The 121,896-nt window shown below is 41.9% G+C and overlaps 2 protein-coding genes across 4 annotated transcripts; both read left to right on the forward strand.

Moving 5' to 3' along the window:
• Window positions 1-24,301: 24,301 nt before the first annotated feature.
• On the forward strand, window positions 24,302-65,224 carry LOC308302586 (protein NLRC3-like). The gene is made up of 10 exons (XM_080746842.1): window positions 24,302-24,692; window positions 24,818-24,981; window positions 26,550-26,764; window positions 36,061-36,141; window positions 36,580-36,704; window positions 46,192-46,239; window positions 48,830-50,621; window positions 53,242-53,415; window positions 62,015-62,114; window positions 64,021-65,224. Exons 1-9 carry the CDS (start codon window positions 24,401-24,403, stop codon window positions 62,100-62,102), a joined length of 2,979 nt encoding a protein of 992 aa, XP_080602968.1. The 5' UTR covers window positions 24,302-24,400; the 3' UTR covers window positions 62,103-62,114; window positions 64,021-65,224.
• A 6,812-nt stretch (window positions 65,225-72,036) lies between these two features.
• Window positions 72,037-120,952, forward strand: LOC308302600 (ribosomal protein S6 kinase alpha-2-like). 3 transcript variants are annotated; one of them, XM_080746857.1, is made up of 17 exons: window positions 72,037-72,369; window positions 82,167-82,200; window positions 83,537-84,046; window positions 84,143-84,303; window positions 85,312-85,529; window positions 93,989-94,131; window positions 98,082-98,591; window positions 98,717-98,880; window positions 99,862-100,079; window positions 107,116-107,199; window positions 107,312-107,480; window positions 110,093-110,126; window positions 115,551-116,063; window positions 116,195-116,358; window positions 117,308-117,525; window positions 118,672-118,704; window positions 119,227-120,952. In XM_080746857.1, exons 2-16 carry the CDS (start codon window positions 82,179-82,181, stop codon window positions 118,676-118,678), a joined length of 3,135 nt encoding a protein of 1,044 aa, XP_080602983.1. In that variant the 5' UTR covers window positions 72,037-72,369; window positions 82,167-82,178; the 3' UTR covers window positions 118,679-118,704; window positions 119,227-120,952. The 3 variants fall into 3 exon arrangements, 2 of the variants coding, with proteins under 2 accessions (XP_080602983.1, XP_080602984.1); XM_080746858.1 differs by lacking the exon at window positions 84,143-84,303; XR_013962947.1 differs by lacking the exons at window positions 116,195-116,358; window positions 117,308-117,525; window positions 118,672-118,704; window positions 119,227-120,952 and having other exon boundaries at window positions 110,093-110,411; window positions 115,551-115,673.
• The last annotated feature ends 944 nt before the right edge of the window (window positions 120,953-121,896 follow it).

The raw sequence follows: 121,896 nt of genomic DNA on the forward strand, positions 1-121,896 counted from the left end.
TTTTAACCAGTGGTTCTCAGTGGTGGTTGTACTAACGTACTGTAGCCTATACTTCTCTGTACCTTTGTCTCTGCAAACTGTAAGTAATCAATCAATTGCTACTGCAATTTAGAAATAATCTCACAAGTTAAACTCAGGAATTAAAAATTAAAGTATTGGTATCAAAATATAATTTAAGTACCAAAAGTAGAAAGTGCTCATTATGCAGAATGTGGCATTTGACAAGTTATCAAATGTATAAAAATCTTTTGAAAATAGCAGATCTACAAGTTCACAATCTGTCACATTGTGAAGCATTGTGATGGTTGACACAAATGCTCCTAAATATATTTAGCCTAGTGCCTGACGATAATGTATTCACAAGCATGGTCCAGCTGGCTGCCATCCTTCTGCCATGGACTCCAATGCAGTTCACACAACTTCCGGTTCCAGTTTTGGCTTCCATGAGCGTCAATGGCGCATGCCCGGCCATGTCGGCGACCATACCTTGTTTATAGTTATCTTGCCTCTTGCCAAGGTAAATAGGAGGTAGGGACATCACGTGACAACGGGGATGCGCCAAGAAGCTCACCTTGGGGCGACGCAGTTTTCCCGGTGAACCTGAGCGCATTGGTGGGGGCCGATGGGCAAAGAGGGTCGCAAGCTTATGAAAAACAACTTAAATAATACCTTAAAACCTGGCGAAAACAGTTGCGTGCATTAGCACAAGATGACGATAAAGGAAATCATTAAATGGAAAACATTAAATTTACTTCTGAAAAGCCTACTAGGCCTTAAAACCTGGCAAAAACAGTTGCGTGCAGTAGCGCAAGATTAGATGAGGAGAAAGGAAATCATTAAATGGAAAACTTTAAATTAACTTATGAAAAGGCTTCTAAGCCTACACTAACCTACTAGTAAAACTAGTGGAACCGCGATCTTGCAACATGTGAATTATTGTGGTTGTAACTTGTAAACTAAACAATAACACAGACAATATAAATCCTTAGTCTAGTAGTGGGAAGAAGAGGTTATCATCATGGCCCCAAATAACTTTTAAATATCTTGCAATTGGCGACGAGTCTCTTACGAAATCGGCAAGAGTTCCTCTCAGTACATAAAGCTATATTATAACCTCTCCATCATCAGAAATAGTCAGTGGTGTGTTCCCCACACTCCCACGCCCCCACCGTTGCGCTCAGGTTCACCGGGAAAACTACGGTCGCTGAATGGAGCCGGCTAGATTGCGACCGCGTATTTCCCGGTGAACCTAAGCGCAAGGGTGGGGGCCTGGGAGTGTGGGGAACACGCACCACTGACTGCTGATGATGGAGAGGTTATATAGATTTTACACCTCTCCCACTTAGCGGAGAGTGCGGTGTGGCAGAGGAGGTCTCCCCGCACGTGTGCATGTGTCCAAAGTGGCAACACAAAGAACCGTCTGCTCTCCAGCGCCAACTAGAGTCTGAAAATGTCTGAAAATGTCACTTTTTGAGCGAATGGCTGCACTGGAAAGCCAACGGAAATGTATTTTACACCTGCCCTGCTTAGCGGAGAGTGCAGTGTGGCAGAGGAGGTCTCCCCACACGCGTGCATGTCTCCAAAGTGGCGACACAAAGAGCTGTGTGCTCTCCAGCGCCAACTACAGTCTGAAAATGTCACTTTTTGTGCATCTGGCTGCACTGGAAACGGAAAGCCAACAGCACTTTATTTTACACCTCTCCCGCTTAGCGGAGAGTGCGGTGTGGCAGAGGAGATCTCCCCGCACGCGTGCATGTGTCCAAAGTGGTGACACAAAGAGACGTCTGCTGTCCAGGGCCAACTAGATTCTGAAAACGGCACTTTTTGTAATCTATTTTAATTTGAAAATAACAGATCTACAAGCTCACAATGCGTTGTGATGCAACATTGTGAGCTTGAAGATCTGCTATTTTCAAAAGATATTTATTTATACATTTGAAAACTTGAAATGGGAATTCTGCACAATGAGTAGGCCTACTTTTACTTTTGATACTTTAAGTACATTTTAATACGAATACTTTTGTACTTTTACTCAAGTATATTTTGCATTCTGTGACTTTCAAAAGCCCAACCGTTACCACCATTGCCATATAGTACAAAAATATAATTTATTTAACTTTGAAAGCTTTAGGCATTTTATGGATTCCTGTCTTGTGTTCAAGGTTCTCAATGGGCTTGAACCTCCTGAAACAGTTCATAAAACGTTGTGAAAGTGGTGGCAGAACAACAAGGGCTACTACCAGGGGGGGTAACAGGTAGAGTCGCCGAATGAAGCTCGCCGAGAAACGGGGGGTGCGTTCGGAAATGCACACCGGGTGTGGCAACGGTGCACTTTTTCAGCTTGAACTCTGAAGGTAAACTTTCTGAAAAGCAGCAGTTGCTAACCTAATGTTAGGCAGTGATGGGCAGTAGCGAGCTACAAGTAGCGGCGCTACATAGCTTAACTACATTTCTCAGTAGCGTCACGGTAGCGCAGCTCCTTTTGAACCAGCGTAGCTGTAGCGTAGCGGAGCTATTTTTAGACTCCAGTAGTGACGTAGCGTGCAACAAACGCTACACGTTACTATCCCGGCGAAATTTGACTGCTAAATAACGTTTGTGAGGAAAATAATTCCCAACAGATCCCCAAACATGTTGTTCTGCACAGCGCTGCATGCTTTCACTTCACTGTGTTGAGTACGACAGCGACTGACACTTCAGCCCGCATCTAGAGGGATGTATGGCTCTTTGAAGTGAGACCGAGCCAACGATCTGTCTACGCACTCTCTACTGCGCGAACCGGATCCCATCGTTCACTTCAAAGAGCCGTTCAAAAGATTCAATTCGTTCGCGAACGTCCCACCTCTGCATGCCCGCACCATGTTCAGGGAACGTGTGAGAAGTGAGACTGAGAACAACTGACATACAAGCTCACATCGCGTTGGAAATGCCAACATTGTGAGCTTGTAGATCTCCGGGGGCGGAGCATAAATCAGGCTTCAGCCAGAGATGGACAGTACTCGAAGTACTTGAGTAAGAGTACAGAGTACTCCTGGTCACACTCCAATCCACAGTAAACTCAGTCAAAATGTTACAAGTAAGAGTAAAAAAAGTACTTGCTTTTAAATAAACGTATGTATTCAAGAGTGCATACCGGTACATGCTTTTAAAAATAAGCTACTTGAAGTACAAATAAAAGTAAAAGTACTCAAGTACATTTCCACCGCTGGCTGCAGCTAATCAACTGTTTCGACAAAACAGTGAGCACACAAGTCACTGCAGTGCACTCTTTTGTCCACGGCTAACTAATGACAGTGAAGTGGCAATTTAAGGACCTTTTAGACATTTTTAATACCTAAAGTGGGGTCTTCAACAGGGGGTCCGCGACCCCTAGGGGGTCCGCGGAGGTACTGCAGGGGGTCCGCGAAATTATTGCTTAAAAAAAAAAGATTTCAAAAAATGTTTTTGTTTTTTTACATTTATGTTAAAAAAATAATCATGATTCTATCCATTTTGAATAGCTTGATAGATTGTTGATATTATTGACATTGGTTCTCAGTTAATAAGTAGTATGTTTAGAAATGGTAGTGGTACGGCCCACCCTGCTCGCTGTAACTTGTACATATTTAAAATAAAAAATATGTCGTAGCCCCGACCCCCCCACCCTACGAGGTGGTAGGGTAGGGGGTCCCTGCTCCATCTTCCCATCAGTTTGGGGGTCCCCGGCCTGAAAACGTTGAAGACCCCTAAACAAATATAAATAAAAGACCAAAACTACATCAAAAGTTATCGTCAAATTGACTATAGTAAAAGAGGCACACATTGTGAAAATGGCAGATCTACAAGCTCCAAACGTGAGCTTGTAGATCTGCTATTTTCACAACATTTATCGGTGGAACAGAGTGAAACTAAATGTAATGCCTCAACTCCTAATTCCAATTGATTGTCAGGGTGGGGTCCCCAGTTCAAAAAGGATTTTTGGGGGGGTCACAGCCTGAAAAGGTACACATTTAATGTGTACGTAAAGTAAATTAAAAAAAGTAAATTAAAGGATGACACAAAAAGCCAGACATAAGGGCTTGTTTCCAGTTTTATAATAATCAACCGAACTGAGCATTTTTTGCCTGCCTATTTGTTTGGTGGAAAGTTGTACTTGATCATGAAGTTGATAAAAAAAAAAAAAAAAAAAAAGTAGCTTTGTAGTAGTTAGCTACTTTTTCCGTGTAGCTTGTAGCTTGCTTTGCTACATTTTCTGTGGGTAGCTTCGTTGTAGCTTAAGCTATATTTCATCAAGGGTAGCTTGTAGCTTAGCTTACTACATTTTCCAAGTAGCTTGCCCATCACTGATGTTAGGGTTACCAACCGTCCCGTAAAATACGGGATCGTCCCTTCCCTGCAAGCAAGCCTGCACTGGCCCTGTCCAGGCCCACTTAGGACTGGCCAAAGGGCCCCCTGTAGGCGGCCCACACTGGGCCCGAGAGGTTTTGAACATCGGCAAAGTGTTGGCCCCAAAGTGCTGGGCCTGCGTGGGCAGCCCTTACTTAGCCCTCACATTGTGAGGGCTAAGTAAGGGCTGCCCTCACAAGCCTACACTGGGCCGGCATAGGCCCACTTGGGGGCCCTGAATAGGCAGCCCTCACTTGGCCCTCAGGAAGCCCTATTTACTGCCCTAACTAGGCCCTGACTATGCCCACAATGGTTTTGTAGTCTATTTCTTCTATTGTAGCAATAATTATGTTTAAACCATTTCAACTACTGTAACTTAAGTTCACTTTAGGAAAAAAAAAACTATTATTCATCTAAAATGTATAAACAATAAATAACAATAGTCAAAGGGATTAAAATCAACGTATTTATTAAATACAAAACAAATATAAAACAACACAACATACATTCAGTAGAACATTGGGGTTTCCAATTTTCAATACTTTTACTTCACTATATCTTAAAAGGCAGACATTATACTTTTATTCCACTACAATCATTTTAAATTGAAAATTGATTATTATAAAAAACATACATTGACCACCTCAGCCTATACATTTCGGCCATTTGAAAAAAGAGCTCTACAAGCCTGTGATGTGACGCATAGTGAGCTAATAGATCTGCAATTTTCAAGATCTTATACATTTGAAAACTTGTGAAATGGGACATCCAGCATAATGAGTACTTTCTACTTCTGGTACTTTAAGTAAATGTTGATACCAATACTTTTGTACTTTTACTTTGTTGAGTATTCAGGGATTAGGATAACATTATTTACATTCATCTCTTAATTAAATCCCTTATAACTACTCCTTATACCCAGACCTCAGCACTACATGCAACTGTGGGTAATAAAAAAGAAGAAAAAAAAGAGAAAATAAAATGTCAGGAAATGACTACTAAGCAGAAGTGTCCACAATAGCACAGACTAACTTTGCAGCTTATTGTCAAGTGTTGATCTGGGTGGGGTGGATTGTGGAACGAAGGACCCAGAATATTAAGATTGTGTGATTGATTTCAAACAAAAACACACACATTTTTAACAAATAGTTTTTTTAAACAAACTATAAACAACAACAACAAAACAACCAACCTCCAGTCAGCCGTCAACGGTAAGTCCCCTATACCACCAGCCCACCTTGTGACTTGAGCCATGAGTCAATTTTCCAGGATGTTTCTTCTTGTACTGCTCACAAACATTACCCAGGCTTGTCCTTTCTCGTGGCTGTATTCATCTGGAAATATATAAAAACATAATTATTAGATTATCTGCATATGTGTGTGTGTGTGTGTGTGTGTGTGTGTGTGTGTGTGTGTGTGTGTGTGTGTGTGTGTGTGTGTGTGTGTGTGTGTGTGTGTGTGTGTGTGTGTGTGTGTGTGTGTGTGTGTGTGTGTGTGTGTGTGTGTGTGTGTGTGTGTGTGTGTGTGTGTGTGTGTGTGTGTGTGAGACACACACATTGTGCTAACATTTTTATACTTCATTCCCATTGAAAAGCTTTCACAGAATCCACAGGTAGAATTAAACTTTGGTTGACCATGCCCTAAGGAACAAACAATAATCAATTTAATTCAAAAGCTCACCATGCCGTGTCCTTGGAACTGTGACGCAGGAACTCTTCAACTATGGCTTGGATTGGCTTTGTCCCATTTTCTCGTATCCACTGTACCCTATAAATGGAGGTCTGCAAAATGTATCGGCCGGACTTATGTTGTTTTTCAGCCACTCTGACATTTGCAGGACTTGCTCTGCAGTTACATCTGATTCTGTGATGAGCAGAGAAAACAATACATTCTCACTTAGAAAATAGTGGTAGATGAAGACATCCGAGTTTACAATGTAGAGTTCTTTGTTGCAAAGAGCATACAGTCATCCACTTCGAAATGCAAGTGAGTTGAATATACTACATTGTATTGACACCTTGATCTTGCTGTACCTGGCAGGATGACTAGGGTCTCTTCCCTCTTGTGGTGAATTCAACTGCCTGCCCTAGCGCTGTCGGCACCTTTTACATTGTGGAGGTGCTCCTCCAGATACCCTGATGCTGGTTTATGTATGACTCCTCCCCGGGGTGAACCATTCATCTTAAAGTAAAGGAAATAAGCAGAAAGGAACACACACACGTTACACAACAGGCAGCAACACCAAGTTGACAATGTGTGTTCATAATTTGCTTTGTGCATTTTATAGGATATAGTGTATAGTAGTTAGTCTAGCTCAGCTAGACAATCCACCCATGTTAAAACAAGGTGGGGATATATACTGCAGTTAGTTAGCGGCATGAGTATATAGTCTGGCTAAATCAGGCTATATATATATTTAAAAAATGGCTTAATCTTGATTGAGAATACTCACTTCTCTCCAAAGCGCTCCTCCATCAGGTGGGCATACAGTATATGGACCATTGATATAGAGATTGATCAGGAGAGCTTCTTCTGAAGACCACAAAACAAACATTTCCCATTATATATTTTGCTGAAGATCTAACAGATATTTTTTTAATAAAAAAGAGAAGGCAAAATAAATTAAAACTACATAACATTAATTTCAAAATGTAGACTAGACCACCCTCCCCTCCCTACGGTCAATGAAGCAAGGCTGCAAAGCTGCTCGCACAGACAAAGTGAACTTACGAATGTTGCTCCATCTTCCACCAAAGCTTTTTGCTGGTCTGTAGGCAATACTGGTTGTGGTGAGTCTTCTGGTGCTGGTATGGGCTGCAGCAAAATAGTAGGCTCTGGTGTGGGGCTAGAATAATAGAAAAGTATAAAAGTATGAAAAGAAATGTATTAGCACCAGGGTCAGAGCTACATTGTTTAAATGATAAAAAATAAAGGAGAAAAAAAAAGAAAAAATTACACAAAACACTGCATACACTTACTATACAGTATAGTTTACCCCAGTGGTTAATCCAGTGGTTCTCAATGTGTGGGTCAGGACCCCCAGGGGATCTACAAGCTCACAACACCAGTTTGCGGTTGAACTTCTGAGCTTGTAGATCTGCCACTTTCACAATTTTACCAATGGAACCGAATCAAACAGTCCATGTGCTTGTCAGGGTTTGGGGGTCCCCAATTCAAATATAATATTTTTAGGGGGTCATCAATTCAAATGTGATTATTTTGTTGGGGTCCCCAGTTCAAAGTGGGGTTTAAAATGCATGTCACAATTTAGACCAGAAGTTAACTACAGGCCCCAGTTTCCTGATATGCAATGAAAGGAGCAATTCCCAGTTTTTAAGGAAAAAAAGAAAAAAATCCTTTATCCCCAAATACCTTAACTAATAACTACATTTTGAAACACACATAACACATTTTGTCTCTTTAGACCTACTCTGGTGTACCTCAAGCAGGTGTCGTTGAAATTTCAGCCGTGGCTTCATACAGTATGAAGAATGCGTTCTCCATTCCAGGAGAAAGAAGCACTCTGTGTCAATCCGTTGCTCTGCAAAATATTGTTTTAACAGAGACACAAACTGTTTTTACAAGCTGTTTTTAAAGGCTGCCTGTTTCAAAGGGATAATGTGGTTATCTAATATGAGATAAATACCAACAACAGTCATGTGTAGTAAAATTCATATTACAGTACATACTTTCAAAAGACATGACCCACTCAGTCAGATTCCATGTAGGCTATATGGTTATCTTTGACAAACTCATCCAACTTTAGGAAAATAAGTAAGGAACAGAAAAATATTTAGGGCAACATTATGATGGTGTGTGAGTGTGCACAAATTGTTAGCCATTTCTCACTAGTTTTGACACAAACCAAACTATAGCTACTAAGAAATAATTCACATATAATTTACACTGTTTTATAAATTGCTAATTTAGCTAGATATGTATTTATGCTCCATTGCACAATGTATTTGGTACCTGAAAATAGCAGATCTACAAGCTCACAAAGTTTACAATAATAACTTGGTGTTAACAGCTGGCCAGCTATGGCCAAAGTTAACAAGTTGAGTTAGCTAAGTTAGCTAATGCCAATATCCACCCTTTGTGGTTTGTGTGAACAATGCTAAGAGAAATGAAAGAACAGAAAATGCTTTATCTTATTGGCTATTATCTTATATTAATGTGAAAAGCAGGTCCTTACTGTACCATTTCACCATTAAATAGCAGTCATGTCCAAATCACTGGTTCATCTCCTCCTGTCATTAGCTGCTGTCCAGTGGTAGTCATGGTGGTAGTGAATGAAAAGGCGGGAACAATAAATAAATACATAAAAAAAGGTGAAAAGAGCGGGAAATTTTGAGGGCTGCCCTCAGTACGCCCGTTTAGGCCCATAGCATAGTTCTACCTTTGGGCCCAATGCAGTTTTTGTGTGGGCAGCCCACATCATTTGCCGCTCTTTTCACACGTACAGGCTGCCCACAGTACGCCCATGGTTAGCCCATGATGAGTCAACAGCTGTGGGCCTCATTTAGGCAATCCCACTATGGGCCTGTGCAGGTTAAGTGCGGGCTGGCATTGCCCTCACTGCCCACACATAGCCTGCAGAGGCCCACCCCTGGCTTGCTTGCAGGGTTTTTTGGAAACTAAAAGACGTGTCCCGTATTGAACTGAAACGGGACGCTCTTTGTCCCGTATTTTAAGGTTGGGGGATAAATATGAATGACGGGATGATTTAATTGAGAAATGACAGCGATTCTGCCTGTCAGAGAGCTTCCACTTCCACTCTGCTCTCTCTCCTCTGAGACAAGTGCTGCATCCCATTGCTGTGAGAGGCGCTGCGCTGTTTGTAAGCAGCTGATTGGCTTATTAACATACGGCTCTGAGTGTTGCTAAGACACAGTCTCCGCCCCCTACACACTACCTTCCCAAGCATGGGCTGTAGGTTCACTCCACACAAGTTGCCTGCGAGAGACGAAACGAGTGCGTGCGAGCGACCATACGACAGTGCTCGGCTCAGAACATTGTTTAATGTCTTAAAAAAACGTGTGACAGAAGATTGTGTACAAACATATTAGACATGAATCCATGATAGGTGATAGGCTAAACAAAAAGGTGAAAAAGCAGGCAAGCAACAGAAAATAAGCCATGGATATTGGTATTCCTGGGAACACTACAGTAATCTTGTCTGCCAACTAAAGCGACCCCAGACAGGCTGGTATGTGAAATAACATAAGCATGCGTTGATTTTGTTTTTAAAACCTAATGGTTATTGTTGTATGCCAATATGATTAAACTAGTGTTGGGTGGTCAGGGTACTAAAGTATCGTTAGATTTTCAATAGGAATTCAATTTTAAAAAATCATTTTTCTCTCAATTTTCTAATTTTCTAGCTCCCCATAAAATCAAATATTGGTTCATTTTTCCAATTTTCTAGCTTGCAAAAAAATCAGGAAAATGCTTCAATTTTTTAAATGTGTGATTCATATTTGTCATTATTTGATTTGGAACCGACAAAGGAAAAACATCTTTAAAAAAGGTATTTTTCATTTTTTTACCACATTACGAATATCAAAAAATGGACCAATTTTTCAAATTTTCTAGCTTGCAAAAAAATCAGTAAAATGCTTCAATTTTTTAAATGTGTGATTCGTCTTTGTCATTATTTGATTTGGAACCGACAAAGGAAAAACATCTTTAAAAAGGTATTTCTTAATTTCTTACCCCATTACAACAATCAAAAAATGGGCCCATTTTTCCAATTTTCTAGCCCACAAAAAAATCAGGAAAATGCTTAAAATTTGCTCAATTTTTTGAATGTGTGATTCATATTTTGGCATTATTTGATTTGGAACCGACAAACAAAAAATAGGCCCATTATTCAATTTTCAAGTCCAGGAAAGAAATCGTCATCATGAATGTCACGTGACCACGTGTCAAGTCACATGGTACACAACTTCAAAATAAAAGCTGTAGGCTAGTCTAACATCCAAGTAATAGGATCAACATGCAGGCAGGCAGGGGGTCCATGAGGGGTTTACAAGGGGGTCCATGGCTGGTTCCCAAAGTGTGGTTTGGGGACCCCCAGGGTTTCTATGGCTGGTTCACAACAGCCTGGTACACGTACAGCCATGGCTGGTTCCCAAAGTGTGGTTCGGGGACCTCTGGAGGTCCATGACGGATTTCCAAGGGGGTCCATGGCTGGTTCTCAATGTGTGGTTCGGGGACCTCTGGGGGTCCCTGAGGGGTTTCCAAGGGGGTCCATGGCTGGTTAGCAATAAGTGTGTTTAATTGCGACCGTAGTAGGTCGCAGTTACTTTTACACTCTCTACTATCCAAACCTCCACCAGCCGTCAGCCTGTCCTTCCCTCCGTCACGTCACTCGTCACATGTCACACTTTCCCCCTACTCATATCTCCGCCACCGTTGCCCCGATCCATGCCAAAATTTCCATACAAACTCCTTGCCTGCCAAACTACAACCTCGAAGGACCCCCGGAGCTCCAGGGACCCCCAGGTCCCTGGGGGACCCCCAGGTGTAAAAAATGACCAAATGTGCAAAAAAGACCACCCCAACGGGGCTGCTCACGGGGAATTCCCGGGGACCACCGACTCCTGGTGCTCCAGAACGGATGCAAAAGTGGTGGCGCCCCCAGTGGAGGACCCCCTCCACTGCAGCTCACATAAAATGCCTTAACTCGGGCTAGGAGCGACCGGGAGAGCCGGGGCCGGTACCTATTCGTCCGCCTCGGCGGCGCGGAGACCCCACCTCTCATTTCTCATATGGCCCTCTTCTAGCGCCACCATGAGGCCGATTCTGCAAAACACATTTTTGGACACTGCTCCTAAAATTTTTGCCCTAAAATCACACAAATCGGTACACAGTATGTCTACACTCATGTCATCAACTTGGATCTGTCCCATATAGCGCCACCTTCAGGCCGATTTTTTAAAACACATTTTTGGACACTGCTCCTACAATATTTGCCCTAAAATCACGCAAATCGCTACACAGTATGTCTACACTCATCTCATCAACATGGATCTGTCCCATATAGCGCCACCTTCAGGCCGATTTTTTAAAACACATTTTTGGACACTGCTCCTACAGATTTTGCCCTAAAATCACGCAAATCGCTACACAGAGACACTGCTCCTACATATTTTGCCCTAAAATCACGCAAATCGGTACACAGTATGTCTACACTCATCTCATCAACATGGATCTGTCCCATTTAGCGCCACCTTCAGGCCGATTTTTTTAAACACATTTTTGGACACTGCTCCTACAGATTTTGCCCTAAAATCACACAAATCGCACAGTATCTCTACAGTCATGTAATCAAAACGCATCTGTCCCATCCAGCGCCACCATCAGGACGATTTTGGTAAAACAAACTTTTGGCCTTTTTGTGGAGATAAGCGACCAACGGTCGCTTATCTCCCGATTAGGGAGTCTTACTGGTAGTGTAATAGGTGAAATAGTGTAATAGTGCATTCTTATCAAAACCTCCACCAGCTGTCAGTCTGTCAGTCAGTCTGTCAGTCAGACTTTCAGTCACACTTTTGCCCTTCTCATAGTGGTTTTGGCTGCCAAACCACTACCCCATTTCTCCCTCTTCTAGCGCCACCATGAGTTCTTGCAAAACACATAATTTTTTGGACACTGCTCCTACAAATTCTGCCCTAAAATCACGTAAAGCGGTACACATTATGTCTACACTCATGTCATCAGCATGGATCTGTCCAAGATAGCGCCACCATCAGGGCATCCTAAAATCACGCTTTGCGTGATTTTACGGCAAAATCTGTAAAAGCAGAGTCCAAAAATGTGTTTGAAAAATCGCCCTGATGGTGGCGCTATCTTGGACAGTGTAGACATACTGTGTACCGCTTTGCGTGATTTTAGGGCAAAATTTGTAGGAGCAGTGTCCAAAAATGTGTTTTGCAAGAAGCGGTTGTGGTTTGGCAGGCAAGGAGTATGTGTGCAAAATTTGGCATGGATCTGGGCAACGGTTGCGGAGATATGAGCAGGGCAAAAGTGTGACGTGTGACAGACAGACAGACAGACAGACAGACAGACTGACTGACGGACGGACGGACGGACGGACTCACAGCTGGTCGAGGTTTTGATAGTAACTGCGACCTAACGGTCGCAATAACATTTATGCTATTTCAATATTACAAGTAATGCACTATTACACTATTTCACCTATTACACTACCAGTAAGACTCCCTAATCGGGAGATAAGCGACCGTAGGTCACATGTATACACAAAGAGGGCTGTAACTGCCATTGGTTCCTAGTTGTGTGGGCAATGTGTAGACATACTGTGTACCGATGTGCGTGATTTTAGGGCAAAATCTGTAGGAGCAGTGTCCAAAAATGTGTTTTGCAAGAATCGGCCTCATGGTGGCGCTAGAAGAGGGCCATGTGAGAAATGAGGGGTGGGGTCTCCGCGTTGCCTTGGCGGACGAATAGGTACCGGCCCCGGCTCTCCCGGACGCTCCTAGCCCGAGTTACGGCATTTTATGTGAGCTGCAGTGGAGGGGGTCCTCCACTGGGGGCGCCACCACTTTGGCATCCGTTCTGGAGCAGCAGGAGTCGGTGGTCCCCGGGAATTCCCCGTGAGCAGCCCCGTTGGGGTGGTCATTTGGTCATTTTTGCATATTTGGTCATTTTTGGGGGTCCCCCAGGGACCTGGGGGTCCCTGGAGGTCCGGGGGTCCTTGGAGGTTGTAGTTTGGCAGGCAAGGAGCGTGTGTGCAAAATTTGGCATGGATCGGGCCAACGGTTGCGGAGATATGAGCAGGGCAATAAGGTGACGTGTGAGGTGTGACAGACAGAGGGACAGACAGACAGACAGACGGACAGTTTGTGCAGGCTGTGATAGTAAGTAGCGACCTACGGTCGCAATTACACTTATTGCTAACCAGCCATGGACCCCTTTGGAAACCCCTCAGGGACCCCCAGAGGTCCCCGAACCACATTTATTGCTAACCAGCCATGGACCCCCTTGGAAATCCGTCATGGACCTCAAGAGGTCCCCGAACCACACTTTGGGAACCAGCCATGGCTGTACGTGTACCAGGCTGTTGTGAACCAGCCATAGAAACCCTGGGGGTCCGCAAACCACACTTTGGGAACCAGCCATGGACCCCCTTGTAAACCCCTCATGGACCCCCTGCCTGCCTGCATGTTGATCCTATTACTTGGATGTTAGACTAGCCTACAGCTTTTATTTTGAAGTTGTGTACCATGTGACTTGACACGTGGTCACGTGACATTCATGATGACGATTTCTTTCCTGGACTTGAAAATTGAATAATGGGCCTATTTTTTGTTTGTCGGTTCCAAATCAAATAATGCCAAAATATGAATCACACATTCAAAAAATTGAGCAAATTTTAAGCATTTTCCTGATTTTTTTGTGGGCTAGAAAATTGGAAAAATGGGCCCATTTTTTGATTGTTGTAATGGGGTAAGAAATTAAGAAATACCTTTTTCAAGATGTTTTTCCTTTGTCGGTTCCAAATCAAATAATGACAAAGACGAATCACACATTTAAAAAATTGAAGCATTTTCCTGATTTTTTTGCAAGCTAGAAAATTTGAAAAATTGGTCCATTTTTTGATATTCGTAATGTGGTAAAAAAATGAAAAATACCTTTTTTAAAGATGTTTTTCCTTTGTCGGTTCCAAATCAAATAATGACAAATATGAATCACACATTTAAAAAATTGAAGCATTTTCCTGATTTTTTTGCAAGCTAGACAATTGGAAAAATGAACCAATATTTGATTTTATGGGGAGCTAGAAAATTAGAAAATTGAGAGAAAAATGATTTTTTAAAATTGAATTCCTATTGAAAATCTAACGATACTTTAGTACCCTGACCTTGGGTAACCAGAGAGTGGGCACATAAGGACCAGCTAGACCTAGGCGATATGTTTTGGAAAATTGAGAGACACCCGAATTAATATTGTGAAAGGAAAAATATGATTTAATAGAGGAAAATACACATTTTAGCCAACTTTATAACCGAAAATATCCGATTTTTCGGCCCAAAGACACCCGAATTAATATTGTGAAAGGAAAAATATGATTTAATATAGGAAAATGCCCGTTTTAGCCAACTTTATAACCGAAAATATGCGATTTTTCGGCGCCGCCTTAGGCGGCGCATGTTTCCTTAGAAAGTGTCCCGTATTTGAAACTCTGGGAGTTGGCAACCCTACCTAATGTTGCTATTGATAGCTTCATTCCGGCGACTCTACTGGTATTCCCAGGGGGGACTGTGATGTACCATCCAGGCAGAGCGTGTTTGGTAACACAGTTCTCTCTGTTAGAGCCTCCAATCTATGGAACAGTCTCCCGACTGAAGTAAGACAGTCGTCCAACTATCTGACCTTCAAGTTTAACCTTAAGAGGTGGCTTAAATCGGGTCAGATTTGTAATCATGAGTAATTATTTGTTCCAGCTGTCACTGGAGTTACTCATGGGTGGCTAGTATTGGTCCCCCTTTTTTCAATTTACTATTTTACTTACTATTTACTAATTACTATTTTCTATTACTATTTACTACTATTTTACTCACTTCAACCGTGGGAGGTGGCTTGGAGCGGGTCAAGCTTGCGATCATGGGTGGCTATCTGCTCCATCTGTCATTGATTGGAGTCACTCATCTTGCTATAATTATTATTATTATTATCTGCTCCATCAGTCACTGGAGTCACTCAACTTGCTATGGTTATGTCCCCTAAATGTTTTACTGTATTGTTTTGTATTGTACTGTATTGTATGTATTGTATGTTTTGTATAGATAGCCTTTTACTACTTTTGTACAGCCTGCTCAGGGACTACAGATGAAAATTAGCCTATGGCTATCTCTGGCTCATTTACATAGAAGTGAAAACTGACATGTCGATCAATGAGTACTGTCCCTGTCAAATAAAAAAATAAAAAAATAAAAAAATAAACCCCAGCCCCCCACTCAGCAGACGACGAAACAACCCGCAACCCCAAGAAGACTAGCCCGCTTGGCGGAGCGAGTTACGGCCTCACCTCTTGCAGGGTCGTCGTTACACTACATTGCATCTGTCCTGTCAAAATAAACAGATAAACCCCTGCTCTAGCCTATGATAGCTCTTTTATACTTACAGTAGAACGAATTTAATTGGAATGGAATGCATTTTGCTAAGTGGCCTTTAATAGCTCGCATTCCACGAATTTCAATCTGAAAGAACCTGGAAAATGTGTAAGGACAATTAGAAGTACAATAGTATAGAGACATACATCATATACTATTTTTTTTTTATACATTCGTGTCTTTTAAAAATACATTATTTACTGCACTTTTATTTTGAAGGGTGGAAACGTTCTTCCTGCTCACTTCACGGACCTAAGACGCCCCACCCCACCCACCCACCCACCCCCTCCCTCCCTCCCTCCAGCAGCGCCCCGTCAGGAAGTAAATGCGAGGCAGGAACCACTGGATGAGGTTCTTTGTCTAATTATGTGCAACTATCGATCCATAAACGTATTCATAAACCCTTAATACAGTCAGGACTCTGTTCCCTGCGCTCGGTGGATCGATCCACAGAGACTAAGGAGGAGGTAGGCTACTTAATCGTCGTCGACAAACTAAATCAGTTCATGGAGTAAACTTATACTCTACAGAAACACTACTGGAAGAAAGGACTCCTATTACAACATCATGGCGCACCTTTGTCGTGGCTGTTTGTCTATGTGGATTTATGGACCAGCTGTTACTACTCATCTGTGACAGCCTGACGGGTAACTTTAACTTATAACACTTTACATACAACTTATACAAGTTGTTTACCGTGGACTACTTTACAACACGCGGAAGGGAAGGACCGTCTCAAGGACGCTTCACAAGTTATGCAATTTCATTCAGTAATGTATTGAACACTTAGGTGTTACACTTGTGCTACTGACATGTTTCGACATTTAGTGGTTTGTGTGTCGGGTCTGGTCGTGTTAGGCCTTTGATTGATTGATTAAAGACTTTATTGTCAGTTTGCATAGAAAAAGGTAGCCTTACATTAAGCATTGTGGCTTTGGGACACGTCATCTGATTGATTGATTGATTGAAGACTTTATTAGAAGTTTGCATAGGAAAAGGTACAGTTAATGCGGAAGCCACTGCAGGACGGCTTAATGTAAGGCTAATAGTCAGGTTCATTATATATTTTTGTCGGATTTTTATGGAGATTTGTAAAACTATACATTTTTGGAATCTTCAGAGCATGAGGAATTTGCACAGACACCGGCAAAGCCGCCATTTTGGACGTTCAAAATGGCCGACATGAAATACATAATTTGTGCTATCTTTGCTTCTAGACAACCTAGAAACTCAATTAACCCTCTAAGGCCCACGGTTGTAATATTACAACGTTTGTATTTTATCCAAAAAAAGGTTTAAATCATTTTATTTTAGCTCCCCCTACCACCTAAACACCACCATTGGATTCTATTGTTTAGTATTACAATGCCATTGGCCACAATATTTGCATATAAATACCCCCCACAGGGGCTGACATTCACACCCGCCACACCCGCTGAAATTCCAGAGTTTTGACGAACAACATCTCACTTTTTCATGGAAGCTATACCTCACAAAAACATAAGTAAAATGCCTGTACTATTTTTTTGGGTGATCATTAGAATGTCTAGAACATGTACATATGTTATTATTGTGAAAAATATCCCCCATATGTAAATTAGAGCATGATTTATGATTTTTGATTTATGGCTATAAAATCTTACAAAAACATTTTTTTGAAAAAAACATTACATTTTCCTCTTAATAGGACTCCTACAACACCATCTGATTTTTTTCAATTTTTTATTTCAAGTATTTCTTAATGCGGGCCTTAGAGGGTTTTAAACATGCCAATCCTATGTTTTCTGGGTCAAGGAATTGAATGAGTAAATGATGGGTGTAAAATGTTCTGGACCCCTACCCCCTTTCTGGGTGTTAAATATTTTGGGACCTCCCAGAACAGTACGCCAGCCAGTTAATGTCCTTATTTCATAATATTAGAGTTGTTCTGTAGGTTTTAAAACATCCTGAATTCATTTATTACACTTTTAAAGCAGACAGAATAACCCTTCTGACTTTTGGTTGGGGTCTTTCCTCACTTGGGACCCCCCAAACAGACCCCTGAGCTTATCTCAGTAATCGCTCTGCTCCTGCTCCGGAACAATGTTAAATTAGATCATAATTGAAGCATAAAAGTTGTTGTAGCTGGGCTCTGAAAACACAAAGGAGTAGTAGCAAATACCAGGGGTCTTCCACAGGGGGGTCCTCAGAGTTACTACAGGGGGCCCGCCAAATCTTGATGGGATCTTTTTTTTTTTTTTTTTTTTACATTTGAAACTTTGAAAGATTTTTTGTATCCTGGGTTTTTGTATTGTACTTTAATGGTATTCTCGGTATTATTTATAACGATTTTGTGTTAGACAGTTATGGTTGACAGCTGTTACTGCAGGGATTGCAATAATGAAGGTATTGCAACTTCTCACTTTGGGCGCACAGAACAACGTGTCCATTTATTGCACTGCATTCACACTGACAACACAACACACACACACACACACACACACACACACACACACACCTCTTTGTTATTGTCACCCCAAACCCCTCACCCTATCCTCTTAAAGAGCCCATGGTCAATTATGCCCAAAGAGATTCACTATACAATAATTTCAGACATGCAGGATCTATTTGTCTTCATCATCGTCATCTTCAATGTCCAACCTAATAGTTTTGACACAGTCTACACCAGGGGTCCTCAACCTTTTCTGGCCGCGACCCCCAAAATAATCACATTTTGACTCGCGACCCCCGGCCCTTACGGACAGCCCCCCCGCCTTTTTTTTTTTATGAACAATTTATGAATTGTTTTGGCATATGCCTACCTTTTGAGGTTAGTGGGATGGCTGCGCTTGTTTCTTTGAACAGAGAAGTGCTAATCTAGGCTCAATATTGCTCACAGCAACACGGAGATCATCTTCAACTCTGGTGAGTCGTGATCTGTATTTTGATTTTATATATGTGAGCGCAGAGAACGTCTTTTCACATAGGTAAGTGGACGGGAAATGAATCAGAACATCCATTGCTGCTTTTGACAGTTCAGTATATTGCGCAGCCACAGTTTTAGATAGCCAGAATTCCTCCAGTGTGGATGATTTGAACTTGATCTGCAATGTCCTATCGGCTGAAAGGTCCAACAGCGCGTCCTGCAGTTCTGATGACAAGTGTGCGCCCGTGGACTCGGTAAAAGGATAGCGTATCCAATCATATCTTTCTGGGGCGTCATCTGTTGGGAAGTATTTGCGGAAACAGTCAGTCAAACCTCTCAGATGAGAGATGATATCTCCGTTTATGATGTCTCTATTTATGTCATAATTATCCATGAAATCCTCGAGCTCTGGAAACATGTCAATATTACCCTCATTGACTCACGTTGCCCAGCGTTCTAGCAAACCCTGCGGTCAGGGAGCGGCCCGGTGCTACGCTAAAACTTGTGCCCATAGTGAATTCGGGCGCACAAAATGGCATCGGTGGATTCAAAAAAAGACATTTCTATCGTCTGTAAGACTTTCTACGCGGATTTGATTTGTGTTAACGTAGGGTAAAGTAGGATGCCTTCACCCATGAACAATGGTGGCGTCTGTGGACTTTTAAAATGTTTTTTTTTTTTTTTTTTTTTTTTTTGCGACAGTAAATTATTTTAACGTGGACTCTAATGGAGGCGGCACGTCCGCGGGACCCCAGGACCATGACGTGAATGCGTCTCTAGGCAACGTGAACGCGTGAAAGACGCGGAACGCGTAGGTAATGACGTCTCTGCTAGGGGCACAAGTTTTAGCGTAGCACCGGGTCGCTCCCTGACCGTAGTGGCACAGCGTGTCAGGTGCTACACCAAAAGGGGTGCCCTGATGAATTCAGTGATCGTCATACACAAGGGACGACGCTGAAATGTGACTCTACACTGCAGGGACATGGCGCATGCGCACTGAAACTAGTGCGGGCTCTGCTGCTCTACTTCATTTAAAGTTGCTACAATAGTTAGATGGTTTAATTTTTTTTTTATGTATTGTATAAAATAAACACTGTAAAGATTTATTATCAGTTAAAACTGGAACAGCTAAAAACTATTTTCACTAGTGGTTCTCAAAGTGGGGTCCTGAGGGTCCTTGAGGGAGTTCCAGGGGGTCCCCAGATAAATGATAGTTAGGAACTAAATAGAACTTTATTGGTCTGTAACTCATTGAACAAATAGAACCAAATGGACCCGTTCCATTTGTACTCTAGTATTTTAACATGGATTTTATGATATAAATTGGGGTCCCACCCAGTGATATAAATATAATTAAATGGGTGTCTGTAGCCTAGTGTATTTAGAAATCCTAGTTCTAAGTTCAAACATTAGCCAAATTGTAAAATAAATATAAGAAATAGGCAAACATTTTGAAAATAGCCGATCACAGCACTCAAAAACATTGTATTGGGGACTCATAAAACTTTTCTGGGACCCATTTGAATGACCACCTGTGGGTACCGGGACCCATTACATTGAAAACCTAGTAACATCACTGATACAAGACTCCAAATATGTTTGAGAAACATTGCTTGTAGAAATGTACATTAAGGCCAGGATTCCTGAGTATTCCTGAATGTAAATAAATTGTCCTATTACTTTTGTTCAGTCTCTTAAAACAAAGCATTAGAGAATAAGCTGAGATGTTAACATCCTCTCTCTGTTCCAGGAAGACTCAACCATGAATTCAAGGAGGATGGAAGGTGAGCTGACACACTCATTGATGAGGAATCCAATGCCATTCTGATTTGAGATCTGATTTGAGATCAGATGTGAGGAAACTGCTTGAAACTCATATGATGATATTGTTTCATTTATAATGTAATGTGTTACAATCTGGAGATTGATACCTCATAGTCAGGGGATATCTTTAGAAATTGTGTCAAATCCTGGAATAAAATCCTTACCAAACAAATTCTTCACCAATGTGTTTGTAAAGGTGTCTAGCAACACATCTCACAAAGACTGAAATTCAGTTTCGCTAGGAAAATCTTTGACAGCTAGGGTAATTCTGGGTCTCATTCACTCACTATACACTATACTATAGGGGAAAAAATCACTCCCAAAAATAATGCTTTAAGTGGGATGTGAGGGGTCTAACTGGGTGTTTTTAATTATTCTGAATCCATTGCAAGCATTTGTTTTGCACCAAAAACATTCCTTGGGCTAGAAATGGACCCCCATACCACTGTGAAAAGTGATGACTCATCACTAAACCATCATTTTATGGGCTGTTTTTAGCCCAATGAATGTTTTTTTGTGCAAAACAAATGCTTGCAATGGATTCAGAATAATTAAAAACACCTAATTAGACCCCTCACATCCCACTTAAAGCATATTTTTGGGGAGTGATTTTATCCCCTATAGTATAGTGTATAGTGAGTGAATGAGACCCATAATTACCCTAGCTGTCAAAGATTTTCCTTGGGAAAGTGAATTTCAGTCTTTGTGAGATGTGTTACTAGACACCTTTACAAACACATTGGTAAAGAAATGTTTTGGTAAGGAATTTATTCCAGGACTTTTTAAGATATCCCCTGATTATCAGTCTCTTTGAAGAGATGGATGATTCAAAGTAGGGCTGACCTTCGATTGCATGTATTGCAATCGAAGCTGCATTTATTGCAATCGAAGCTCGTTCACCAAAATCGGGTGAACTTCAAAGCTGAGGTGAAGGAGACCGGGGGGGGGGGGGGGGGGTTGGTGTCGGGAGCTGAAGTTTATCGGTTACATAAGTGATAACCGTTCAGGAAATGTGTTTAAAAATGCACGATTTTACCCAATTTTAAAAGGGAAAACACACCAGTTTTTTCCTCATATTAAAGCTCCCTATTTTCAATAAATACAACAATACAACGAGGAAGAAGAAGACGAATAGACTATGATACAAATGTTTTCTATATTAAAGAAAAGTGTTATTGCAGTAGGCCTACAGTAGGATTGACATAATCACATCACGTCTGTAATGTAACCGCGGCTGCAACAGCAAACACTGCAGCGCGACTCAAGAGCCCTATATAACAGATTAACTCCCAAGTCCCAAGGTGTACTGTACACGCAAATGTAATAGTAGATTTTATAGTAAATAATTGCACTGCAGTGTGTCTGATTTAACGTTCCACTCATCAACCGAAAGCTGGCGGTCAGGCTCAGACAACTCTATGCGGGCGTGACTAGTGAGCTTGCAGATCCGATATAAACTTGTCATCATCAACACTACCACGACGTAACCCTAGCAAGTTGGTTTTAAGCTCTTTTTTCCTCTTTAAAACGGGAACGACGCTGACGGGGTCCGTTTTGTAAAATCAAATTTTCGCTGTTTGTTTCCTGATGAAGAACACGCTTGTGTGTCTGTCAGCGTGCATGTGGAACTTGGAAGACAGCAACCGCATGCATGGATGTTACACCGACATTGGTTTGGCATAGAAATGTGTGACTGCATCGCATAGTTGCAAGCTAAGGCACGCGGCCCCCCCAAAGGACAAACGACCGCGGCCGATTATTCGAATTTAATTTTCAAATTCGAATACCGTGCCTTCGAACGAAGCTTTGAATATTCGATTTTTTGGGGTCAGCCCTAATTCAAAGAGACTGAGGTATCAAAAATCTCTACACTGGTCCCGGCCAATCACATGTTTTTCCTCCTTTCATATTTGGATAATATGATTAGAATTGAAATGTTATAAAATTATTGGAATCTAAATATAACATGGTATTTGTCATTTACATTGGCCATATTGCATAGATTATTGTAACCGTAGGTCGCAGATTAGACATCACTGTGATGTCAGGGGAACCAAATCCCCTTTACTACCATTTATGGAGATCCCTGTGATGCTAGGAGAACCTTTTGTGCCCATATATGGAGTTCCCTCATGCCACATTTGGAACCAAACCACTTCCACCACCCATCTGTGTGTGTCTCTCTCAATATGTATGTATACCATATTTGGATCCCCATATATGTAAAAGTCCATATATGGGTATTCCCCACAATCCCTTTTATGCCCATATATGGAGATCCTTGATGTCATCAATATTAAGCCCATATCTAACAGCACTTCATATGGGAATGCCCATATATGGAGGCCACATCGGCCACATACCACACTAACAGAATACATATATGGCCAAGACAGATGGCCAAGACAACCCATATCTGTGTGGCTCGTTGTACAGACAGGGATCTCCATATATGGGTATAAAAGGGATTGTATATGTATGATGTCAGATGTCATAGACGTCATAGGACTTTCACGTAACGAATAGCTGAGCATGTTTGGGCTCTCACAGCATATCTCCATATACATTACATGGATCTCCATATATGGGTACCATGCCTTTATTTGATAGGATAGTAGACTGACAGGAAATGGGGAGAGAGATGGGGAATGACACGTGGCAAAGGTCGTCCGGATCGGGAATCGAACCGCCGACGCCAGCAGGCATCATAGCCTAGTATGTGGTATGCGCCTTGACCACTAGGCCAGCGGGCACCCAATTAATCAATGATTAATTCGATTAAATTAATTCCCTTAATTTTGATTAATTCTTATTTTTGCCCTCAACATAGGAGGAGAAGTTGCTTAAACAAACGCAAAATTATACCGTAAATTCTCTAATAATGTCCTGTATTCAATAAAAAAAAAACTGACCTTTAATTTCCGGGACACCATTGAAAAAAACACTTATAAGCCTTCGTTCAAATATAAGCCTCTAGAGGGCAATGTTTACTATGGTACCGTGTGAGCAGCATGACCTGCTCCTGTCTCCAAACTACTTCCGGGTGCATTAGCATGAGAACAACAGCACATCCTATAACCCAAGAGGGCGATAGCAAGAGGGTGGATTAGACCCGTAATTCCCGTTTCTGTGTGACGTAGGTAGATACCTTTTTAGGATAGCGGAAGCATGTTTGGAGTCTATACATTTACAATGGGAGAGCTAACGTGAACACAGAGCAAACTAATAGTTCAAAAGCTATAGTCACTGAACTAAATATTGGACCCGATCATCACAAGCCTCATAATATTAACAAAATTGTCATACTAAAGTGGCTTTTTTCAGCGACACAACAACTGAGAAAATCAACTTTATTATTGCTCTTTAGCTGTCCCAGCAACACACTCTCACTGGATATATAGCACCAGTAAACAGATCTATAGCACCAGTAAACAGATCTATAGCACCAGTAAACAGATCTATAGCACCACTAAACAGGACGTGCGCAGTCAGAGCCGGTGCCCACTTAGGAGTCTATTTGTAGGCTTTGTGTACCATGTCGCACTCTAGTGGATCCAATGAGGATGAGCTATCTTCATTAATTAAATATCTTTGCTATAACTCTATGAACACATACAAATGCTAGTTTAGCTATGATGTAGCCACCATGTTCAGAGTAGACTCTTGACCGGGTGCTACAGATTTTAGGCCTGGTAGCCCGCCTGGCTAATAAAGCGCTGCAGGAAACCCTGTTGTCGTATAGCCTACATTTGATTTGACAATTGGCTACAAATTGATTTTTAATGTTTACAACTAATTTGCCTAAATGCACCACCAGCTGTCTGTTCCTATGGCTTGATCTAGCTCAGACAGTCACGTGTGTGTGTGTGTGTGTGTGTGTGTGTGTGTGTGTGTGTGTGTGTGTGTGTGTGTGTGTGTGTGCGTGTGCGTGTGTCAATTTACCATTACAGGGATTGGAACCTCTTCCAGTACATCACGAAAATGGAACCCAACCAGTCAACGATGGAGGCCTCAGTTTGAGAAGCTTGCAATGAATGACTGTGAACTTGTCAAAGTTGAGAGTTTTGTGTTTGGGAAAAGCGATGAATTCTTCATAGGAACAGGGAGTAATGGAACTGAGGTCTACTTGGGGTTAACGGATGATGGCACTGAAGTCGCAGTGAAGAAAATGACAGTTAGAAACCTTGCAGCGCTGAAGAATGAGACAACTTTTTTATGTCTTCCAAAGCTTAAGCATCCTTCAATTGTACAATATGTTGGCCATGCAGAGGATAAGGACTTTGGTTACCTTGTTCTTCAGTTGTGTGAATACAACCTGGAAGAATACATGCGTGATCACAACCCTTCTGAACAGCAGAGGAAACGGCTTGCATATCAAGTTATCCAGAGCTTAAAAGTTCTTCATTGTCAGAATCCTAGAATTCTCCATCGTGATATCAAGCCCCAGAATGTCTTTATTGGTAAGCTATAATGATGATAATGATAATTATTATTATTGCGACCGTATTATTATTATGTATATAACAGAAAATGTATTTTGCTCAGTCTATAACTCTTATATTATCTTACCCAATATGCTTTGCAGATATTCATGGCAGGGCAAGATTGGCAGATTTTGGAATAAGCCGAAAATTACAAGAAGGACACTCAAGTATACGCACGAGCCCTGCAGGAACAATTTCCTGGATGGCACGGGAGACTTTGGTAGAAGATGATTCTGTCATTTATAAAAGAAGCGGTGACATCCAGGTTGTTATTTATTCTGTATGAGAATTTTATGAATGAGAACAACATAAATATGTTCTTTATATTCATTAGTAATGGCTGAGACTTTGTGATAGATGAACATATTGTAGGCCTATAATAGCCTAGGGATGTGAAAAATCGACTCATGCTTACCGCGACTCAAAAAGTAAGAGTCGAAAAATTACGTTATAAGCGTTAATGTTTTCCAAATGTGAGAGGACCGGTGTGTGTGTCTGTGTCGGAGACGAGTGCATGTATGTGTTGTGCATGCATGCATCGCAGATTCGCATGCATGCGGCGCTAGTCAGGTCCGCGGACTACTGTTTGAGAAACACTGCTGGACTGGTCTGATGCACACGTCATAGCAGTGCGCGCCGAGTCGCTGACTGGATGTGTTTTGTTTACCTCGGGGAGGGAGAGCAAGGCAGACCAAAGCTCTACATTTGATACACTAGCCTGGGGTGCCAGCCTGAGCGCTCCCGCTACGTTCCATGGACTTTCACTCCGCTTAAGCCCCTTTTCGACTGCAGTTTTAGCACCACACCACACTACACCACACCACACCACACCACATAAAAATATCTACATTTTCCATTACACAAAAGTACCCCTATCGGTAAGAAACAAATTGACCCTTATAACTGTGATAATAATACAATATAAATTTGTATTACACCTATCCTAATTATAATGCACTATAATGGATTATAACTGTGATGATAATACATTATAAAGTATTAATGTATTACTATGATAATTATAATACACTATAATAGATTATAATAGTGGTTATAACACAATAGAATCTATTATCATGTATATTACAACTATATCCTGGTGGGCTAAATGAAAAGTAAGTGAGTGATCAGTCATTATGATGTGTCTGGCCCTGTTTGGCCTAGCTCAGACCTACTTAAGAGTGGATACTTTTTATTACCCCGTTTAGTACCACCTTCACACCACTCTACCCAGGTCCTTGTAGTGGAAAACCTGGCACAGGTGGGCGGTGTGGTGTGGAGTGGTGTGGAGTTGGGCCAGTGGAAAAGGGGTTTTATAGTCTCTAACACTCCATGCTAACGCAAGGAAGAGCAATTATTTATTATAATTATTATTAGGGCTTTGATGCAAGTTCTGATGGGTGCAGCTGCATACGTTGTGTTGCTTAAAGTAATGCACCGTTGTGCTCTCCTCTCAGCTGCTGCTTAGCGGGAAAAAAGTGAAAAAAGTCGATCGCCGCGTTGATTTTCGTCCTCGACGCGTCGATTCGCAAATAATGCGTCGATTAACATCCCTAGTATAGCCTAGTAAACTGACTCTTAGGAGTCTGGTTTACGAGGCTTCATATTATATCCCTTCTAAAAGAATCAGTGATATCCAGTTAATTGTATTCTGTAGAACAATTTAATTAATGGAAGTGTGTGTGTGTGTGTGTGTGTGTGTGTGTGTGTGTGTGTGTGTGTGTGTGTGTGTGTGTGTGTGTGTGTGTGTGTGTGTGTGTGTGTGTGTGTGTGTGTGTGTGTGTGTGTGTGTGTTTTTTATACCTGTATATCATTTTCACATTCATTCTAAAGGTGGCTGGGATGTTGATCTATTACATCCTGTCTGGAAGAGAACATCCATTTGGCAAAGGCCGTAGATGTGAATCCAACATTTGGGATGGAATCTACAACCTGCACCACGTTCAGGATGAGTCTGCTAAGAATCTCATTGAGGGGATGATCAACAAAGACCCAGAGAGAAGACCTACAGTTGTGGAATGCTTGGCCCATCCCTGGTCAACTGAGAGGTAGGATAGAAACATTTTAGGTTCACATTCATTCATTCACAGATGAAATCTTATTTCAGCTGAAGTTATAGTTTTATATTCTCAGAATAAACATACTGTAGCTATTATAAAAGACCCACTGCGTATGTTGTATGAAATGTTTACTTTACATATAGGTAAAGTAAGTTTAGGTATTTTTACTCTACTGGAGTATTTCCAATTGTATCTGTTTTTTGTTAACGGCGGTAATTATTAATATTTTTTTTAAATTAATTGTGTTAAAATTGTTGACGCATTTAACGCATGCGCAGATGACCGGTCCCTTTCACTGAGCCGAGTTTATTCTGTCGGTAGAAGACTGTGCTAGTATTTCTCAGGCTGCAGCCCCCCCCCCCTTTAACCTGACTTTCGCCAGATGGTTTGCAGCATTGCGTATGCCTGCATAACGCTCTGCTTCTACCATCTGGACTCGGTCCAGCACAACCGATGTAAGGGGCGGGCCATTTTTTTTAATTCTAAAGCAGGTGATTGGATATGGCCGTGCCAACTCCAACGACTCATATTGGCCTGTCTGCATGACGTTGCACCCAGAATCCGCCTCCTGGGTTTCCACGTGGTCTGCAATCAGACTCTATTGGCTCAGAGCCGCTCAGAGCCCGCCCATAGCTGCTGCTGATTGGTCCGGCCAGGGACATTCCGAAGGGAACCCCTCCTCGCAAGTGAACCCAGATGGTAAAGCAATGCATAAGCAATGCTGCCACCATCTGGCGAAAGTCAGGTAACCCCCCCTTACAAACTCACTCCACACAGCAGCAGGGGAGAGAGAGAGACAGAGAGAGCTGCCATCTCAAAGTGAGGAAGTTGTTAAAACGTCTTGGATATAGACCACTGAATAATAACTGATCATCATACATCTCAAATATAGTCTAGTACCTATGTTACTAAAATCCACGATGTTAGGGTGTTGCTCCAACTTCCTTGGATTTAATAGATAGCAGTGTAGGGATCATGGTGGACACTGCCAGTCAGCTTGACCGTAACAGGGGGGCCCGGGGGCTCCCCTGAAAGCGGTATGGTAATACATTTCAGACAGGAGGTCCCCGACCACAGAAAAACGGATGTACACTTTCTATGTCACAGACAAGACCGTTAAGGTCCTCAAAAGATTCTTACGAGACGACCTGTCCTACTCTGTCCAGAGAAACGTACTGATGCTCACCACTAAAAACTAAAAATATGAAGTGTGAGCTTAAATCAGTAATGTAACAGCCGTGTGGAATTCCAGATACTCACAGATAGGTATTGCTTCTTCTCCTAAAGAAGACCAAGTCAATTTATCCTTATAGCACTCTAAAATTCAGAAAATGAGGCTTTTTGGAAGTTTAAAAGCTTCCTTTTATTTGCTCAGCGGTATTACACATGTGTATTTAACAATACAAATGCAAATACAAAAAGAATAGAAATGAAATCAATCAGGATTTACCAATTCCTTAAATTAGGCTTGTTCTAAAATAATTCAGAATTTAGATTTAAAAGCAGGAGGTTCCAATAGATTTAGCCTTAGTTACAGGCCAGTCTAAATTTGATAGTTCCAAAAATGTATAATATTTAACGCCAAATAGGCTTAATCTCAAAATAATTTTAATGTAAGTAAATTTTACCTTCCTCCATGTGGAACCAACTGCTTGAGATCTGAGCAAGGTGCAAGAGAAGAATCCCCCAAAAAGAGCGCAAAGGGGAAGAGGACCCGGCAGGGCATAAGCCCTCTGTGTCCTCCAAAAAAAAAAAAAAAAGCCTAAAAGACGCTCTTGTGTGAGCCCTTACGGTGGTTCGATCTCTGGGAAGTTCCCCAGACATGAGTATGTGTGCACGTAAGTGTGCGCACACTCACACACACACTCACACACAAAAAAGGAACTTAATTTGCATCCTTTTCAGACATAGCCATATCTGAGGTATGCAGTATGCGCTGATCGGTGATGGAAATAGACATGGCATGTCTCAAAAATACAGGCTATATGTCACGTACACAGTGTATGTACTTCAAACACAGGAAATGCATAACCACAAAGAGGCCCCTAAAAGCTTGCAAAGTTTCCAGTGCACCTGCAGTCATTTCAACCAGTCAATATTGTTCCTTCTTTAACCAGGCCAAGTGATAATATAATAAGCATGTGAGTTGTTCAACATAAATTACGTTATTTTACATTTCACTATATCCAACACTACGCTTTGTAAGATCAGCATGTTAACGGTGGCTCGTTGAGAATGCGTATTTGACCAAGTTTTGGCATGCGTGGCCAGACTGTTGACTGACAAATGCTCCCGTCATACAGTCTGGGGTAACATAAGAAGAATGATAAGTATCCAGTTAAATTGAAGCCTCCTCCCCACTTCCGTTTCATTTTTAACACCGTGCACATTTATCCTAATATAAATAAAAATCATCTAAGCATATTTAGCTCTGCTTAGCAGAAATTATATTTTAAAATATATTTTCATGAACTGAAATGCCAGCTTCCATTACTCACCGTTCAGGAGGTGTAGTTCTAGACTCTATATAACATTCAGGAGGTGTAGTTCTAGACTCTATATAACATTCAGGAGGTGTAGTTCTAGACTCTATATAACATTAAGGAGGTGTAGTTCTAGACTCTATATAACATTCGTAGATTGTGGAATAGTTGTCTGGTAGGGGTGTAACGATACATTTTAATAGCGATACATTTTAATCACGATACATGGTTGACGATACGATACATGGACAATATTGGTTCATTCATGGCGATACGATACGATTCGATTAAATGATTTAAAATCGATATAGTAACTATTTAGTAAAGAAATTAAATCTATGTGAAAAGTGTGGATAGTGCAGGTTTTTAAGGGAAACATGTATTATTATGGATATAAATAAGTAAACACAGTGATTATCTGCCAAATACATGGACATTGTATATTGACAAACCTACACCTTGACATGAACCCAGAGATTACACACATTTATCGATAGACCAGTGTAGCTATATGGAAAGGAAAAGTAATTAAACCCCCCTTTTCATTTTTTCTTCTTAAAAATGCTAAATATAATGCACAAGTAGGTAGTATCGATACAATCGATTCTTTGCACTACCGATTCCATACAAAATCAAACGATACGATTAGATTTTAGCTGTTTTCATTTCGATATACTTAGATTTTTTTTATTAAAAACTATATTTCGATGCAGTTACTATATCGTTACACCCCTACTGTCTGGCTACGCGAGACTAACCCAGATTTGACTGGCAATCAACAGCACGAATTAATAGGCAGCTGTAACTTCTCTGCTTGTGTCAAGTGTCAACTGAATGTTTTATCTGTAGTCTAGATGACAACTAATTCCCTGTAGAAGTAAGACTTTCTACAGTCGCGAGGGGCGGGTCTTAACTTCGCTCCAGGCTTTGTGGATAGCGGCTGCTGTTCGCTCCGCGATGAGAGGTTCATGTGCGGGATGAACAAGCCATTGTGACTCGGTGATTTTTATGGAGCTTTTCTTTCCCGGGCCGTTCCTGGGACAAAGGCTTGTCATCATTGTGAGTGGATGAGAGCCGCTCCCCGCTCGCATCTACGTGCAGCCTGCTAGTGAGTCGAGTGTAAAGTAACTAAGTAGCCTACATTTACTCAAGTATTGATGTACTTTGAGGCGGAGATAGCCGCGACCAGCTCTTCTTCTAATCGGCTCGCCTGCAGTCGGTAACTAAGTAGGCTACATTTACTCAGATACTGTACTTAAAGGAGTGGCGACACCGGCCGAAATTTAACATTATGATACAGTAGGTCACGTGGTGTTTCTTCAAACAGTCTGAAAAGGAGGCGGGGCCGTATCAGTTAGTAGTGAATGTATACTTCGTCCGTTGTGCGGTGCCGCGCAATGTATACTTCGTCCGTCGTGCGGTGCTGCGCACAACGTGATGGCTTGTTGTTAGCGTGTAGCCCGGCTAACGCTGCACCGCACGGCTATTTGCGAGAGCTATTGTGTGTGTACACACACACACACACACACACACACACACACACACACACACACACACACACAGGCTACACACACACAGAGTGTATGATATGAGCCACGCACGGACCTCAGTCCGGCCGCTGTGCTCCGGTGAGCACAGCGCACAGACCGGAGCAGGACATGGCTTGCTCCGGTCGGTCTGGTGCTCCAGTCAGGTTAGGGCAAGAGACAGCAGGGTATGGCCGACAAAACCGTGTCATAGACGGGGAGAAGCGTGTTGACCCTCGTACACCTTTTTTGACACCTTTTTTGAAGAAGACATGTACTTTTTTATCGGTCTAACCATTGATTTTATAGCGAATGCTATATATTTTTTACCCCTAGAACTGATAGTTTTAAAGTTGGTTTAGAAAGTCGGAAACACACCTCGGACAGCTTTTTTTGGGGCAGTTTCAAAATATAATGATATGGATAATCGACTCCACCCCTCCCCCCATATTAGCCCAATCAAATTAATTTATTTCAGTTACTGTACAGAAAGTACTACTTTCAGTACAGTAACTACAATAAATTAATTTGATTGGGTCATTTAACATGGGGGTACATGACATCATTAAAAAAAATGCTAATTTGATAGCCTTAATTAGCTGTTTTGGCTGTGTCACGCCCCCTTTAAGTAGGGCCCTACAATTTTGAGGTATTTTTACTTTACTGGAGTGTTTTACATTTTCAGTACTTTTATTTCTACTCCACTTCATCTCAAAATAAATCATTGTAGGCTACTTTTACTCCCCTGCAGTTATTTAAAAAAAAGTTATTTAAAATACTTTGTTTAATTATTATTACAAACCATTCATTAATCACTATATAGACTATACATCGGCCATTTGAAATTAGCCGATCTACAAGCTCACAGTGCGTGACGGACATTTTCTTTTCTACATTGTAGTATCGATACTTTTACTTGTTGATACTTTTACTTGAGTTCAAAATATGAGTACTTCCACCGCTGCGCTGTCAGTCCGTGCAGCCGGTGATGTGGACACGGCAGGGTGGGGGGGCAGAAATGTGCGTGTCCAGCTTGCATTTCACCGAGACAAGAGGGCAAGAGAGATTCTCTTGCTTTCGTCATTTTCACGCGAAGTTATTTCCCAAAATGGCCGCAGTTGGTCTTATTAATTTATAAACCTCAAATGTAACTATGTATTTTCAAACTAATATGACTCAAATATATGTAAACAAGAATCGACACACAGTCAATTTAAAATCTGGTGTATTGGTGTGTTGAAGTTAGTGTTGGTGTTCTTTCTCATGTATATTTCATAATATTCTAACTTACTGTAGGCTATATGTCTAGGGATGGCCAAATGGAGATTTTTCTTAACCGATAACCGTCAGGCCTTATCAGTTAATTAACCGTTAACCGTTAAGGAAATGTGTTTAAAAATGCGCTATTTTAGCGATTTAAAAAAGGAAAATAGGCCTACACACGTTTTTCCCCATAATAAAGTGCTATATTTACACATTAACTCATTTAGTGCCACCCCTTTCACCACTAGAGGGCGCCCAGTGGCCATAGAAAATCCCATAGAGATATGCTGGTATATGCAGAAGCCCTGCAGCCATGACTTGCCTGAACACTTTCCTTTGTGCATGTACAGGAAGAGGATGAAGTTAGCTTGAAGTTAGCTATTGGCTACCAAGCATTTTAGAAGCCTTATTTTCGTCAACTTAGCCATGATTAAACCTTGCACACCTCATGCATGGGAAAAAAACAGAGAAGAATGAGCTCTAAAAAATCCAATGCAATCCTGGATTGCATTGGAGTGGATTTGTGCAGTTTGTTCACAGCTTTCAAACAAAAAAATCCGATTGGAAATCCGTTCAGGCATTCTTGAGATAATCGCCATTATGTTTTACATGTTATGTAAACAAACATGGCTGCCCTGTATGTTAGATGGGGTTGTATGGGGGTGGAACATGCAAAATCGCGATTGAAATCATGTTCACCAGATTTGATGGGGTCCAAAAAAAAAATTCAAAAAATTCAAAAAAAAAAAATTCAATTTTTTTTTTTTTTTTTTAAAGCCGAACTTGTTCGGGATTGGCACTCTGCGATACGATAATAAAGCCGAACTAGTTCGGGATTGGCACTCAATGAGTTAAAAACCATAACACTGGGAGAAACAAGAATACAAATGTTTTCTAAAAGAAATGTGTTTTTGCAAAGAAACGGATTGAAATGATAAGTCTGTAATGTGACGCGCTGGTCGCCAGGCACGTGCGCACATACAGCAAAAGGGGCTTGAGCCCTTAACTTTTATCCGTATGAAAAGGCCCTTTTAGAAATGTCAGCCCATGCCTCTCTAAAATTCTGCACTCCCTGGACCCTGGCTATTGCCTAACAAAACCAGCATGAGACGCATGTAGCCGCATGTAGCAATAACTTCCAATCGTATGACTTTTGGAATCGTTGAATCGGCTAAACGTGATGTCCATTTCATTCATTTACTTCTCTCACGCCCGTGTTTTGTGTGTGCTGATGCAGCGATCATTGAATTTGCGACTCTGAGCTTTGTTATTTTCGCATAGCCTACTATGTAACCAAGACGACTTTAGCGTTCCTCACGTCATCAATGTAACATTAGAAAGTTGTGTTTTAAGCTCTTCTTAAACAGGATTCAATGTGACGACGCGGGTCTGTTTTGTAAAATCCAATCGACGAGGGAGCATGTTTCCTGATGAACAAGTCAGCGTGTACAGCCAAATCAAGCACGCAGCGGCAGACTCGCAGTTGTATAAATGCATGGATGTTACACAGATATTGGTGTCCAGAAATGTGTGACCGACCACAGGGCCTGACCATAGAGTTCTAGGGCCTGACCTGTGAAGTGTGAAGGAATGGTGCTCCCTGCTGGACAAAATATTTCATTACACCAGTCTAGGATTCCATAGCCTGGATGAGCGGGAAAGTCCCCTGCTATTGGCCCTAATGCAGTACCCCCCATCCCATCGTTTGGAGGGCCGCTTCCAATCATGAAACTAGCTCGGTTACCATGTGACATTGGACAGCCAATCGGCAAATAGGTCGCCTAGGTCGCCTAGGTCTCCTGAATGTCTCGCCAGAAAATGATCTCTTTAATGATCTGGTTTACACCAGATAAAAATACTTAGGGGGACCTTTAGAGACATGTGTCAACAGTTTTACAAGGCAAATTTCATGGTGCCTACACTTTAAGGTCTTTACACACCGGGGGCAAATTTGCAAAGTGAGTAATTCGCTTTTTTAAACCTCAAAGTCAATGCAAGCTTCCACCCGGCCAAGAATCTCCACGCAGTGAAAAAGCAGCTGTTATTTATTCGCTCTTGCGAACATTCGCTGTCGAACTCCTCTCTCTCTCTCTCTATCAAAGCAAGCTCACTTATCCAATTTAAAGAGAGAGAGAGCATGGTCGAGGGACCATCCCTTTGCATTGAGCCCGAAGGGAACAGTGTTTCTCCTTTTCCGTGTCTCGTCTCTTCTGTGTGGCTGCTTGCTAGTACTGCTGTCAGTGGTGGAAAAAAGTACTCAAATGTCTTACTTGTAAAATTATGGTTTATGTATGTTTTATTATAATTTATATCTGCAAAGTAACTGGTAACTAATGTTTTAAAATAAATAGTTGAGTAAAAAGGATCTGAAATGTAGTGGAATAGAAGTAAAAGTACTGGAAATTGGACTACAAAATGTACTTATCTGCTGTGATGTGATGGGTTGTGTGATTCCAGCCCCAAACAATTCGCACCACCGGTTCAGGTCGACCAATCAGTGAACGGGGTGTAGAGCCTGTCTGTCTGATAGTAAAAACAGAGAGATGTGTTGGGACTCGCGGTGGAAAGCTCTCCACCGTGAGGAATGATTTAACGTTGTAGTTTCATGACTCAAAAATCCACCGCGGACCCGACTATGATCCGGGCTTTACGCATATTCGCGTCGGGGTAGGTGTGTAGAGAAAAAAGCTCAAAACTTCAACGGCTGAATATTTTTGCATTTTTGGGTCCCTTATTTGTGTCACATTGCTAATTCGCCAGTGTGTAATGACTAGTTAAAAACTAGTTTGTGGATTTAAAATTTAACACACAACTTACATTAACCCATTAAAACCACCAGGAATGCATCTGTGTTCTGTTCTTTATGTATATTGTTGTGGGAATGGAAAAATAAAGACAAAGAAGATACATTTATCATATAATATGTAGCCTATGTATGTAAGCGACCGCCAGGTTGCATACAGAAACTTTAGAAGGCAATGGTAGCCAATTAGCCCTATTCACGACCCGCCCACTCAGCATCCCCCGGGTGCTGAAGTCACGTTTTGAAGGGGAAAATCCTACTATAGCCTATAGAGTTAACACAGAAATCGCAAATTTAATGCAATTTCCGAATAGTAAAGTATAAAATACGGCTAGCATGATCAAGAACACATGATAGTAAAAGGCACAAAGCATTATAATTTACTTTACCGTTCGAAATAATGATTGTTGGCTTTAAGTCCAGCTATTTCTCTTATAGTTTCCCCTTCTAAATTGATGTCAGCACCCGGGGGATGCTGAGAAATTTGCTGGGTGGGCGGGTCGTGAATAGGGCTAATCAGGAGGGAATATGGGAAATGGGACGGATGCATTTTGATGACATGACTGTAGACATACTGTGTACCACTTTGCATGATTTTAGGCCAAAATCTGTAGGAGCAGTGTCCAAAAATGTGTTTTGCAAGAATCTGCCTCATGGTGGCAATAGAAGAGGGCCATGTGAGAAATGAGGGGTGGAGGTTCTGGTTTGCCATCCAAGGAGTGTGTGTGCAAAGTTTGGCATCGATAGGGACAACGCCTTACCCCTTATCCCTAAACCTCTTTGCCTTTTTTACAATTTTTTATTATTATTATTATTTTATACTGCTTCATTCCTAAATTGTATGAAATGGCCTGCCAAAATGTTTTTCAAAATAGTAATAAAAGGCAAGAAATGTAGGGATAAGAGGTAAGGCATGGACGAAAATATAGCTGATAGCAGCTACCATCCGTAGAATCAGACCCTTCCTCACCCAGCAGGCAGCCCAATTCCTCATCCAGACACCTGTCATAAACTCCACTATTGTAACTCTCTCCTCACTGGTCTCCCAGCATGTGCACTTAAACCTCTCCAACTGATCCAAAATGCAGCGGCACGACTGGTCTACAACCAGCCAAAATGATTAAGTCTGGTTGAAAAGAAAGATTCATTATATGTCAATCCTCCACCTATTTAACAAGATAATAGTATAAACATTTATTATGATTCCAGAAGTCTTCCCTTCTGGTCTCTGAAGAGTGACCGATCTAAAGGAGAACCTCCTGTCTTCAGTGAACCTGGACCTCCACACACGTATGTGAATCCTCGTATACAATATACACAACACTACACTATTTACACACCAAAGTGATCTCATGCTACGTTACAGACAGTCCTAGACAAGTCTACCAGATCAAGTGAAGGGGGAAATCTCGCTTTTTCAAACGCACATCATTTCGACAACGGAGTGTTGGCAGGTATCGCTACTCACCCCACGGAGGTTAGGTTTGGTTGTCAAAAAGATGACTTGTAGAAATAGCAACACGCTCCCCAAGTGAAGATAGACAGAAAAGATGGAGAGAGACACAGGGAGAGACATGCAGCAAAAGTTGTCAGGAACAGGACTTGAACCCACAACGTGCTGTCAGGCATCAGAGCCTATGTGGTATGCGCCTAGATCGCTAGGCCAGCGGGTGCCCCGCAAACTGATTTTTTCAGTCATATGATAACTGTAACATTTTATGTTTCCAGACGATTTCGCTACAGAGCAGTCTCTCCACCACCCAGCTGTGTGTCTATGAAGAGTGACCAGTCCAAGGATGTCCCTATACGCTTCAGTGATGAACCTGGACCTTCAAAGACAAAGTCACTGCCAGGTATACCTGTATCATTAATTAATTCAGTAGAACCTACTTGCAGTCTTGCAAGTAGGTTAACTCCACATTGCACAGCTAAATTAACTTGCGTCAAAATATCCAATTTGATAGTGAGGTGCCCAGATGTTCCTAGTGCTAATCCTTTACCGACCCAGCGGAACATACAACAATAACAACATCCTAGTCCAACCAATATCCCGCAGATATACACCTCCTTGATGTCCCTTGGACAAATTTAGTAACCAAGGGCGACGAGCCTTTCAGGCCATAGCCCCAAATCTCTGGAACGCCCTCCCCTGGACCTAAAAACGGCCCCCTCAGAGGCCTCCTTTAAGAGGCATCTGAAAACACACATGTTCAGACAGGCCTTTGGTCACTTATAGGCATCCCTGATTTTACTGTTCTTTTGTTTTCTCTGTTACTGTGGGTGTTTTTATTTGTGTATCTGTAAAGCACTCTGTGCAATCGTGCTGTGAAGATGTGCTATATAAATAAAGTTCATTCATTCATTCATATGTCAGCCAGCCTGTTTGAACAGCACCGAAAACGTCAGTACACGTAGGTACTGTAAATGTAAAAGACATCCACATGTCCTATATGGATGTCTGTAGTTAACCCCAGGTGGTAGGAGCACATTCCGCTGTGAAACAACTCTTTAATTTGGGTATTTAGATAAGCCAGTGTCATGTTTGTTTTTTAACTGCGTTACCAACGCACATCCTGGAAAACACACCCAGAGTCGCTGTGATTGGTTGAGAAGGACGCGTAAGTGAATCCCAAACTAAAATCCTAACCGTGGCCTAGCATCACAGTGAAAAAGAGCGGATCTCTGCGTTTGTGGAAGTAGATTCCGAGATAAAGCTGTTTCTTTGCATCAGTGAACAGGAGCCTATGTAGAACAGACGCTCCATGATGCTGGTGACCAAGTTGCATCATAGGATATGTAGTGTTTTCGCTCACCAGCCTCTACCGCGGCACCTGTTTACCTGGTAACCAGTTAACTGGTCTCTGGACGTTGGAAAACATTGGATTACTGCGTCACTTGGAACTATAAATACAAGATTTATGAAGAGAAAAGTGCCTTTGGAACGGTGAAAATTAGAGGGTCAGACCCCCATTCCGACATCCCACCATTTCGAAACACCCCCACTTCGACACACCGCCACTTCGACACGCCCCCTTTTCGACACCCCACCAGTCCGACGCGTCAGAAAACCCCCATGGACCCCCACCCCCCGCCGCCAGTCCCGCCGCCAGTCCAACCCATCCGGACCACCCCCGCCCCGTCGGAATGCCGATATGTTTGGTTCTTGGAGCTAATGGGGTCAATAATCCTCCTTTATTTACATCTGTCTCCATTATTAGCCTACATAAAATAAAAGTTTAGATCTGTCTGCTTTATTAAATAAAATACAATTGTTCATCTTTCTCATATGTAGGCTTATATGTGATGTCCTTTCATGGGACCACGATGTGTTGGACTGTTTTGATTCAAAGGCTGAAGCCCTACAACAAATATTGTTTGTTTATTATTTGAAATAATAAGCAGTGTATTTATGTTTATTGCTTTTTGGGGGGGAACTAGTTTTCAGTCCCAAATATACTGTAGGCCTAATGCTTAAACTGTTGTTATTGGCTACGTTTGTATTGCATTTAAAAGGATAGGCCTAGGCCTATATCCATTATGTTTATTTTATGTCCGCTCCAGTTTTATCATTGTCAGTTTCGATTAAAGTAATTTTATTTTATAATAGTTAAGGTAACGTGCCTGCATATTTTCTAAACCTGCTGTCCGTGAAAATACTTGTGCGTGCGAAACGCCTGGCTACTACGGGGGCGCCGCGTGCGTATAGTGCGTCGGAGTTCTTATCTCCCAGCTGGTAGATCAAACAAAGAGTTGATGATGGCCCATTAATTAAGCTACATGCTGTACCTAATGGCCAATTGGACTTGAAAGGAGTAGAGATTACGTAGGCCTAATACCACCGCAGACAGACAGCAAGTGTCTGTTAGACATCGCTTGGCACAACACCGTCTACCATGACAGTAGTCACAGCAAAAAAAAAAACTAAATTGCACCTGTGGGACAAAACAGCAATGTTTAACACTACAACTTGGCATAACTCTGTGACCACAGCTCTGTTCAGAGCAACACAGGGTGGTATTTGAAGCCCCCCCAACAAACAACAACAAAAAATTGTCAAATATCGAATAATTTCAAACATTCTTTAAATTTGTGGAAATAGCTGACAACTAGCTCACCATGTGACATTGTCGTGAGCTTGTAGACCATCTATTTGTGTTATGTGTTATAAAAGTGGTTAAAGCAATGATTTTTTTTTTCATTTGTTTATTTAGACAGACACTGCATATTAATGGCCATCACATATGAATGCAATGTAAAAACACCGGATTTAACAAAGATGCTAGTTAAGTGTGCCTACCATGCAATGGCAAAACACTTATAATCCGCCATACTTAGTTAGTGTGCCTGCCATGCAATGGCAAAACACTTATTGTAATCAGCCATACATGGCACGATTTACGCCACCCCCGCAATATATACATCAAAACGTGCGGCTCGGCCGGGAATGGTGTGCTATTACTTTTCTTTCCAATCCGCGTTACCATTGCGACGTAATTTGCAAAAAAACGACGCCCAAAAACCCCATTGACTTTGAATGGGGGACTGGCATACTTTTGCCTAGAAACGTGATTTAAAGGGCCTACACCATGCTTTTAAAACTATATTTTTTGTATAAATATATGCTCAAAATTGAGTCTTAGACAGGTTTTAACCCTCAACAAACACTCTGACCATTCTTTTTGTTTGTTCTAGCTCTACTATAATGAGGTAGCCTGACACTCAGCCTGAATTGACATTTCGTTTCACTTCATTATTCAGTCTGAAGTCAGTTCCGCCCACAGCCTTTGCAGGGATGGGCGTTGCCAAAATGAGGCACTGTTCAGCGATTGGTTCACCGACCAACACATGACATAGTGTTGTTATGTGTGCCTGGCTGGCTAGTGGCTAACCTGTTGCTTGCTAGTGCTACTTGCTAACCAAAGAAACAGGCAGAATAGGAGCACTACGAACTAGTAATCAAACACAACATAACATGCCTGCTACTGGTGTTTCATAGCGAGATCGATACGATCGCATTTTACCGCAATTTACCGCATTTTACCGCGACACGATGTGCGGTACGGTACGGCGGCGGCGCTGGTGTACTTGGAAACACACATGAGTTCTGGGAAACCCCCACCCACGCTGATCACAAGACGCTGATTCACGACGCTGATTCGCCCGTTTGGATTTTCAACCGAGGCAGGCCTCCTCATTGAGAGCGATTCTAGACCTGAATCGCCGAAACAAAAATTAAAGGGGTGTGGCTAGCGATTCAGGGTCTGGAACTAGGCTAATAATGAGGCTCTCCAGCTGCAATACCAAAACGGCCTCTGTTTGCTCAGGGGCGCATCTAGTGGGGTTTTTCCACCCCTCCCCCCTCCCCTCCTCTTCACTCCTCCCCGGACCCCACGTTGACAACAAATAATGTTAATATTGGGCCAATACAAAAATAGGATAATGTTGCAGCTCTGATTATAGCCTACTGTAGGCCTATGTTGTATGTTACCCTACTGTCATTTGACTGCCTACTGTCAAATGACACAGGGCGATCGTTGCTAGACCAGACATTACAGAAAGTTAATCTACATTAGACAATCAACCCCACCTGCATTGTATTTATGTATAAAAAAAAGTAAAAAAAAAAAAAATGTTTTGAAAAAAAATGTTTGAGAAAAAAAAAGTTTTTTGAAAAAAAGTTTTTTGAAAAAAAAAGTTTTTTGAAAAAAAAAGTTTTTGAAAAAAAAAGTTTTTGAATTTTTTTTTGAAAAAATAAGTTTTTGAATTTTTTTTTGAAAAAAAGTTTTTTGAAAAAATACGTTTTTTGAAAAAATAAGTTTTTTGAAAAAATAGGTTAAAAAAGTTTTTTGAAAAAAAAAGGGAATCCGTGTGACGTCACACGGATCAACTCTCAGAACAGCACTGTTCTTAGAACCCGTGGAAAGCTTTTCATCTCTGTCTTCCCAAAACCAGAGAAAGACACAATGGTCAGAAATAGGACTTTGTGAGGATAGAAGGTGCCAGTGGGACCCCAAAAAAAGGTTTTAAGTTGCAATGATTTTTTTCTCTTCAATGTCTCGCGTTGCCATGGTTACCATAGACTTCCATGTAATTGTGCAAGTGTGTAAAAAGTGCACGCCCATGCCTAGATGATGCACCACGTGTGTAGATGCTGTTCACAGCTTTCAAACAAAAAAATCCGCTTGGAAATCCGTTCAGGCATTCATGATTTATCAGCCATTATGTTTTCTTCAGATGTAAACAAACATGGCTGCCATGTTTGAAAGAATGGGTTGGTATGGGGGTTAAACATGCAATTTCGCGATCGCGATCATGCCTAATACATTTCTGGAGGTCCAAAAAAATCTTTTGAAAAAAAAAAAATTGAATTTTTTTTTTTCTTTTTTTCAAAAACGGCCCAAACTCGGGAAACTCGGGGTTGGCACAGCACTAGTACCAATACAAACTCGGGAAACTCGGGGTTGGCACCATATGTGTTAGAAAAAGTGAAAATTCATGGTGTGGGTCCTTTAAACTTAAAAACGCTCACACAATGTTGGACTTTTTCCGGTCAATAGGGATGAGCTGTAATTCATTAAGCCCCGCCCCCTCTGTACTCCTATTGGCTGGGCTTTAAACATCCATAACTCCAGTTAACAGCATGGTACCGTCTCAAAACTCACTGTGTGTACTAAAACAACCTATAGGAATACACTGTAATTGCTGAAGCCCCGCCCCCTCTCTTCCTATTGGCTGAGCTTTAAACATCCATAACTCCAGTTTGCAGCATTGTACTGTCTCGGAATTTGGTGTGTGTACTTACACGGCCAATAGGAATGATCTGTAATTGCTGAAGCCCCGCCCCCTCTGCCTTCCTATTGGCTGGGCTTTAAACAGCCATAACTTCACTTGACAACACGTTACTGGGCAAACTCGTCCGAGACAGTTTGCCCTCCTGGCCCCCAAGCTGTGGAATAAACTCCCAGTCGCACTTAGAACAACGGACTCACTCGCTAGCTTTCTCCGTGGACTGAAGACTCACCTTTTCAGACTCCACCTAAACTCATAGCACTACTGAAACACTCAATGACCATACAGGAAGCTAGTTATTATTTGTTTTTAGGTTTTTTAGAGTCCTTTTTTCTTTACTGATTATATTGTTTTTTTAGATTGAAATTCATATGCATTTGTTATATTCTTGTTGATGTTCTGACATGTTATCTTGTTTATTATAGTGATGTATTATCTGCTTATTGTAAGTCGCTTTGGATTAAAAGCGTCTGCTAAATGCCTAAACTGTAAACTGGTCTCAAACTCGGTGAGTGGTCCCACAGTTCCAAAGGCTAACCGCTAATGCCTAACCGCTACTTCCGCTAATGCTAAGCTAAAAAAAGCTAATGCTAATGTTAAAAATACGAATGCTAACAAATGCTAATGCTAACAAATGCTAATACCAAAAATGCTAATGCTAAAAATGCCAATGCTAAAAATGCTAATGCTAACACCAGCCGCTACACAAGGTTGCACACACTTAGCGAACTGCAGGCACACTTAAAATTGTGTTTCTTTTCCAGTTTACTTCTGCAGTCCCCCCATAAAACATAAAAAAACAAAGACAGCCATACAGTGGAATACATTACATTAGGAGATAAAGCATGAAAACATACATACCTAAAAGATTGAAACAAAGGACAATCTCTTATCTTCAAAGGAAGGCAGTGGCACCGCCACCTGTTTTACGGGAGACTACTGTGTCCCTCCACTTTTGGGATTCATGACGCATGCGCAAATCGATGTATATTGGAGCTGCTGTGAAATAGTCTTGTTAATTATTATTAATTAAGTGTGCCTGCCATGCAATGGCAAAACACTTATTGTAATCCGCCATACTTAGTTAGTTAGTTATATATACAATATATATATATATATATATATATATATATATATATATTTGTTTATATATATTAGGGCTGTCCAAGTTAACTCATTTGATCGCAGTTAACTCACCGCTATGTTAATCGCGATTAATTATTTTAATCGCAATTAATCGCATATTTATTTATTTTAGCCATTTGGCCTAACCGTGGTTTAGGACAGTGGTTTTCAACATTACAACAATTATTTTTGGGAGGTCCCCAAATGATCTGCACATTTCTAAAGTGACAATTTATTGAATTTTAATTATTTTATTAATACCTCTAAAATGTTTTTTCATTGTGACAAAACTAATCAACAAACTACTACAGTACTCATATTACTAAGTACATTTAGATTAAGTAAATTAAGCAGATCCTTATACCCATCTGCTGCCACCTGTTTAATGCAGAACCATTATGATTTATTTGGGGTTTTAATTGATTTCCAATAAAGGATTAACATAATTTTGCATAAAGCCAGCATATTTTTCCACTCCCATGTTAATAGGGGTATACAAGACTTGAGAAATATCCCTCTAAGGTACATGGTGAACAGATAAAAACGTATGACTTATGTGCGATTAATCGCACGATTAACTAGATAAATCATGCGATTAATCGCGATTAAAATATTTAATCGTTGGACAGCACTAATATATATATACATCAAAACGTGCGGCTCGGCCGGTTGCTATTATTTTTCTTTCCGATCCGCGTTACCATGGCGACGTAATTCGCAACATTGCCCAAAAACCCCTTTGACTTTGAATGGGGTTTTGAAAAAAAACTTTGGCGCCACATTACTTTAAAACTCTCACACAGCTTTGGACTCTTTCCGGCCAATAGGGAGGAGCTGTAATTGAATAAGCCCCGCCCCTTCTGTATTACAAATGGCTGGGCTTTAAACAGCCATAACCAGTTCACAGCATGGTACCGTCTTGAAACTTGAGGTCTGGACTTAAATGGCCAATAGGGACTTATTACTTAAGCCCCCCCCCTCTTAAGCCCCGCCCCTATCATCCTATTGGCTGAGCTTTAAATGGCTGTAACTCCAGTTTGCAGCATGGTACCATCTCGAAACTCACTGTGTGTACTTAGACAGACAATAGGAATGAACTGTAATTGCTGAAGCCCGCCCCCTCTCTTCCTATTGGCTGAGCTTTAAACAGCCATAACTCCACTTCCCTAACCCGATAATGCTAAGCTAAAAATGCTAATGCTAATGTTAAAATTGGTAATGTTAACAAATGCTAATGCTAAAAATGATAATGTTAGAAATGCTAATGCTAGCTAATGCTAAAAATGCAAATGTTAAAAAATCCAATGTTAATGCTGATGTTAATGTTAATGTTTAAAATGCTAATGCTAACACCAACCGCTACACAAGTTTACACACACTGAGCGAGCTGCAAGCAAACTTAAAATAACTTTTCTAGTTACCATTAAAACATAGTGTTGCGTGAGCGGTGAGCCCTGTCATATTTTGGTCTACCCCCAGACCGCAGCACAGTTCAACGCTCGCTCGCTCCTACGATAAGCATGTTCATTTAGAGCAGGGCAGCCTCACAGAATAGCTTTTTCCTCTCATCCTTTGACCTTTTTAATCATCTACAAAGTGTTTTTAAACCCACCAGTATGCAGTGAAATTCCAGGTAATACCCCATGATGAAAAAATAATGCGACAGTGAAAAGCAAGAGGAGACGAAAAAGAGGGAGAAATTTGATTTCCAACGAGACCACTGGAAATGACTCGCACAAAAAATTACAAGACAAGTTAAAAGCGAGCACGATAACTACAGTATACTGTATGAGCGTCCACACTGAAGAACAATATTGTTATATGTAGCCCTAAACATTGCATCAAATATGCACTGCAGTCCAGCTGTGTAAGCCGTGTATAATGGAGGGAGAGGAGGGGAGAGAGGGGAGATCTCAGACTCTGTGGTGTTGAAACCTTACCGCTCTGACTCTGACAGACAACAATTAGTAGTAATAATAATAACCCTTCTGCAAAAAATATCCATGTTTTGTTCATTTTTAAAATCAGATTCAAAAGTTTTCAGCAGCTAGATCATCAACAGTTTGACATTATTATATCAGTTTTTGCTGCACAATGCCAGTTGCAAATTCCTTTCTCAAGTTAATTGTTTGCACCTGCTGTGCTGCTGGGAGCAGCAGGGGAAGATCTCCGCCAGGCCAGGGTTGTCTACCCATGCCTGTGAAATTCATATCATAGTGGCCAATTAGAATGGAATCTGCTCAAACTGGCTGATATACTGATACAGAACAATATATAAACATTTTATGTCCAAAACAGTTCCTTAACAACATTTAAAAAAAGAAAAAAAAATAGACTATCATCTACAAGCACATAATGCATCATATCTCAACGCGTTGGGAGCTTGTAGATCTGCCATTTTTACTCTTATAGTGCTACACTCTTCTATGATGTACTTTTTGCTTTTTTATTATCAAGGAAAATAAGGGGATTTGTTCAATATCCTTATGGGCCTACTTGACGAATGTTCCGGGCCAGTGGTTACAGTGATCCAGTGGCAAATTTCCCTTAAAGGACAACTTTGTTTTTTTACAACCTGGGTTCATATTTTAGATTGTAATTAGAGAAAAGGAAAAGTGAGTGTTAAAATGTTTTCATTTGCTTTGTTATATTGTTTTATCGCGTTTACCGTGCTAAAATGTGGGGCATGCGTACGCATGGGGGCATGCGTACAAGTGGCTAAATATGTCTTTTTAGACACAATAAGATTTCTTTATTGCTATTTACAGTAACACTTCTAGCCCCCATATGTCACATCCAACCATGAAAGGTTGCGTTGTATCTTGGGAATGGGCTTATTCTGTGTAAAATGACATATTTAGCCACTTGTACGCATGCCCCCAAACACTGAAATAAGAATCTCTAAAACAATAGAAAGAAGTAAATGAAATAATTTCAACACTCATCTTTTATATTCTTTCATTACAATCTAAAATATGAACCCTTGTTGTAAAAAAACTAAAGTTGTCCTTTAATGTCTACCCCTGGAAAGACAAAATTAATTTTACATTTACAATGTGGTCTTTATCCAGAGAGCTGTTTACAATTGTCTTCTGATCACTAGTCTAGAGCTGTCAGATCTTACAGGAGACTTTCTGACATCAACACCTGGCCACGCCCACATTGTGACCACGCCCACATTGTCCCCCCCCCCCCCCCCCCCCCCATGTCATTTTCCTTTCCGGCTCCACTGAAGGAAGGTCATTCCAGATTGAACAACTCTGAACTGAGAGGACATTTTGTCCGAAAGCGTTTTTGCTGGTGCGGCTCTTCGCAGTCCCCTCTAATGGTTTCCCTAGTGCTGATCGGGAATATAATTTACAATATAAAGTCCCTCAGGTACAGAGCAATACAATGATTTGACATGAATTGTCTTTCATGTTTCAGTGCTGAAAGGATTGATGCGTTCATTGAACCTGACGGCAGCTCCTTCACGTGAGTTCTTTGTTTATTTATGGAATGAACTTATAATGATATAACAGTTTGTAACTGTTAGTCAGGGAATATTAACCGAAAAATGGCCAATGATGATCTTAAATGAACACTCAGGATTAGTGTTAAATGTTGTATACAGTATGTTGTAAATGTTGGATGAGCTCACGCATTGTGAGCTTGTAGATCGGCTATTTTCAAATGGCCGAAATGTTGCACTAAACCAGGAAGTGACCTTACATAAGAATGTTTTTTATTAGTAAATCTGTGTATATAAAATATATATCACCTCTCAAATATCTTAGTTATGGCAACATTGTTCACATCAAGTAGTTTGTTTATGCTCGTTAATTGAAATAAAAGAAATCGCTTTGCTCATTTAGCGCCCTGGGTCTCCGAGCTTGTCTGGCCTCAGAACCGCCAGGAAGAACAGAGTTATTGATAAACACGCACCACGTGGCTTCCATAGCGTGTCTCTACGAAATATGATTCTGAGATTTAAGTTTGGGTTAAGACAACATATAAATTCAATGTAAAAACACCGGAGTTAGCAAAAAGATGCTAGTTTACATCTGCAAAAGAAAGACAGCCGGACAGTGGAATACATTACATTAGGAGACAAAGCATAAAAACATACATACAAGAACAAGGTACAACGGTGCAAATTACATCTATGTAATTTAGCAGCGTTTTAAAAGGCAATACAAATTTTTGACTAAAGTAAGTTGTGCATTAAGTGCAGTATTGATTTCAGTCGATACAGGATACGCTGTCAAAGTTCACTAGACTATTAGTCTATAAATGGTCACAGGTATGGTTGTTGGGTAACCATTTATTTTAGATTGTACTTAAAGGATGGAAACAAAGGACTATCTCTTATGGTCAAAGGAAGGTCATTGCAGATTGAACATCCTTGAACTGAGAGGACATTTTGTCTGAAAGTGTTTTGCCGGTGCGGCCCTACTCAGTCCCCTCAAGTGGTTGCCCTTTTGCTGAGCACTGTGCCTATGCGGAGCGAGAGGAGTGACTGACTGACCGACTGACTGACTGGCTAAGTAGCCTAATCTACCGTTCATTTTATGAACGAAGTGACCAAATAATAGTGAACAGGTTGTACTGACTTCTCTCTCTCCTTGACTAACACTCTCTTCAGAAAATACAATATTTAACATGTCACACAAAGGAGCATAGGTGGTAGCCTGTGCGCCAAGCCAGGGTGATTAATATGTTAATTTGCGCTGCTGACACTTGGCCGGTTTTGTAATGGTGTGAATGTTTTTGATTGATATCCGAGCACGCTCATTATTCACGTGCATGTGTGTTTGCTTGACTGACTGACTGACTGACTGAGAATGAAAGGGGAGGGGATTATCGCTCATGCTCTGAACGAGAACGAAATGCCGTCAACACTAACCCTAACCGAGTGGACGACATGAACGAATATGTTTAATGAATGAACGGAACGATGATCCGGTTGACTGAAATTAACGATAGTTACCACCACTAGTGCTGATTCCTCTATCGGGAATATCACATACAGAGCAATACAATTTTACTATTCATGTAAACTATTTTACATGAATTGTCTTTTGATGAAACCAACGGCAGCATCTTCTGGTGAGTTCTTTGTTTATTGAATGAACCGATATTGAGATTCGGATTAAAACATTACTGTTTACTACTGCAGGCACTTTCATTATGTGTGTGTGTCTAATTGGTGCCTAATTAATGGAGCCCGTCGAAGGCAAAAATACGAATTTATTAAAATAAATACAAATTACAAAATATAAAAAGGTGTGCCTGGGTACTTTACATGAAAATGTTTAAGAACAACTCGTCTAGAATCATTACTAGACAGTAGACACACCTGCTATCAAAAGATCAACCGTTTAGTCAATAAATACAACATGTTGTGAGCTTGTAGAACACCTATTTATTTATTTATTCATTTATTTTCTAGGTAAACGGTCGACACATTTGAATACATTTTAACAACACAAATCTTGTATGGGGGTCCAAAGATCAGAGGCCAAAATAACCAAATTATTTTACGATATGTTAAAAATGCGCCAAATATTTTCTTATCAAAATGTCACCAACTTGATGACGTCACCACCAATAATATAAATATATGATATAAATTACAAGCTGCAAGTTGGCACCTCGGCAGACTGCCTACTTGCCCACCCACATACATAGGCATGTATGTGGGTGGGCAAGTAGGCCATACATGACCACGAGTGCACAAGGACCATGACAGTGCATCACCACGACACTCAAATTAGACTCTAACTCGAATGCAAGAATTAACATTTCATATCAATTAAATTGTTTAAATAGCAGAACACATCATCAGACTGAATGTCCACATTGTATTTCTGTATCAATGTACAAATATTGGTGATTAACTTATATATTTAGACAAAAACAAATGATCCAATGTTAATTATTTAGTTTTGTGTTTTTTTTTACAAATTGGTAGATTTTTCATGGAGGATATGTAATACATAGTTTTAATGATATGGGGTGTTCAGTGTGAAGTTATAAATTATAACTGAATGTTTAACATGTCTTCATTGTCTTCTCATAGCAGGTGTCAGTCCACAGGAGGTTCTAAAGGTTTATAAGGTCGGTTTGAACCGTCTTGATCGTGTGACATACGTCACTGAAGTGCCCTCCCTCAGCAGCATCTACACAGAGCTCTACATCTCAGCGGGAGAGAGTGAAGGGGTTAATACCCAACATGAGGTCTGGCAGCTTGAGACAGCTTCCAAGAAGAGGACCCTCCATGACCAACCAATCAAATGCTGTGACATCTTTAAGCCCCTCCTCTTTGGCAGAGACAAACCCATCAGAACAGTTCTGACCAAGGGCATCGCTGGCATTGGAAAAACCTTCTCTGTGCGTAAGTTCACTCTGGACTGGGCAAGGGGTTTGGAAAATCAAGATGTCATTCTCCTGGTTCCCTTCTCATTCCGGGAGCTGAACCTGGTCAGATATGAGCAGCACAGTCTTCTCTCACTGATCCATCGTTTCCACCCAGAATTAAAGAAGGTCACAGCAGAGCAGCTCGCTGTCTGGAAGGTTGGCCTCATCTTTGATGGTCTGGATGAAAGCAGGTTTCCGCTGAAATTCGAGAACATTCGTAATGGTTCTCATGTCTTCCACAGCAATGACATTGTTTCTGATGTCACAGTGACATCATCAGTGGATTTGCTGTTGACAAACCTCATCGAGGGGAATATGCTCCCTAACGCCCTCCTCTGGATAACTACCAGACCTGCAGCAGCCAATCAGATCCCTCCTGATTGTGTTGACATGGAGACAGAAGTACGAGGGTTCACAGACCCCCAGAAGGAGGAGTTCTTCAGGAAGAGATTCAGTGATGAGAAGCTGGCCAGCAAAATCATCGCACACATGAAGACATCAAGGAGCCTCCACATGATGTGTTACATCCCAGTCTTCTGTTCGATCACCGCTACCGTTCTGGAGGACATGTTGAAGACAGACGAGACAGAACAGCTGCCCACGACCCAGACTCAGATGTACAGCCACTTCCTGTCAGTCCAGACAAAGAGGAAGTGGAAGAAGTATGATGACAGTCATGATGTGAATCAACAGCAGCTCATGGAGAAGGACAGGGAGGTTCTTCTGAAGCTGGGCAGGCTGGCGTTTGAACATCTGGAGAAAGGCAGTGTCATGTTCTACCAAGAAGACCTGGAAGAGTGTGGTCTTGATGTGAAAGAAGCCTCGCTGTACTCAGGAGTGTGCACAGAGATCTTCAAAGAAGAGACTGTTCAATCTGAGAGAAAGATCTACAGCTTTGTTCATCTGAGCATCCAGGAGTTTATGGCTGCAGTATACCTGTTCCACTGTTTCACACAGAAGAACATGAAGGTACTGGAGACATTCCTGGGAGGAAGAGGAGAAATGACCCTGGAAAACTTCCTGTACAGAGTCATGAAAAAATCCCAGAAGAGTAAAAATGGCCACCTGGACCTCTTTGTTCGCTTCCTTCATGGTCTCTTACTGGAGTCCAACCAGAGTCTGTTTGGAGGTCTACTGAGTCAAACAAAGAGCAGTCCAGAGAGCATCCAGAGAGTCATCAACAACCTGAAGAAGATGACCACTGAAGATCACTCTCCTGAGAGAATGAACCACATCTTCCACTGTTTGATGGAAATGAACGACCACTCAGTACTTCAGGAGATCCAACAGTCCCTGAAGTCAGGGAAGAGTCTGTCTCCATCCCAGTGTTCAGCTCTGGCCGCCATGCTGCTGATGTCAGAGGAGGTTCTGGATGAGTTGGACCTGCACAAATACAACACATCAAGTGAGGGGCGACAGAGACTGATCCCAGCTGTGAGGAACTGCAGAAAGGCTCGGTTAGTATTTATGTGAATAGAAAACGTACTAAGCTTGCTCATTTCTGCTGTACAAACAATTATTATTCAGGCTTTATAACCCAGATTTTGATGGAAAAATAAGTACAAAAATATGTTTTGTTTTAGTGCTAGGTTTTATTTAGTATATTATACAGACCTGCCAACCTTGGGATTTTCTGTTGAGTACCATCATGTTTGCAAACACACATGCAAACACAAAGCGTGCACGGCGCACATTTTGGGGGGACCCACACACCTTTTTGGTGGGGACCCTTTACAGTTATGTCAAATAAATGTCACACCCGAAATGTAGTACATTGCATGTCTTACACTAATGGAGGCAAGATGTTATAATATATATTTATAATAACTAATGCCATTTGGTCTGGGGAAAAAGTAGTTTAGCAGGCAATACAGTAGTGTTTCCATGGTAATACTGTAGATGAATCTTTAATTAAATATGCTACTGCACTTAGACTTAGTTAACATACATAGTCTATCAATACAGTTTATCAGTGGCTTTATAGATGAACATGCATCACGTTATTCATGTTATTCAACATATAGATTTTATAAAACCATGTACAATAAATGATTTACTCAAAGGTTTGAGTAAATCATTTCGTTTTTGGTATATTGCAGCATACTGTAGCTTTTCATTGTCAAGTAGGCTATTTACATAAATGTTTGTCTTTTTTAAACATGGTTAATTGAGTGGCCTAAATAAAACCACATTCCTGTGCATGATTTACATTTCTACTTAATAATGCAATGGTTGAATGCAATTCAATGACCAGATTATTTAGGTGCACACAGAACAAAAGTATTCAATTGATGTAGGTTTCTATTCCGTTAATGAATTGATATATTCATTCTGTAGATAACATATAGCCTGGTCTGTATATTCATTCATATAAGTTACTCATAGTTGATAGACCATGACATGTCTTCATATTCACAGGTGACTGATAATCCATTCACTGTTATTGTTTTTGACAATACATAGCTGGCCTTATTCATTCATTCATTCATTCATACTCATTCAGAGATGAAGTGGAACAGGCAGCTCAGTAACAGTCGCTGTGCACCAACTCGCACATCATGGCCAAACGATGCACGAAAGTGACAAAACTGCGTAGCATTACTGAACATATTTAGCAATGTTTCATAAGATTACGGTCACATTTATGAAGTTTGTACTTAGTTATTATTACTTTACCGTATCCGTATGTGTCCCATTTCCCTCAAATTTTCATGGTCTGCATGAGTGTTTACAGCTGCTCGCAGGGAGGGAGGGGAGAAAAGGGGTAGTTTCTGAGGTTCTTGAGAAGCAGTGAGAGCGAGGGATACTTTGGCTCCGTTTGTCTCTTTCACCAGCACTCAGCTCAACTCCTGCGGCGGCGGACGTTTAATTTGTTTTGCCGCGCCCATCCCCCGAAATTGCGTGGTTGTCATTGGGCATTTCATACCTGCGTACCGAGACCTAGAATTACAAGCTTTGTACGCAAAATGCGTACAGGTTGGCAGGTCTGTTTATATTCACTTAAAGGGGCACTCCACCACTTTTCAACCTATGTTCATATAATTGATCCTCACTCAAAAATAGCTTTTCTTTTTTTTTTTTTTTTTTTTTTTCAGAGGAGGGCTGTGGGCAGGTCAGAAACCCATAGTCTTGTGACATCATCGATTGCCAATCCAGCTTATAGAAACTGCAGGCTTTCTATTCCTGAAAAGTTGCAATTTTAAAGTGGAAGCCATTGTTCTCGCGATAATAAAAATCTATTTTTTTTTTTCAAAAATATTGATACAATTTTTTTTTTGGAAAATGATGATGTCACAAGACTATGGATTCTGAACTTCCCACAGCTCTCCTAGGAGACTTGGACTAAGTAGAAAAAAATTGTGATATTTTATCATGACCATTAGTGAGGACCTATTATATGAAGACAGGTTGAAAATTGGTGAACTACTCCTTTAATTATATGCATAATAAAAAACTAAAATTTAAAACAAATTACTATATAGTGCTTTTTGTCCAAAGGGTGGCGCTATATGGTTGTGGGATCACTTCATCTGTAGGGTTAATTTTCCAGGGAGCATCAATGTGCTCCATAAGTTTCATGACAATCCTCACATTAGATTTTCACACATCATGTGTGCAAGTGGACATTTTGGCCTAAAGATGGCACTAGAGTAGAGGTCATGAGGTCAGTAAAAGCAGTAGGTTTAAATCCTGTGGGTAGAATAAATGTGATCAACAAGTTTCATGACATTCTGACCCTTACATTTAGAAATGTTGTGAAAGTGAACATTTTGACCTAATGGTGGCGCTAAAAGAAAGACTATTGAACACCTCTGGGGAGCATGAAGGTTCAGAGTCTTTATTTATATTATTCTTTTCAATGTTGTTGTTTATGATGTTTAAGTTCTCAATGTGCGACATATTGTGAACTTGTAGATCTGCTATTTTAGCTGAATGTTCAGCCCAGAATAGGGCCACCTGCAATATGGTGGCGCTCTACCTTACACCATATCTAACTAGATAGATCTCTCAGTTAACTTAACTGACAGTGAATGTGGTCTAATCTGTTTGATTTGATTTTACATTTAATCTTTACAGACTTGCTGGCTGTGACCTCAAAAAGACAGACTGTGAAGTTGTGGCTTCAGCTCTCAGCTCTAATCCTTCACATCTAACAGAACTGGACCTCAGTGGGACCAAACTGGACCATTCATCCATGGAGCTGATCTCTGCTGGACTAAAGAGTCCACATTGTAGACTGCAGGTCCTAAGGTCAGACTCATTTACCACCATTAAATTGTTGTTGGCCTATTGTTGAAGTTGATTGACACAGGCACCTGTCAATCATTCTCACCTCATGAATTATTAAGTAGGTTAACGTTTATCATCACGCATAACATTTTTGTTTAGGGGCTGGACTCAGGAATCTAATTGTTTCATTATAATACACAAACAACACTACACAATTTTTCACTTTGTTTTGTCATCCAGTGTGTATGTAACCTGACTTTCGCCAGATAGTTGCAGCAGTGCGTAACGCTCTGCCTTACATCTGGGCTCTCTCGGGCAGACTCGATGTAAGGGGCGGGCCATTTTTTGAATTTCTGTAGCAGGTGATTGGATGTGGCCGTTTCTATCACAGTCTGGGAGTGCCAACTCCAACCACTCATATTGGCCTGTCTGCATGACGTTGCACCCAGAATCCGCCTCCTGGGTTTCCACGTGGTCTGCAATCAGACTCTATTGGCTCAGAGCCGCTCAGAGCCCGCCCATAGCTGCCGCTGATTGGTCCGGCCCGGGACTTTACGAGTGTTATCAACTCTGGCCGAGCAGGCCCAGATGGTAAAAGCAGAGCGTTATATACGCAATGCTGCCACCATCTGGCGAGTCAGGTTAGTGTGTATGGCCATATCACTACAGATATGCTCTAAAAGTGTGAAAAACACATTTTAGATTTCACTGGGCTTTATGTCTACACTCATCTCATCAACATGAATCTGTCCCATATTGCGCCACCTTCAGGCAGATTTTTAAAAACACATTTTTGGACACTGCTCCTACAGATTTAGCCCTAAAATCACGAAAATCGCTACACAGTATGTCTACACTCATGTCATCAACATGGATCTGTCCCATATAGCGCCACCATCAGGCCGATTTTTTCAAACACATTTTTGGACACTGCTCCTACAGATTTTGCCCTAAAATCACGCAAATCGCACAGTATCTCTACAGTCATGTAATCAAAACGCATCTGTCCCATCTAACGCCACCATCAGGACGATTTTGGAAAAACAAATTTTGGCCTTATTTGTGGAGATGCGGTCGCTTATCTCCCGATTAGGGAGTCTTACTGGTATTGATGGCATAAAAGGGATTCTATTGTATGGGCATTCCCAGATATGGGCTGATGGACAGATGGACATAAAGGGATTCTATTAGTGTGTTGCCCTAACAGGGCATCAGATGTAGAGGTCAGCTCCATATATGGAGATCTAGGTGATTATCCAGTCGTCTCCGTGTATGGATATCCAGGGTTTGATATTTGATGAGGTGATTGTAGACAGTTGTGATGTCACAACAATGTGATGTCACAATGTCAACAATGTGATGTCACAACAGGTCAGCAGCTCTTGACATTGAGGCGTTACTCACGGACAAGATACGGACAAGATGTCTATGGTAGCAATTATTCACTATTTGGTCAGTGTTTGGCCAGTTTTTATAGTATTGGTTTGTTGATTGATTTTGATGCAGTAATGGTATTTTTTTCTTTTCTTTTTCTTCTTTTTTATTTTTGAGGTATTAAAAACTATAGGTCCTTAACACAAACTCTGCCATCAAAATACCCCTTTGTACCCCTTCTCTGCCATGCCCGTAGAACCCGTAAATGTAATAAAAATTAATTAAAAAACATTTTTTTATCGAAGCGCAACTAAAATAGGCCGGAACTAATGCTCCGTGATCGGTTTCTACACGGACACATTATTGAGCGGACACCTTTAACATTGGAGTCCCTGAACCGGAAGCGGAAGTCCGTCCTCTATTTTGGCCCAGCTTACTGTCTGGACTCCGCGGCTTACAGATGGAGAACTTATTGATCAATTGAAAAAGTTTCAACGGATTTGAGAAGCTGATGGAATACGCGAACACACGAGCAGTGTCCGATCACGCACGATGGGAACTGGACGAGCGCCCACGTTAACAGGTAGGACTCGGAGAAGCCGGCAGTGAAAGACATAGAGAAATTAACGGGCTTTACGGCCGTAAACTACAAATGAGTTAATTAACATTGCCAGCCAAATTAAAATATGAATTTGCGCTAATAACGCCAGGAAATATTAATATTTTAATGTGATCAATAGCATGAGTTTGGACAGAGAGATAAACTATCCCCAGAAACATAAACTATCCCCAAAAACACCACTGGAGTGCGCCATCGTAACACTGTAAACATAACAGGTCTGTGTCTGAAGCTGTGTAAACAGCCCCTCCTCTATGGGTTTTAAAATGGCTGCAGGCTGGAGTCTACTACGCGCTGTAGCAGATCGATTCGTCGCAGATCCTTCAAATTAACCTATCGTCCGGCCAAATGGTTGGATGCAGATGCCACACAAAACAATCTGAATGAAAATCCGACCTACTGAAGCGGCGTTATGGATATGGACAGTATATTAGCAGGCTAACGGCTGGGAGCTACACAGACAAGGACTGAAAACAAGTGACGTCATCATCTTATCCTTTTTTTTCCACAGTCTATCGTCACAGCCTGTACAAGGTAGGGGAAACCGTTTGCGCCGCCAATACATCGAACAAAATGCAAAAAAATTGCTTTTATATAAAAGTCGCTCCAAAAGTCGCTCGGCAATAAAGACCATAGTGACGTTGTCGCTCTAAAAGTCGCCCGGCGCTAACTGAGTTAAATTGTCACTTCACTATCATCTCTAGGGACTCCCCCAAGAATCATGTGGGCCCCCCTGGGCGTCCTGACCCACAGGTTGAGAACCATTGCCCTAGACGATACACAATTGATTTCAAATCACGACTTAGCATTTACAAGACTTTAAATGGTAAAACTGTAGTCTGAGGTGGGATACCTGACCGAAACTGACCCGGGGCATGGGTTGCATTTTTTTTATAATTGATGGTCGAATCGGGTCGGTGATGTCAATCATACCGTGTTAAAAAAAGAAGAGAAAATGTTGCGTGGCCAGACTGTTGCCTCTGACAATTTTCAAATGCTTCCATCATACAGTCTGGATCAACGGAAGCTCTGGTCATGTGCAAGCAATGAAGCAGATTTGGAGCCTTCTCTGCACTTCCGATTCGTCTTTACGTTCCCGCAAATGTAACCTAATATAAATGTTAACCCTCTAGCATACTGTATCTAGCTTGCTGCTTAGCAGAAATGGAAATAAAACATATATTTTCGTGAACAGAAATGCCAGCTTCCGTTGCTGGAAGCAGATCTGTAGTTCCGTGTCAACGCACTGTGTTCATGGGAGGGGAACACAACGTCACTTACATTCCGTTGTCAACACACACAGCTGTAGAGGATGATAGATAGGAGGACTAAATCAAACTGAGTTTGTCTTTAAGACTTTTAAAAACCACCGAAAACAAACAGTCAGCAGTTGAGTCCATATCATGATTAATAGTAGACAATCATTAATGGTAAAGATTCTACCCAATCCCAGCTCTAGCATCTCTGACTTACTCATCATTAGCTAATACTAACTAAACTAACCAATCAGAACAGTCAGATCATCAGACACTGGTCTCCTAACTGTCTAGAGTAACATGCAAATATGCTGTAGGTGCGTTTAAACACTATCTCTGGAACAGTCAGTTACTGTTACTCAGTGGTGCTTTGGGATTTTCTTTTCAGGGCGGACGGTCATTTATTGGCGTCACGTGCACATGCGCGGCCTCTAGAGGCTATTTAGAAAGAAAGGATGTCAGCAGATCTAATGGTGGGAAAACAATAGTTTTCTAATCTTAATTACATTGTTACTTAAGATTTTATTTTCTAGTTTAATTTAATTAATTTAGAAAATACAGCGCTGCCGTAGAGAAACGAAGTTTGCCTTGAACGAATCTCAAACCTAAATACCACAGTAATGGAGCCATGTAAGAGGACACACACAGTCACCGCTGAAACCTAGGTGTTAAAGTAAGTTAAGTATGCTTTATACAGTGGATGAGGACGCTCACACATTCACCACTAGTTATGCAAAGTAGTAGGCACTGGTTAAAGTACTTAGCTTGTAGTTATCGCGGATTCCCGAAGTGGGGGGTTGTCGCGGCTTTCATGCAAGGGGGGGGGGGGGGGGTACTAGGCATGCACGAGTTTACACGCTCGTGCACCGTTCGGTGCCGTCAGTGAGCGTGCATGTGGGAAATATATTGACCACAAGGCGTCCGGTCGCTGTGAAGTTCTGGCCTCAGTTCTCAGCTCCAGCTCCAGTCTGACACACCTGGACCTGTCTGTGAACAAGCTGCAAGATGCAGGCGTTAAGCGTCTCTGTGTTGGACTGCAGAGTCCACATTGTAAACTGGAGGAGCTCAGGTCAGTGGTCCTGAAGTTTGGCACCCTGGTGGCTTTTATGCTTGTAAACATAGCTGCGGGAAGTAATTTAAAGGACAACTTTCGTTTTTTACAACAAGGGTTCATATTTTAGATTGTAATTAAAGAATAAAAAGATGAGTATTAAATTGATTTCATTTACTTCTTTCTATTGTTTTAGAGATTCTTATTTCAGTGGTTGGGGGCATGCGTAAAAGTGGCTAAATATGTCATTTTACACAGAATAAGCCCATTCCCAAGATACAACGCAACCTTTCATGGTTGGATGTGACTTATAGGGGCTAGAAGTGTTACTGTAAATAGCAATAAAGAAACTGCTGGCTTATTGTGTCTAAAAATACATATTTAGCCACTTGTACGCATGCCCCCATGCGTACGCATGCCCCACATTTTAACACGGTAAACGCGATAAAACAATAGAACGAAGCAAATGAAAACATTTTAACACTCACTTTTTTTTTCTTTAATTACAATCTAAAATATGAACCCTTGTAAAAAAACAAACTTGTCGTTTAAAGAAGGAGGGGCTGTTGCGCGCTCCTCATGCCCGTGATTCGCACACACAGCCAAAAAAATAAATAATTGAAGAAATTTTAGCCATGTAACACAACCAGGAACTACACACTACACTTTCCGTTTGCCTCTCCACACGCTGTGGACAGTGTGGAGACAAATCAAAAAGCCTAAATGGCACACAGTGGCCATGCCACTGATGGCCAGCCAGAAGGATTTAGGCTATAGATGAATTTCTTGTTTTTGTACCAACACTGAGCCTGTACACTGCCTGTTTCATATAATCATTCAGTTCCCAACAGATCGACTCCAAACCTTATTATATTTATATAGTTATTTTGGGGAGCGCTTTTCAGTTCATTCAACCTCCTCTCTGTGTTGTCTGGTGACACTCACACCCTGCACCGGCATCGCACGCTGAGAACAGCTGATATACAAACTCACAGTCACAGTTATTAGCTTGGGGGTCTGCTGTCGGTGTAACGGAGGTGATCCAAACCTACCAACCCGGCTTCGAACCCGGGTCTCCCGCGTGAAAGTCCAATATCTTAACCGTTACTCCAAAGGGATATCCCTATGGAACAAGGGCAGATACTAGACTTTTTGAGGCTTCAGGCTGGGGCTGCGACTCTCTCCTCCACATCGGGTTTTGTCCGTTTATCCAGGGTAATTTGGAGGTTTCTGTAATTTTTCCCCTAAATGTAACATAATCAAGATCAAGAACGACACTTCCCTTTCCCTCTCCACACGCAAGTTATGAACAAACTGTCACAGGTAATTAACCAGGCTTAGCTGATACTGTAATACAGCTGAACTTGGCATGGTAGAACTGGCCCTCACTAGTGCAGACTGCAGGCCCCGGCTGGACGGTGCTTCTGCTGGGGTCATCATCTCCCAGAGGCCATGGAACCACTACGACCAGGGCCGGCGCGTATATAGAGGCGAACTAGTCAGCTGCCTACAGCGGCACTTTATAAAGGCGGCGAAAATGCGTCGGGGGGGGGGGGGGGGAAAGAGAGAGAGAGAGAGAGAGAGCGAGGGCGAGCGAGGGACGAGCGAGGGAGGGAAGAAAGAAAAAAAAAAGAAAAACGGGCAGCGGCAGTGTTGGCAGTGATGTGCCAATCACTGCCTCTGAAGCCGCCTCGGGGGAGGGAGAGGCGCCCACGTAATGGCCAAGCAGCAGCCCTGCCCTGGTAAACACACACCCACTGAATTACCCGCCAAGTCTGAACTAAAGTAAACAGGAAGCACTGACAGGTAGTAATAGCGAATGAATATAAATAGCAAACATGTCAAAAAGACTAACTATCTATACTATAATTTTGCGAATGTCTGTCTGAGTGAGTGAGTGAGTGTCTGTCTGTCTGTCTGTCTGTCTGTCTGTCTGAAACAGCGTTTCTCCTCAGTGGCTGGAGCAATTGATCTGAAATCACATCACCATTAGCATATGAACACACCTAACATAACTGTGAAGCCCGTTTGTCACTTTCACAAATCATATACTGTATATTAGCATTTTTATGGTGTATCTATATCTATTTAGCCTACAGTACCTTTTGTGACCACACATGTTAAGGGAGGGGCGCTGTTGTTCAGGCCATGCACAATCACACACAAACCCACACACACACACACACACACGGGGGGGTGGGGTGGGGTGGTGGTGTGTGTGTGTGTGTGCAGGCGGGCGGGCGGGCGGGCGGGGGGGGGGGGGGGGGGGGGGTGTCCAAAAATCATGCAGATCGGTACACAGTATCTCTGTAGCTGTTAAATGGAACGGGTATTTCTTACACTGATGCTCCTACATATTAGCATGCAAGCACCAGTTAAAGTTACTTTCCATCCCTCATATACTGTGTGCACAGTGCACATCCCATAACCCACACACTGCACATCATTTCGGAGCTCATATCTTTGAACGGGTAAGGGCTAGTAAAGATAATCAGGCTGTGAGTCCACGGTGTCCACCGTCATGTTCTGCTCAAGAAACTGTTGACAATGACAGCAGCGCTGGAGAGAATACACTACCAGGCAGGACCAGAGAAGGGCACACAGAGTTAGAGGAATTAATTTACCCAAAACCAAGTGCAGCCGCAAGGATGATTATACAAGAGGATTTTCAGAGGCTCATTACAGTAATGCCTGCCGTGTTCATTTCTGAAAGGTAAGCCTGGCTGGCAGCTGCCCATTATTATTTGTTTTATTTGCTGCTGTGGTTGATCAACTTGCTGACTGCTGCTGGCTGCACACAGTTTGTGTGTCATGTGCTTGTGTGGTATGCACAACGGCTGTGCTGAGTGCTGACTTAACCTTTGTGTGTGGAGAGAGATTGGACTTTTCTTATTTCATTTGAGGAGTTGGTTAATAGGCTATTCGTTTTTGTTAATGATTACAACACTTAGCAAACCTATTGGTTATGGACACTTTACTTTGTGAAGCGCCCTATGTTAAATGTCCCATGTTAACGTTTCGATTAGAAAACCCACCGGCGATGGGGGGGGGGGGGGGGGGGGGGGGGGCTCCGACGGTGCGGCTCCGACGGTGCTTGCCTACAGCGGCGTTTCTGTCTCCTCCGGCGCTGACTACGACCTCCTCTTCCTCATCCTCAGATGACAATAACTCAACATTCACCGACTTATCAACACTAGTACTTGTACAACTCTTTTTATTTATTTATTAGGCCCACCAAAGAAATCTGATATTCGTTTCTTAGCCATGATGTAAACAAAACAACCTGACAGCTTCATGCACCCCACTCGTAATAGATAAACAGGAAAGTGCTGACTGGTCGGCTGCCGGCAAACGCTGATCCTTGATGATGATAATGAAAACAAAAGGAACAAATGTAGTTTAAGAATACAACCATAATCTAAAATAGGACTATTGTCTTTTATTCCCCAAACCTTTTATTATATGAAGCACCCCTACTTCCCGTGGGGCTGCTTGTAAATCTATGTTGCAGATTGGTCCAGTGGGGAAAGGGCTGAATTATTAAAAGTAAAGTGCATTTACTCAAGTAGTGTTAAGCCCTATTTTATACTTTTGCTATTTGAAAATAGCAGATCTATAAGCTCACAACATGTTGTGATGCTGGCCTTCTAAGCTTGTAGATCTGCCATTATAGAATGTTTTAATGTCATTGTGAGAAAAAAGAGAAGAGTGAAATTGGACATTTGGAGTATTTTCGGAAATTCAGTTGACCTGGGCGGCATAGCTCAGGAGGTAGAACGGTCGCTTGAGAACCGCAAGGTTCCCGGTTCGATTCCAGGCTCCCCCAGAGTCAGTGTTGAAGAGTCCTTGATCAAGACTCTGAACCCCTAACTGCTCCTGATGAGCAGGTTGGTGCCAAGCATGGTTTACTCTGACATCACTGTGTGTGTGTGTGTGTGTGTGTGTGTGTGTGTGTGTGTGTGTGTGTGTGTGTGTGTGTGTGTGTGTGTGTGTGTGTGTGTGTGTGTGTGTGTGTGTGTGTGTGTGTGTGTGTGTGTGTGTGTGTGTGTGTGTGTGTGTGTGGAATGTAATGCACAATCCATGTAAAGCACCTTGTCAGTGAATTGAAACATGTTGGTCATGTTTGATCAGCTAGCTATTCCACTATTCTGGACATTTGAAAATGTTTAAAACATTTGGTAACAATCATGATTATTACTTGATCAACACAGATTGGAGACTCTGTCAGACTCTGGTCAGATCAGTTCAAAGTGATGTTAATACTGTCTGTGTTTTCAGCTCATGTTCTATTCTCCATTCTCTTGTATTCATGTGTTTCAGGTTGAGGGACAACGACCTCACAGAGGAATGCAAAGAGCAGTTAAGAGTTCTCAGCTCCAACACATCCTGCAGGATAGAGACAGAGTGAGCAGAGTCATCAGTAAGTCAGCAGCACACACAGGGTTAAATGTGGGCTCAACGAGGACCTGCTGCGAGGGTTTAATCCTGGGATCCCGGGTTACCTGGGTAGAGCGCACGCCGCACGTAATTTCCAGCCCTGGAATCGGCTGTGGGACCCGTCGTTCCAGAGGTTATGTTTTTTCTTGTTAGAAATTACAATTTACTAGAAGAGTGGAGGCAATTAGACTGCCTGACACGTTATCCTCGCCAGCCGTGCAAGCATGTCGTCTGTTTCAGCTGTGTGGAAGGATTTTACCAGTCCCTGTGGGGACGCTGTCATCAAAAATAGCTGATCTACCATCTCACAACGTGGTGCAAAGAGCCACGTTGTGAGCTTGTAGATCGTCTGTTTTCACTAGGCTAGGCTACTTCTTAAAGTGATGCGGAGAAAATAAACACTGACAGATGATATTATAATTGCGCATTTACTTTCTTATTGTTGCATTAATTATGAGAAACTCTCCAGCTAAAACAAAGGGAAACAAATAGCCTACTACAATCAGCTAAATGAAACGCATGCACACCGTTCGTGACAAGCTGCAGTGCGGTGTCACGCGCTGTGAGCTTGTATATCTGCTACTTTTCTATAACAATGAAACGGGAGATTTGCTGAGATATATAAATGTAAGCAATAACGCATGCATTATTGAAGTGTCCAGTCAGTGAATTGCACTCACGATTGGCCACCCTGAATGTGAAACTATAGCCTACTCTGTTGGTTTGCATTTCCACACAATATATTTTAAACACAATTAAAACATCTGACAGCACTTTGTGACAGTTTATGAATTGTATTGGCGTAACTTTCAAAATTAGTGGGATGGTTGGATGGTTGCACACTTGCGCTTGTTTGTTTGAACAGAGAAGTGTTATTCTGTGCTCAACACTGCAACACGAAGATCATCTTCAACTCTGCTAAGTTGTGATCTGTAGGCTATTTAGTTTTTATACAGGGGGGGCAGAAAACGTCTTTTCACAGAGATAGCCTACTGTATGTGGAAGGAAAATGAATAAGAACATCCATTGCTGCTTTTGACCGTCCAGTGTATTTCGCAGCCACAGAGAGACGTGAAGCTCTCATGACAAGCAAGACCCCGCAGAGGCATAGGAGACGTTTTGCACTGTTTCTTTCTTTTTTAAAGGAGTAGTTCACCCCCAAAATGACTTTTTTTCTATTGATTACTCAGGCCATGGAGAGTAGAGTTCAATAATATTTTTTGTTTTTTGTCGCATTCCTAAGACAAAAATGTGATAACAATAAATGTACCCCCATTGATTCCGGATGGTGACCCGTTTCGAAACGGGTCACCATCCGGAATCAATGGGGGTAAATTTACTCAAATCAAAATTTTGTCTTAGGAATGTGACAAAAAACAAAAAATATTATTGAACTCAACTCTCCATGGCCTGAGTAATCAATAGAAAAAAAAGTCATTTTGGGGGTGAACTACTCCTTTAATACCTATATACATTTCTTTTTTTACAAGTAATCCCGGGATAAGGTCAGAACATTCCCGGGATTTAAAATTAGCTAAATCCGTGAAATATATCAAACCCTACCTGCTGGGAGCACCAGCTCAAGTGGTGAACACACACGCACGCATGCATGCACACACACACATTCATGTTCTGTGCTGTTTCCCTCACTTCAGTTGGTGGAGACGCACCCAGATAGACCAATGGTTCTCAAACTGTGGGTCAGGAACTCCAGAGGGGTCCCCAGATGATTTGCTTAATGTGCAACATGAACAACAAACATTTGTCCGAATTGTCAAAATATGACCTAAGAAAGAGGTTAAAATAATTGATCTACTGTACATGCTCAATGTGAGCAACTATTTGCAGGTGGTTTACACATATTGTACTTTTAACTCCACTACCATTAGAAAAGAAGCATGAAGACATCATGGTGTGAAGTGACTGCAGCAGCTGACCAGGAGAAGTGGAAGTGTTCTGTGAAGGCCTTACTGTATGTGCTACAAGGCACCAAGTGCATAGGAAACGGGTAACAATGATTTTAAGGCTTTAGTTAACCAGTATTTGTTACTTTGCAGATGTAGTGTTGGACTACCTTTTCTAAAATGTCAAATGATTGTAAATATTTGTACTGCACCGATAATCTGCAACGTTTTGTGAAACTGTTTGAATACAGTTCAAGGTTGTACTTTATTGTTACATCCTGTGTACAGGTACATGAGAGTAAAACCACAAATGCCAAAGGCATCAAGTGGATAAGAAATGATAAGAAACGGGTAACAATTATTTTAAGACTCTGAGTGCCTAAGGCGCTCACAGACATCTTAACGTCCGTTGCTCACAGTCGTCTTATCTGGTTACCATGGTAACCGATAGCGCCCGCGTTGCAGCGGCCACTAGTGAGCGAAAATGTTTCGCTAGTGAGCGAACAATGTGTTACTTGCAGATTTAGTGTTGGACGAACTTTCCTAAAGTGTAAAATGTGTGTAAACGGCACACAAAGAGTTTGATGTGTGCACACGTCTTCAACATCCAGTGTGTTCATAATCTGACACGTTTTGTGAAGCTGTTTGAGTCCAATGTAATGTACAGATAATTATGAAATGCTTGGCCTGATCAGGCCTGTTTTGAACATTGGTATCAATCATTGTCATTTATTGATACATTTTAAGTTATTTGTCATGATCTGCCCTGTGGAATCTTTGGCACCAAACAGCAATGTATATATTTTGTATTACTGTATACAGTATGTTCAAAGCCAAAGTTAAATTATGTAATTATTAATTGTTACATTTAAGTGTCAAGTAATATTTCCATGACAGCCCTATGTTTGGTGTGGTTCAAAATGTTAACGTAATCAATTACAGAACTACAGAGGAAACAAGTCCCCAGGACTTATTTGTTAGAAGTGGCTGAACAACCTTGACTGTGCAGACGACATACTGTAGCACTGATAGCTGAACTATGGGCTTAAATCGATGCCATAATTAATTTGTATTCCTACTTTGCCATCCTCTGCTCAAGAGCTTTTAACATCTCAACGAGTGTCAGCAGCTAAAGTTGTCCTTTGGCTGAACGCCAACTGAGGGCACCCGAATGATGATAATGATGATTTCTGCCTTAATGTTGTTGCTGTTAACTTGTTTGACTAATAAAGTATTCAATTAATCAATAAGTCAATCAAAAAAGAAAAATCAATATTGTATCGATTCCATTCATATTCCATTTATCATGTGATGATATGATGGTCTGTGCTTTGCTAACTGTTACATAAAGTTTATATTTGATAAAGATTCTCTGATTCTCCTCATTAATGTATTCTGTAGTGTAGTCTGTTCCCTTGATGTGTGAAGGAGAGGTTGCAGCTCCAAGCTGCTCATCAGGAGCAGTTTGGGGTTCAGAGTTTTGCTCAAGGACTCTTCAACACTGACCCAGGAGGAGCCAGGGATCCAACCTTGATCTACTGCTGTTTTATAGTAGAGACTGTAAATAAACACCTCCTGAGCTGCTGTTGACCTTATAGTTGAGACTTTAACTTTATATTCATTTCACTCTTCAGCAGTGTTTTAATCAAAAACAAATTAATCATATTTGAAGAAAGTAACAGTGATCAATTTTATGGCCAGGCAGTTGTTTGTCTTTAATGGAATGGATTCAGCATCAACACAAAACATTAGACATCCCAAATTTAAATATAGAACTGAGAGGTGTTAGCAGACACCTTTATGAACACATGAGAAGAAAGTTATTAATACGCATTTATTTTGCAGATGACTAAAAACAACAGTCTAAAAACAACAGTCTAAAAACAGTCTAAAGACATCTCCCTATGAGGACTTGAGGACATATGAGGCTTCTTGTTTTCACTAGAGGCTCTGAGACATTTTGCTGCTACATAATTATAATTACCGTGTAAGCACAATTTTAATGCATTATAAACATATGTACAAAGTTTACATGTTTATTATACTCTGCTTAAAAGCAATCCTAAATATTCATTCATGATTTTAAAATAATCATTACACATAAAGTATCCTATAAGGATTTATCAATAAGGTTACGTATCATGACATTTTTGGAAGGACCATAGTTTTATAATTCTCATAAAGCTGAAATATATTGCATTTTATTATGCATTAATAATCACTTATGATATATTCTTATGTGATTATAAGTTACTATAAATGGTCATTGGGTGTTTAAGTAAGTTCATGACAATACCGGAGGTGTGCATTCTTGCATAGATTTCATTTTATTTTGATGGTCCAGATGTTTGTACCAATATGGTGTTGATGTTTAATAGAGTCTTCATCTGTAAACTGCTGTCCAGATGTTTGTACCAATATGGTGTTGATGTTTAATAGAGTCATCATCTGCAAACTGCTGTCCAGGACAGGCTTCAGATGTTCATCCTCAGTCTCTCTGTTTAACATCAGAGACTGTAAAGTTTAACATACACTTGGTCCATTCTATGGTGTTACACTGCCACCTACTGACCAAACACATTAATGATCTAAACCTAGTTGCTGCACAAAGTCAGTCAACACTTGAGTTTACAATAATGTGTTCCACACTAATGATATTCATTACAATAATAATGTGTTCCACATTAATGATATTCATTACAATAATGTGTTCCACATTAATGATATTCATTACAATAATGTATTCCACACTAATGATATTCATTACAATAATAATGTGTTCCACATTAATGATATTCATTACAATAATGTGTTCTACATTAATGATATTCATTAAGTGTGCCTGCCATGCAACGCAATGGCAAAACACTTATTGTAATCCGCCATACTTAAGTCAGACGGTCGGTAATGTTCTTGCAAATTTCTGCACGTAATAACTGCCGAATAGGTTGCTATTACTTTTCTTTCCGATCCGCGTTACCATGGTGACGTAATTCGCAAAAAACGACGCCCAAAAACCCCATTGACTTAGAATGGGGGAAATTTCGGCACGTAATAACTGCCGCAAGATTTACGCCACCCCCGCAATATATACATCAAAATGTGCGGCTCGGCCGGGAATGGTGTGCTATTACTTTTCTTTCTGATCCGCGTTACCATGGCAACGTAATTCGTAAAAAACTACGCTCAAAAACCCCCATTGACTTTGAATGGGGGACTCCGAAAAAAAAACAGAAACTTTGGCGCCACATAACTCTGCCATACAACGTGATTTAAACTTTAAAATGCACACACAACTTTGGTCTTTTTCCGGCCAATAGGGATGAGCTGTAATTGATTAAGCCCCGCCCCCTCTGTAACAGGAAGTGCCCTTCGTCAAACAGGAAGTGCCTCTACATCTCATGAACCGTTTGTCACAGATGCGTGGATGGTTTCATATGACTTGATTAAGAGTCCTTAACCTTAATTGGGGCCTATTTCGCCAAACAGGAAGTGCCCCTCACCAAACAGGAAGTGACCCTTTACCTCATGAACCGTTTGTCGTACAGACGCGTGGATGGCATCAAATGACTTGATTAAGAGTCCTTAACCTTAATTGGGGCCTATTTCACCAAACAGGAAGTGCCCCTCACCAAACAGGAAGTGACCCTTGATCTCGTGAACCGTTTGTCGTACAGACGCGCGGGTTGCGTCAAATGACAAGATTAAGAGTCCTTAGCCTTAATTGGGGCCTATTTCGCCAAACAGGAAGTGCCCCTCACCAAACAGGAAGTGATCCTTGATCTCGTGAACCGTTTGTCGTACAGACGCGCGGGTTGCGTCAAATGACAAGATTAAGAGTCCTTAACCTTAATTGGGGCCTATTTCGCCAAACAGGAAGTGCCCCTCACCAAACAGGAAGTGAACCTTGATCTTGTGAACCGTTTGTCGTACAGACGCGCGGGTTGCGTCAAATGACAAGATTAAGAGTCCTTAACCTTAATTGGGGCCTATTTCACCAAACAGGAAGTGCCCCTCACCAAACAGGAAGTGACCCTTGATCTCGTGAACCGTTTGTCGTACAGACGCGCGGGTTGCGTCAAATGACAAGATTAAGAGTCCTTAGCCTTAATTGGGGCCTATTTCGCCAAACAGGAAGTGCCCCTCACCAAACAGGAAGTGATCCTTGATCTCGTGAACCGTTTGTCATACAGACGCGCGGGTTGCGTCAAATGACAAGATTAAGAGTCCTTAACCTTAATTGGGGCCTATTTCGCCAAACAGGAAGTGCCCCTCACCAAACAGGAAGTGAACCTTGATCTTGTGAACCGTTTGTCGTACAGACGTGCGGGTTGCGTCAAATGACAAGATTAAGAGTCCTTAACCTTAATTGGGGCCTATTTCACCAAACAGGAAGTGCCCCTCACCAAACAGGAAGTGACCCTTGATCTCGTGAACCGTTTGTCGTACAGACGCGCGGGTTGCGTCAAATGACAAGATTAAGAGTCCTTAGCCTTAATTGGGGCCTATTTCGCCAAACAGGAAGTGCCCCTCACCAAACAGGAAGTGATCCTTGATCTCGTGAACCGTTTGTCGTACAGACGCGCGGGTTGCGTCAAATGACAAGATTAAGAGTCCTTAACCTTAATTGGGGCCTATTTCGCCAAACAGGAAGTGCCCCTCACCAAACAGGAAGTGACCCTTTATCTCGTGAACCGTTTGTCGTGCAGACGCGTGGGTGGTGTGAAATGACTTGATTAAGAATCCTTAACATTAATTGGGGCCTATTTCGCCAAACAGGAAGTGCCCCTCACCAAACAGGAAGTGACCCTTTTTCTTGTGAACCGTTTGTCGTACATACGCGTGGGTGGCGTCAAATGACTTGATTAAGAGTCCTTAACTTTAATTGTGGCCTATTTCGCCAAACAGGAACTGCCCCTCTCCAAACAGGAAGTGACCGTTTATCTCGTGAACCGTTTGTCGTACATGTGGGTGGTGTCATATGAAGAACCATAATGTTAAAGCTTATGCAAAAAATGCTAATGTTAAAAAATGTAAGGCTAATGCTAACACCAACCCCTACACAAGGTTGCACAGACTTAGCGAGCTGCAGGCACACTTAAAATTTCTTAGAAATGTTCTTTTCTAGTTACAATATTGTGTTCCACATTAATGATATTCATTACAATAATGTGTTCCACATTAATGATATTCATTACAATAATGTGTTCCACATTAATGAAATTCATTACAATAATGTGTTCCACATTAATGATATTCATTACAGGTCTGCTGACAGCAGAGCCTCCATGAGGAGGCTTTGAAGAAAGAAAACAACACAGACATCTAGAAAGTTAAAGTAAAAATAGAACGCAGCCCCTTGAGGCACCAAGCTCAGTGGCAGCTGGAAATAGAGAACACATGATTATAATATATAACTATGCAGGACATTAATACATCTCTCAGATTGCTTAAGTCTGTTTTCATGACAAATGCCCAGAGAATCAGCTTGTATTTGTGTCCTCTGGGTAAAGTTAAGATCAACTCAGGGCTTTGACAAGAAATAAACATAAGAAAATGCATACATTGTCACACAATTATCATAAGAATAAAACTGAGTAAATGATGTGCTGATGCATGATGGAGTGTGTTTTGTTTTCTTCCTTCCTGTGAGCTTTAAGCAGTAATCTTTCCAATAGAAGGGTCTACAGTAGGTGTATTGATGCAGGCATCACTGTGACTGTAGGGATCTTAGAGCTGTGACTGTCCTCTACAGTGTAGGGATCTTTGCAGAGCTGTGACTGTCCTCTGCAGTGTAGGGATCTTAACAGAGCTGTGACTGTCCTCTACAAAACAAACTGATACGACTAGCTCTCTCAGCCTTAAGCCCATGGCCCACCTAATTCTAACACACTATGCTAGTCTGGGATGGATCAGGGTAGAAGACAGGGTTACGTTTAGTTTAGAATGGATCAGGGTAGAAGACGGGGTTAGGTTTAGTCTAGGATGGATCAGGGTCTAGTCTGGGGCCTTACATTTTGCACAGATGTATCCCAGCTAATGATTTAGCAAGGGTGCCTGAGTCAGCGACCTTCGGGGTCACCACAGCAGCCACATCAAGTTGAGCTCCCAAGCTAGAAGAGTTGTGGCATTATGCTGGAAAGGTGTTGATGCCCCAACATGGAGGATGTGGCATCAGGAACTCATGAACTCTATTGGGCTGGAGAGGTTAACCTAGCCTATATATACTGCTCAAAGAAATGAAGGGAACAAAATGTTCCCTTAATGTATTTGAATTTATTTGAGTAAAGTATACTGTAGTACTGCTCAAAGAAAGCTCAAAGAATTAAGGGAACGTTTTGATACCTTCATTTCTTTGAGCAGTGTAGTTAGTGGTAGACAGAATGACTTGGTCCAGCTTTGGGAAATGTATGAACACCATGGAATCAAGTACCTAAATGAAATAACAATATATGGTTAAAATAATAATTATAAAAATAAAAAATAAACTGTCATTTGAATTTTTTAAAACAATGTATGGGAACTTTGTGTTATTATTATTATTAGTTATGTATCTTTATATTTATTATTATTGTGAGTGAATGTTTCTGAGTATATGTACTGTATTGAAAATGTACTGAAAATACGAGGACAAAATCTGCTTTAAGTAGGATGTGAGGGGTCTAACTAGAGGTTTGTTAAGATTCTGAATCCATTGCAAGCATTTGTTTTACACACAAAAAAAACATTCCTTGTGCTAAAAATGACCTCCAAAAAACTGTGAAAAGTGATGACTCATCACTAAACCATCGTTTTATAAATACATCCCATACTTTTTCAGGTCAGGATGCCAATTTCATCTATGAACTACATGATACAACAAGTGAAATTGAAAGTGACAAACAATATGAAATATTGTTCTAGTTAAAAGTAACTGGAACAATATAAAATAAAACTGAAGATGTAGAAACGATGGGATGAAATTGGAAACCTCCTGTATTTTCTTCTGTTGAGGAGACAGGGAGACCTCTGGTTACTGAGCAAAACAATCAATTGAATGACTTTTAAATCATTCAAACTGGCTACATTTTAATATATTTTTCTCTCTCCATGAAATTCACATTTGGCCTGGTATGGTTGTCTACATTCATTATTGAACAAACATGTAAACAGGGTTAGGATATTAACTGGAAAGTTGCTCTTTAGACTAGAGCCTACACTTGAAGAAGCCAGATAAGTCGACCTCTTTTCAAGTCGCCCGACTCGCCCTTAATCGCAGAAAAGTCACTCGGGAAGTGTCGACCCCCAGTCTAGGAAATCACGACCTAAAAAATTGTAAGTGTCACCCCCAGCTATACCACAAAAATGTGGAACGCCTTACCGAAGGCCATAAAGGAGTGTGGATCACTAGCATCCTTTAAAATTGCCCTGAAAAACCACTTACAGGCAGCAGCTGTTCGCAACTGGTAAAAACCTAGCCCAACCCTACCCTCCCCTGCCCCTTCCTTGTATATACTTACTGTTTGTTTAGACTTACTGTTTTCTTTTTTTTCCCTTTTTTTTCCTTTACATATCTACTGCATAGTACTGTGTTCTATTTGTCTGTCATTCAATGTTATATGAGATACTTCAATGGTTTCCAGTGGAAATAAGCTTAGTCTTTTCATGGATCTCCTTTTAGTAGACCTTGTACCAGTGAACTGTACCGTCATGAAACTGTACATTTTCCTATGCAAACTTCTAATAAAGCCTTCAATCAATCAATCAAACCAGGGAATCCCCGACCTCAAGAAAATCAAGAAAATTGGAAGTGTCACCCCCAGTATAGGTAATTTAAAAAAGGGATGACTTTGAAAGGGGCGACCTTTCTGGCATTCTTTTTTTTTAATACATTTGTGTCTTTTAAAAATACATTATTTACTGCACTTTTATTTTGAAGGGTGGAAACGTTCTTCCTGCTCACTTCACGGACCTAAGACCCGCCCCCTCCCTCTCTCCAGCAGCGCCCCATCGGGAAGTAGTAAATGCGAGGCAGGAACCGCAGGATGAGGTTGTTTGTCTAATTATGTGCAACTATCGATCCATAAACGTATTCATAAACCCTTAATATAGTCAGGACTCTGTTCCCTGCGCTCGGTGGATCGATCCATAGAGACTAAAGGAGGAGGTAGGCTACTTAATCGTCGTCGACAAACGAAATCATTTCATGGAGTAAACTCATACTCCACAGAAACACTACTGGAAGGAAGGACTCATATTACAACATTATGGTGCACCTTTGTCGTGGCTGTTTGTCGATGTGGATTTATGGACCAGCTGTTACTACTCAGCTCTGAGACTGTGACAGCCTGACAGGTAACTTTAACTTAAACACTTATACATACAAGTACAACTTATACAAGTTGTTTACCGTGGTCTACTTTACGACACGCGGAAGGGAATGACCGTCAAGGACGCTTCAGTGAGCGTAGGGAGCGGTAGGCGAACGTGGAGACCGCCTACCAACTGAGAAATGATCTGGCAAAAAAAAAAAAAAAAAGTCTCTTATTTCCATTGTGTAAAGGCCTGACTGGGCAGTAGGCCTACAGTGTGGAGAGGACCATAGGCCTATAGAATGTCGCTCAGGCCTATAGAATGTCGCTCAACCAGTTCCATTCATTGACTAGTAGGCGGCCTGGCCATTGAGAAAGTGTTACCCTTTTAGAGATGTAAATTTGGGCTGCCGGGCTATTTAACTCAAGTCGCAACAACAGAGACAATAACACACTGAACAAAGTCCATTCTGCTTTCCTCCTACCTGTAGGATATCCTCTGTTCCAAATGAATAAAGTCCTTAATGTAGTAGGTAAACAGCTTCCAAACACAATATGTGATCATTGTGTTGTTTAAATCCAGCACTGCTGGATTAAGAATTGATGTCTTGTTGTCTCTCCAGCTGTAGCATATTACAACTCGTTAAGCAAGCCTCTTCCATAAATGTAAGGCCCATTCCCACTGGGCCAGATAACAGATAAAAAATATATCTATAATATCTACCACAGATAAAGGTACCTGTGGCAAATATCTGTGCATGGTAGATATTTTTTTTATCTGTATCTACCATCCACTTTGAATGGAAAAATAGCTAAAGAAAGAGATTTTTTTTATCTGTTATCTGGCCCAGTGGGAATGGGCCTTAAATAAAAAATACAATATATTTCATTAAAGGAGTAGTTCACTCTCAAACGTATCGATATTTTCAAGCTCAAGCCCCGCCGCATGTTGTTGTGAGCCATGTATTTTAAGGGACACATTATGTTTACTTTGAACTAATTTAGCTAGTGTTGTAATCACTAGTTGAAATAGGCCTATGTCACTATTTGGGAGCAATTTTCGCCTTGTTTGTAATGCTCCATACTGTGCTTTTTGAAAATAACTAGCCCTTACGCTGAATATACTGGAATGGGGGGGGGGGGGGGTGTTTATTGAACACTTAGGCTACACTTGTACTACTGACATGTTTCGACATTTAGTGGTTTGTGTGTCGGGTCCATAGAGTAGTTATAATAAGAATAGAGAGGACACCAGATATCCCCGCCCGTCCACTTGCATTGAGTTGCTCACCCAGCGCATGAGGCGTTTTCACCCCTCCTTCTGGGTAGTAAAGGTGGTTGCACACTGCACTGCGTGTTTTCGTTGCGTTTTGGAAATCCGAAATCCAAAAGCCAGGGAGAGAGAGAGGAAACTAAGTAAGTCTTACTGAACTAAGTAAGATCTGCACATGGCTTAACGACAACACATTATCAATTCACCTGGGAAAAACTGAGTCCATCCTCTTTGGATCAAATCATAACCTCAAAAAAGTCGATAACTTCACAATCAAAGTGGGTGACAAGGTCATAACACGAAAAAACGAAATCTCTTACTTAGGATGTATCCTTGAAGCTAATCTTTCCAGTGAAAAGATGACTTCTAAAGTAATAAATAAAATCAACCAATGAACTCGTTTCCTACAGAGGATCGCCCCGATGGTCAATTTCAACACACTGAAGACCATAGCTGGTGCAATAATCCAGCCCCTCTTTGACTACGGAGTCCACGTATGGTATCGTGACGCCCCACAAGCCCTGAAAAATAAACTCCAAACAGCCCAAAATAAACGAATTAGTGTCCTACTTCACCTTCCCTATCAGACTCACCTCACCGCTACTCACCAGTTAAGAGTGGGGTGGCTCAGAGTAGATGACAGAGTACAGCAACTTGCAATGGGCCTGGTGTACAAGATACACTACACCACTATGATACCCAAGTACCTGTCAAAATACTTTATAAACATTAAGGATGTCCATAATTACAACACCAGAGGCAGCGCCACAGATCACTTTCAACCCAGAGTCAAAACCAACAAAGGGTCAAACTCTTTTTTCTGCTATACCACCAAAATGTGGAAAGCCTTACCGAAGGTCATAAAGGAGTGTGGATCACTAGCATCCTTTAAATTGCCCTGAAAAATCACTTACAGGCAGCAGCCGTTCGCAACTGGTAAAAAAGTAACCTAGCCCAACCCTACCCTCCCCTGCCCCTTCTTTGTATATACTGTTTGTTTAGACTTACTGTTTTCTTTTTCTTTTTTTTTTTTTTTACATGCATTAGTACTGTGTTCTATTTGTCTGTCATTCAATGTTATATGAGATACTTCAATGGTTTCCAGTGGAAATAAGCTTAGTCTTTTCATGGATCTCCTTTTAGTAGACCTTGTACCAGTGAACTGTACCGTCATGAAACTGTACCTTTTCCTATGCAAACTTCTAATAAAGTCTTCAATCAATCAATCAATCAAAAAGAGAAAGCGAGCGAGCAAGGGACTCAGTGCAACAGCTGCGAAAATCGGAAAAAATCGACCCTGGTCCGAAAATAAATACGAAACGGGTGGCAGTGTGCAAACGTGATTGACATAACGTGAGGTTGATTTTTTTATTCACGCACTCCGAAAATCACTCCGATATTCGGCCCGAAAAACGCTGCAGTGTGCAAAGACCTTAAAACCGTGACGTAGTGGGGCCACTGTGACGCATTTTTCGTCATAGTTTGTGTTCATGGAGCGTCTTGCGGATACCCAAGCTTGTACAAGTTCCTGTCCCCCCCGAGCCCCCTGTGATTGGCTGAACCGGAGGTAGGGATCGCTCCATTGTAGTCACTTGGACCGCACAGAGGAGGTGAATAGAATGCGTTTATCGTGGGCTTGCCCAGGCCTTATGGCCTGGGCATAAATATAACGATTGCGTTCACCACGCCTGCGGCGCTCGGGCGTGAAGAGCAGGACCAAGGTCCGCTGGCCTTCGCGCCGCTTGCAATGTCGTGGACAATAACTGAATGTCGTGGACAATAACTGTGACATCTAACCATAAAACGAGCGCTCCCTTCCTAAACACGCTTGGTAATCTGCTAGACTCGTTCATGGATGCGCTGGGGCTCCAATTCATGAACGAGCGCTTCCGGTATGAACGCGCGTCAATACAAAGAAGCCTAGATGCGCGTTCATGTTAGTGGCCCCAACTGCAGTACCTCAAAACGGCCATCATGTCCATTTGGTTTCAGGCCGCCCCCAGTGTTCTGGGGGCTTGGTCGGGTCTGGTCGTTGTACTGTTCTCACTGCACACTGGATAGTGTGATTCAACAGTCAGCTAAACACCTTTCTTCAACCAAGACTCTGGAGACGTTGTGTGTGGTCAACAGGTTTACTTTCAAAAGGGTAAAACTACAACAAAAACAAACAACAAATGTGCTAATTCACACAAACCATTAGTGAAGATATGTCTACAAACAGTATCAAACATACCGACGATGCTCTTGCAAAGAACAAGATGTAGTAGTACACTTGGAGGACTTCTGACATGTAGCTGAGTGTACAGCTCTCTGACTGACTGACTTCTGTGTGAGTTCTGACATGTAGGTGTGCAGTGTGTTTGGTCATTAGTACACCTGATCTTAGTTGAGTTGATTACTTTGCTTAGAAGGACACTGAAAATACAACTTCAAAATAAAAGCTCACAGCTCTTAGCCCTTGTAAACATCAGCCACTAGGGGGCTTCAAATGGAAACACAATAACAAACTCAAACCACTATTACAAATGAAAGTTATCTGTAACAGAACAGTCGTGTTGCCTTGAATTTGTCGGGATCATCTGTTCGACGCCGCGTGAAGATCTGCCCTGCGGAAGCTTGTGATTGGGTGAACTGGAGGTAGGGAGCGCTCCAGACCCAGAGTGACTTGAGAGAGAGAGTGGTGTCACCGAGGGGTGAGAAAATGAACTGCGTCATGTGACCCATGTTTCAGCTCTAAAGTGACAAGCGGGAGATTAAATAACATTGGTTTCAATAGAAGCGTCGCGAATATCGGCATTTTTTGGTAAATACACAACATGACAACCATTTTAAAGTATTGTACAGGGATAACTAAAGTCTCTTTAATATTTACTTTATACTATTGCCAAAAAACAATGTAAAATAACATGGTTTATGATGATTAAAGTCGAGATGTTGCCTTGTCGCCGACGCTAATCATTGCATCGTCAAACATGCACAATAGCACCTCCAAGTGGCAGGTTAAAGTAAGGCAATGAAAGGCATGTACTCTTGTTATTGTGAGACACCAATATAATTATATCTTTTGCAATTCAGAAAATAAGATAATCAGGAAATAACCTGTGATATGTTTTCTTTCATTGTTTTCTTTCATTTAAAGGTCACAGTGGTTATAAAATGATGTTTTGAGCAGCTGCTCTCATTCATTTAGCAGACTTCCGGTTCTGAGATTATCACTATAGAAGCACCTCCCGAGCCGCCATTGGACTCGCCCCATGAAGTGAACGTAGGTGGCCTAACTCCATTCTACGGCTCTGTCCAGACCCATTGATAGAGAGAGTTACGTCACTTACGTCGACTCCCATAGTAAGCGTGGAAAGCGTATTTACTCTATGGTGGGAAGCTAACTTAGCCTAGCTTGCTGGAGCCTGTTCTCATTCTTAGCGAGCCTCTGCCCCGTCCGCCCTCATTCATTTTTCACTTGCTGGTAAGTAGACTAAATCACGTCTTTTTCACTCTTTTAATAATGTTATCTACAGGCCCGTGAATGCATTAAAATGGTGAAAAATACGTGATTTGGTCTACTTACCAGCGAATTAATGACTTGGCTAGAATGGGGGCGGATGGGGAAGAGGCTTGCTAGGACGCCATGCGAAGCCATTTCCGGTCTGCGGCGAGTTCAAAGCGTGACGCCACTCTCCCTAGAACACACTGGAGCGCTCTAGTCTAGTGGGATACGTATTGAAACCTGGTCAGCAGGGGCGGTGCCACTGTGTTTTTTTTCCCCCAAACCAACAGCCAATCAAGAAAGGGAGTCGGTGTTGGTGAAACATTTACCGGGAAGTGGAAACTAAATAAATACAAAATAAACAGAATCACCGATCTACTTTGAATCAACCCATTCAAATGACTGAATCCAAACCATAAACATTGTTCATACATGTTAGCATTATTTTTATAAGGGGCCAATGATTTCAATGAAGTTTTTTTTGTGTCGTGGACTGGTCTGGTGCATTTGACTGACGTTTTTCTTCACCACTAGATACTATACTATCACATTTCATTAATCATTTTAAAGTCTACTGCAACGTGCCTCTATGTAGCCAAAATGGTGATTTAAAATACACACAAAATCTCACCTTAATGTTGTCAGCCAGCCATGCAACTGCTACAGCACAAGTGCCGATCTCAACATTGCTTTGTGATTGTCGATCAGCTTGAACAGCAGTCAAACAATGTAAAGATGTGATAATAGCCCATAGATCAAAACCGGAGCCATCAAAAACACCACCAAGGATGCTTAGATGGTCCCAACAACCAAATTCCTTTTACTTTACAGTAAAGTGAGTTAAAAATTGAATAGCCTATAAAATGTATCAATTCAGTAGGGATACATCTTAACATAATATGGCCCAACACGTATTTCACAGAAATTATTCTACAACCCACCTGGTTTCCAAACGGCATCTGTGGGTAATTCTACATTGTTTTAGACATTTAAATGGAAATCCCATACAGCTTAATGTGTGATCTATAGCTGTCTATGTACAGTACACATTTACTGAATAATTAGACATTGTAATTGATGGCATTACATTTGAACTAAAACACAAAATGCCTGAGAACATTAAATAGGTATACAGTGGCACGCCATCAACTTAGTTACTATTGCCATGTCAAGGTATGCTGATAAAGGTCAAGTAATGCTGAATAAGAATATATTGAGCAAGTATTTGCTATAGCAGTTCCTTAATATGCCATCTATACTATAATTTTGCGAATGTCTGAGTGAGTGAGTGAGTGAGTGTCTGTCTGTCTGTCTGTCTGTCACAGCGTTTCTCCTCGGTGGCTGGAGCAATTGATCTGAAATCGCATCGCCATCAGCATAATGAACACACCTGACATAACTGTGAAGCCCGTTTGTCACTTTCACAAATCGTATGCTGTATATTAGCATTTTTATGGTGTATCTATATCTATTTAGCCTACAGTACCTTTTGTGACCACACATGTTAAGGGAGGGGCGCTGTTGTTCAGGCCATGCACAATCACACACAAACCCACACACACACACACACACACACACATGGGGGGGGGGGGGGGGGGTGTGCAGGCAGGTCTGTAGCCATTAAACGAAACGGGTTTCTTACATTGATGCTCCTACATCATGCAAGCACCAGTTAAAGTTACTTTCCATCCCTCATATACTGTGTGCACAGTGCACATCCCATAACCCACACACTGCACATCATTTTGGAGCTCATATCTTTGAACGGGTAAGGGCTAGTAAACATAATTATACAAATAACACAAAATCTACATTTGAGACTCAGATCATAATATCCATTGGTACAGAATGATATTGTAGATTTATAGTAATATTCATAGCTCTGTGATACATTAAGCTAGGTTAATAGTAAAACATTCTACATAGTTGCATATTCAAATAAATGTCCAGGCAAGTGTCATAACATGTTTCATTTGTACACCCAGAGGTTGCATTTCGACCAGAAGTCAAGTGTGTCCAACACAAAATCTGCATTTCATTCCTACATGAATGTTCTCCCTGCTGGTGCTGTTACTGCACTGGTACTTATGCAAATATTATGGAACACAGCTCTCTGATCCAGTCCATGGCACTTCCTAAAAGGAACATCTGTTCCTAGCTGTTGCAGAACCTGTGGAAAAAGTGAAAAACCAAATGTCACAAGATTGAATTAGTTATTAGAAATACGCCAATATTTTCAAACTGTCAAGTAGCCAATAAGTGTGCAAAGAATGTCTGACTGAGTTTTGTAGTTAGACAGCAGTCTTGTTATTGCATTAAAATATCGATGTAAGATGACGCCCATTAGTAGGCTATGATACCCTTAGAAAACATCTATTGTTCATCAAGTACCTGGAATAGTACAAAACAATGGCCAGTGTTCCGTTTGCAATTGGATTAACAAAAGAATACTAATAATGATTCACACCCTGGGTACAGAGATGCTGTAGGGACAGCATTGTTCCTACAGACCTGGCGTCTACAGTGAATCAGACATGGCTAGGGGTGGTTTATAAAGGCTAAATCAACTTTATTTAAGTAAAGAAATTGAGAAGTTTTTCCACCACTGGTTGTGAGCTTGACCAGTACTGGTGCTAACATTAGCTTTAGCTTGTTAACTTTAATGGGTAACGCTAGTTAGCCCTCAGTAAAATGTCATTATTTCAGTCAGATAGCGTCACGTTATTGACATCACATTAGCCCTTAAACATGACAGTTGTATCGGGAGATATCATCACATTATCGTTTCCAATAACGACATGGTAAACATGGTGACATAGCTGGCCAGCTATGGCCAAAGTTGGGAAGCTCAAGCTAGCTAAGATGCCAACCTTTCCACCCTTCGTGGTTAAGTGTGAACAACACTAAAGGGAAATAATAGAGCTTCACTGAAAATGCATTCTTATTTTATATTAATTATATTATCATGTCAAAAGTGGGGTAAACAGACCCCTGTCCTTACCGTTCCATGTCACCATTAAAAAGGGCAGCCAAGTGAATGCAGGATCCCAGTGACGAAGGTAAAAAAAAAATCTTCTGTTCTTGAACAGTCTCCCACTATACTGAAAAATGTAATTCTGGTCAATCCAGCACTGAAAAGGCGGTAGGCCTATGCAGAAATAAGAACAAAGGGCGAACATATTCACTAGAGTAGCTAAACATAGCTTCTGCTAGGGTTTAAAACCATCGATTCCGACGCCATGTCCCACATTTTCAATAAATGTTTCCAAAACATTGGAGGTTGGTCGCCGATGTAGCCATAGTATTTTAATGCCGGTGACTGGATTCTGGTTTGGTTTCCATGCAGAATGTTTTCGTGGATTCACACAGGCTTACATCCGGTGGAGGCGGGTTTTCTCCAGGCTGGCTGCGACGTGATTGGTTCGCTCTCCCCGCTGAGCGGACCAACTTCCTCTTGTCCAAGAATATAATAGTATATTGTAGGAGCGCTCCGTTGTATCCACTTGGACCGCGCTGAGGTGCCGAAATTCGGGGGGACGAAGATGTCGCCTGATACCGTGTCGCAATGTCGCTGGCTCATGGTCGCCTGAGACGGTGCGCCTCCGTCATCTCCACCGAAAACAAGCGCTCCTTTACAAGAAGCTAACTGAACCCTGGTGGGTTGGGTTAACGCAAACCCTTAGTCGAAATGATGTGCCATGGAAAAAGCGATTGATAGTCAAGAGCGTTTCGTGCATAAATCGTGCACTTTACGATAAAAGCATGAAATTTGGCACACATTTTTGGCTATATGCCATCGCAGATTTGCTATAATATGGACACAAGGGTTCAAGTGGTTAATATAAAAAGGATTGGAAGAGGGTCCCTGTAGTAACTCTGTCTGAGGACCCCCTGTTGAAGACCCCTGGTATAAATGCTATTAATTACCTTTGAGTGGAAATTCTGTTCCTAATCCTCCTCCTCTGATCGAGTCACGGACTGCTCAACATGTCAATATCCTACTTGCTTCTGTAGCCTACAACTCTTTTTCTTTTTGTATAGTAAAGTCTATGAGAGCCCAACTTTGATTGGCTCCCACACGTTTCCCAAAACAAATCTGCGATGTCCCTATAGCCAAAAATGTTCCATATGGCATGCTCTAACTGTGTGCCAAATTTCATGCTTCTATCATAAAGTGCACGATTCCATCAAAATACTTTTTCAGGACGATTTTAAAGGATGTTAGGGATTCACACTCCTTTAAGGCCATCTGTAAGGCGTTCCACATTCTGGTGGTATAGCAGGAGAACAAGTTTGACCCACACGTGATGCTATGCTGTATGATCTGTATGGTACCTGTCACTCAACTCTATGCCAATCAGCCTGCTTTAGACGAGACGAGACGGGTCATTTTAACAGAAGCATTCGGAAATCTCTAATCTAAAATAGCGTCTGTAGGTGAGAAACACGCCTATATTTAGTTACTACATAAGCTATTTCTGGATAGAAAATAATAATGGAACGTTCAAACAAGCTGTTAAATAACTTAAAGAGCCATTTGGTCGGTACCGCTGCCTGTGGCCTCTAGGGAGACCGGCCGAGGACTCTCACAACGGAGTGCCTCCATGCTGCTTCTGCCTGTGTGTGTGAGTGTGCATGAGAGAGAGAAAAACACACATGCCGCATTCCTTTCTCCCCGCCACACACACACACACACACACACACACACACACACACACACACACACACACACACACACACACACACACACGCATATGCAGGCACGCGCGTCCAGTGTCACAAGTCACCACTGAACGGGCAAATGTAGACATGTTAATCATAATCTCCATTACTGTTTAGTTTGTTGTCTGTCTATCGACATACATTTTCTAGTTAAAAGATTAACTGTAAAGTCCTTAAATTGCTACTTTAGAAATGTGCAGATATGTATATATGAAACATTGCTTGTAGAAATGTACATTAAGGCCAGGATTCCTGAGTATTCCTGAATGTAAATAAATTGTCCTATTACCGTGTTCAGTCTCTTAAAACAAAGCATTAGAGAATAAGCTGAGATGTTAACATCCTCTCTCTGTTCCAGGAGGACTCAACCATGAATTCAAGGAGGATGGAAGGTGAGCTGACACTATGAATTGATGGATGTCTTCAATAAACTGAATTAAAGGACAACCACACCCTAAATAACATATAGGCTAATTTGCCTACTTATATTGATCCCAAATGACTGTCCATGGGGTCTATTAGGCACAAATGCCCCTGTTGTCCAGTTTCCCCTAGCCTGATTTCAGACTCAGCTGAAGCTTGAGTCTGACATTGTTCCCTGTTGGATTGGTTATTCGTTAAACCCACCCCCACCCCCGGCGGTCATTGGAGGAGCAGTAATTTTGGATGGGATAAAGCGCTTATTATGAACACAACACCACGCGTTTACCTTTAGGTGTCTTACTGGTAGATAAGTCTACTTGTTTATGATGAGCACATTGATCACGTTTCTTTGTGTTGTCGCAGGGTTTCCTGCAGGAAAAAGGCTTGGCCAGGTGGTAGGCTGGGGGGGGGGGGGGGACTCTGGTGTGCGCCAAGAAAATTTTTAAAGGGGCTACACCATGAATTTTCTTTTTTTTGTGTGTCCCACCAGCACCTTCTATCCTCACAAAGTCCTATTTCTGACCATTGTGTCTTTCTCAGTTTATGGGCAGATCTATGTAAGCAGGTCTCAGAAAGGGGCTGTCTGAGAAAGGTCCCGATTGTGATGTCACACCTCTCAACCGATGGGGGTTGGGGAGGGGTGGGCAGGCCTGAGCAGGAGGCAGGAGGAGCTGGGAGAGGGTTGGGGAGGGGTGGGCAGGCCTGAGAAGGAGGAGCTGGGAGAGGGTTGGGGAGGGGAGGGGAGGGGTGGGCAGGCCTGAGAAGGAGGCAGGAGGAGCTGGGAGAGGAGGGGTAGGCAGGCCTGCTGAGCAGGAGGCGGGGAGGAGTGTGGGGCCAAATCTGTCTCAATAGCGCAGCCCTCCCACTCAGGACAAGGTGGTACTGCAGCTGAAAAAAAAAATCCCAAGACGGAAATGTATCTCTTCTCCTCCAAATAAATTGGCCTTAATTAAATAGGCCTGTTATTGATTCTGCTTTTAAATAAATATGCTATTAAACAAGTTAGTAGAAATGTTATTGAATATAAATGAAAGAGTGACATGGTGTCAAAGGGCAATATTGCCCTAGCTGTCTGTTCCTATGGCTTGATCTAGCTCAGACATGGCTTGATCTAGCTCAGACACTGCTCAAACTGTGTGTGTGTGTGTGTGTGTGTGTGTGTGTGTGTGTGTGTGTGTGTGTGTGTGTGTGTGTGTGTGTGTGTGTGTGTGTGTGTGTGTGTGTGTGTGTGTGTGTGTGTGTGTGTGTGTGTGTGTGTGTGTGTGTGTGTGTGTGTGTGTCAACTTTCCATGTCTACCATTACAGAGGATGGCACCTCTTCCAGTACATCACGAAAATGGAACCCAACCAGTCAAAGATGGAAGCAACAGTTTAAGAAGCTTGCAAAGGGTGACCGTGAAGTTGTCGAAGTTGGGACATTTATGTTTTCGAAAAACAATGAATTCCTCATAGGAAAGGGGAATAATGGAACTGAGGTTTACTTGGGGTTAATGGATGATGGCACTGAAGTCGCAGTGAAGAAAATGACAATTAGAAACCTTGCAGTGCTGAAGAATGAGGAAACATTTTTACGTCTTCCAAAGCTTAAGCATCCTTCAATTGTAAAATATGTTGGCCATGCAGAGGATGACGACTTTGGTTACCTTGTTCTTGAGTTATGTGAATACACCCTGGAAGAATACATGCGTAAACACAACACTTCTGAAGAGGAGAGGAAACGGCTTGCACATCAAGTACTCCAGAGCTTAGAAGTTCTTCATTGTCAGAATCCTAGAATTCTCCATCGTGATATCAAGCCCCAGAATGTCTTGATTGGTAAGCTATAATGATGATAATGATAATTATTATTATTGCGAATGTATTTTGCTCAGTCTATAACTCTTATATTATCTTACCCAATATGCTTCGCAGATATTCAAGGCAGGGCAAGATTGGCAGATTTTGGAATAAGCCGAAAATTACCAGAAGGACTCTCAAGTATATTCACAAGTGCTCTAGGAACAACTTCCTGGATGGCAAAGGAGACTTTGGAAGATGATTCTGTCATTTATAAAAGAAGCAGTGACATCCAGGTTGTTATTTATTCTGTATGATAATTTGATGAATGAGAACAACATAAATGTGTTCTTTATATTCATTCTTAATGGCTGAGACTTTATGATGGATGAACATATTGTATAGCCTAGGGATGTGAAAAATCGACTAAAAAATCGACTCATGCTTACCGCGACTCAAAAAGTATGAGTCGAAAAATCACGTTATAAGCGTTAATGTTTTCCAAATGTGAGAACACCGGTGTGTGTGTCTGTGGCGGAGACAAGTTCATGTATGTGTTGTGCATGCATGCATCGCAGATTCGCATGCATGCGGCGCTAGTCAGGTCCGCGGACTACTGTTTGAGAAACACTGCTGGACTGGTCTGATGCACGCGTCATAGCAGTGCGCGCTGAGTCGCTGTGTTTTGTTTACCTCGGGGAGGGAGAGCGAGGCAGAGCAAAGCTCCACATTTGATACACTAGCCTGGGGTGCCAGCCTGAGCACTACCGCTACGTTCCATGGACTTTGTCACTCCGCTTCTAGTCTCTAGAGAACAGACTCCATGCTAACACAAGGAAGAGCATTATTTATTATAATTATTATTAGGGCTTTGATGCAAGTTCTGATGGGTGCAGCTGCATAAGTTGTGTTGCTTAAAGTAATGCGCCGTTGTGCTCTCCTCTCAGCTGCTGCTTAGCGGAAAAAAAGTGAAAAAAGTCAATTGACGCGTTGATTTTCGTCCTCGACGCGTCGATTCGCAAATAATGCGTCGATTAACATCCCTAATATAGCCTAGTAAACTGACTCGTGGAGTCTGGTTTACGAGGCTACATATTGTATCCCTTCTAAAAGAATCAGTGATATCCAGTTTATTGTATTCTGTAGAACAATTTAATTAATGTGTGTGTGTGTGTGTGTGTGTGTGTGTGTGTGTGTGTGTGTGTGTGTGTGTGTGTGTGTGTGTGTGTGTGTGTGTGTGTGTGTGTGTGTGTGTGTGTGTGTGTGTATTCTATACCGGTATCATTTTCACATTCATTCTAAAGGTGGCTGGGATGTTGATCTATTACATCCTGTCTGGAAGAGAACATCCATTTGGCAAAGGCCGTAGATGTGAATCCAACATTATGGATGGAAGGTACAACCTGGACCTCGTTCAGGATGAAGCTGCTAAGAATCTCATCGAGAGGATGATCAACAAAGACCCAGAGAGAAGACCTACAGTTGAGGAATGCTTGGCCCATCCCTTCTGGTCAACTGAAAGGTAGGATTGAAACATTTTAGCTCCACATTCATTCATTCACAGATGAAATCTTATTCAGCTGAAGTTATATTTTTATATTCTCAGAATAAACTGCGTATGTTGTTTGAAATGTTTACTTTACATATAGGTAAAGTAAGTTTAGGTATTTTTACTCTACTGGAGTATTTCCAATTATATCAGTTTTTTGTTAACGGCGGTAATTATTAATATTCTCTTAATTAATTGTGTTAAAATTGTTGACACATTTAATGCATGCGCAGATGACCGGTCCCTTTCACTGAGCCCCCCCCCCCCCCCCCCTTACAAACTCACTCCACACAGCAGCAGGGGAGAGAGAGAGAGCTGGCATCTCAAAGTGAGGAAGTTGTTAAAGGTCAAATGACATTCTGTTTTTACCAATCATAAAAGTATTTGCCCTGGTGCTAAAAACATGTTTTAAAATATTTAAACTTGAAAATCCACTCCATGGAGCTGTGGTCTCTCTCTGGGCCCTGTTTAGGTGTCCTGAAATACTCTATACTCACCACCAGGGGAGCCTCTCTCTCCCACTCATTCTAACAAATATTAGTATAGTGCAGTAAGTACATGTACTTGAGTATAATTTTGAGTATTTGTACTTTACTTGAGTATTTCCAATTTCCAAATGCACTTAATCTCTCCACTACAATCATTTGGAAGCTTTTAATACAAATCAATCACTTCAGCCCTTATAGGCCAGCGGTTCTCAAACTATGGTACCCAAAGTGGCCACGCACACACACGCACACACACACACACATACAGAGCCCCTCCAACACACTGAGAGATGCGTGCTCGCATTTTCGTTGCTTTCGCACAAAACCCAGCACTGTGACACAGACACACACACACAGAACCATGGCAGCTAAAGCGGCTGAGCTAAGCCCTAGCCTGAGGCATACGCGTCTGCAATCAGTGGGGAATTGTGTTCAATACGAGCCGAGGCGCGGGTGTTTTTTCTTATCCCGGGAACGATACATTACCGGAGCCCTGCGGTTACATATGTACCTTCGCGGAGTTCAATTTAGACCGTCCGTGCCGCGGTAATGTTCCAATAGCTGGATAAATGTATTTTATATGCCCATATTTACAATTAAAGGATAATATAATGTAAGAGGTCACTTCCTCAAAACTTGGGCTGTGGAGAAATACAGACGGGGAGACTGGGAGAGAGGAGGGGGGGGGGGACTGTCAACGCATGAATCCAGCAGCCAATGAACTGCGCGTTTGAGACTCATTATGCAGAAACCGGCACAAACACACAGATAGCAGGAAAACCACTGCATGTCAAAGGTTGCGTTTTTTGGGTGTAATTGAGGCCAGGAAACATAAAAAAAAGCAAAAAAAAAACCTATCAAAAAATATTTTTGGATGTCATGTCCACTTTAAAACGTCTTGGATATAGACCACTGAATAATAACTGATCATCATACATCTCAAATATAGTCTACTAGTACCTTTGTTACTAAAATCCACGATGTTAAGGTGTTGCTCCAACTTCCTTGGATTTAATAAATAGCAGTGTAGGGCTCACGGTGGACACTGCCAGTCAGCTACACTTTGTAAGATCAGCAGGTGAACGGTGGCTTGTTGAGAATGCGCATTTGACCCAGTTTTGCTCCCGTCATACAGTCTGAGGTAGCCCAGTGTTGCTTTTTGGCAACATTTTTTAAATCATTTTTTTTTAAATGTTACAATTAGTTTTCCTGTTCTTTTTTCCACATTAACTCATACAGGGCCAGATTTCCAAAATATGAATATGAATGTGCGCTTATAACGCCAGGAAATAGCTATTTTGTATCCCCCCAGACCACCTTAACCAGACCACCTTAACGAATGCACGTTCACCATACCATACCACCAGATGACCACTAGAGACCACCATACACCATACACTGACATGGTCCCATGTTAAGCCTGTTTAAATCCACATAACAGGATGAGACGCTGACTTGGTCCTCATTGACTTAACATGGACGGGCCGCCGGTCACCATTTCAGCTCAATACTGTTCAATTCGTGCTTGATCGTCTCAAACCACCATTGGTATGGGCATCGGGACGTATATAGATGCCACACAGAAAGTTTCAGAATCAAAATCCGACCTAGTGAAGCTACGTGAGGGTCGGATGGTTGCATTGAGGCTAACGCTAACAGAGGCCTGTTGTCAACAGGAAGCCCTGGTTTAAAGGTGACGTCATAATCGTATCCTTTTTTTTCACGGTTTACGTGTGGACATTAGCTGAGGTAAGCTAACCATTTCGCTCCGTCTATAAACACATATTAAAAGCTTAAACAATGCTTTTATATAAAAGTCGCTCCGAGTCGCTCGGCACCAAACGCCATAGTGAACTAGTCGCTCGTAAAGTCGCCCGGCGCTAACTGAGTTAACATCACCATTAAATCCTATTGTTTAGTATTACAATGCCATTGGCCACGATATGTGCATATGAATACCCCCCACAGAGGCTGACATTCACACCTCCCAGAGATGTTGAAATTCCAGCGTCTGGACGAACAACATCTCACTTTTTAACTGAAGCTATTCCTCACTAAAACATAAGTAAAATGCCTGTAATATTTTTTTTCGTGATTGCGACCGTCAGGTCGCAGTTCGAAGAATGGTGTCGCATACAGATGCTGGTGAACATCCCCTGCCGCAGCGAAGAGGCACTCCTATCCAATCACGGAAGCTGGCACAAAGCCCTGGAAAACGCTGTGCAAACTGCCTCCGTCCCAGACCGCCTAAAGGCAGATTTCAGGATCATGACCACTTCTGCTGACACCAACACACACCCTGAGGAATCGGACAACTCCAGCGACGAAGACCATTTGCCAGAAGACATCCTGGACGACTGGATGCAGGCCGCCGCGCTTCACGCCCAGTTCGACGACGACCACAAAGCTCACAGCGGCCCACCCTTTGACCCCTGCCAATTCTGGGAGGAATTACGAGCCCAAGACTTCTCCCCACAAATGCTGCAGGACTCTGGAGATTTTCTCAAGCTACAGAGGGCCCAGTTCCAGCTGCCTCCTGTCAACTACGACAACACTAACCCTCAATCCCTCAATGCAGGCCAGAAATTGGCCTTTGACACACTCTGCACCGCCATCCAAGGCACCATGGTTGCCACACCACTCCACCACGCTACACGCCTCATCATCTCCGGACCGGCCGGCACTGGCAAAAGCTACATCATCAAGTGCTTGGTGCAGCATTGTCGGTCTGTCTACGGTCACGAACAAGCCACAGCTGCTCTCAGACTTGCGGCTCCCACTGGAACAGCTGCATTCAACATGGGTGGAACAACTTTGCACAACTTGTTGGCCCTACCTGTACCTCTGAGAAACACTCTGCAAGAAATGCCCGCCGAAGACTTGGGCAACCTCCAGGCATGGCTCCAGGGACTCAAGGTGCTAGTGGTGGATGAGATGAGCATGGTTGGCCGAAAATTTCTGGGTGCCATTGACCAGCGTCTGCGGCAGATCTTCCCTGAGCACACACGCGACTGGTTTGGCGGCGTTTCCGTCGTACTCATGGGGGATTTCAACCAGTTGCCTCCTGTCCTCGACCTTCCCATGTTTTCCAAAGCCCATGCACAAGGACTGAGCGATGCTGGGAGGAGAGTTTTTGCTGCCTTTAAACAGGCTGTGACACAATAGAGCCATCACTGCCGACACACCAGATTCCAAAGCCTTCACAGACCTTCTTGCCTGCCTTCGACACGGCCAAGTCACCCACGCTGATTGGCTCTTCCTCATGCAACGTTCCCACCACATGCTCTCCGCACAAGAACAGTTCAGTTTCAGTGACGCTCAGCTCCTTGTCAGCACACGCCCCACAGAGAAAATCCTCAACGAAGCAAAACTTCAAAGATTGCCCACAGCAAAAGCCACGCTAAAGGCTGTCAACGCAGGTCCTGGATCCTCGGCTGTCAATGCTGACGATGCCGGAGGCCTCCCCAACTTCTTGCACGTTGCACAGGGTGCATGAGTGATGCTTCGCCAAAACCTTTGGATCCAAGCTGGCTTGACCAACGGGGCCTTAGGAACAGTCCTGGGAATCCTATATGACCCCAATGGCCCACAGCCACCTGCCCTGCCACTTGCTGTCTTTGTGCAATTCGACATCTACAAAGGGCCAAGCTTCCACCCCCATCATGCGCTAGGGGTGGGCAATATGATCGATACCGCAATACATCGCAATAGTTTATTTGCCAATACTGTATCGATACTTCAGGCAGTAGTATCGCGATACTAAAAAATTCCCATGCATAGGAACCAATGGTAGAAGTCCGGTCCTGACACTCCGCTGCCTATAGATGTCACTGTAGCGTGATTATAGATCCAACTGGGAAAGATGGATAACCACGCCCCGGACTCATTTTTGAAGCTTGTGATTGGCTGAACCGGACGTAGGGAGCGCTCCGTTGTAGTCACTTGGACCGCGCGAGGTGCACGGTACCCAATTATCATGGCGTTTATCGTGCGCTTGCCCAGGCCTTACGGCCTGGGCATAAATATAACGATTGCATTCACCACGGCTTCGTAACTCGCGCGGCGCTCCGCCGGCCGCGCGGCCCTGGCCCGCTCTTCGCGGCCACTCGCGCCTGCGGCGCTCGGGGGCGAAGAGCAGGACCAAGGTCCGCTGGCCTTCGCGCCGCTTGCAGTGTCGTGGACAATAACTGTGAAAACGAGCGCTCTATGCCGTTTCCATCCATCTTTCCCAGTTGGATCCATAATCACGCGTCACTGTACTATAGTAGCTACTTCCCCTTCCCATGGTTCAGTGAGTGAGGTCTCTTGAGAAAATGGCTGCGAACAACAAAGACAACAACATTAGAGCAGCGCCTTCAGCTTTTAAAGCTGATTTATCGCAATAGTATCGCAATAGTATCGTATCGCAAAGATTCACAATTTATCGTGATACGTATTGTATTGTGAGATTCTTGCCAATATCCACCCCTATCATGCGCGCACTGTGCCAATTACCCCGCACACTTACAGGTGGATGAAGGCAGCCGAGGTCTGCACACGTACCCAAATCCCTCTTTGTCTGGCCTTCGCTATCACAATTCACAAGAGCCAAGGTTGGACTCGCGACAAAGTACGCCTTGACATCGGAACATCCGAGCACTCCTTGGGTATTGCTTACGTTGGCTGTTCCAGGGTTACCTCCCTGCAAGGATTGTGCCTCCAGCCCACAGATTTGCATGCAAATGAGTGGGCACGCTTCCAGAAGATCAACAACGCCCAGGGCTACCAGGACCGCAAAGCGATTGACAAGGCCCTGCAGCGAATGCATGCCACACTGCTGCGCAACACTCTGCATCCCTAAATCTTTATACTTCATTACTTTGCCTAGGCCCTTCGGTTGCTCGGACTCTGTGCCTGCACAAAATCTACTTTCACTCTCATTTTGTTTCACACACTTGCACAACTGCCAACTATATTCATGTGAGACACACTGTGTCACACCTTGCATGTGTATAACTTATGTCTTTGCGGTCTTCTTTGCTACATGTCACTGCGCTGTCAAGCTGACTATTCTACAATAAACGCAATCCAAATCAATACGCCTGTCTGCTTTTTCATCAATCACCCACTGTGCTCCCCACAACATTATCTGTGCCTCTCATATTTCACCTCATTACCTATGTGACACATATGCACCACCTCCATAATAAAATATCTCTGACGACATAAACACAACCATGTCACAGCTAAACCCCACATTCTCTGGGCCAACCAAAGCTATACATTGGCCACACACGTCCCCCTACACCCAGGAACCAATGCCACTTACAGCCCTCTTTGTGTATACATGTGACCTGACGGTCGCTTATCTCCCGATTAGGGAGTCTTACTGGTCATTAGAATGTCTAGAACATGTACATATGTTATTATTAACACCATCTGATTTTAAAAAAAAAATGTTTTGTCCAGTAGAAATTAATTCGGGCCTTGCAGGGTTAAAGCGGAAGTGAAGCCGCCTCCTCTCATCCGTTTCGTTTTTAACATTGCACACATTTATCCTAATATAAATAAAAATCATCTAAGCATGTTTAGCTCTGCTTAGCAAAAAATATATTTTAGAATATATTTTCATGAACAGAAATGACAGCTTGCATTACTCGCCGTTCAGGAGCTGTACCAGACTCTATATAACATTCAGGAGGTGTAGTTCCAGACTCTATATAGCATTCAGGAGGTGTAGTTCCAGACTCTATATAACATTCAGGAGGTGTAGTTCCAGACTCTATACAACATTCAGGAGGTGTAGTTCCAGACTCTATATAGCATTCAGGAGGTGTAGTTCCAGACTCTATATAACATTCAGGAGGTGTAGTTACAGACTCTATATAACATTCAGGAGGTGTAGTTACAGACTCTATATAGCATTCAGGAGGTGTAGTTACAGACTCTATATAACATTCAGGAGGTGTAGTTCCAGACTCTATATAACATTCAGGAGGTGTAGTTCCAGACTCTATATAGCATTCAGGAGGTGTAGTTCCAGACTCTATATAACATTCAGGAGGTGTAGTTCCAGACTCTATACAACATTCAGGAGGTGTAGTTCCAGACTCTATATAGCATTCAGGAGGTGTAGTTCCAGACTCTATATAACATTCAGGAGGTGTAGTTCCAGACTCTATATAACATTCAGGAGGTGTAGTTCCAGACTCTATATAGCATTCAGGAGGTGTAGTTCCAGACTCTATATAACATTCAGGAGGTGTAGTTCCAGACTCTATACAACATTCAGGAGGTGTAGTTACAGACTCTATATAGCATTCAGGAGGTTTAGTTACAGACTCTATATAACATTCAGGAGGTGTAGTTCCAGACTCTATACAACATTCAGGAGGTGTAGTTCCAGACTCTATATAGCATTCAGGAGGTGTAGTTCCAGACTCTATATAACATTCAGGAGGTTTAGTTACAGACTCTATATAACATTCAGGAGGTGTAGTTCCAGACTCTATATAACATTCAGGAGGTGTAGTTCCAGACTCTATATAGCATTCAGGAGGTGTAGTTCCAGACTCTATATAACATTCAGGAGGTGTAGTTCCAGACTCTATATAACATTCAGGAGGTGTAGTTCCAGACTCTATATAGCATTCAGGAGGTGTAGTTCCAGACTCTATATAACATTCAGGAGGTGTAGTTCCAGACTCTATACAACATTCAGGAGGTGTAGTTCCAGACTCTATATAGCATTCAGGAGGTGTAGTTCCAGACTCTATATAACATTCAGGAGGTGTAGTTCCAGACTCTATATAACATTCAGGAGGTGTAGTTCCAGACTCTATATAACATTCAGGAGGTGTAGTTACAGACTCTATATAGCAATCAGGAGGTGTAGTTCCAGACTCTATATAGCATTCAGAGATTGTGGAATAGTTGTCTGGCTACGCGAGACTTACCCATATTTGACTGGTAATCAACAGCACGAATTAATAGGCAGCTGTAACTTCTCTGCTTGTCTAGCTTGTCTGCTCTGTCTTGTGCACGACACGGGTGTCAAGTGTCAACTGAATGTTTTATCTGTAGTCTAGAATAGATGTCAAACAATTCCCTGTAGAAGTAGGTACTGGATAGATCCTCTCCCCTCATGTTAAATGACTTGTAAGTTCCACTTCTCAAAAGGGCAACTTTATTTTGCATCCTGAATGTCGAGCCTAATATTATTGCATGTTGGCTGCGTGCAATAATGTTCAGATGCATTTTCATCATGTCTTTCTTTCATTCATATTTCTTTAGTTTCCAATAATGTATATGTAAGCCAGTGTTTTAGACTTAGGCCTATTGTATTGTATTACTACATAATAAAAAAAAAAAAAAAAAAAACATACATACAGACATACATACATATGATAAATGTGTCTTCTTCGCCTTTATCTTTCCATTCCCACCATGATATACAGAAATGGCATATTTTGGACGTTTAGTTCGATTTGTGATTAATTAAGCTGTGATTAATCTGTTTAAAATGTTTAATCATTTGAGAGTCCTAATTTTTACTCTTAACTCATTGGTCGCAACCGCTCTCGGGTAGGCGTGAGAGTGTCCATCGTACACGATTGGACACGGACCATGCATCCTGCATGTGTACGTCGTTCACAGCTTCAAAACAAAACAAGAACTGTGAAAAGAACGTTGCCCCGCTCTGTAGTTACTTCCCATTTTGTTTAAACAGTGTGCAAACCATCCCAGGGCTGGGAAGGACAATATCTGCTTCCGGTTACATGTCGTGTCCAAAAAGTGTCTTTATGGTTCCATTTTAGTACATTTTTATGGTTCCATTTTAGTACATTTTAACTGCTTTCTAGTGATATTTTATCACACTGTTACTTCAACGTGGAGTTTTACTCGCTTAAACAAACAGACCTTTTCATTCTCATAATAATTGTATGAATATTGTTATGATTCCAGAAGTCTTCACCACAGAGCAGAGTCTCCAACACCCAGCTGTGTGTCTATGGAGAGTGACTCTTCCAAGTATTCAGGTTTCAGTGATGAACCTGGACCTCCACATCACGACAGGTCATGGCAAAAGATTGGGGAGAGGAGACATGGTAAGAAAGTAGGCCTGTATGTATTAAATAAAAGCCTAGGACATACAAAAGAATGCTTAAAAACAGCTTAACTAAACATAATGTATAAGGATCCTATGAGATGTGGAGTCAGTAATCAGTAGTGTAGGTGTGGATGTGTGGAACATGGTGTAGTGCAGGGTGTTGGATGGAAAGTAAAACTAAACATAACATAACAGAACAGGGGCTTGGCGCAGAGGCTGGTGGAGACGTCTGCCTCCTCTGGATCTCTGCTTCAGAATGGCATGGGCTGGCTTTTTATAGACTCCTGGAGGCACCGGGTCCAGTGCTCTCCAATGAGCCATTAGACCAACGGTTCCCGCGGGTCCTTAAAAAGTCTTAAATTGTCTGTGAATCGTGAATTTAAGGTCTTAAAAAGGCTTGAATTTGACCAAATCTGACCGTAGGTATTAACTTTGATGATGGTGTTTTTAAAGCTATACTGTGTAAGATGCCCAACTAGTGGTCATTAGCCCTATAGCAAACCGCGTCCGCGTCTTTCGGACGTTTTTCGTACCTTCAGACCCCCGCGTCTGCCTCCACCTCGCTGAGATCTATCTTTTAAGGGGTCCCTTGTTCCTGTGCGTTCAGTAATTCCAGAGATACGGACTCCTTCACCCTGCCTGGTAGGCGAAATTACCTAGAGAAGGGATGGTACAAACGGGCGACAACAAATATGGCTGCCATAGCGACCCCACTTCAAGATGCGCTGTGATTGGCCGGCAGTTGTATAACCCTCGCTGTGATTGGCCGGTAGTATGATGACACAATTTTCGCGCGAAAGACCGCCCCGGTCACTGCCAGTAGAAAACATATAAAGAAAAGGCTTTCAGAGCTGAAATTCACGGAGTGGGGGTTCTAAAACTTTAGCGATTTAACAGTTAGGACAATTTTAAGATTTGTTTTATAAAAAAAGTTACATAGTATAGGTTTAAGGCTCATGGGAAAATTAAGCCATAAACATTTGTGCATATTCATCTGATTTGTTTATTTGAGTTTAATATTACACGACGATGAGAAACTGCGAACAGGCTGAAGCGAGCAGCAGTCAGTGAGAAGAGGAGCTTGTTTTGTCAGTAATGTGGTAATGTGTGTGGATGCGGAAGAGGGTAGTTTTGTTTTTTAACAAATCAAGTGCTCCTTTTCTCTAGCCTCCCGTCACATCAACTGCCTTCCCTGTACTAGCGCTCACACAGTGAGTGAGCACAGACGAGAGCTCACAAGTAAACACACTTGGCGTGGGCTGTGGAGTGGCCTAAAAGTTTTAGATTAAGACAATTTGCTTACATCGCGATGCAGCCGTTCGCGATTCTGCATTGATGCGAGGATGTGACATAACCGATGTTTGTTGTTGATTTACCTCAACCATGATGAATTGGCTACATGCTAGGCTATTGTCCTGTTCCTTCTGCCTGTGAGACAGAATGAAGTTGACAGTCATAAAGTTGTCAGTTTTGAAAGAGGAGAATCCACCAATCATCTGTGATTTACAACAGCTGTTCTGAGCGTTTTTACGTTCTACACCGTGTCTCCCAGGCCCCTCTCCTCTCCCGACTTTAGTCCCGTTCAGAAGGCTAACCTCATTAATATAATAATTTAACTCAGAGTCTGAGATTAACATTGAGGGGTGGCATTCTAAACTGTGATGATATGCCTGTCTTCTAAGACAAGCCCCTAACTTGGCTATTTGGATCTGTATATCTGTAGGCTTTATTATATTTTTATTGTATATTTTATTTTATTCATTTTATGTAGAACAATCTGTGGTAGGAGCCCCAACATTTTGCTGCTTGTATGTATGAGTCATTAAATACAGCATCTTGTAGTTGTAATTCACTGCAGAAGCTGGGTTTATGTTTTGTTATTGAAAAATGAATATTCTCAGTTGATCACAATAGATGGGGGTGTTCAACAGGGGGTCCGGGACCCCCAAATTGTTGTGTGATAGAAACTCTTTTCTTCTTTTTTTTTTATATGAACCGCTTGAACCCTAGTGTCCATATTTGGAGAACTTAAGGCAAAAATAGCAGATCTACAAGCTTGTAGATCGACTATTAAGAGGTTTAGTGTAGACAGAGGGGGAAAAGAACAGACTAATTACAGAGTGAAGGGTCAAGTTTATTAAGTATTGACGATTCAAGTGGTTAAATATCGGAAAACACAGATTGACATGAATCCAAAATACAGGGTTAGGGTTAACAATATTGTGCATCTCCAATTCTGAATAATGGTGACAGGCTACGGTGGTCTGATGACCACCGACCTGTATTCCTGTCCGAATACAGGTCCGTTTGCCCTCCCAGCTGTTCGCCCTGGGCGCCTATCCGGTGCAATGGGGAGTGAAATTATTTACTATTCTGTCCCACTCCCTATCGTGACATAACTCGGACTGTCGGCTCATGCGACCTCCGCAACGCTCAATGCGGCTACTCGCTTGCTTTAGCTCGCTCGGCTGTGTCTCACGTGGATCAAGGTAGCCTGAGACGGCGCACCTCCGTCACCTCCACCGTCAGTGCGGTGAGTGTGAGGTCGGCGGAAAAAGGTAGGGCGAACGGCCCGGGAGGGCGATTTGGGTCTTAAATTGCATTTGTTGAGGTCTTAAAAAGTCTTAAATGGTGCAGGCCCCACCCGGCTCACCTATAGGAAGATAGTTAGCAAGGCAGGCACCCCTCTAATGACCCAGACTATTAGTGTTTAGTGTGTGGGGCATCACAGTCACTGCTAGGTATATCATTCATTATTATTCAGTAGAACCTACTTGCAATCCTGCAAGTAGGTTAACTCCACATTGCACAGCTAAATTACCTTGTGCCAAAATATCCAATTTGATAGTCATTTATAGTGACTAGCCCTTACCCGTTCAAAGATATGAGCTCCAAAATGATGTGCAGTGTGTGGGTTATGGGATGTGCACTGTGCACACAGTATATGAGGGATGGAAAGTAACTTTAACTGGTGCTTGCATGATAATATGTAGGAGCATCAATGTAAGAAATACCCGTTTCGTTTAATGGCTACAGAGATACTGTGTCCCCGCCCACCCGCCTACACACACACCCGCCTGCCTGCACACACACACACACAAACACACACACACACACACACACACACACACACACACACACACACACACACACACACAGAGCTGGTTAAACATGTTGCCTCATGCTAGATGCAGAATAGATATGCCTCATGCTAGATGCAGAATAGATAGTAGATACACCATAAAAATGCTAATATACAGCATATGATTTGTGAAAGTGACAAACGGGCTTCACAGTTATGTCAGGTGTGTTCATATGCTAATGGTGATGCGATTTCAGATCAATTGCTCCAGCCACTGAGGAGAAACGCTGTTTCAGACAGACAGACACTCACTCACTCACTCAGACAGACAGACAGACAGACATACATTTTGAAAATTATATGTTTGATAGTGTATAGTAAGTGAATGACTCCCAAAAAATCTGCTTTAAGTGGGATGTGAGGGGTCAAACTAGATGTTATTAATTATTCTGAATCCATTGCAAGCATTTGTTTGGCATGAAAAACATTCCTTGGGCAAGAAAGGGTTTCCTGCAGGAAAAAGGCTTGGCCAGGTGGTAGGCTAGGGGGGGACTCTGGCGCGCACACAGACACATTTTAATGAATCAATGATTAATTTGATTAAATTAATTACCTTAATTTTGATTAATTCTTATATTTGCCCTCAACATAGGAGAAGTTAAATGCACCACCAGCTGTCTGTTTCTATGGCTTGATCCAGCTCAGACAGTCACGTGTGTGTGTGTGTGTGTGTGTGTGTGTGTGTGTGTGTGTGTGTGTGTGTGTGTGTGTGTGTGTGTGTGTGTGTGTGTGTGTGTGTGTGTGTGTGTGTGTGTGTGTGTGTGTGTGTGTGTGTGTGTGTGTTCTTTCCATGTCTACCATTACAGGGGATGGCACCTCTTCCAGTACATCACGAAAATGGAACCCAACCAGTCAAAGATGGAAGCAACAGTTTAAGAAGCTTGCAACGGGTGACTGTGAAGTTATCAGAGTTGGGAGTTTTGTGTTTGGGGAAAACAAGGAATTCCTCATAGGAACAGGGAGTAGTGGAACTGAGGTCTACTTGGGGTTAACGGATGATGGCACTGAAGTCGCAGTGAAGAAAATGACAATTAGAAACCTTGCCGTGCTGAAGAATGAGGAAACATTTTTATGTCTTCCAAAGCTTAAGCATCCTTCAATTGTAAAATATGTTGGCCATGCAGAGGATAGGAACTTTGGTTACCTTGCTCTTCAGTTATGTGAATACACCCTGGAAGAATACATGCTTATACGCAACACTTCTGAAGAGGAGAGGAAACGGCTTGCATATCAAGTTCTCCAGAGCTTAGAAGTTCTTCATTGTCAGAATCCTAGAATTCTCCATCGTGATATCAAGCCCCAGAATGTCTTTATCGGTAAGCTATAATGATGATAATGATAATTATTATTATTACGACCGTATTATTATTATGTATATAACAGAAAATCTATTTTGCTCAGTCTATAACTCTTATATTATCTTACCCAATATAATTTGCAGATATTCAAGGCAGGGCAAGATTGGCAGATTTTGGAATAAGCCGAGAATTACGAGAAGGACACTCAAGTATACGCACGAGCCCTGCAGGAACAACTTCCTGGATGGCAAAGGAGACTTTGGAAGATGATGATTCTGTCATTTATAAAAGAAGCAGTGACATCCAGGTTGTTATTTATTCTGTATGAGAATTTGATGAATGAGAACAACATAAATGTGTTCTTTATATTCATTCTTAATGGCTGAGACTTTATGATGGATGAACATATTGTATAGCCTAGGGATGTGAAAAATCGACAAAAAAATCGACTCATGCTTACCGCGACTCAAAAAGTATGAGTCGAAAAATCACGTTATAAGCGCTAATGTTTTCCAAATGTGAGAGGACCGGTGTGTGTCTGTCTGTGTTGTACATGCATGCATCGCAGATTCGCATGCATGCGGCGCTAGTCAGGTCCACGGACTACTGTTTGAGAAACACTGCTGGACTGGTCTGATGCACGCGTCATAGCAGTGCGCGCCAAGTCGCTGACTGGATGTGTTTTGTTTACCTCGGGGAGGGAGAGCGAGGCAGAGCAAAGCTCCACATTTGATACTCTAGCCTGGGGTGCCAGCCTGAGCGCTACCGCTACGTTCCATGGACTTTGTCACTCCGCTTCTAGTCTCTAGAGAACAGACTCCATGCTAACGCAAGGAAGAGCATTATTTATTATAATTATTATTAGGGCTTTGATGCAAGTTCTGATGGGTGCAGCTGCATAAGTTGTGTTGCTTAAAGTAATGCGCCGTTGTGCTCTCCTCTCAGCTGCTGCAAAGCGGAAAAAAAGTGAAAAAGTCGATTGATGCGTTGATTTTCGTCCTCGACGCGTCGATTTGCAAATAATGCGTCGATTAACATCCCTAGTATTAGCCTAGTAAACTGACTCGGAGGAGTCTGGTTTACGAGGCTACATATTGTATCCCTTCTAAAAGAATCAGTGATATCCAGTTTATTGTATTCTGTAGAACAATTTAATTAATGGAAATGTGTGTGTGTGTGTGTGTGTGTGTGTGTGTGTGTGTGTGTGTGTGTGTGTGTGTGTGTGTGTGTGTGTGTGTGTGTGTGTGTGTGTTTATACCGGTATATCATTTTCACATTCATTCTAAAGGTGGCTGGGATGTTGATCTATTACATCCTGTCTGGAAGACACCATCCATTTGGCAAAGGCCGTAGATGTGAATCCAACATTCTGGATGGAATCTACAACCTGGACCGCGTTCAGGATGAGGGAGCCAAGGATCTCATTGAGAAGATGATCAATGAAGACCCAGAGAGAAGACCTACAGTTGTGGAATGCTTGGCCCATCACTTCTGGTCAACTGAGAGGTAGGATTGAAACATTTTAGCTCCACATTCATTCATTCACTGATGAAATCTTATTCAGCTGAAGTTATATTTTTATATTCAAGATTCAATACTTTATTGCCATGTCAACAGAGTTGATTGGAATTTGTTTTAGTGCAGCTCTTTAAAACATACATAGAACATACATATAGACTGACAACACGGGTGGGAATGCATACAAAAGATACAAAAGTACAAAAATAGATTCAGTTCATAAATACAAAATCTATATAAATAAGAAAAATAAGTAACAGTTCATTAACCATGAGAAGCTTCAAGCTGTAAGGTGCGTATAAAAGAAGGATCCGCGTTCAACAGACGGACAGCTTCAGGATAGGTACTGTTCTTGAAGCGGGTGGTCTTACACTTAAGAGACTGGAGTCTCCTGCCTGAGGGCAGGGTTACAAACAAGGAACTAGCAGGATGAGGGGGATCAGCGATCACCTTCTTCATCCTGCGTTTGGAACGTGTGGTGTAGATGGAGGAGACAGTTGGAAGGGCATGGCCCGTGATCTTAGATGCAATGCGCACAACCCTTTCCAACTGCCTCCTCTCTAAGGCGGTTGTATTGCCGTACCACACTGTGATTGAGAAGACGAGGACACTCTCCACAATGGCTCTGTAGAAGTGAACCATCGCCTCCCCACTCACACCAAACTTCTTTAGCTGTCGCAAGAAGTGAAGCCTCTGGTGGGCTCTACACAGGATACTCCTAGTGTTAACCTCCCATTTCAGGGAGTGGCAAATAGTAGTGCCAAGGAATTTAATACTATTGACTTTTTCAACAGACTGGTCACTAATGACCAGGGGGGAGAGCACTGTCTTTTTTTTACGAAAATCAATAATCATTTCCTTGGTCTTAGCTAAGTTTAATTAATAATAGCAGGTTATTCGAGGTGCACCAGTCTACAAGGGCTGCCACCTCACCCCTATAGGCTGACTCGTCACCGTTTTTAATGTAGCCAACCACAGTTGTGTCTAACCTGACTTGCGTCAGATGGTGGCAGTAGTGCGTAGGCTACCGCCCTACTTTACCATCTGAGATCTCTCTGGGAGAGTTGATCACACTCGTAAAGCCCCGGGCCGGACCAATCAGCGGCAGCTACGGGCGGGCTCTGAGCGGCTCTGAGCCAATAGAGTCTGATTGCAGACCACGTGGAAACCCAGGAGGCGGATGAGTGGTTGGAGTTGGCACTCCCAGACTGTGATAGAGAGACAGCCCCATCCAATCACCTGCTAAAGAATTTCAAAAAATGGCCCGCCCCTTACATCGAGTCTGCCGGAGGGATCCCAGATGAAGGTAGAAGAGCAATATGCAGCCAGGCATACGCACTGCTGCCATCATCGGGCGCAGTCAGGTTAAGTTGTGTCGTCTGCATACTTAAAAAAGGAAACAAATTGAGAATGGGAAATAAAATCATTCGTATACAGAGCAAAGAGGAGGGCTGATAAAACACAACCCTGGGGGGCCCCAGTATTGAGAGTCATAGTACTAGAGAGTCTGTTGCCAATCCTAACCACCTGCTTCCTGTTAGATAGGAAGTCTAAGATCCAAAGGCAAAGAGATCGGTTAATACCCAGAGCAATATGTTTATCAAATAGTTTGACGGGCACAATTGTGTTGAACGCGGAACTAAAATCAATAAATAAAACTCTAACGTAGGTGGCAGGGGTCTCAAGGTGCTGTAGGATACTGTGCAAACACAGAGACACAGAGACTCGTGCTCACTAACTACAAAAGGAGGGGGTGTAGTTAGTTCTGAACTAACTACTGCTGCACTGGAATAAACATCCATAGGCATGTCAAATCTACAATAAAATTAATTCAGGAAGGAGGGGATCATCATCCGGGGTTCGATGTCTGCTTTTATACCCAGTGATGGTCTGCATCCCTTTCCAAACACCCTTAGTGTCTTTGGCTTGTAGCTTGCAGACTGTCTTTATATTTGGCTTTAGCTTTTTTCACGGCTCGTTCAAAGTCATATCTGGCAGCCCTAAAAGCCTCTTTGTTGCCGCTCCTAAAGGCTTCGTTTTTCTTCAGACAAAGGATTTTAACCTCTTTACTGAACCAAGGTTTGTTGTTGCTGTAAACAGTCACAGTCTTAGATGGAATACAAACACTCTCAGCGAAGTTAATGTAAGAGGTAACTGTATCAGCATACTCATCCAAGTCAGCACATGCGTCACGAAAAACAGACCAGTCAGTTAATTGGAGGCAGGCGCTTAGGCTCTCAGCAGCCTGGGGGGTACGCTGTCTTACAGTCTTATAGCTCCGTTTGCAGGTCTTCAGCTGCTGACGGTACTGTGGAATAAGTAGGATAGAGTTATGGTCCGACAGACCGAGGGGGGCTCTCACCACGGCATGAAAAGCCTTAGGAATGGTGCTATAGCACTGATCAAGAGTTTTCTCACCTCTGGTGGCAACGTGGATCTGTTGTTTCCCGGGGTAAGCGACTTCCTCAGATTAACATGGTTCATATCTCCCATAATAAGTACGGCTGAGTTAGGGTTGGCGTTTTCCAACTCTGTGATGTGTGCAGCGAGCTGTCTGGCCGCTGACAAGGCTCCAGCCTGTGGGGGGATATACACGGCCACCAGGATAACAGAGGCGAATTCCCTCAGGAGATAGAAGGGTCTGCAGCGAATACTTAAAGTCTCGAGCTCCGGGGAACATGAACGGTGAAGAATTTTGTTGTCTGTGCACCATCCTTCTTTGACGTAAAAACAAACTACCCCGCCGCTGTGTTTCAGCGAGTCCTCGGTGCGGTCCGCACGGTGAAGAGCGTAGTCCGGTAGTTCAACGGCTGTGTCGGGAATGAGCCCGTGCAGCCAGGTCTCCGTGAAGCAGAGCACGGAGCAGTCCGAGACATCACGCCTGGAGTTGACGAGAAAAGATAGTTCATCCATCTTGTTTGTCAGGGACCTGACGTTGGACAGGAGAATGCAGGGCTGCGGAGTTTACGGCGACGAAGCCTAACCAAGGCTCCGCCTCTCCTACCTCGCTTCCTCGTTGAAGCACTCCGGCGTTGTCCACTGCGGTCGTCATTGTTTGTCTCGCCCACGAAGTCACTGGACGAAAACAAAAGTTGCGGTGGGGGGTACTGGAAGCTGTCCCTAATGTGTAACAGCTCAGTTCTCTCGTATTTTTGCAAACAGTCCACTCGCTCAGACGTAAAACATATAACAAACAAACAAACAAAGAGCAGCACAATGTCGCCATGCCCCCGGCGCCATCATGAGAGTCTCAGAGGGCTGAGCATGTTCTGAATTCTCAGAATAAACTGTGTATGTTGTGTGAAATGTTTACTTTACAGGTAAAGTAAGTTTCAGCAGGTTAACGGTGGCTCGTTGAGAATGCGTATTTGACCCAGTTTTGGCATGCGTGGCCAGACTGTTGACTGACAAATGCTCCCGTCATACAGTCTGGGGTAACATAAGAAGAATGATAAGTATCCGGTTAAAGCGGAAGTGAAGCCTCCTCCCCACTTCCGTTTCATTTTTACCATCGTGCACATTTATCCTAATATGAATAAAAATCATCATATACTTCGATTTTCTAAATTAAAAACGATATTTCGATGCAGTTACTATATCATTACACCCCTATTGTCTGGCTACGCGAGACTAACCGAGATTTGACTGGCAATCACAAATTAATAGGCAGCTGTAACTTCTCTGCTTGTGTCAAGTGTCAACTGAATGTTTTATCTGTAGTCTAGATGACAAATAGTAGGTACTGGGTAGATCCTCTCCCCCTCATGTTAAATGACGTGTAAGTTCCACCTCACAAAAGGGCAACTTTATTTCGCATCCTGAATGTCAAGCCTAATATTATTGGATAAGTGCAATAATTGCAAGCCAATGTTCAGAGGCATTGTCATCATGTCTTACTTTCTTTAACACATGGGTGACTAACAGGTCATTTTGGCCGATTTTGAGATTGCAAAGTGCAATAACTCTCCCCGTGAAGGTCTCAGAAATTTCCCCTTCCATGACTTTTCCTAAATACTCAAGATATATGTTCTCGTTTTTTTTCCCCTTCTGAAACATTTCCTAAGTATGAAATAATATACATTTATACCACTCTGACTGCATTTATAGGTCAAATTGACAGGTACATTCTTTAAATTTTTTGCCCAGGAGAGCAACACCTCTTCCCCCCCTGCCAGCCGGGGTTCTATTGTCAATAGAACAACAGACAATAGAACCCCCGCTGGCAGCAGGGGAGGAGGGTGTTTCTCTCCTGGGCAAATTTACCTGTCAATTTGACCTATAAATGCAGTCAGAGTGGTAGTTTTTTATTTTCAGTCACCCGAGTGTTAACTCATATGTCTTTAATTTCCAATAATTATCTGTAAGCCAGTGATTTAGACATAGGCCTATTGTATTTTATTGCTACACAATACATGAAAAGAATACATACATACATATGATAAATGTGTTTTCTTTATCTTTCCATTCCCACAACAATATACAGAAAGAAATTGCATATTTTGGACATTCGTGATTAATCATGATTAATACATTTTTAAGCTGTGATTAATCTGATTAAAATGTCCTAATTTTTACTCTTAAGGTCTTTACACACCGGGGGCAAATTTGCTAAGCGAATAATTCGCTTTTTTAAACCTCAAAGTCAATACAAGCTTCCCCCCGGCCAAGAATTTCCGCGCAGCGAAAAAGCAGCTGTTATTTATTCGCTCTTGCGAACGTTCACTGGCGAACTCCTCTCTCTCTCTGTATCAAAGCAAGCTCACTTATCCAATTTAAAGAGAGAGAGAGAGCATGGTCGAGGGACCATCCCATTGCATTGAGCCCGAAGGGGTGTTTCTCCTTTTCCGTGTCTCGTCTCTTCTGTGTGGCTGCTTGCTAGTACTGCTGTCAGTGGTGGAAAAAAGTACTCAAATGTCTTACTTGTAATATTATGGTTTATGTATGTTTTATTATAATTTATATCTGCAAAGTAACTAGTAACTAATGGTTTAAAATAAATAGTTGAGTAAAAAAGGATCTGAAATGTAGTGGAATAGAAGTAAAAGTACTGGACTACAAAATGTACTTATCTGCTGTGCTGTGATGTGATGTGTGATTCCAGCCCCAAACAATTCGCACCACAAATCTCTGTATTACATTTTCTTACGCATATTCGCGTTGGGGTAGGTGTGTAGAGAAAAAAGCTCAAAACTTCAACGGCTGAATATTTTGCATATTTGGGTCCCTTATTTGTGTCACATTGCTAATTCGCCAGTGTGTAATGACTTGTGGATTTAAAATTTAACACACAATTTACATTAACCCATTAAAACCGCCAGGAATGCATCTGTGTTCTGTTCTTTATGTATATTGTTGTGGGAATGGAAAAATAAAGACAAAGAGGATACATTTATCATATAATATGTAGCCTATGTATGTAAGCGACCGCCAGGTTGCATACAGAAACTTTAGAAGGCAATGGTAGCCAATCAGGAGGGAATATGGGAAATGGGACAGATCCATGTTGATGACATGACTTTGTGTGATTTTAGGCCAAAATGTGTAGGAGCAGTGTCTAAAAATGTGTTTTGCAAAAATCTGCCTGATGGTGGCGCTAGAAGAGGGCCATGTGAGAAATGAGGGGTGGAGGTTCTGGTTTGCCATCCAAGGATTGTGTGTGCAAAGTTTGGCATCGATAGGGACAACGCCTTACCCCTTATCCCTAAACCTCTTTGCCTTTTTTACTATTTTTTATTATTATTATTATTATTATTATTACTACTATTACCAGTAAGACACCCTAAGGGCAAGAAGCGACCGTCAGGGCAGGCGGAAACAGCAGACTTTTAAGAGAGGGCGGTGCTTCAACAATTGCAGCTCATCCATATTGGCCGGAAAAAGTGCCAAGTCGTGTGAGCGTTTTAAAGTTGAAATCACGTTGCTACGCAAAATGATGCCAGAGTTACGTGTGAGAGCAAAGTGTGACAGCTGCTTCATGCGTTTAGTAGACCGAGGGGGCGGGGCTTCAACAATTACAGCTCGTCCCTATTAGCGGAAAAAAGGCTCAAGCCGTAAAGTTGAAATCACGTTGCTAGGCAAAAGTATGTATGAGTTATGTGTGAGAGCAAAGTAGTTTATTGCAAAAATGCATTGATTTTAATTGGGGTAATTTTTGACTCCACTCATGGAAGAGTGGGGTAGTGATACAAAAACTGCAATTTCTCAAAATTAATGAAAGAATAAATAAAAATGCAAATGGCCTCATGTCACAAACATGTTTTATGAGGAATACCTGGAATATGAAAATATTAACACTTTTACTTTTAAAGATATTGAAGAATAACAACCCCTGAGGTCATGCATCTAAGGATTAAAATGGAGAAATGTCTGTGACATTTTCTCTCTATAATAAGGGGATTTTATTAGATATTTGGCAAATCTGCAAACTAAATTGTTACCAAGAAATATCTTCACCAATGTGTTTCTAAAGGTGTGTAATAATATGTACTAAAATGTTGAAATTCAACTACCGGGGGAAACTTCATACAAGAACTGAAAGTGTGTGTCCCATTAACCTTATTAAACAGGAAAAATAAATCTGCTTTAAGTAGCATGTGAGGGGTCAAACCAGGGTTTTTTCATGATGCTGAATCCATTGAAAGCATTTGTTTTGCACGAAAAACATTCAGTGGGCTACAAATGGCACCCACAAAACTGGAAAAGTGATGACTCATCACTAAACCATAATTTTGTGGGGGCGTTTTTAGCCCACACAAAATGAGCGTACCTTCACTTCACTGCTATATGATTCAACAATTCTTACAACAATGAAGCAAGACATATGTTAGGGCTTTTATTTTTGGTCATGTTTAGAGGTCTAGTCTACAATACGAAGAGCTAGCACACACACAAAGTAGCTGTTAGCTCACTTTTCCACCTGTACAGTTACATATACTGTATGTTATAATATATTAATATCTGACTGTTCCTCAATGTTTCTCCCTCCTCGTTCTATGTCTCTTTTCTATCATTCTCTTTGTCTCAGGCGGGACTTCGCTGCAGCAAACAGGAGGAAGCCTTGGCATGAACGTTTCCCCCAGGAGCTCCGTGAGAAAGTTGCCGACAAGCTGTGAGTGTATCAGAAACCAGATAGTATGCAATCTGTGCTAATCATCTTCTTGACCCCAGACCAGCTGAACAGTTATCACTCTGACTTTGTCATTTTCTTTCTGGATGAGTAGTTCAGACCACCTCCGCCCATACTCAAGGTTGAAGTCAAGGTTGGAGTCAAGGTTGTCGTCATCAAGGTTGTCGTCATCAAGGTTGTCGTCAAATGAGTTGAGCGTGGGGGAAGTGGAGACTTGTACTCTGAACAAAGAGAAGGAGATATATGAGTCAGCTAACAGCTGGGTAAGAACCTAATATTATCTCCATGACATGTATTTACAGCTGGGTTTAAACTGTGACTAGCCCCATATAGAACCTCACCCGTCGCTGCGTCCTGTTGTGCTCCGAGATGAGGTCCTAGAAACATGGCCGCTGGAATCGGGCGACAGCCTCCAAATCACAGTTGGGAAACACACAAAACGAAATTTTGTCTAAAAAGTAACGGCAGTTCCGAGCTCCCAGACTGTAAAAACCTCACATCGGTACATAAAACATGAACTGCGGCATGAAACAACCCCTTAAAATCGCTAGTTTTGTCAGCCGGTAATGTTTACAAGCCTGGAAGTTGCAGCGGGAATGGCAGCATTAGCGGCTCCTCTGGTCGAACGTAGCCCCAACCGTCGCTGCATTCGAACAGACATTCGACCAGAGGGGCCGCTAATGCTACCATTCCAGCTGCAACTTCCAGGCTTGTAAACATTATCGGAACTGCTGTTACTTTTTAGACAAAATTTCGTTTTGTGTGTTTCCCAACTGTGATTTGGAGGCTGTCGCCCGATTCCAGCGGCCATGTTTCTAGGACCTCATCTCGGAGCACAACAGTACGCAGCGACGGGTGAGGTTCTATATGGGGCTAAACTGTGACGAAAATTGGCTCTCTTCTGGCAAGCCCAATTTGTGATCTTTGTCATGCAGTATTTGAACACCATTTGGTGTCGTTTGTCGTTCAGTGTACAGGGTGTTTTGGGAGGACCTATTGATTGGCCAGGGGCGATCTGAAGAATTCTGACATGTCTGAAAATGTTGTTGGTGCTTGCTCTCAAACAGTCGAAGCATTACTTCAACTTGATTCCCTAATATCATCTTTCTTTTTTTTCTATTTGCACCTGTGCAAAGTAACACACATTGCATGGTACATCTGTGCGTGCATGCGTGCGTGCGTGCGTGTGTAAGGCAGACATTATTTACAACCACAACATGCACACAAGCCTAACCAAAGTATATAATATGCTTAAACTTTTGACAAATAATGTCTAATATTTCTATTTTCTACAATAATGTTACAAATCACTACAAAACCTGTACATCCAGTCATTTGGGATATAAACAAGAAGTTGAAGGATATAATAAAGTATTATAATGATGTACTGTTCATGTTCACATCATGTATACTTTACATTTGCTTTTTTTAAATAAAATATTGAATTGATATTTTACAAATATTGTATTTTTAACCTTTTGGACAAATCTTTACATCAAGGTGCCCAGATGTCCCTAGTGCCCACTTATCCCGTATCCTTGGGGGCTATGCAAAAAAGCCTGAGCCAGTTCAGAGAGGATTTTCTTTCAAAATAAAATATGAAAGAGAGAAACATGTGTTATAATTAGATATAATTAATTACCCTTATTATTATTATTACCCGGGATAAATGAATTTAGTGAACAGTCCACTAACTGTGCGAAAGTAGCCTATAGGCTACACTTTTCCACACAGCATGTTGAATAAGCTCTGCCGCAAGCTGTCCCCATCTAGCTCAGTCGGCCGACTCAAAGACTAGACCAGAATTTCTCAGCCCCTACGAGGCATCAACTTCAGTCACAATAAACAATTTTCCGCTTCTCCTGCTTAGCAGAGAGTGCGGTGTGGCAGAGGAGATCTCCCCGCACGCGTGCGTGTGTTCAAAGTGGTGACACAAAGAGACGTCTGCTGTCCAGGGCCAACTAGATTCTGAAAACGGCACTTTTTGTACTCTATTTTAATTTGAAAATAACAAATCTACAAGCTCACAATGCGTTGTGATGCAACGCATTATGAGCTTGTAGATCTGCTATTTTCAAAAGATATTTATTTATACATTTGAAAACTTGAAATGGGAATTCTGCACAATGAGTTGGCCTACTTTTACTTTTGATACTTTAAGTACATTTTAATGCCAATACTTTTGTACTTTTACTCAAGTATATTTTGAATTCTGTGACTTTTACTTGCAACAGAGTATTTTTATGGTGAGTTGTTACTAACCTAACCCAAACCCTAACCTCAGTAAAACTGTGCCTAAACCTAACCCTAACCCTTAGTGGAAATGATGTGCTGTGAGGCCGCTCCTGGAGAGAACGCATGTGTTTCTGAGACCTCAGTAGACCACATGCCGGCTTAATGACTGTAATGTAGAAAGTAAATAATGCATTCCTGGCCAGGAAATAAATCACTTGCTTTTCAACGGGTAAAACGCCCACAAAACTGTGAAAAGTTATCAAAAGTGATGACTCATCACTTTTCATCACTAAACCATCGTTTTCTGGGGCCATTTGTAGCCCAAGGAATGTTTTTTTGTGCAAAACAAATGCTTGCAATGGATTCAGCATCATGACAAACCCATAGTTAGACCCCTCACATCCTACTTAAATACACAGAAAGAAAAAAAAAGTTTTTCTGGGTATTTTCCTCCTGTATAGAAAGTCGACTCGGGCGCCCTAGCTTAATCATTAGAGCATGCCCTGGCCTACATCTGTGCAAAATGTGGCGCTTTTAGACTGATTAGCATGAAATTACCATTCTATCTCCCTATGGCCTCCGACTAAAACAAAGCATTTAGAGAATAAGCTGAGATGTTAACATCCTCTCTCTGTTCCAGGAGGACTCAACCATGAATTCAAGGAGGATGGAAGGTGAGCTGACACTATGAATTGATGGATGTCTTCAATATTAAACCGAATTAACATCTAGCTTATTGTCCTACTTATATTGATCCCAAATGACTAACCCTATTAGGCAGAAATGCCCCTGTTGTCCAGTTTCCCCGCCTAGCCTGATTTCAGACTCAGCTGAAGTTTGAGTCTGACATTGTGCCCTGTTTGAGCGATTTCTGGAGGGGAGGGACTTTGACTTTCTCTAAACCAATCACTACAGATTAGGGATGGAAATCGGAATCGGCCAATATCAAAAATCAGCAGGTATGATATCAAACCGGCCAAAACGGTGACCGGCAGGTCACTGACATAAATACCGGTTTTATGCCAATTGTGTCTATGGCACTGCACATCATGATGCTCTGGTCCTGTGACTAAAGCAAACATTAGCAAGTAGCAGCCAGTCTACTTAGTGGCAGCCTACAGAATACAGATGGTGATGATTACCTTTGCAATGTAAGGATATATTCCATAATCCTGTGTCAATGTTGTCTCAAAAAAGGAGGGGAAAAAAAACATACGTCACCTGCTTTCCTCCTGCCTAGTCCAGACAGTCATATTAGACTGGATATTGTCTGTGATTTTGGATATTTTACTATTGTGATTGATTTGGCATTAGTGTTCTTGGTGTCAGACCGCCATTCCGAAACACCTCCATTCCGAAACAGGGTTAGGGTTAGTTAGGGTTAGGGTTAGGGTTAGGGTTAGAAGTCAATGTTCGGAATGGCGGGGTGTAACCAGTGTTCTTCTAGCTTATTGGTACTCAAATTGAAGTATGTCTTGTAGGCCTACTTGGCCTGAAAAAAGGGTATTGGAGCAACCCTATTTTCTAGTTCTTAGCTAAAGAAATCGGTATCGAAAAAATTGGTTTTGGCAGGTCAGACCTTCATAAAACCGGTGGATTGGTATCGGCCAAGAATTTTGCAATCGGTCCATCTCTACTACAGATCAAAGCAAAGCACCTCGTCTTCTGATGATGACTCAATGATGATGACGTCGCTTGAAAAACGGGTAGCGGATTGGTTATTCGTTAAACCCACCCCCAGCCCCTGCGCTCATTGGAGGAGCCATAATTTCGGACGGGAAAAGCGCTTATTATGAACACAACACCAGACCAGAGAAACAGTCCACTCTGAGAGTGGGCTGGAACCAGGCTAAATAGCGGAGTAGATAAGTGCTACGATCTTTCAATTTATGATAAAAGCATGAAAATTGGCATGAGCAGTCTCCATGGGTCACTTGACAAGAACATTGTCCGAGCCAATTGAAATTTCAATATGGCGGCCATTTTCCAAGATGGCCGACACCTCAGTGCAGCAGTTAAGTAATATAATGGTTTATTTGGTGATACAAGCATGAAAATTGCCATGAGCTGTCTCTGTGGGTCACTTGACAATAAGCCACCCACAGCTACTTGAAATTTCAAGATGGTGGCCATTTTTCAAGATGGCCACCACCTTAGTGGAGCAGTTAAGTGATATAATGGTTTATCTAATGAAAATTGCCATGAGCTGTCTCAAAGGCTCATTTGACAAGAAAACACCCACAGCCACTTTAAAATTTAAGATGGTGGCCACTTTTCAAGATTGCCACCACCTAAATGGAGCAGTTAAGCAATATAATTGTTTAGTTAGTGACACAAGCTGGCATGCAAATTGGTATGAGCAGTCTCTATGACAGGAAAACACTTCCAACCACTTGAAAATTCTATTTTCAAGATGGCTGACCCCTGGATCCTCAAAAGATCCATTTTCTCAAAGAAATGTATGTATTTTTCATTAACTTCTTCAGTGCCATATGCAAAGTGGGACCTCTTATATTGCCACCAAAGGGTACAAAGGGTTAAAAAATAGTGTGCACGCTGGTGCACAGATTCGTGCACAGATCATGCACTATGCATGTGCATGCTTTTCACAGCTTTCAAACAAAAAAATCCGCTTGGAAATCCGTCCAGGCATTCAGGAGAAAGGAGCCCTTATGTTTTCTTCAAATGTAAACAAACATGGCTGCCATGGGGGTTAAACATGCAATTTCGCGATCGCGATCATGCCTAGTACACTGTTTGAGGTCCAAAATTTTTTTTTAATTTTTTTTTATTATTATTTAAAAAATCAAACCTCGGTTCGAAGTGGAGCGGTGAATTTGAGCAGCTGTACCCTATGTGAGTGAGTGAGTGAGTGTAAACTGTGCCTGTGAGTGAGTGGTGAGTGTGCCTGGCCTGCACAAAACAGCGCCCCTCCTTTAACTAGTGTGTTGTGTGTGGCCACTCAAGGTATTGCCCAGGCTACGGACAGGGCCAGCCAGCCACCCACCCACCCAGCCAGCCAGCCACATACCCACGGATATACCTGTTCATTGGGAGCGCTTTCACCGCTCCAAAAAAAAAGACGTCCAGAAGACGTCTGGCAGGGAGGTCCATTGTTAAAAAGACGTTTTTATTATAGAAACGTCTTTTTTGGCAGGGAAGGTGTTAACTGCTTTAGTGCCCGAACCGAATAATTTCGGTTCTTTTTTCCATTCCCATACTAATTTTTGAATCTATTTCGCTTACCCTGAGCTGCTAGCAGCGACGTGGGTGGTCCTGGCTCCTCCACCGCTTCCCAACGAGCCATTCTACTTGGCCCGATGATTTATTCCATTGAAAATGGGTTAGAAAAAAGTTTAGAGCCCCCCCAAAAAAACGCTGTTTCAGCAAGACGTATTAAGGATTACAAGAACCGACATTTTTCGGTTCCTTTAGTAAAATGAATTAAATAATCGGAGGCATCAACGGAAGCCCCGGTCTAATTTCCCATCCAAGCACAAGGCCGCGATTCTGTTTACACGGCCCGTAATGGGAAAAAAAGGCCGCCCCACGCCGCCCACTCCAATAGAAAAACACATCTTTACAGCGGATTTTCTCCGGATTGTGTTCCGAGGCCAGCAGAAAAGTTTTTTTGGCGGCTGAATAACTTTAGATCGGTCTTCTAAAAAATTACATAGCCGATTTCTAACTGAAAGCTAACTTCCTCCGGCTCGCTAGCATAGCACTCATTCCAGTGTAAAGCCAAGCCAGCTCAGGCTGGCGACCCGGATGTGATAGTGATTGCCTACGGGAGAATGGCTGGCACTCTAGCGGCACCTAGCGGCGCCCGGCAGTTATTGTGTTAAGGACGATTTGGTGTAATTTAATTTTAGATTATGCTAAGGAATAACTTTTAACACATCACAATACAATTGTGTTGATCAGATTAGAAAAGAGTGAATACTACCAGAGCACACTGGTGATATATCACTGCTGTTAAACTGAATGGGGTTCAATGTAAGCTTATTGAAAGTTAGTATCCCAAATGCTGTCTAATTCATCCCAAAACAGTTAGATAGCCGCACCTGAATGTACAGCTTGTGCCAGTGCGGGAGAGCCGAGCCAAGGTTAATGGGGTTTTAGTTAACCGGATGGTGTACAGATCGCACAGGATTTAAATGGCATTGGATGAACGATCAGAATAAGTGCAGGGTTAAGGCATGAACTTAGTTGTATCCCATACATCAAAGTGCTTTGTAAAAGGTGGAAAAAGGAGCCTAAGACATGTCAGAAGCCATCATAACAGTTGAGAAAACTAACTGGGACAGATGTTTCATTTGTCATCAGGTCAACAAGGAGAAACTAATTCATCCGAGTTTATTCAGCAGAGAGCACGATCGTACTGGTTATGATACCATTACAAGAAATATTCCATGATTTCATAAGATCAATGTTCGGCCTATCTTACTTAGTCCAACCCGACTAGATGAAGCAGCACTCAAAGAGCATGCCAAACATGCTTATGTGCTTCTTATGAGGCTGGATAAGTGTGGGGACAGGCATTGAAGCGACATCCACAAATGCCGAGCCCATCCAACTGGGGATGGGTGAAACAGGACGAGGAGTGGAAAGTCTTCTGGACACCACTTCCACCTATTGCGGAGAGTTGTTGGGAGTTGACCAAATGTGGGTGCACCAAGGCATGTACTGGAAGGTGTAAGTGCTTCAGATATGGACTCAGTTGCACATGCCTTTAAGTTGCCCCTGCTAGAACCTATTTGCATGTTTCTTTTGCCAGAGTTATTCCCTGTTGTCCTCTGTGTTTTCAGGTGTAGGCCTGTGGAATCAAAGACTAGAGACCACTCTTTGCCTGCTCTTGTCGATGAGGAAGTAATTGGGCTGACCCCGTTGCTTCCACTGCACATTTTCAGTTTAGTTCCTCAGTATTGTTTCTTTTTGCAATGGTTCCGTGGCAGTGTCAGCCAAAGCTGCTGCATCATTCAGTATTGCTCAATATCTATTTTGGAGCACTGTCCGTTCAGCACCACAACTTGCTAATGTTTTTTATTTTTTTCCCCAACCCTTTGCGACCATAGGTCGCAGTTTACTGTCAGAACCGGCACACCTTGTCTGTATGTATATATGTATACGTTTAATGCCTGATACTGTGGTGATGTGTCACTGTGACATTGCAGTGATGTCAGATACTCAGAGTAGAGATCTCCATATATGGGCATAAATGGGATTCTGTTAGGATCTCCATATATGGGCATAAAAGGGATTAGTGATGTCAGATACTCAGAGCAGGGATCTCCATATATGGGCATGAAGGGGATTGTATCCCAGATGATGCCCTGTTTGGACAACCACTCTAACAGAATCCATATATGGACAAGACAGATGGCGAGAGCGAAAAGCGACCTCGCCTTTCGCCCTTAGGCGTCTTACTGGTATTTGACAAATGTAATGGCTGTTAGTTAAAATACCTTGTTGTGGTTAAGGAGATTGTGTACCTCAGTGAACCCTATGAGCTATTCTGGTGGGAGGCAACTCCTGGCAGGTTTTACCAAACTGGACAGGTTGTGGGCAAGGAGTCAGACAAATCACAGTCAAACAATCTCCCTTGACAGAGCCTTTTGAGGAACCCAATAAACTTGTGTGAGGAAATGTTTCATTTAAAGATCCACGTGTCGGGCGGCAGTCATCCTGAAAAATGGCCGCCATCTTGAAATTCCAAGTAGCTGTGGGTGGGTTATTGTCAAGTGACCCACAGAGACTGCTCATGCCAATTCTCATGCTCTTATCATCAACTGAAAGATTCTGACGAAAACAAGCAGTTAGCCGCTCCACTAAAAGGAAGGAAATCCTGTTGTCGTATACATTTGATTTGACAATTGGCTACAAATCGATTTTTAATGTTTACAACTAATTTGCCTAAATGCACCACCAGCTGTCTGTTCCTATGGCTTGATCTAGCTCAGACAGTCGTGTGTGTGTGTGTGTGTGTGTGTGTGTGTGTGTGTGTGTGTGTGTGTGTGTGTGTGTGTGTGTGTGTGTGTGTGTGTGTGTGTGTGTGTGTGTGTGTGTGTGTGTGTGTCTTTCCATGTCTACCATTACAGGGAATGGCACCTCTTCCAGTACATCACGAAAATGGAACCCAACCAGTCAAAGATGGAAGCAACAGTTTAAGAAGCTTGCAAAGGGTGACTGTGAAGTTGTCGAAGTTGGGAGTTTTGTGTTTGGGAAAAGCGAGGAATTCTTCGTAGGAACGGGGAATAATGGAACTGAGGTCTACTTGGGGTTAACGGATGATGGCACTGAAGTCGCAGTGAAGAAAATGACAATTAGAAACCTTGCAGTGCTGAAGAATGAGACAACTTTTTTATGTCTTCCAAAGCTTAAGCATCCTTCAATTGTAAAATATGTTGGCCATGCAGAGGATAGGAACTTTGGTTACCTTGTTCTTAAGTTATGTGAATACACCCTGGAAGAATACATGCGTGATCACAACCCTCCTTCAGAACAGGAGAGGAAACAGCTTGCATATCAAGTTCTCCAGAGCTTAGAAGTTCTTCATTGTCAGAATCCTAGAATTCTCCATTGTGATATCAAGCCCCAGAATGTCTTTATTGGTAAGCTATAATGATGATGATGATAATGATAATTATTATTATTGCGACCGTATTATTATTACCCATATAACAGAAAATGTATTTTGCTCAATCTATAACTCTTATATTATCTTACCCAATATGCTTTGCAGATATTCAAGGCAAGGCTAGATTGGCAGATTTTGGAATAAGCCGAGAATTACCAGAAGGAGACTCAAGTATATTCACGTGCCCTGCAGGAACAACTTCCTGGATGGCAAAGGAGACTTTGGAAGATGATGATTCTGTCATTTATAAAAGAAGCAGTGACATCCAGGTTGTTATTTATTCTGTATGAGAATTTGATGAATGAGAACAACATAAATGTGTTCTTTATATTCATTCTTAATGGCTGAGACTTTATGATGGATGAACATATTGTATAGCCTAGGGATGTGAAAAATCGACTCAAAAATCAACTCATGCTTACCGCGACTCAAAAAGTATGAGTCGAAAAATCACGTTATAAGCGCTAATGTTTTCCAAATGTGAGAGGACCGGTGTGTGTCTGTCTGTGTTGTACAGTACTTGCATGCATCGCAGATTCGCATGCATGCGGCGCTAGTCAGGTCCACGGACTACTGTTTGAGAAACACTGCTGGACTGGTCTGATGCACGCGTCATGACAGTGCGCGCCAAGTCGCTGACTGGATGTGTTTTGTTTACGAGCGAGGCAGACCAAAGCTCCACATTTGATACACTAGCCTGGGGTGCCAGCCAGAGCGCTCCCACTACCTTCCATGGACTTTTTCACTCCGCTTCTAGTCTCTAGAGAACAGACCCCATGCTAACGCAAGGAAGAGCATTATTTATTATAATTATTATTAGGGCTTTGATGCAAGTTCTGATGGGTGCAGCTGCATAAGTTGTGTTGCTTAAAGTAATGTGCCGTTGTGCTCTCCTCTCAGCTGCTGCTTAGCGGATTTTTTTTTTAAAAAGTCAATTGACGCACTGATTTTCGTCCTCGACGCGTCGATTCGCAAATAATGCGTCGATTAACATCCCTAGTATAGCCTAGTAAACTGACTCGTAGGAGTCTGGTTTACGAGGCTACATATTGTATCCCTTCTAAAAGAATCAGTGATATCCAGTTTATTGTATTCTGTAGAACAATTTAATTAGTGTGTGTGTGTGTGTGTGTGTGTGTGTGTGTGTGTGTGTGTGTGTGTGTGTGTGTGTGTGTGTGTGTATTCTATACCGGTATCATTTTCACATTCATTCTAAAGGTGGCTGGGATGTTGATCTATTACATCCTGTCTGGAGGAGAACATCCATTTGGAAAAGGCCGTAGATGTGAAACCAACATTATGGATGGAATCTACAACCTGGACCACGTTCAGGATGAGGGAGCCAAGGATCTCATTGAGAAGATGATCAATGAAGACCCAAAGAAAAGACCTACAGTTGAGGAATGCTTGGCCGATCCCTTCTGGTCAACTGAGAGGTAGGATTGAAACATTTTTAGCTCCACATTCATTCATTCACTGATGAAATCTTATTTCAGCTGAAGTTATATTTTCATATTCTCAGAATAAACATACTGTAGCTATTATAATAGAGCAGGGGTCTTTTTACATATAGGTAAAGTAAGTTTAGGTATTTTTACTCTACTGGAGTATTTCCAATTGTATCTGTTTTTGTTAACAGCGGTAATTATTAATATTCTTTTAATTAATTGTGTTAAAATTGTTGACGCATTTAATGCATGCACAGATGATCGGTCCCCTTCACTGCCGAGGTTATTCTGTCGGTAGAAGACTGCTATGAGGAAGTTGTTAAAACGTCTTGGATACTGAAGTGACCACTGAATAATAACTGATCATCATACATCTCAAATATAGTCTACTAGTACCTTTGTTACTAAAATCCACAATGTTAGGGTGTTGCTCCAACTTCCTTGGATTTAATAGATAGCAGTGTAGGGCTCACGGTGGACACTGCCAGTCAGCTACGCTTTGTAAGATCAGCAGGTGAACGGTGGCTCGTTGAGAATGCGCATTTGACCCAGTTTTGGCATGCGTGGCCAGACTGTTGACTGACAAATGCTCCCGTCATACAGTCTGGGGTAACATAAGAAGAATGATAAGTATCCGGTTAAAGCGGAAGTGAAGCCTCCTCCCCACTTCCGTTTCATTTTTACCATCGTGCACATTTATCCTAATATAAATAAAAATCATCATATACTTCGATTTTTTTAAATTAAAAACGATATTTCGATGCAGTTACTATATTGTTACACCCCTATTGTCTGGCTACGCGAGACTAACCCAGATTTGACCGGCAATCAACAGCACAAATTAATAGGCAGCTGTAACTTCTCTGCCTGTGTCAAGTGTCAACTGAATGTTTTATCTGTAGTCTAGATGACAAATAGTAGGTACTGGGTAGATCCTCTCCCCTTCATGTTAAAGAAAGTAAGACATGATGACAATGCCTCTGAACATTGGCTTGCAATTATTGCACTTAGGCAACATTCAATAATATTAGGCTTGACATTCAGGATGCAAAATAAAGTTGCCCTTTTGAGAGGTGGAACTTACACGTCATTTAAATATATGAAGACCTGACTTTGTCTCTCCTCCACCCCCAGGGTTTGACCAATCAATAGAGAAGATGCTGAAGTGTAAGTGTTTATTGTGTTTTATTCATGAACATCCAGATATGTAGAACAGCTCATATACACATCTGCATGTGACATTCATCTATTAACATCCTACTGTGAATTAAGATTATAATAACCATACCTGTAATGTGTTTATTAACGGGAAAACAAGTTATTTAAATTAAAGAAGTAAAGTAAAGATATTAGTACAATAAATAGTTGAAATAGATTATATATATGTGTACAGTGAGCCTAAAATGTAAATAAAGTTTCACACATTAACTGGACACATTCAACACTATTACCATTACTGTACATGACTATATCAGATTAATGTTGGAGTTTGTCTAGATGTGGAATTACATTTACTGTGTTACATTTACTTCAGTAACTTTCTGAATACATTGTACAAGTAAGAGTATTTTAATCAATGGTGGAAGTATTTACTTTTAATTTCCTTTGGTATTTACATTGTTCAGTACTTTATATTACTCCACTACATCTCAAAGATAAATCTTGTACTTGTTACTCCACTACCATTAGAAAAGAAGCAGGATGACATCATGGTGTGAAGTGACTGCAGCAGCTGACCTGGAGAAGTGGAAGCATTCTGTGAAGGTCTTACAGTATGTGCTACAAGACACCAAGTGCATAGGAAATGGGTAACAATGATTTTAAGGCTTTCTGGTATTTGTTACTTTGCAGATGTCGTGTTGGACTACCTTTTCTAAAGTGTAAAATGTATGTAAATATTTTTACTGCGTTGATAATCTGCCACGTTTTGTGAAACTGTTTGAATACAGTTCAAGGTGGTACTATATTGTTACATCCTGTGTACAGGTTAGGAATGGGTATCGTTCACCTTTGAATCAATACGATACCTTTTTCGTTACCTGGGAATCGATACGATACCATTTTCGATACTTTTTATTTAAGATTAACTTCAACACGGAAGCTGCTGCGGTAGAGCAGAGGTGATGATGATGATCACACAGTGTGGCGGAGCGGAGAGTATAGACGTTGGATAATCATCATAATAATAAACATTATAGGCTTCCACAGTAACGACTAACGAGTGTAGCCTACTAAAGCAGTCATTAAACTCTCAGTAGCCCAACTGTTACAGATGCGACCGGCCAGGGGTGCGTTCCAGAGTATCGAAACGAGGTATCGTTCGTTTTTACGTGAACCGATACCCGATAGTATCGACGTCATGCGATCGATACCATTAAAAGTATCGCAGACGATACCCATCCCTAGTACAGGTACATGATAAGAGTAAAACCATAAATGCCACAAGGCATCAAGTGGATAAGAAACGGGTAACAATTATTTTAACACTTTACTTTGAGTGCCTAAGACGCTCACAGACGTCTTAACGTCTGTCGCTCACAGATGTCTAAGCTGGTTACCATGGTAACCGAGACAGCCGCTTGTGAGCGAAAACGTTTTGCTAGTGAGCGAAAATGTTTCGCTAGTGAGCGAAAAACTTTGTTACTTGCAGATTTAGTGTTGGACGAACTTTCCTAAAGTGTAAAATGTGTGTAAACGGCCTGTGCACACGTCTTCAACATCCGGTGTGTTCATAATCTGACACGTTTTGTGAAGCTGTTTGAGTCCAATGTAATGCACAGATAATTATTAAATGCTTGGCCTGATCTGGCCTGTTTTGGTTGCTGGTATCAATCATTGTCATGTATTTAGACATTTTAAGTTATTTGTCATGAACTGCCCTGTGGAATCGTTTGCTCCAAACAGCAATGTATATATTTTGTATTACTGTGTATGTCCAAAGCCAAAGTTAAATAATGTAATTGTAATTGTTACATTTAATTGTCCAGTAATATTTCCATGACAGCCCTGTGTTTGGTTTTGTTCAAAATGTTAACATAATCAATTACAGAACTACAGAGGAAACAAGTCCCCAGGACTTGGCTGAACAACCTTGATGTCCATACAGGCCAGGGCCATGACATGTAACAGAAAAATATGAATAATGACAGTGAATTTGTTGGAAGATATTTTACATGTTGAATGACTTTAATAAAGTATAAAAAAAGAGCTTTTAACATCTCAACGAGTGTCAGCAGCTAAAGTTGTCCTTTTGCTGAACGCCAACTGAGGGACCCGAATGATGATGATGATGATGATGATGATTTCTGCCTTAATGTTGTTGCTGTCAACTTGTTCGACTAATAAAGTATTCAATTAATCAATAAGTCAATCAAAAAAGAAAAATCTATATTGTATCGATTCCATTCATATTCCATTCATCATGTGATGATATGATGGTCTGTTGCTTTGCTAACTGTTACATAAAGTTTATATATTGATAAAGATTCTCTGATTCTCCTCATTAATGTATTCTGTAGTTCCCTTGATGTGTGAAGAGGTTGCAGCACCAAGGGGATCAGAGTTTTGCTCAAGGACTCAACACTGACCCAGGAGGAGCCAGGGATCCAACCTTGAGCTACTGCTGTATTATAGTAGAGACTGTAACTCTACCTCCTGATCTACTGCTGTATTATAGTAGAGACTGTAACTTGACATTCATTTTACACTTCAGCAGTGTTCACACTAGCAACCCGAATCAGATTGTTTGCATCCAGATTGATTTTATTTATTTTTTATTACAAAAATAAAGTGATATTTAATCATAAGCATGAGGAGTATCCATCGCGCCTCTAGTCTAGTTCAGGCCGGTCCGGTGCATCTCAGGAACAGGACTTGAATGTGTAGAAGGAGTATACTGGAGCAAACACGGACTTTTAGAGCCTTTTTTATTAATACAGGGTGCAGGCAAGAGTGACAACGTTTCGATGTCAATACATCTTCGTCAGGTCATAGCATGAAGCGTCTACAAAATGGCTTTTATACATGGATAGCAGGGGTTGGCCCTTCAATTAGCCAATCTCCGAAAGCCAGCAATAATGACTACATCTTGTTTCACGTGGAGGGTGAAAATAGTGCCCAAAGGGCTACATACATAGTCATCTGAATAGCAAAGATACACATTACATCTGTTGCAGTGCAAAGGCCTATAGGTTCAAAGTACAAGTTTCGATAATAAACGTTAAAAAACATTTTGTATAAACAACTTTTTTTGTATAAACACTTTTTTAAATATTTTTAAAAACAATAAACACATAGGGCAGAATATTTGATGATATTTAATCATAATTGAAGAAAGTAGCTGTGATCAATTGTATGGCC

The sequence above is a fragment of the Nannobrachium achirus genome (genome assembly GCF_963921795.1).
Source record: "Nannobrachium achirus genome assembly, chromosome: 17".
NCBI classification, from domain to species: domain Eukaryota; kingdom Metazoa; phylum Chordata; class Actinopteri; order Myctophiformes; family Myctophidae; genus Nannobrachium; species Nannobrachium achirus.

Excerpts from the sequence above, each read along its gene's own strand:
- LOC308302586 (XM_080746842.1), top strand. The coding sequence starts at position 24,401 with ATGACAGTTAGAAACCTTGCAGCGCTGAAGAATGAGACAACTTTTTTA. Across the intron at positions 46,240-48,829 it reads CCTGACGGCAGCTCCTTCAC|GTGTCAGTCCACAGGAGGTT; the intron begins GTGAGTTCTTTG and ends TTCTCATAGCAG. Across the intron at positions 53,416-62,014 it reads TGTAGACTGCAGGTCCTAAG|GTTGAGGGACAACGACCTCA; the intron begins GTCAGACTCATT and ends CATGTGTTTCAG.
- LOC308302600 (XM_080746857.1), top strand. The coding sequence starts at position 82,179 with ATGAATTCAAGGAGGATGGAAG. Across the intron at positions 98,881-99,861 it reads AAAGAAGCAGTGACATCCAG|GTGGCTGGGATGTTGATCTA; the intron begins GTTGTTATTTAT and ends TTCATTCTAAAG. Across the intron at positions 110,127-115,550 it reads GAATTCAAGGAGGATGGAAG|GGAATGGCACCTCTTCCAGT; the intron begins GTGAGCTGACAC and ends CTACCATTACAG.